The sequence below is a fragment of the Rhipicephalus microplus genome, chromosome 3 (genome assembly GCF_043290135.1).
Source record: "Rhipicephalus microplus isolate Deutch F79 chromosome 3, USDA_Rmic, whole genome shotgun sequence".
Taxonomy (NCBI): Eukaryota; Metazoa; Arthropoda; class Arachnida; order Ixodida; family Ixodidae; genus Rhipicephalus; species Rhipicephalus microplus.
This window is the reverse complement of record NC_134702.1, coordinates 260,218,231-260,361,230: the sequence shown is the minus strand read 5'-3', so window position 1 is coordinate 260,361,230 and position 143,000 is coordinate 260,218,231. Positions and strand designations below refer to the sequence as shown.

The 143,000-nt window shown below is 44.9% G+C and overlaps 1 protein-coding gene across 1 annotated transcript; it reads left to right on the top strand.

Annotated features, from left to right (window-relative positions):
* The first annotated feature begins 31,071 nt into the window (after positions 1–31,071).
* On the top strand, positions 31,072–109,565 carry LOC142804235 (uncharacterized). Its single transcript, XM_075890959.1, has 5 exons — positions 31,072–31,127; positions 31,496–31,636; positions 56,100–56,411; positions 90,058–90,244; positions 103,796–109,565. Exons 3-5 carry the CDS (start codon positions 56,100–56,102, stop codon positions 104,218–104,220), a joined length of 924 nt encoding a protein of 307 aa, XP_075747074.1. The 5' UTR covers positions 31,072–31,127; positions 31,496–31,636; the 3' UTR covers positions 104,221–109,565.
* The last annotated feature ends 33,435 nt before the right edge of the window (positions 109,566–143,000 follow it).

Sequence of the window (143,000 nt, the reverse complement as noted above, 5' to 3'; positions counted from 1 at the left end):
GCCGAGAGGATAGTAAAAGATAGAACGTAGCCTGGTAAACTTTCTTGGAGGAGGTGTCACGTAAACAGAAACAGTGGAATCAGCTGTAACAAGTGTTCGAGACGGTGGGTAGTGAGTAGGCGTAAGAAAAAGCTCAAAAAGACGCGGAATGTGAACAAGCACTGACTTACGCTAGCTGTGTGCAATCGGTAAATGCTTTTGTAGAAAAACTTTTCGGGTGGGTATTGGATATTGTACAGATTTTTTTTAATATTGGGTGTTCAGTACTGTCCCAATAATACAAAAATGTTCGGCACATCGGTGACTCAAGGTCAAAGGCAAACCTTGCCGACGTTGGGCATAGGTTCATTGCCGAGGTTTGGTCACGTTTAGAGATTGAAACTGGCCACACGTTCGCTGATGTTATGGCCACCGACGTATGGCCGACCTCATTTACCGACCTGGCCAAGTGCCAGTCCGTGTATGGCCATGGTGGGCCCGGTGAAAATTAGCACGTGGCTAGCTGGTGGCCACCAGGGGGTAGCCTGGTGGATTCTAACACAATCCTGATTTTTGTTTTGCATGTGTACTGTATCGTATACACATGAAAGCACACCAACAAACACATGCACGAACATGCATAACGTATGATTGACCCCTCACTTCACAATCAAAATTTCAGGTCTCACCAGTAGCAACCACTGTAGTTCATACATACTGTGAACTATAAAAGCATCACTGAAGCTTACGTCACATGTATATGGACCGAAAGCTTTTCTATTTAGACAAATTCTTCGCGCAAATCCTCGTGGCGACTTTTGGGTGCTCTCCCCAGGACGCCTGTGCGATTGGCCACCTTCCTTGTTTTGGGCTCCAAACCGACATTTTTTGACGGTTCGGAATGGAATGATCTGCAATGATGCACCAACATGATTTACCCTGAAAAAGCCTGGAAATGCAAGAAAATCAATAAATACAAGAAAAGTAACGATGAGATTAGCCATCAAGGCCTCGAAGCACCCTTCCAACATTTCTTTGAAATGAAGATGACATGCCCTAAGCTATAAGTACAACAAAAGGTGAACACCAGTTTGAGAGGCTCATTTCTTTGCTGAAACCGATAAAGCAACAGACAATTTAGCCAAGTGAAGCATAACTGAAACTTTTTTTCATTTTTTATAAGCAGTAGTGTAAACATCTGAGAGCAGCTAAATATGCCGAACCATTGGGTTTTCCATCAGTGCGGTTACAACTCACCGGCTTTAAAAATACAAGACTGAGGCTCTGCAAGCTATAACCAACGGAACTTTATATTTATTAACACGGTAGATGCAGCAATATTTTCCGCCTAAAATGGTAGAACAGATTTATATAGCACGCAAAAGTCCAAGAGATCTTCATTCAAAGGTAGTGTTCAAATTTAGCTTTGCGTGCAGTGGTATGCTAACCATGGCATGCTATTGCTATAGCTGTAATAGTGGAGCGATGTACTTCGATACTGACACAAACACTGTGTTTCTCTTTTAATGGTGTCACGTTGGTGTTAGGGTGTTAGTAACCAAACTGCGGCTCCATATTCAGTCCAAGCGTATATGACGAAACTTTCTGGTCTCATTAGCAGCAAAAGGAACCAAAGCATGGCAGGAACACTGCACCCTTTCTCTCCAGCGAAATGTTTGCTACATTCTATTCTCCTAGAGCCTTAATCTTCTAAGCCGCAAACCATCGCTGCACGGGAGCACGTATAGAGGACGAGGGGAATGCTTCCACAGTGTTCTTTTGGGAGTCACGAATATTTAACATCGTCCAAAGCACACGAGATTGTTATTTCTGTGTCATCTTTCATGAATACTCTGAGTATATATACTCACTAAACTTGGAACCACGCAATCTGCTGTCTCCTGTCAAATCAGCCGTCCAAGTTATTGCAGCCAACACTACTATTCCTAAAATGCGCGTCTTGATCGACGCCGCAGTTGCCAATTTTAGAATTGCAAAAGATATATGAATTCGTGGTTGTGGAACAATTACAACACCTCCTCTTGGTACAATCCTTAAATTTCTGTGTAAGAATGACTTCTAGCTAGCATATTGCACATTTGACTGACTTTATGTGTATGCACATACATTGCAATTTACGCCATGATTGACTGATATGTGGGGTTTAACGTTCCAAAACCACCATAAGATTATGAGAGACGCCGTAGTGGAGGGCTTCGGAAATTTTGACCACCTGGGGTTCTTTCGCGTGCACCCAATCTGAGCACACGGGCCTAGAACATTTCCGCCTCCATCGAAAATGCAGCCACCGTGGCAGGCATTCGAACCCGCGACCTGCGGGTCAGCATACGAGTACATTAGCCACTATACCACCGTGGCGGGGCAATTTACGCCTTAATTAAAGCAATGCCGCTGCTCATATTTTAAAAAAACGCAGCACTGTAGTGCGTTTCTGCTCAAACTCAGGCAAATTGACAAGCGTGATCAGTTTCGCAGGCATATGCCACTGGTCCGAACTTGCATTCCAGCCAAGTCCAAATAGCGTTTAAGGAAAGTAAACCTAGGATGTCGGGCTGAGCGCGCTGGCTGACGTACTGCCGACCGGGTCAAGTGGCGCTGGCGGATGGTAAGTTTGCGAGGTTGCGCCAGGCAAGCTAGTCGACCTCCTGCCGACCAGGTATATGGTCATTTATGGGCCGACCAATTTTTAAGTTGTGTCACCAACTAAACTGGCCACCGATTGGTTTCCTAGTCTTATGCCGGTGTCGCACGGGCACTTTTAATCACGATCACCGTGATCCGGATCAGTTTTCTTGATTAAGATGAACGTTATGGACGCTGCTACACGGCCAAAGCTAATCCAGTTCCACATTTGTTTTGATGAAATGCACCAGGTAACGTTAGCGTGCCCTAAAGCTTCTACAATGCGTGTAACGCAATTTACAAGTTGTTTATCAAACTCAATTTTTACGAAGTACTTAGGATGTTCACGGGGGTCTGATTTTTGAAAAGATTTACGTTTTTTGCATTTCCGTTCGTTACGTCAGGCACCGTCGGCTCTCGGAAATGCTGGCGGCGAAGCTTTTCCGTCGTCTGCTGTTTTGTGTCAAGCGCCGCGGAATATCTGCTGCGCTTGCAAATTGAGAGCCATAGAAAGGCGCAGAATTGCATCTCTTTTTATAATATCTACCAATATTGACCTGGACATAGCGGTCGCAAGAGCGGAAACGCAAGAAATGAAGAGAAACTGCGTTCTCGCTAAGTCCTGAGCATAGCTGCCGAAGTGGCCGGTAATGTGGTCGTTCATCGCGAAAGCTGGATATTCGGACGGAGGAGGATGGTTTGAGGACACCCTACCAAATATTGGGGAGTATTTTTTCAAGCAATGTATTCGCTTGTTAAGTGGACCATTTAGATACGTCGTGGAATCCCGCTGGCCCATTGTGCAGCGCAAGGTGACTGCGATGCGCCAAACTATATCGGTTAAAAAATAGTTGCAGTGGGACTTCAGAAGCTTTGATTGATTGATTGATTGATTGATTGATTGAAGGTTTATTATCATTTGTCACATGAGGTTTACAAACACTGATTGAACCCATAGCCTGAGGCTAGTGTAGGGTCCAATGAGAAAAGTAATGGACAGAAGCACATAATACATATGTAGCTATACAGACACTGTAAATATACTTATATACAGAGTAGAGAAGTCTTTCTCTTCTTAAACAATCTGGTCACACCAAACAAAACTGCATGTGCGCAAACAAAAAGTTATGACAGATAACTTCGTGGACACACCCAAAAAACATCAGTTAAAATACATAAAAAACATCAAACTATCACAAGTTTTAGTTAGAAAAAAAATGCTAGGTTTACAAGATTCACCGGCGTATATTTATACAAATGTAAGTGCTTACCACCAAAGAAAAAAAGAAGCATTTACAGCTTGCTCAAGAATTGATTTTTTAGTTTTACCGCAGCATTGTGTGATGTCTTCAATTCAGTGGGCAAACTATTCCAGATCTTTATCTCTGTGAATTGCATTAATCTCTCACCATAAACCGAACGTCAGGCTTCTAGTAGGCCGGGAAGAGGAATAAAATATCGAGACATCAAATGGGCTATTGTATTATACGATACTGTTAACACAAACGGTCATGTTATAGTCACGCAAAAGATCGAAGGGTAGTATTTTTAGTGATCGGAATAACGGCCGGCTTGGCTCATTGTACTTACTGTGAGTTATTATTCTTATGGCATGCTTTTGTAGCCTTCGAAGGGGATCCAGATAAGAATCATAAGTCCAGGCCCACGATTCCATGCAGTAGAATAAATAACTATTGATGAAAGCAAATTAAAGCGCCCGCAAAATGCTTTTATCAGAGTAGCCTCTAGCTTGTAAAAGCGCGTGGCAGCCGGAAGCCAGCTTTACACCGACGGCATTTATTTGACCTGCCCAGTGAAAGTGATTATCTGGTATAATCCCGAGGTATTTAAACGTGTCCGTACGTTCCAATATGCAGTTGTCAATTTTTATCCGAATATCTTCGTAACTAATTAATTTCCTACGGGAGTGAAATATAATGTACTTCGTTTTTTTAGCATTAACCGTTAACCTGTTGGCAAAAAACCACTGGGAAATTTTTTTCAATTCTGCGTTTACTTGTCTTTGTAATTCAAGAACATTGTCGGCCGCACATATGAATGCTGTATTATCGGCATACATAAGAATTTCGGAAGAGCTTAATACATGAGGCAAGTAGTTGATTTAAAGGGAGAAGAACAGCGGCCCGAGAACCGATCCATGTGGCACCCCTGTGTTCAGACATTGCAGTGTGGAAGTAATATCGGTCATTACGACAGCCTGCTGTCTGTTTTTGATGTAATTAGAAAATAACTCATAGGCTTGATTACGTATGCCGTAGTGCTTTAATTTATGCAAAAGAATTGAATGATCTACCGTATTGAATGGTTTTTGTAAGTCAAGAAAAACAGCTCCCGCTAGCTTGTTGTTGTTTAGGGCCGTGTTAATCGATTGTGCTAATGTCAACACTGCGGATGACATAGAATAATTAGACCGGAATTCATGTTGCTGAGGACAAAGAATCATGTATTTCTGTAAAAACTTATTTAAGCGGTTTGATAGATTTTTTTCAAAAATGTTAATTACAACGCTAAGAACCGATATCGGTCTGTAGCTAGACGGATCGGAAATGTCACCGTTTTTGTAAACTGGAATTACTTTTGCAATTTTAGTATGGATTAGTAAGTTTCGTTTTGTATAGAATGATCAAATAAATTGCATAAGATTGGGCCTAAAATATCCCCGTTTTCTTTTACCAATCGCGCTGTAATTTGATCTAGCCCAGCAGATTTGTTAGTTGAAAGATTTTTAATAATATGAAAAACTTCGGAAAGTTCAATATTATACATCACAAACGTATTCACAACAGGGTTTGACGCAATGTAACTGTCTGCAGAGCGGGGAATTTTGTCTGCCAGAGCTTTGCCTATACCAGAAAAGGTGTTGAACGCTTCGACGGTGCCATTGTCAACGCTGTCAGGGGTAACACGTTGTGATTGACGACCCCCAGTAACCTCATTTATGATACCCCATATTTTGCGTGTATCGCCAGATGCCTCCTGGATGCAACGTGAGTAATATTGTTTTTTACGGGCCCTGATTATCGTTACGCATTTGTTGCGCAGTAGCTTGTACTGACCTAAATAGTAACGGTTCGTCTTAAGGCATTTCCATTTATTGTACCAGAAATTCTTCGTTTTTAACAGTTGCAAAATGTCATCATTCATCCAAGGGCAAATTGGTAATTGATATGAACGTGCAGGGAGTACGCGACAGCAGTTATTAACTGCGTTTTTAAGAATTCCTATCAGGTTCGAGAACTCAGTATCAACATCATTGTCGTATATATCATCAAAACTGATCTGCAAGAGGCTCTTTCTCAGCATTGTGTAGTCTGTCTTGATAATATGTCGTCGATGTTCCTTCTTATTTGGCATTAAGTTATTAAGTACAATAATCATCGGAAGGTGATCCGCAATGGGTTCTTTGAAAACGCCAGCATGAACGTGGGTATCTATATTTGTTAGAGCGTGATCTATAATTAATGAAGGTACACTTGTAACACGCGTGGGGGTGGTTATAACATTTCTGAAGTTGAATGACTGCAGCAAGAATGAGTAGTCCTTATTAGCATCTTGGCTAGTATCAAGGTTAAAGTCCCCAACTACCACAACGGGATCAGTTTACGTTGTTGATATTGTCATAAAAATCATTTCCAGTTTAGCAAGAAAATCAGGTAGACTAGAATTGGAAGGCCAATAAATGACACCAACAATGAGAGGAAATTCTAACTTTACGAACAAGGCTTCCATAAAAGAACAACTGCACAAAATTGATGGCAAAGATATGAAAGAAAAACTTTTATGAATAAATAGGGCGACGCCGCCACCGCGATTTCGCGACTCTCTTGGCTGTGAGGTAAACCTTTATTCAGCGATTACAACCTACTCGCCTATTTTCAGCCATGTTTCCGTGATTGCAACAATATGAAACGGTTGCGCATGCTCAGACAACTGTGCTACAAGTAAATCTAAGTTCTTTCTGATACTTCGAACATTGCAGTGGAATATTGACGTGCTCGTTTCACCAGCAAGTTGTTGAACCTGAACATTATCCATTGTAAAGGTACGCCTTGATACCTTACTAAACGATTAGGACACGGTGGGTGACTACACGACTTTGACGAGATCATCTTCGCAAGTTATGTGAAGAACCTTCGCTTCATCCGATATCCTCATTAGAATCTTGCCCTCAGAAACCCAGGCGAACTTCCAGTTTCTCTCACGCTATGCGCTTATGGCTTTGCCAAGCAAAACTTTGTTTTCAGGGCACAGATGATCATTGATGTACACTGGTTCGTTCATTGCAAATCCGAGCATCGCCGTGTTTAGTCTGTTCTTCTTGGCAGCCTGCAGGACACTATCTCGGGTCGACCTTGAGTTAAACTTAACAATAACGTTAGGAAGCCCTTTTGAAGGTACTCGATGCACTACGTCTATATCCTGAGAAGGAACGTCAACGCCTAAACGGGTAGTGATTTGCTTCAGGGTTTCCTTTAAGCCCTCGTTTTCTGTTAACAGGACACCTTTCAGCTCAAGATTATTCTTTCTGCTGTACTGATTCAGCTCCACAAGTTGCCTTCTGACGCCCTTCATTTCCTTGTTCAGCCTCTCATTTTCGCGCTCACACTCAAGGCTCCGATTCTGGACTTCAGTGATCTCCTCCCGGATAGACTTCACATCACCCTTGAATTCCTCGAAACAGTCATTCATGAATTTCATTGAAGTCATGACGGAGGTAAATTCTGTTTTGATATCGCTGGTTGAGGAAGCATATGATATTTTGGGTTTAACGTCCCAAAACCACTACATGATTATGAGAGACGCCGTAGTGAAGGGCTCCGGAAATTTAGACCACCTGGGGTTCTTTAACATGCAGGTTGAGGAAGCAAGAGCTGTTACCGTAACTGTCAACTTATTCATGGCCTCGATGAACTTAGACGTCATTTCTACCAGGACCTTCGCGATTTCTTTCATGCTAGTTGGTGCTTTATCACCGAGGCCCTTCGCGAACTTGGTCAAAGGGTCGGTTTCCTTGTTATTGTTTGCCATCCTAATGCGTCAAGTATTTCCAGACAACACAGTTTAAAAAAAACAGTCAGAGCAATCCGAGCAGCCGCAGTATATCAGCTTGTATCGTGCACATAAACGTATGAACAGTACCTGCCGTGATACAGAAAGCGGTTGAGCAACGCTGTCGTTCGGCTGCCCGAACCGCTCTGATGTGGCATAGCTGTTGGCTGGGTATATATGGGCGACGGGGCGTCAGCGAGTCCTTTCCGCATGCGCAGAATCCGGGCCGATCTTGCGCAGAAGCCGTTGAAGCCACGTGCCTTTGCAGCGACCACAGCGGGCTGACGTGGTGGCGTCCCTGGTTGCGGAAGAAAACGACGCGCCCGGCACGTACTGTTTGGCTGCTATCCTGCAGTGATACAGAAAGCGGTTGAGCAACACTGTCGTTCGGCTGCCCGAACCGCTCTGATGTGGCGTAGCTGTTGGCTGGGTGTGTATGGGCGACGGGGCGTCAGCGAGTCCTCTCCGCATGCGCAGAATCCGGGCCGATCTTGCGCAGAAGCCGTTGAAGCCACGTGCCTTTACAGCGACCACAGCGGGCTGACGTGGTGGCGTCCCTGGTTGCGGAAGAAGACGACGCGCCCGGCACGTACTGTTTGGCTGCTATCCTGCAGTGATACAGAAAGCGGTTGAGCAACACTGTCGTTCGGCTGCCCAAACCGCTCTGATGTGGCGTAGCTGTTGGCTGGGTATGTATGGGCGACGGGGCGTCAGCGAGTCCTCTCCGCATGCGCAGAATCCGGGCCGATCTTGCGCAGAAGCCGTTGAAGCCACGTGCCTTTACAGCGACCACAGTGGGCTGACGTGGTGGCGTCCCCGGTTGCGGAAGAAGACGACGCGCCCGGCACGTACTGTTTGGCTGCTATCCTGCAGTGATAGAGAAAGCGGTTGAGCAACACTGTCGTTCGGCTGCCCGAACCGCTCTGACCGCTTTGTTCGTCTTCTGAAGACAGATCTATTGCTAATATTTTCGGCATCGGGCGCCCGACTGTGAATACTATATGCAGAAAATTCCGCGAAGTACTTATTTTTGAGCTCGAACCAGAGTGGCTGATGATGCCAAAAGCTGACGGCATGGCCGCCCACATGCTGAAATGCAGCGTTGTCTGCGACTTCCCGCATGTGTGACGGGTGCCACTTTCCAGTGTCACCACCGAAAGAATTCGCAAACGACTTCTACAACTACAAAAGGTGGCAAGTACTTATAATGCGCATGCACATGGGCATGTATTTCCGCAAACACAAAATATATGATGTACCTTTGTAAAGCCAAAAGTTATTTAGCTAAAAGTATTGGCAAACTGGATTGACAGCCGTAAAACTTGAGACATATATATTGATAATTTGTTCTGCAGCCGCATGGAATATTGATCATTTTAGCGCTTGCACTGCCCTAGTGAGGATAAGAAAAAATACTTGCTGGCGTTTGCAGCATTAAAGGACGTTACGGGCTTGGTGTTTTCTGTAAATGCCCCCTCATACTATTTGCGAGTACAGCACCATCCTGCTCATGTTAGTGGATCACCGCTACAGCTTCCTGTACGAGAACGTTGGATCACCCGGTTACTGCAATGACGCTTCTGTAAATGAACTGACACCTGAATGAAAGCCGTTGGCATTTGGATTAAACATACTGGCACTTAGATTAAACTCACTGGCTGGAGGCCCAACTGAGTGAGCGCTTGAAATAAATGTTTGGCAAATGATTAAAATAGCTTGGCGCTCAGATTATTTCAATGGCATTCGAATTATTTAGGCTGGCACTTAGATCAAAGTGAGTGAGAAAACCTGTAGTTCTGTGCGGTTCCTTTGAGGGTCAGCCCATAGAACAATTGAAGAGTTTTTTTGAAAAGAACACATAAGTAAACTAGCAGCAGATCTAAGCAAAAGCGTTGGATGCATGTACAAACTGTGTTCTTTATAAAAACTTCGGCCCGAGAAATCTCCAGGCTAAGTTATTGCGTGCTGTGTTGGTAAAGAACGACCGCACAAAACTATAGGACATTACTTACGTTACAGAAACAAGTACTACGACTACTCGAAGGATACTGTGGTCACTAAGAAAATTTTAGCGCACGTCCAATATTTTTCAGATATTTCGTATTGCAAGCGAACCGCATATATGAGTTTCTATTGTGTGCTCAAAATAACAAACTATACCCGGTGTATGATTCTTCTCAATGTGTTGAGTACTATCTCGGCACACCTAGCCTAAGAACACCCAGAACTAGGACCACTTATGGTCAGCAACATACTGAATATCAGATACCAAGTCTCCCCAACAAACTTGTAAACGTAGTGGAAGAAAACAAAAGAACTTCCAAAAATAGGTTCAAGGAAATTCTCCTTCATAATTGCAATGAATACGTTTATTACAGATATCTTGATTAGTTATTACTTTATGTGCCCAAATTGTTGAATACTGTGTCAATCCTGTCTGTTTTGTTTTGTTTTAACACAAAATAATTGTATGCCGGGGTGCGCCAAGACGTCTGCAACGTATTTTGTAACGAATAGGACGCAGTAGAGTTAACGCTGCCTAATGAATCAGAAAAATATTCTAGAAAACGTTTCCTCACCCGGCGATTAACTACGACCTCATAGTATCAGATGCAGAGATCGCGGTGGTCTACGGAAAGAGCTTTTGAGGCAATTTCTAGGCTGAGTACGGACGAGTTTCAGGTTCACACATGCTTTCTCGCTCTATGCTCCTTGTTGGGGCAGCAGGGTGGTGCCTTCGTCTGTGAGTACTGTGGTCCCTTGATTGTACTGTGGCCCTTGATTTGGAGAGAGCAGTTTGCGCCACCTGCACTTCTGCATTCGATTTGGCGTCGTGCTGCACGAGTTCATCAGCCCATCAGCACTAGCCTTCTCGCGAGCTTTCGTTTCGTGCAAGTAGGGCTAGGTAAACGATCTGGCTGCACTTTTGCCCTCAGTTTGACTACTGCGCCAAAACCGCTAGTGTCGTGCTACAGTAACACTATAGAAAATTGTGCGGCACTAGCACGACAATATTGTGAACTACGTGTAGCCAAATCGACACCTTTAATAAAACTGCTGCAGAAAGCAAGGCTACGGGGTCGATGGGCAAACGTCGTGTCTTGGTGCAGCAAAACTGGGCCGAGGAGAACGTGGCAGGGCGGCGCGTTTTAGCGGCTCAAGCTACGAATCTCTGCATCCCGCGTTGCTGACGCGCAGTGTGCGTGGGCGCTGGCGTCGGGTTCAGGATCGCCTAATGTGTTGTTTCTTCCCATAACTGGCATTCTTTGAAGACACGCAAATTGAGTAGCAGTGTTTGGTGTGTGCTTGTTGATGGCCTGCTGTGCACGATTAGCGATATGCTGTGTTCAAGTACGTGTTAAAAACGGCAGATACCACAATGATTATAACTTGATCATGGGTCGCGATGGAGACGTGTCACTAGGCGACAACCTGGCTGTGACTACGTCAAACATTGCTATAGCTGTGAAACGCCCATAGAAATTGTACAAGCTTTCATATATCCCTACACAATAAGCCCTACTTTTATGAAGAAACGCTTACTTTTCGTAACAAACCGGCTCCTATGATAGAGGGATAAGCCATCTTTCTCTGTTCGCTTGCTTTAGAGATGTATACGTCTGCAGATGCGTTTTTCACCTCACTAGTTTTACGTAGCGCGATAATGATGTGTTAACGGTATTTTATTACTGCATACAGTTCTCTTCCTTTTTCACATTTGTGACATTTATTCGCCTGATTACAGTTTGCTGATTGGTAGCCTTTATAAAAAATAGCAGTGGTTTAGCTTAGCTGTGCCAGGATATACGTAGCGTTAGCAAAGGTTCAGCTGAATATTCTCAACTTTACAGATATCTTGCTTACAGCTGTTCTAATGACACACACACGGTATACGTATTATGTGGCACAAGTATATTTATTTTGCCGAGCAACTACTTTGGGATCCGATGAGGTAAGCTTCTCCGCTCTACTGCAACATTGAGCAGCATTTGCACTCTCCTTCTCCATGGCTATACCACAGTGGCAAATGCCAGTCAGAGGCGTTATCAAGTGTCAGATGGCGACTGCACAGGGAAGGCGTGCGTGTCGGCGCCCATAAGTCTACCAAGACTAGGACGGCATTCCTCTGGAAAGCGCACACCAGCGGCGGCGAGTCACGCGCGGCCGCGGCCGAGTGTGAGGGAGGTGTCGGCTCCGGTGCGTGACAACACTGATCGTCTGCGCAGACCATCGAATGGTGCGCATGCGGCGAGCTGCGTGCGGCGGCGGCGGAGTATCATTGCGCAAGCGCAGGCCAGTGCCACGCGAATTTGTCTCAGCGAGGCCAGTGTAGCTAACGCTACAAAAAAATTGTTTTTTACTTACGGCTAAACTTTGGAGACACATTTTCAGTGTACGAGACTGTATTTTGTAGGAGAAGCCTCTGTCAGGCTATATAGCGTTTTACTTTTGCTTCGTTTTTGGCTATGTGCAAGAAATAAATCCTCAAATAAACCTTCACGAAGCAAGATCTGTGCCCGCCGGTGTTTTTTTCTCAATGCTGAATTAAGAATCTCAAGTGGAAACGCTGCTAAAGTTCATACCTTTTGAACCTTTAAACCTACCGTCGCTGATCTTCACAGTCACCGGTAGATGTGTCTACCGGCTTTACAATTTCTCGTCGAACATAATACAAAGACACCCTGTCATTCTGGTGTGCAAAACAGTTCGCACAAGTTACTTGCCATGGCTAGGCTTCCGAAAATGCCCATTGCTGATTGAGAAAAACACGTAGGCCTGCATTTCGCAACGATGTGCGAACTAAGAGCGCTCTTCTACGTAGGAACGTCCACGCCAAGCACCACGGTTGGAGCGGCCAAGCGACACTGAAGTAGGAAACCAAACAAGGAAGAACTATATTCAGAAGGAGCTTATATACGAGCCACAAAACCGTGCTCCCGATATTGATGCCCCCAGAGCCAGTCACTCGCGCTGCGCTAGGCAACGCTTGGGTCTATGACGGTATGTGGGTGGACGCCGTAAACAGCTCTCAGAAAGGACGGCAAAATAACTTAGGCTCCAGAGCCTCTGGCCCTATTTGCTCATGATGGAAGTTTCGCCTATCGGTTCTAGTACTTGCTGCAGACATCATAAAACAGAACTTGCCGGCGTGTTCTTAAATTACAACAAAAAACACGGAATTGCTGTTATCGATGCCACTGCACGGGTAAAAAGTGAAGCAATCACTTCCAGTGGATTTTTTTTCACAGCTAATATAGGCATTGAATCACGACGATGAAATGAGAATGGTGAACCAAGACCAGCTAGTAGGCACATGTAAATCTTGAGATATGCGAGCGCGAACTATGACAGAGACAAGAGTGAAAGAACAACTACCAACAGAAATTTAGCAAGGTCAAACCATCTATGATCACATCATGAAGTTTGTATTCTCAGCACGAAGAAGCAGAGAGGAATAAACGACGTTTGAGTGAAAATTCGTTACTCCTGTGTATAATAGTCCAAGGTAGGACGAAAACTCGTCCAGCGAGTAGGGTTTATTGGAAGAAATGAAACAGGCACTCGCCTTGTCTGAAGAAAAAGCAAACATACGTTGATGTTTTGAGGGCACTTCGGGTGCCTTGTTCCCAGTGAAGGACATGAGTAAGGGCGTGACAATTTATGGGATGGGTGGCGGATAGTGCGCATGTATATCTCGATCAGATTACACCGCTCGCACTTAATCGCGTTCGTGGTCGTTTCAATGTGATTCTGAAAGTATCTGTGCCAATAGCCGCTTCTTTGTCGCAATTATCATCGCGAAATCCCAGTCAATGATATAGTTATTGTTAAAATCATGATCCGCCAAAACTTTCAATCTTCCATTGCCTTTCTTGTCATCGTGTTGGTGCTGCTTGACTCTTGCTTTAAAATTTCTAGTTTCGCGTATATTGGGTTCATTCCAATCTTTGCATCATCTTGTAGATAACCCCTAGAAGTCATGATCCTTCCAGTCGGTCTTTCGGGCGTATGAGCTTCCGCTTTAGCTTGTTGAACGGCACATGTGCGAATTTTACGTTGTACGCGCCGAACACTCTTGCAACTGCCTCACTGACGCCTTGCGTATAAGGTCCAGCAGCACGTTTTGGTCTGTCAGCTTCTAGAACCACTTTGAATGTATAGTGTCTTCCCAAAGTTACGAGCTTCTGCCTCTGATGCAGGAGCTGATCTAGAACATTGAAGAAGTACTCGTCATCTTCAGCTCTCTAGACGTGAGAATGAGGTCGATGACTTCATTTGTTGTTATTGAAGACATTCCCGTGAAGTATACTCCTCGTGAGAAGGAAAAAAAGAAGTCCATGGTCGGAGATGATGTGAATATGGTGGCTGAGGCAAATATTCCTACCCTAACGCGGCTGCATACGTCACCGTTACTTGTGCTGAGTAAGCCCAAATTTCCGAATGTGTGCTTCCATTTTTTGTTTAGCGCCATGGTAGCTGTTGTTTGGTGTTAAAAAGAAGAGATTTATATTACTGCATTACTAGACAGGTGTTCTCATTTTGACGCCTATTGTGTATGGTTTTCATCAATCTATCACAATGATAATACGAACTTTATGATCAGCCTTCGTACTATCGAACACGTCACTCACTGCACATGCACACCGCTCTAGATGCAAGGTCAAGTGCTATAGCTAGGCTTCTGAAACTTAGCGCTACTTTCAGGTTAAAAAAACATGCGCACTCGTAGTGGTTTCCGGACATTTCCAAGTCTGCTTTACCGAAACAAGGTTGATATGGATGTTCAGATTTATTGCCTTCCACAAGTTTTTACATATAAATAATCTTGATACCAATGTAAAGAATTCTATTGTTTTGTGTATGATTTTTCTTATATTCTAGCTTGAAATCAGGCAAATTGCGGGAACAGGTTGACTTGAGTTCGTAGAGATCGTCTCCGCATCTTCACGCCACTCGCTCAACAATCGCGATGAGTTTTCTCACTCCGTTGACATGCCAAGTAAAGGAAAGTAAGACAAAAAGTTAGGGCGTCGAGAGAACGGCAGGGGCGGTGAGCTACGGCGAGCAAGGCAACCGTGCCTTCGCCCGGGTATTTCCAGCTTCGTGAAGGTTTTTTAGGTTTCCTATGCTTCAGGGACAAAATAGCAGGAAAGCACCAATACTGGGCCTGTTGTTTAGGAAGATATTTATTTTTTTACGAGCACAAAGTAAATCCCACACTCTGAAAGCCTGACTGGACTTACACAAGTGCAGTGTTGCTAGACTAACTGGTCAACATGGCAGCCAAGCTGCTGTAGGCAAAATGCGTCTAATGAAATGCTTGAATTCGTGTTGGCTCGGCTACATTACTCTTGCTCCTTTTATTTTGCCATGTAGCTCAAAAAGAGAAGGAGAAATCAAAAAAAATGTCAAGGAGCTTATCTTGTGTGCTTGTACATTTGCCTTTTTTGTTCTTGTCTTTTTTCGCAGAGTTTTTGTTTTTTGATAATAACTAAGCTTCCCTTGGATGTATTTCAAATTTGAGCATATTACAGGCTCTTTCTTGCGTATAAATTTTAAGTAGCCATAGTTCAAAACTTTGTGAGCGTTTACTTCTAATACTGTTACCCAAGTGCATGTCATGGACTGAATGTTCATGTAAGTGAATACTGCGAATGTCGCTCGGGTCAATGTTTTGACTCGTGAACGCTTCTTTGTCATGGCAACGCTACCTCGTCAAGACAACGCTTGACTAGTCAACTTGTCGAAACATTCTTTCCAGTGACGTTCTTTCTACAAGAATTTCTGACCGCATCAAGCCTCCTCATTCCTCTAAACTTCAGCCTCGTTTGGTACCCAATTTTTGTAGGAAAACTATGCGCGCTGTCATACAAGCATGATTTAGTCAAGTATGGCGTGTCCTAGTTGAGATTTTTGATAATTTGTTCATTGGTTTGGTTATTCTGGGTTCAATGTTAATAAATCATGTTTATAAATCAGTTGTTACTTAAAGCAGCTTTTACACAGTGGTGCTTTCACATTGAACTCTAGCGCCGCCGTGGTGGTCTAGTGGCTAAGGTACTCGTCTGCTGACCCGCAGGTCGCGGGATGAAATCCCGGTGGCGGCGGCTGCGTTTTCAATGGAGGTGAAAATGCTGTAGGCCCGTAGGCTCAGATATGGGTGCACGGTAAAGATCTCTAGGTGGGTGAAATTTTTGGATAAGGCGTCTCCCAAATTCCTATGGGGGTTCTGGGACGTTAAATCTCACATATCACTCAAATCAACACTCTAAGAATAGACTGAGTAGAAGGGGCGTCTTTCTTTCCTAAGATAATATTCAAAGGTCGGCTCGATTGCGCTTTCTTTCTTGAAAACTCAGCGCTGGGCACTTTCCTACGAAAGAAGCCAAGTCGCGCTGATGACTCGCATGTCGTTCGTGACCTGAAGGTGCCCCGCGCACGGTGATAGTGCAAGGAGAGGAACGAAAGATAGATGACTAATATTGTCGGGGGCAGAAAGTAACTCCTTTTACTCGATTTTTGCTTGTTTGTGTGCAGTGACATGTTTATTTTATTTGTGTCAATCGCGTTTCGTCTTACTGAGTAATCATTCAGCTCAACTTTCAGCGCTTAAGATCAGACGAATGAAACAAAAAAAAGGTTAAAAAAATTTTTAATTGACTTATCATTCAAGCGTCCAGCGGACCTGAAAGAGGGCGCGAACGCAGTTCGCTGGCACGGCCACTCGATCTAGCCCTTTGGTGTGGCCCATCGATTGCTCCTCTTCACCTGTGAGAGCACTAGTTTCTTTTCCAGCCACCGCATCGGCTGTGGCGCAAGCTATCAGCGACACAGATGTTTCTCCCAAGGCTCCCTTCAACTATTTGTAGTGAGCTATTTGAGCTATTGTAATGAGCGATGTAGTGAGCTATATGCGCTGGTATTTTTACGTGTTTATGATCGGTGCTTCATCATGGTCACGTGAACAGGTCGCGTAAATTTTGCCAGATTAGTGGTCTGTGAATGAGCGACACATGTTATCACAAGGAATACGACGAACACACGAAACAAGACTACTCCGACCGCGTGGCTAAGGCCCGTGTACTATGCCATGTCACTGCACGTAAAAAAAAACTGATGATTGAAAATGTCCTAGCCATGCATCCACTTGGGCATGGCTCATAATAATATTGTGATTTAGGCACATGAAACCCCTGGTATTATATTACGGATGGTCCGGCTCGGTGGAACAGTGGCTAGGCTGCTCAGCTGCTGACCCCAAGGTCACGGGCTTGTTTCCAGCCGTGGCGGGCGCATTTTAATGGTGGCACAAATGCTTGATGCTCATATGTTGTGCGATGTCAGTGCTCATTAAAGAACACCGGATGGTCCAAATTTACAGAACTCTCCACTATGGCATTCCTCCTAATCCTATTGTTATGGAGATGAAGTAATGGAAGACGAAAGGCTGAAGGACGACAGGCACGCGAGTGTACCAATCAGTCATTGTGACTCTTGCTTGTGGTTTTCCTATATAAATGCATCTTGTACAGGTCAACAAAACCGTAACATATTGGTGAGAGGTGTTGGGTATCCATTAGGCAAGGGAGCTCCACTGCGGACGTCGCATTGCTTTTCAATCTGTAGCCAATTCCGAGCCCTCCACGTCAACATCAGCGTCTCCGCCAAACACGGCGTCGTAGCCATACGTTTTCACGCCACTTAAGGATCCCGGTACGTTCTGCTGAACCGATGGCGTCGATGTTGACGATTGGTTGGCTATGTTCGAACGATTGAGTGTGCCGAACAGATGACATCCCACACTTCAGTTGGCTAATGTGCTGTTTTACTTCAGAGGCACATCCAAGGTGTGGTATGAAAACAACGAATAACTCACAAGCTGGAACCAATGCGAAGAAAAGATGTGAAAGGTGTTTGGCAAAACCGCTAATAGTAAGATCACCGCCAAAAAGGAATTGGCCTGCCATGCCCAATCCCCCACGGAATAATACCACGCACACATTCGAGACGGGCTGGCCCTCTGCTGAAAGGCCGAAAGTGGCATGATAGAAGGTGACAATCTCGAGCAAGTCCTGAAAGGGAGTGCCGACGATGCGTTCAATCTCCTGAAGTGCAAGGGCTGTTCCACCGTGGACGCGATCATCAAAGAATGTAGTCAGTTCGAGCAAGAGAAAAGTCGCCGCATTGTGCGAAAATTCACCCGACTTCCAAATACCGCTGCAACATCGACTTGCTAGGACCAGTCCGCACCACAACATCCATCACCACCCGGAGAACTGACACGCATTGTTCATTGCGAACTGGAAGTAATGGCGCCCTTGGTGTTCTATTCTCGCAGCACAATGCCACTCCTGTTACTGTTCCTATTGTTCACGCCATCTTGCGCCAGGAGCTTGAAAACATCGGAGTGCGTTCCGTGTGCCCTGTCACCGTGCCCAGAGTCAGTGAACGCTCTTTCGCAATGTCCTCCTCCGATCGACAGTTTCCTCCACGCACTCGTGACCCGGCTTAGTGGCGAACTACAGATGACTGCCTTATATGTTTCAACTGCCACCACGTTGGACATATTGCTGGTTATTGCCGCAACACATGGCCCTCGGCGCCTCGCGAATCGACCAATATGACTCGTTTCGACGATACCACCCAAACTTTTCCACCTACCCATGAGTCCAATGCCGTTGACCATTCTCGGAACACTTGGTATAGCCCCTCGCCTTCAATACGTGGGCACCAGTCTCGTTCGCAGCAAACGCGTCGCCCATCATCCCATCCGCCGCAGCCACGGCGCTTCTCACCCTCCGTGGCTTCTGGCCGCACCGTCTCGGAAAACTGAGAAATGCAGCCCCCGGAGGTGGTACTATATTGACGACTTCTGCAGCATATTCGCTTTTCCTTCTCATCAGACAAAGTGTAATAGACGTTGAATTAGACGGCGTACATGTAGAAGCACTTGTCGACACCGGCGCAAGCGTTTCGGTCACGAGTTAAAATCTACCCACACGTTTAAAGAAAGTTGTGACGCCAGCGGCTGCACAATTAGCTCTGTGTGGTTGATTGTGGCACTTCAATGGTTCTAGGTCTGTGCACTGACCGCTTAAGTGTAAACGACCACTCTACTTCTGTTATTTTAGTCGTGATTGACCACTGCCCTTATGACGTTATCCTAGGCCTGGACTTCTTGTCGAATCATCCTGCTCTTATCAGTTGGGCTACCCACGTCCATCAGCTAGAGCTGCCTCAGATAGTCGCTGAACCCCACACTGCGCCGGTGCGCCTCTGCTCTCTTCAGGATGCGTGGCTGTCACCTCAGTCAGCAACGTACGTCGTTTTGGCCACACAGCCTCAAGTTCCTATTGGTCCATATGTCCTCCTTCCTCTCGCCGACGTCCCTTTGAGCCGCAACATCGCCATTCCTTATACGCTTGTGACTCTCAATGACAACTGTACCTCACTCTAACTTCTCAATTTCAGCTTGTGGCCTCAAGTGCTTCCTTGTGGCATGTTCTCGGCCAATATATTTAATGCTGACGAATTCGAAATAGCGGCTCTCACCACCGAGATTGTATACTTCAGTCTCCTGTAGCTAACAGCACCTGTTCTTCGCTGGATTGTTTCTCGAAGATGATTGCACCCGACCTCAACCCTGCGCAAGCCACCGACATCCGTCACCTTTTCACATCATATACCGACATTTTTACTTTGACGACAGACCTCTAGGACAAACATTCGCCGTTCAGCACCGTATAAACACTGGCGACGCCAATCCTATTCGCCGGCGCCCCTGTCACGTCTCTCTCACTGAACGCAGATTTATCCAAATGGAAGATGAAAAAATGCTCAACAAAAGTGCCATAGAACAATCAAGTAGTCCTAGCACCTCCCCTGCCGAACTTGTGAAGGAAAAGGACGGTACCTGGCGTTTTTGCGTTTACTATCGCCCCTTCAACAAGATCACGCGAGCACGTATACTCGCTACCATGCATCGATGACGCATTGGACTGCCTGCACGGCGCTAGATACTTCTCGTCTATTAATCTTTGGTCCAGCTACCGCCAGTATTCTGCGATAAAATGAATCATGAGAAGGCAGGGCTGATTACACCGGATGGTTTATACCAGTTTATGATCATGCATTTCGGACTATATATGTAACGCCCCTGCGTCAATCGAACAGATGATGGACTCCCTTCTGCGTAGTTATAAGGGGTCTACTTGTCTCTGTTACCTAGACGATGTGATAGACTTTTAATCTATTTTCAATAGCTACCTGACCCGTCTCGCTGTGATTCTCGCAGTCTTTAGAACAGCTGGGCTTCAACTAAATTCCAAGAAATGCCAGCTTAGCCGCTGTCAGATTGCCGTTCTGGGCCATTTTGTAAACTAAGACAGCGTCCAATCAGATTCCAAAAAAGATCCACGCCGTCCGCAGCTTTCTGAAGCCACTCTCTACATCTGACGTTCGGAGCTTTATCGGCTTATGTTAGTAATGTAACGAGGGCTGGGGACACGGAGCTGGAGTAGAGAAAAGAAGACGCGCTGTGCTTGCAGGCCTGCATTCAGTTAGCCCTTGCACTGAACAAATCTTTCGTTCGCCGAGTTAACGCCTGCTTGCTCAACACCCCGTTTCACGTAGTGGAGGTGCTGGCTGCACCTGGTCTTCAACCTGGAACTTCGCAGCCGTACACACCAACCACCTTCCGCAATGACTGATCCGGGACCATCTCAGGCCGCCTATCCAGATTTCGCACCCGTGCCTGTCTTCTGCACTGGCGCTCTCCGGCTGCACGACCCCCCATATTTGGTGGCACAGAGGACCAAGATGTGGACAACTGGGTTGCCGAGTATGAACTGGTGAGCACGTACAATAAGTGGAACGCAGCCGATAGGCTCACATATGTGAGTTTTCACCTGACCGACGTGGCGAAACTATGGTACAGGAATCACCAAAGTGATTTCAGTACCTGGTCGGATTGGGCAAAAACCCTCTCGGAAGTCTTTGGCCGTCCTGCTGTCCGCCGCCTTTGGGCTGAACAGCGCTTGCGTGGCAGGGTACAGAGAACATATGAGACTTTCACGAGCTACATGGAATATGTGCTCTTCCTCTGCAAGCTCGTCAACCCGACTCTGGATGAGGCAGGCGCGATCAAAAACAATATGCAAGGAATTGACGACGGTGCATTCCAAATGCTTGCTGCGTAGAGTCCTCAGACGGTTGCCGAAATGATTCAGCTGCCAAAGCTATGATGAGCTGCGTAGGCAGCACGCTTCCACACGTTGCGCTGCTCAAGACCCCGCGGACCTCTCATCCCTCACTTATCGCCATGACACCGCCGACCACTCTGTGTTGATGCCACTTATAAAGCGATTCATACAGAACAGAACAGAACACAACAGAACAGAATGTTTTATTGTGCTAAATGAAGAAGAATGCATGTGCATGATATACAGAAAGAGATCCCATAGTCAGAGACTGCAAGGCGATCTCTTGTACAATGTAGAATTGAGAATGATTGTGATGTACATAGCAGGGAGACAGAGCTACAGTAAAATGCAATTGAAACAAATAAAGTATGAATATACCCTTGTAATCTCACAGAAACAATTTAAAAACAAGAATAACGCGCTAACTTCAATGACATGTGATTACAGAACGCCACTCACAATGAACAGGAATCAATTAGAAAACAACAAAACAGGCTAGTTAGTTGACATATGATTTTTTAACTTCGAATTAATTACCTTCAGTGAACGGCATACTTTAATGTCACAAGGTAAACTATTCTGAAAAGAAATTCCGGAAAAATGAATGGTTTGTTTGCCATAATTGGTGCAAACTTTTGGCAGTAGAAAGTTATTGTTAAGGGCAAACCTTGTGACATTGTTATTTGAGAGAATGGAAGTAAAATTTGAAAGTTGGTTATTTATAGTTTTATACATGTGAATACCAAGGTTATATTTAACTAGCTCAGATACAGTTAATATAGTGTTTTCTTGAAGTAGTGACTAAGCGTTAGAGAGATATGGGCTTGGCGTGAGAATTCTTATCGCTTGGTTTTGAATTGTCTGAACTGAAGTAAGATGAGTGGTGTATGTGTTACCCCATTAAGTAATACAGTAAGAAATGTGCGAATGAACAAAAGAAAAATACAGTGACATAAGTATTGATGGATTGAAATAAAGACGAGATTTATTCAGTAGTCGAATGCCATACGTCATTTTTTTCCTAATATATGCAACATGTCGGTGGTATTTCAAGTTGCTGTCGAGTTCAACGCCTAGAAATCTACAGCAGTCGCTCACAGGGATGTCATTGCGCGCAATTATAACAGGAGGGATAGAAGGTAAAGGTTTTTGTGGTGAAGAATAGACAACAAATTTTGTCTTAGACGTGTTAATTTCTAACATGTTATTACTGCACCACCGAACGAGTTGTGCCAGATCAAAGTTTAGTTTTCCAGTTAAGGATGTAATGCTGCTATCGGAGTTAAAAATTGTGGTGTCGTCGGCGTATAATATACAACTGGATGAAGAAAGGCATTTCGGCAAATTGTTAATTTAGAGTAAAAACAAAAGGTGCCCCAGAATGGACCCCTGGGGTACACCAATATTAGTTCATTTGGTTGACGAATATGCATTAGAAATCACCACCTTCTGTGTCCAGTTGCAGAGATAGCTACGCAATAATAGTAATGTTGGGCCAGTTATACCAAATGCTTCAAGTTTATTGAAAAGAATGTGATGATTGATCGAATCAAAAGCTTCAGTTAGGTCGATGAAAACGCTGCCCGCATAGTAACCGTTGTCAATAGCCTTTTTTAATTGGTCAATAAGTGAGATTAGCGCAAGGTCACCGGAATAGCTGGAACGGAAACCAAATTGACAAGGCGATAGTATATTAAATTTGTTCAGGTAATTTGTGAGACGTGTACAGATCAGTTCTTCAATTACTTTGCTCAAAAAGGGGTAAGATGCAAATGGGGCGGTAGTTATTCAATGACGAAGCATCTCCTTTTTTATGTACGGGGATTATTTTACCCTGCTTCAGTTCATGCGGAAAAACACCTGTTCTAAACATTAAATTCACAGTTGAGAGAATACATTTGATATAAGGTGAGCTACCATTTTTATATGGGAGGGGTGAATGCCGTTAAGGCCAGCACTCGTCATTTTTGGGGTACCTATAACGCTGATTATTTTCTCTGGAGTTGTGGGAAACAGAAAGAACGAATGGGGTAGGCGATCTAAGGTCATTTCATTTATTAAAGGTAGGGTGCGCTCGACGTTAAAGAAGAAGTTTGCAAACTGATCGGCGATGTCAGCTGGGTCACTATAAATGACATCATTATGAAGAACTGTAGCTATTTTATCCGAACATGGGTTCCAATTTAAAAAGGAAATAATGATGTCCCATTTTTTTCTCGTACTATTTCCGGCCTCAGTTATTTTTTGCGCATAATACTTTCTTTTAGCTTCCTTTAGCTGGGTGTTTATTAGGTTGCAAAATTTTTATAGCGAGCAAGCAAATTCGTGTTAAACGGTTGCCTTTTAGTTTTTTTGTAGAGGTTGTCACGTTTGCGCATGTTTGTTAGTAATCCCCTGGTCAGCCAGGGATTTGCTGGTGATGCGAATATTTTTTTGCATTTTTGCTTATCTGTACAAGATTGAACAAGTGATAGGAGCAAAGATGAAAAGAGGGTGAAAGCTTCTTGTGCATCAGCTTTAGGATAAACTTCAAACCAATTAGTGTTAGCAACGGTATCAATAAATTTCTGCTTGTCCAGTATATCACGAATAAAGGAAGGTGAATCACGTTTTGCAGTGGAATCGAAACGCAGAAATATGAGATAGTGGTCAGTAATATTATTTTCTAGCACTCCAGCGTCTGGTGCCGTGAGTAGATTTGAAAATGCATGATCAATGAGGGACCCATTGCTAATGCTGTTTGGTCTAGTTGGAAGACTAATTAAAGATTCATACCCGAAGCTGTTTAGTGCAGCTAAATAGTTGATTGAGTTAGGTGACAAATCGTCTAGTAAATTAATGTTGATGTCACCCATGATAATAGCATTTTTATTTTCAAGGGAAATAACATTTAAGGAGCGTTGCAAGTTTGTGCAAAATTTAGTAACTGGGGAAGACAGTGAGCGGTATATACAGCCTAATATGAATCTTTTGTTATCTATATTAAAAAAAGTATGCTCAAACTCAAGCCAGACCGATTCACATAGAGCAGGTCGCCCGGCAGCTATCCATAATCCCCAGAACTACCGAGCCGATGGCACCTTTGTCACCTTCGCTTCACCAGGTCATCGAATTGCAAGTTGCCGAAGCATTGCCGCCAGCTCAGACTTTACCATCTGTTACCGCACCACTAACGTATGCAGCCGCTGTTGCTTCGCCACGTGCTCCACCATCTCCGGCTATCTACGAAGCAACTCGTCACGTTTATTCTTCGACGCCGCCAGCCCGCCCGTTGACCGTTCCGTGTCCACCTGTACACGAAACTACTCGGAACGTTTACATGACGCGCCCCCTGCATGACCATTTCGGTACCTTATTCAGCGAACAGTGCCCCTACCGTCAGCCAATGGCGCACTCCAGACAATCGACCAATATGTTTTTCATGTGGCATTTCAGGCCACATAGCTCGTCACTACCACCGTTGCAGCTTCCCTTCTCATGACATTGCAGGGGCGTTACATTACATGCCCACTCAGCCATGATATGACGTTCCTGCCGATCCACCTCAAGATGTACGTCCCGGTCACGGACCATCCGGCTCAAGCCGTTTGCTTTCTCCTCGTCACCGATCTATTTCTCCAATCTTACGTCGCTACAGCCCACAGAGAGAGGAAAACTGAGGGACGCAGTTCAGAAGGCAAGAACTGCGTTAGCAGCGAAAATTTCAAGACCTAACTTCCCCCTAACGAAATCGAACTCTATATGGATGGCATTAAGGTGCACGGACTTGTTGACACTGGAGCTGCCGTATCTGTAATTAGTGAGAAACTGCCGAAACTTGAAGAAAAGGACCACTAAACTTACCGACCTTTCTTTGCAGACAGCTACAACCCACCATGGTCAGGCTTCAGCTTTGCGCACTGCACAAGTCGTCATTCAAAGTGCGATGTACGTCGTCGCATTTGTAGTTTTATTCCGTTCTTCACATGACATTATCCTTGGATGGGACTTTCGTCAAATTCTGCTTTGGTCGACTGTGCTCGTTCCAAACTCTCGTTATCTGTGCCGTACCATTACCCCGACGATGGCGCTTCATGTATAGTGTTTGCTGCTTCTGACGTTGACGTTGCACCTTTCTCAGCTGTTGTTGTCTCGGTGTCGTGTGCATCTCCTCCCGAAATCGCCTGTGTTGTTTATGTCATCGGTCACATCTGCGTGCCGTCGAAATTTCATCCTCCCGTCTGCCGTCATCATTTTATGCAACGGTCACGTTGCCATTTATGTGTGCAATCCGTCAGACAGCCCGTCATCCCTACTACGTGGAGAATGCCTGGGAAGCTACGAACCTTACGAGTGCATTCTTCCAGCTAGTACACCCGATTCTACGGTTTCGCTCCCAATTTGTGCTGTCACTCCTACCAACGCGCCTAATGATGTTCTAGACGTCTTCTCGGATGCCATCGACTCTGAGCTCGCATGAACTCAGCGCCAAGAGACTATAAATCTTCTACTTCGTTTTCGCTCTTCATTCGATCATGACCAGTCGGGCTTAGGCCGAACCTTTGCGGTGGTTGACCGTATTGACACCGGTCAACAAGCGCCACTAAGACAGCGTCCGGTCTAAGACTTAATGCTGCTAAGAACTAACGCAGTGGCAGCTTTCACAAAACCAACCACCATCAAAGAGCTCCGAAGCTTCATCGGCCTATGTTTGTACTACCGGGGCTACGTCCGCAATTTCGCCTCTATTATCACCCCCTTAACCAATCTTCTTGCCGGAAGTTTTGATTTGTGAGCGCAGTCGCAGGCGTGTGATGATGCATTTCAGGAACTCCGACGCCTTCTCACAACGCCTACCATACTCCGACATTCCGATCCGTCTGCTCCCACAGAGCTTCATATGAATGCCAGTGGTGTCGAGCTAGGGGCCATACTGGCCCAACGCAAGGATGGCTTTAACGAGTATGTCGTCGCCTATGCCAGCCGCACCCTCAGTAAAGCCGAGAAGAATTACAGTGTCACTGAAAAGGAGTGCCTCGCCATTATTTCGGCAATCAGAAAATTTCGGCCTTATTTATATGGACGTCCGTTTGATATTGTGACAGACTATTATGCGCTTTGCTGGTTATCTTCACTAAAAGATCCTAATGGTCGGCTCGCTCGTTGGACATTGCGGTTACAGGAATTCGATATCCATGTTATATATCGTTCTGGCCGGAAGCATTCTGACGCCTATGCCCTGTCACGCTTGCCGTTGGCTTCAGAGCCTGTCTGCTCACCTATCTCCACCAGTGCTGCCTTGGCCATCAGCACTTGGGACATGCCTTCTGAGCAATGCAAAGGCGTTTGGATTTTTTCCCTTTTGGACTTTCTCTCAAACCGGACGCCCACTTCAGTTTCTAGGACGCTTCGCCGTCAAGCACTACACTTCCCTATGCGGGATAACCTGCCTTACTGCCGAAACTACAGCAATATTGGCCGCAAGTGGTTGTTCGTCATTCCCTGACATCTCCGCTCTGACATCTGCGCCACGTTCCACGATGAACTGCAATGTGGCCACGCCGGTGTGTTAAAAACATACAGTCGCTTGCAGCTGCGGTACTACTGGCGTGGTATGTACCGTTTCGTTCGCCGTTACGTAAAGTCTTGCCTTACGTACCAGCGACGCAGGATGCCCGCTCAACATACCACCGGTCCCTTGCAGCCGTTGTCATGTACAGCACGAGCTTTCGATCATGTCGGAATCAACCTGTACGGTCCGCTTCTCTATACTTCGAGTAGCAACCGCTGGGTCATTGTCGCTATCAACCACCTAACGCGCTACACTCAAACAGCTGCGTTACCTTCTGCTACCGCAACAGACGTTGCATGTTTTATACTGCAAAACCTGGTTTTAAGGCATGGAGCACCTCAAGAGTTACTAAGCGACCGCGCCCGCGTTTTTCTCTCCGATGCTTTTAAAGTGTTGTTGAGCGAGTGCCGCATCGTACACCACACTACCACAGCCTATCACCCGCAAACTAATGGGATCACAGAGCGTATCAATTGTACACTTGGAAATATGCTGGCCATGTACGCTTTATCCAAGAAGTCAAATTGGGATAGCATACTGCCTTTTGTGACATATGCTTACAACACAGCAACGCAAAGCACCACTGGATTTTTGCCTTTCTTCCTTTTTTATGGACGCGAGCCATCATCAACAATGGATACTATTCTTTATCGACCGGACCCTTCAGAGATGACTACCGTTTCTCGAGCAACAGCACACGCTGAAGAATGTCGGAAGCTTGCTCGTGCGTTCACGTCAAACGACCAGACGCGCCAGAAACATCGCCACGACGATTCAACCACGCCTAAGAGCTTTGCTCCTACACTGGTGTGGCTATGGATTCCTTCTACTCCTACGGGACTCTCCAACAAGCTTTCGTCCAGGTACCATGGTCTCTATCGAGTTGTACGCCAAACATGCCCTGTTAACTACCTTGTCGTGCCGCTGGACACATCTCCGGACAAGCGCCGTCGGGGACAAGAAATCGTACACGTCTTTCGGCTCAAGACGTACCACGACCCTTCAGTGTACACCTGTCCTTAGGTAGCCAAGATGGCTCCCTCATCGCCCGGGGGTGATAGTAACGAGGACAGTGGACATGGAGCTAGAGTAGAGAAAAGAAGACGCACTGTGATTGCAGGCTTGCATTCAGTTCGCCCTTGCTCTAAATAAATCTTTCGTTCGCCGAGTGAATTCCTGCTTGTTCAACACCCCGTTTCAGTACTTTCGTTGTTTTGTGAAAACCTTCGCCGACGTTGTCAGGCCACCCACAGATTTGCTGAAAAAGTATACCACATTCTCATGGGGCCATGAGCAGGCTATAGTGTTCACCGCTCCCATTAGCTACTTACCTACGCCCACCATACTTGCCCACTTTAAACCTTCTGCTGCCACAGAAGTTTGCATTAACGCCGGTGTCCACAGTGCTGGCGCAATACTCGCTAAGCGGCACCATTGTAGACAGTGCGTGATTGCTTAGGCCAGTCCTCTGTTTCTCTTTCAGAGAAGATTTATTCCATCACCAAAAGAGAGTGTTTAGCTTTAGTTTGTACCATCGCCAAGTTCCGGTCATATTTATATGGTCACGTATTCTACGTCGTTACGGACCACCACGCCCTCTACTGGCTGAATTTTCTGACAGACCCGACTGGACGTCTGCGTCGCTGGCCTGTGAGGCTCAAGAAATTTTCGTTTAGCGTCAGCTACAAGTCTGGCCTTTTGCACAAAGACGCAGAATGTCTTTCTCGTCATCCGGTGGATCCTCCTGATTTGTTGTTCCAAGAGCAACGTAATGGTACTTACTGACATCAGCAATGTGCGGATCGAACAAAGACAGGATGAGTCAGTGCGCACTTTCATTGAAGTCATTTAGTCTGACAGCCGTGACTCTGAATTCCCTATGTTCGTGCTGCATGACGACGTCATTTACCACCTCAACGTCAGCACGGAAGGCGCTGAGCTTCTACTTCTCATTCTTCGTCATCTACTGCCTGCCATTCTTAAACAACCTCATGACGCACCAACAGTGGGACACCTCAGCTTTTCCCGCACAAACGACCGCGTGCGACCTCAGTTCTTCTGGCCTGGACTGTATTGCAGCGTGCATCGATATGTCGCCACTTGCGACATCTGCCAGCACCGGAAAATAACTTCTTTGCTGCCAGCTGGATATCTTCAACCAATTGAAGTGGTTGTGGTAGTGATTAGAAGAGGAGAAAGGCACCGAATTTCTGCAGCCCGGTCGGGAGCACGCCGCAGTGCCTGCGGGGAAGGGAAATAAGAGAAAAGTGGAAAGAAGGAAAAAGATTAGGTGAGCAGTGGCATGGTCGTCATCAGCAGGAACAGCAGTCCAAAATCAAGGGTAGGGGTGACAAGGGGCTCGTTCTCAGCGGTAGGCCACGACTCCCGTCTTGTTCAGGAACACCACCAGGTTCCGGAGCGCTGGTAGATGGGGACGAGATGGGAACAACAGGCGTTCCAGGGTGGTGGCAGGAAGGCTATGTCTCTGGTAGGCTGCGGCGACCCTCGCGTGTTCCTGGGCCAAGGCAGGGCAGGCACAGAGGAGGTGCTCAAGGGTCTCGGGGTCGCCGCAGCATCTGCAGGCTGGGGAGGCGCAGCATCCCTCGGGGTCGCGGTGGGTCGTGGTTCACACGCATCCGGTCCGTAACCGCAGCAGGTCGGTTCGTTCTTTCCTGGTAAGGCCTGCCTCGGGAAAACGCCTGGGTCTCCGTCCATTGGCCATCCTCTGGCCTGGGTGGACTGAGGCGAGGAGCTTCTTGATACGAGCCAATTGAAGTCCCCTCTGAACCCTTTAATCGCATGTGACTCGACCTTCTTCGCCCTTCTCCGACTATGACACTGGGAAATAAATAGATCCCCACCGCCAGAAATTATGCGACCCGTTACCCGATAACAAAGGCCATGCCAACCAGTTGCACCACTGACGTCGCGAATTTTCTTCTTCATGACGTCATCTTACACCACGGTGCACCACGACAACTGCTTACGGACCATGGCTGGTCTTTCTTGTCCAGAGCTGTCAACGACCTCCTTCGATTGTGTGCCACAGCGCACAAGATATCCGTCGCCTACCAGCCACAAACTACTGGCCTAACTGAACGTTTCAACCACACGCTCACAAGTATGCTTTCGATGTACATCTCTCAAGATCATCAAGACTGAAACACCGCGTTGGCCTATGCGACTTTTGCATATAATTCCACTCGACTTGACACCATGGCATTGTCACCCCGCCGCGGTGGTATAGTGGCTAAGGTACTCGGCTGCTGACCCGCAGGGCGCGGGTTCGAATCCCGGCTGCGGCGGCTGCATTTCCGATGGAGGCGGAAATGTTGTAGGCCCGTGTGCTCAGATTTGGGTGCACGTTAAAGAACCCCAGGTGGTCTAAATTTCCGGAGCCCTCCACTACGGCGTCTCTCATAATTGTATAGTGGTTTTGGGACGTTAAACCCCACATATCTATCTATCTACCATGACATTGTCACCTCTTTATCTTTTTTTATGGTCGTGTCCCCATTATGCCATTTGAAACCACCTTGCCTCTCGTGCTATCTGCTTCCGTGTACGCTCGCGAAGTCAGTTATCGGGCTCACATGGCTCGTCAAGTTGCCCAGTGTCGTCTTTCCAGGTCACAGGATGTGCAAAAAGCCTGCTACGACCACTCGCGCCTCAATATGACGTTTGCCCTAGGTGACCACGTGCTTCTCTATTCACCGTGTCGCCTTGTAGGTCTCTCCAAAAAACTCTTGTCCCACTACGCAAAACTAGGCCTACCTAGTCTTACGTCAAGTTAGTGACGTTAACTACGAGATAGCGCCACTGCACTCCGATACGTCACCAAGTTCATCACTTGTTGACAATGTCCTTGTTTCACGCATGAAACCCTACTTCTCTCGCACTTCTCTGGACTCGCGCCAAGATGGCGCTCCAACGCTCGAGTGTCCTGTTACGCAGATGAAGTAATAGAAGACGAAAGGCAGAAGGAGCTGAAAGGTGCGCGAGTGTGCCAATCAGTCATTCCTCTGTAAATGCATCTTCTACAGAAGTCGCCCACCCCGTAACAATATGATGTTTTTGAGACATTGCACCACACATGTGATTAAGAGCAAAAAGTTTTATTGTATCTATATCAATCATTCATTCTATATGCCTGTGTGAGTACGTGCGAGTGATTTGCGATTTCTGTTGTACAAGAGCGCGGATTTAACCCTTAGAAAGACACTTCCTGGCTTCCTGCAGCTGATGGGCCTCGTAGCTCCCCACGTACCACGTCTGAAGTGGGCCTTGGCATGTACTCGGCAGAGATTAGCTATAGTATAATTAAAAAGCAATCAATTGAACCATTAGAATGACACTGTTTTAGCAGCGGATTGGCCCAGCGTGCAACCCCGGCTTCGTCTCGAACAAGACCTAATGAGTACTTGTGAGAGATTCATAGTTTCTCTAACGAAAGACAATTGATTTGAACTCTTTGAAGGACACTGCTATTTGTGCAGCTGATGAGCCTCGCGCATCAACACCGGCTTCGTGTGAACGGTGCCATGATGAGTACTTGATATTTATTAACTATGACTGTCATGACAACACACCTATTTGAACCATTAGAATGTGTTTTTGGTGTGTGTTTTTTTTTGCAGCTGGTCGGTCTCGTATGTCTTCCGGCCTCACTTGCACTGAAAATGGTGAGTATAATTTGTATATGTCCACGTAGCCAAGCAATATTCAATTATTTACTGCAATGATTGAGGTCTTCGTTATGTACATAATTTTCATGAATGACGCAGTGCCTGTGCCAACACTTTAAAGACATGTTGAGGTCATTACGACACCTTTCAACACATAACGTCACTTTCCAAGATGACGTAATGTGTACATTCATTGGTTCATGTATTACTAACTTTAACACAGCTCATTACCTTATGCCACTTGCCTGTGTTTTACTCATACAGTGGCGTATTGCGTAATGTAGTGTCTCTAAAGATATACCGTCTCATCGCACGCTAATTCTGTGTATTCGTGTTGCATTGACTTTAGGCATTTCTCGTTGCAGCTCCCTGTGGGAGTAATGAAGTCGCCATCGCGAAAATTTAGTAGCCCCACCAAAAGTTTCAAGTGAAGGAACGCCCCCTGCCGGAACACCATGTAAAGGTTGCCGAAACAGCAAAGGAAGCTACCTCCATCAAGTGGCAAGGTCTGCGTTGTCGTTCGTCCTTTCGTGGCTGAAAAGTTCTACAATCTCGTTTGTGCACATCTGCACAAACAAGAAAAAAAGAGCATGTACAAAGGAGATTGAAGGGAAGTTTAGGTGTAGTTTGTAATCACCAAACTTCAGGGGCCCAAGCCCAAAGCGCTTTCTGGGGTCCATTTTTTTGCCTATGTAGCACTCATTGATGCGTTCGTTAAGAAATATTCGAATGTCAGCAGGTGCGATTCGAGAGGTTATTCAGTGTGTATCAGCTTGTATGCTGACATGGCAAAAGTGGGACAGTGTGGGTTAATTCATGTTCGGTGAAGTGATTTTCAATAAGTGCGTACGTGTGTTCGTGCGTCCACACGTTGATTTGTTCGTCTGTCCCTGCTTTCGTCCATACATCCGCTCCTGCGTCCATCCATGCTTCCAACCATCCGTGCAGCCATCCGTATGGCCGTCCATAGGTTTGTGTGTACATTCGTCTACTTATTCAACACTCCAAGTACTACCGTCTCGCATCTTCTCTCATATATTCCTCATATAGAAGCGCCGCCATCCAGCGGACATTTCAAGGACTGAACTAGAGAAGGCACACGCACACTTTCTTACGGCTTGCGCTTCGTGTCTACTTCCCCCCTTTAACCACCTCGAGTTCGTGGTATAAACTAGCTCACTGTATTCATGGCACTGCGGCGCAACGTTCGCTAAACCTTTCTAAAATCTAGGAGGTTACGCCCAGCGAGTATAACGTAGCAATCCTTTCTTGTCTTCTGTGCGTTATTGATCAATAAAAAATTCGCAGCGTGCGCGTTAACTAAAAGCCGAATTCTCCTGTCTCTCATTGCCCCTTAGCAGCCATTGGCATGTACATTGAGCACTAACTTTGATTGTTCAGCAACCCACAGAAGAAATTTCTCACTGGCCCCACCTTGGAGGTCAAAATGTTATATTTGTTACACACTACGAGACGTCCCCCACTACGCCACTAATTTCCAAAGAGAGGGAAGACCACTAAATCCCTTGTCTATCCGGTTCCCTCTTGGCTATGTGTCTCAATCACTTCTCACATACAGGGATTCGTGCTGGGGCCAGGAAGTAAGAGACGCTACGACCTGTTTCTGTTTACTGATTCAATTATTTTTACTAACTGCAAACATCGTATACCCACGTACATCAAACACTTCACAAAATTATAACACATGATTTACACTCTCGCGACGTGCGACGCAGGATACATAAGGGAAATGACTTTGACAATACAATGGTGCGACGATACAAATTAAACGCATGACGACACAAACACGATAAATTTATCAGTTACCAAAAGCCGCAATCTCTCAACACGCCACCTCCCTTCCCCCAAAGCTAATCTAAATAAGGTGCATAAAGTCCGTCTCACGAAAGGTCCATGTTGACGGGGGCCTCGGAGCTGGCAGTTCGAGTCGGGACTCTGGGCTTCTTCCTGGGGTCATTGTCCAATTCATCAGCGTCTTCATCGTCTTCATCATTGTCACCTTCGTCGTCCCTCTCAGTGATTTCCATCTTAGCCTTCTGTCGTAACGTTTCATTCACTCGCTTCCCATCCCTCACTTTCATTTCTCATCGTACCGTCCTTGCCCCAGTCATCATCTCATCGCCTCTCATCGCTATCTCTTCGCACCGTTATCTTCTTTTTCCATCTGGTCTCTCTACTATCTCGAGCTCATCGCATCGTATCTCTCTGACTCCCCTCGCTTCTTCTCGTAGTCTCTTTTCGTAGGACCCGATTCCGCCCTACCAGGAAACCAAACCAATCGCCACTATCGACGCGGCATATTTTCTTGTCAGTCGGAGTGTGTCATCTTCGACGGCCGCCCCCACGGCTCACATCAGCGGAGAACCCTCTCCCAAGCAAAGCCGAGTAAGTAACATTGTTCAAACTCAAGGCTCAGGGAGAGAGATGGGCGAGCCGTCCGAAGACACTTTAATTACGGGCGAACAATGGTCCCGATGCTTCCCACAAAGTGCGTCGTCTCTAATGGCCAACGTCCGGAGTTTGCAGTGTTGTGACAAAATGTTTTCGGCCGAACCAATTGCCCCGGTTTCTGATACTTGATGAGCCGATGTCCAGAGTGAGTCTCGACGGCTCCATGCAGCTTGGTGTCTGCCACGAAATTCTCCGCAGCCGCCGCTTCTTCGTCATTCAACGCCGCGGGTGGCCATCTGCGCAGAACGCAGTAATGAGTCCTGCAGCCACGGAGGCTGACGGAAAGTCAGGCGGGGCCCGGCACAGGCGCTGCGGGAGGGTCGCATTTTACGAATCAACAAAAGGTGCTCTGCTGTTCCCCTATGCCACAAATCTGAAGGGTGCGTGAATTATTGCCAACGTACACTGTCACACTGTCTGTAGACAACAAGGCGCCGCCCAGTCCTTGTGCTTGCGCGGGGAGGGGGGGGGGGGCGGCGAGAACAGTAGAAATAATCCTTCCAGGTACTCCAATCCGGAATGCCCATTCGTTGCACCGAAGGTTTTTTTTTCTTTTTTTTTATGCGCGGGTTTCAGAAACGAGCGTAAATATCTTGAAATGACCGGGGTTCAGTCCGTGTTTTCGGGGACGTCACACTACTACAACGGCTACGAAGGACGAACGGGTGCCGCTATAAACAGCTTCACTCCTAAAGTGTTACATCAGACGCCTGTCAACACATTGACTTGTATGGCTACCTTTATTGGGAATAGATTAACGTGTGTGCTGCATAAAGTTCAGTTTACTTGTACTGTCTTTTCGGAATATGACCGGAATTAATTATGACCGTTGTCATGGAGCATTGTTACTGATAAATAAGACAGAACCAAAACAGGACCTAGTTGCAGACAGCTAGAATGTGCAGCACTCTACTAAGGGTAGCAAACAACTAAACCACAAGTGTACACAAACTTTCTCAGGTAGGTTTGTGTTAAGTTTACATACTGTTCATTCCAGCTTCCATGCCTAGTGCAAACGTATTCATGCATCTTTATTTACGCTTCGCATGTACCAGTGTCTGCACAGCCGTGTAAAAGTTTCACACAGTTGATGCTGGATGGCTCGCCCTATTATTAAGCGCGAATATTTCCCTAAAGTATTTTCATGCATCACGCGTATATGACGCCCAAACCAATTATGCTTCCCTATACAGCCGCGAAGTGCAGACCATGCTTGACTCCATGCTATTGTGTCAAGACGACGATGAGTTGGCAACAAATACCGAGAAATTCGACAGCTTGCACGACTGCCCACCGGCCTGCAGCAGCAGGCAGACGCACAACAGTACAATGCCCACCACAGGGACGTTGTCAAGAACCCCAGAGACCAAGTTTGCGTGCGGACGCCCGTTAGCTTCTGAGGCCTTAGTGAGACCTCCCCCGCTACCCTACCGATTACCAAAGAGAGGGAAGACCACTCAACCCCTTGTCTATCTGGTTCCTTCTTGGCTATGTGTCTCAATCACTTCTCACATACAGGAATTCGTGCTGGGGCCGGGAAGTAAGAGACGCTACGACCTCTTTCTGTTTACGGATTCATTTAATTTATTACTAACTGCAAACACCGTATACCCGCGTGCATCAACCACTACACCAAATTATAACACAAGATTTAGACACTCGCGACGTTCGACACAGGACAGGAACATAAAGTAACTACAATACAAGGGTATGCATATATAAAGAAAACACACGACGACACAAATGATGATGTTAATAATGAATAAAACCATGCAATGTCTCAACGCACCGCTTCTCTTCCTGCAAAGCTCGTCTAAATAGGGTGCATAAAGTTCGTCTCACGAATGGTCCGTGTTGTCAGTCTTCATCGTCTTCATCGTCCTTCTCAGCGATTTCCATCTTAATCTTCTTTCATAACGTCCGGCAATCACTCGCTTCTTCGTTTCCCAACTCTAACTTTCAATCCTGTCATACCATCCCTGCCTCAGTCATCATCTCATCGACTCTCATCGCTATCTCTTCACACCGTTATCTTCCTTTTCCATTCCGTCTCTCTACCATCTCAAGCTTATCGCATCGTATCTCTCTGACCCTCCTCGTATCGTCTCGTAGTCCCTTTTTGCAGGACACGACTCTGCCCTACCGAGGCACCAAACCAATCGCCACTATCGACGCGGCATATTTTCTTGTAAGTCGCAGTGTATCATCTTCGACGGCCGCCCCCCGTGGCCCACACCAGTAGAAAACCCTCTTCCAAACAAAGCCAAGCAAGTAACAATGTACAAAGTCAAGCCTCAGAGAGAGAGAGAGATGGGCGAGCTGTCCCAAGACACTTTATTACGAGCGAACAATGGTCCCGATGCTTCCGGTACTTGATGAGCCGATGTCCAGACTAAGTCTCAACGTTTCCTTGCAGCTCGGTGTCTCCCGCGAAATTCTCCGTAGCCACCGCTCCTTTGTAATTCAACGCCGTGTGTGGCCATCCGCGCAGAACGCAGTAATGAGCCCTGGAGCCACGGAGGCTGACGGAAAGTCAGGCCGGACCCAGCACAGGCGCTGCGGCAGGGTCACATTCCCAGAATGAACAAAAGGTGCTCTGCTGCTCCCCCATGCCACAAATGTGAAGGGTGCGCGCGGATTACCTCCACCGTACACTGTCACACTGTCTGTAGACGACAAGGCGCAGCCCGGTCCTCGTGTTGTCGCGGGGGGCCCGCGAGAACAGTAGAAATAATCCTTTCAGGTACTCCACTCCGGAATGCCCATTCGTTACACCGAAGGTTTTCTTTTCCTTTTTTTTATGCGTGGATTTAAGAAACGAGCGTAAACGTCTTGAAAGGACCGGGGTTCAGTCGGTGTTTGCGGGGACGTCATAATCTCATCATCTTGCAGAAGAATTTTCCCAGCGGGGAAATTCAAACACGAGAAATGCGGGCGCATAGCGCCTTCGGGTTGCGCAGCAAAATTGAGACATTGCGGCAGTCTTAGGCATACGGTATGCGAACACAGCACACTTGTGATTCAGCCCTGGCGGCAGCGTGTCGCTGAAAGTAACCAATCTTTGATTGTCACTGAATCATCACCCACAATGAAGCAGTTTGATTCCGTGTTTCTACCACGTACAACACACTTGAAACCTCGAGTATCACCGCAGAAACTCGTGGATGAAGCTTGGACAAAACGCGCATTGGTCACAGCTGCTCGTCGGAGGGTTTGGCACACAGCGTTGAGCCATGTGTGCAGAAGGTTCACTACCATGCGAGCACATCACACATTTCACCTGCACTGTCCACTCTCGTCACAACCGAACAGAGGGTACACACATTTCAATACGCTTTCATTCCACACATGCACAAAATTTTAAGACCTTATCGAACATCTCAAACCAGACGAAAAGCGCGATGGCGGGAGAACATATGTCATACATGCAGCAATACTGAATTACCCTCTTGTACCATCTCCTGCCTGGCCGCATTTCCAAACACTATCACCTAAATAAAACAAGGTAACAAGCCAAAGCAAAACAAAAATAAAAAACCTAAACTTCGATACAAGGTCTCCACTAAAGTAACAAGCACAATGACCGAGCAGAAATCATAGAACATAAAGTGGCATACAACATTGCGGACTCTTATGACCCTAGCCGATCCCCGAGCGCTAAGCGTCTACCTGTATGCAGACCTCTTCCTCGACTCCGAGTCCCGGACCCTCGTTGGATGGTCTGAACTTCCACATAGTCAACTCAGTCGGGGAGTGGGACATCTGGGAAGCTATCTCATAAGACGAGCGCTGCGCATGTCCGGGTTTCGTGCAGTGTACATCGAGTGTGCTGCAGTTCCCCTTTGGCCCCACAAAAATCACCCCGTTGCGATCTAGGCATTCCTCAATCTCACTTACTCTCTCTAACGTTCGGTCTACCGCCGTGTCACTTACTCTCTCTAACGTTCGGTCTACCGCCGTGTCGACCAAGACTCCAACAACTTCATCCTCAGAAAACCCATTTTCATCCAACTCCATATCTGCTACTCCTACTGGTAATGCCTCATCGTCTCGTAGGACTTTCGAGGTAGAAACCACAGCTAAACCGTCTGTATCCCCTCTAGCAGCCTCGACATCGACAGCATTTTTTTCAACCAGTGGCAGTGGCGTGCCAGCGTTCCCCCCAAACACACACTCGCGTAATGGCGGAACATCCTCCTCGATCACGGAAATTACATTAACCACTTCCGCAAACGGTAAACCGCGACTCATGTTTACGGAGCTTGTTTCCTCGAGAGTATTTACGACCGCGGTTGACCTCTGCGCGTCAACGTCATGAGGAGAAGCTGTGGCTAGGTTTCCAGGTTCGATTTTTCCCGCCCTCTCTTTGCCTTTGTGAATGTGGCTGCCACCCGTCGAATTCCACTTTCGTCACCGGTACCGATAGCATTCTCGCCAAAAGTGACCAAACCTGCCACAGTTATAGCACCTGCCGGAACAAGGGAGTTGCTTCGGGAATTCCCGCCAATTCTGTTTCACCTTATTGCGTACTGCCGAGTTCTCCACAACTTTTTTGAGGCGGTCAAGGTGGCTATGCATCTCTTGAACATCCGTGTTCTGTTCTACGTATCGAACGGGTAACGAATGGCTTCTCGACACTTTCTCATTCTGTTCCTCCTTGACCGCTATGGCAATGCCCTGGTCAAACATTTTCCGGTCTCGAGAGAAAACAAATCTGCGGACCGGATCCCTCAGGCTTAATAAAAATTACGAGAGCAATTGTGCGGCTAGAATTTCGCGGCGCAGTGAAGCTTTCACCGGATCCTGACTATCGGAGCTCGCCAGGGTGGCGGTCCCCAGCATGCGCAAGCGACTCGCAAATGTCCGTACATCCTCACCTGCCCTCTGCCTCGCGTTTAAAAACCGTTTCGTTTTAAAAATAAATGGCTCCGTATCGAACCTCTTAGGGCCAAATATTTGAACTCAGAAAAGTTGCAGCCGCAGTGATGCCATCATCCCAACACGCGAAATTGTGTGCCGCGCCTACCATCTTGCATCGTGCTATGCAGACCAGCTCATTATCCCGCCATCCACCCAGGCGACCGACCTGCTCCAAAATTCTCAAGAAAACCCCAATATCCGGACCCGTATCACCTCCCGTAAACGATGGAACCATGCCCACTAACATTAACGCGCTTATTTCTAGTGGGTCGTCTTAGTCGGTCACCTTGGTAGCCTACTCGTTCATTTTGCCGCCTCTCCTTCCCTAGTACGAGGATGAAATCTTGCACCGTTGCCCCAGCAGTAATCCCACCGCTGCCACCACTTGACATGTCCCCCGCTACGCTACCCACTACCAAAGAGAGGGAAGACCACTCAACCCCTTGTCTATCCGGTTCCCTCTTCGCTATGTGTCTCAATCACTTCTCACATACAGGGATTCGTGCTGGGGCCGTAAAGTAAGAGATGCTACGACCTGTTTCTGTTTACGGATTCATTTAATTTATTACTAACTTCAAACACCGTATACCCGCGGACATCAACCAATACACAAAATTATAACACAAGATTTAGACACTCGCAACGTTCGACACAGGGCAGGAACATAAAGAAAGTAACTACAACAATACAAGGGTATGCATATATAAATAAAACACACGACGACACAAATGATGAAGTTAATAATGAATAAAACCGTGCAATGTCTCAACGCGCCGCTTCTTTTCTTGCAAAGCTCGTCTAAATAGGGTGCATGAAGTTCGTCTCACAAATGGTCTGTGCTGTCAGTCTTCATTGTCTTCGTCGTCCTTCTCAGCGATTTTCATCTTGATCTTCTTTCATAACGTCCCACAATCACTCGCTTCTTCGTTTCCCATCTCTAACTTTCATTCCTTGCCATACCATCCCAGCCTCAGTCATAATCTCATCGATTCTCATCGCTATCTCTTCACACCGTTATCTTCCTTCTCCATTTCCGTCTCTCTACCATCTCGAGCTCATCGCATCGTATCTCTCTGACCCTCCTCGTATAGTCTCGTAGTCCCTTTTTGTAGGACCCGACTCCACCCTACCGGGGCACCAAACCAATCGCTACTATCGACGCGGCATATTTTCTCAGTCGGAGTGTATCATCTTGAACGGCCGCCCCCGCAGCCCAAACCAGTAGAAAACCCTCTCCCAAACAAAGCCGAGCAAGTAACAATGTACAAACTCAAGCCTCAGAGAGAGAGAGAGATGGGCGAGCTGTCTCAAGACACTTTAATTACGGGCGAACAATGGTCCCGATGCTTCCGGTACTTGATGAGCCCATGTCCAGTCTAAGTCTCAATGTTTCCATGCAGCTCGGTGTCTCCCGCGAAATTCTCCGTAGCCGCCGCTTCTTCGTCATTCAACGCCGTGTGTGGCCATCCGCGCAGAACGCAGTAATGAGCCCTGGAGCCACGGAGGCTGACGGAAAGTCAGGCCGGACCCGGCACAGGCGCTGCGGCAGGGTCGCATTTTCCGAACCAACAAAAAATGCTCTGCTGCTCCCCCATGCCACAAATGTGAAGGGTGCGCGCGGATTACCTCCACCGTACACTGTCACACTGTCAGTAGACGACAAGGTGCCGCCCGGTCCTCGTGTTTGCGCGAGGGGCCCACGAGAACAGTAGAAATAATCCTTCCAGGTACTCCCCTCCGGAATGCCCATTCGTTACACCGAAGGTTTTCTTTTCCTTTTTTTATGCGTGGATTGAAGAAACGAGCGTAAACATCTTGAAAGACCGGGGTTCAGTGCACGTTTGTGGGGACGTCACATCAGTAAAAAGCTACTTAGTCGATACTTTGGTCATTGCAATATGCTACGTCGTGTCAGGGACTGTAACTATGAAGTGGTCCCGCACTGAACACCACCGGCACGAACCAGGACACAACTGAGCCCAGACGTCGTTCATGTTGGGCACATGAAACCGTTCGTTGCGCGTTCGTGACTTTATTAATTGCGGAGCATTTCTTAGCGAACATCGGCAACATTGAGCTTATCTATCTATCTATCTATCTATCTATCTATCTATCTATCTATCTATCTATCTATCTATCTATCTATCTATCTATCTATCTAGCCACCAACGAGTTTTAGCTCTCCTGGCCGTTTTGAAAATGGTATCGATACCAAACTTGGTATGGCATCACATGACTGTATGAAAATATATTTGACTAATCATAACATGAAAATCATGATATGGATGTCATAAATGTGATGATTTACATTTCATAATTCTCCACTTCTTGTTGTGGTTCCGTCCATATGGCATGTTGCAAAACTTGTGTGGTATGACATGATTACATGGCAAAAACAAGCAACAGACCCTAACTTGAACATCATGACGTGCGTGTCATGTAACAACATGACTACATGCCACACTTATGATGTGCTCACGACCGTTTCGTTAGCTTCGCATATACCAAATTTGGTATCGTGTAACAACATGTCTACATGCCACATTTATGATGTGCTCACGACTGTTTCGTTAGCTTCACATATACGAAGTTTGGTATTATGGGACGTGATTGAATGACGAAGGTATGTGACTGGTGCCGTGATATTTTTGAGATGCGTGTCATGTAACAACATGACTCCATGCCACGCTAATTATGCGCTGGTGGTTGTTTCGCTAGCTTTTTTTATAACACATTTGTTATTACGGGGCGTGAGTTGATGATAAAGGTATGATACTGGCACAAATATGATAAACACAAGATGCGTGTTATGTAACAACATGACTACATACTACGCTCATGATGCGCTCACTGCCGTTTCGCTAGCTTCACGTGTACCAAACTTGATGACGCGAATGACGCGAATGGACGACATAGTTAAATGACACATACATACATGATAATGACAACATGCGTGTCATGTAACAACATGATTCATGCCACACTCATGATGCGCTCGCGGCCATTTCGCTAGCTTTACACGTATCACGTGAAGGTAATAGATGACGAAGGTAAACGATACATCCAAACATGACAATCATAATACGGAAGACATGTACGGCATCATTGACCTCCAACTCGCGACGTTGTGTCGATTTTAAAGTCACACATCGACCTTCTTCATTCATGCTTCGCATATCATCGATTCCCACTGTACGTGGTATCTGCCAATTTTTATTTACCGATTTCTTTTTATCTGTGTTTTCTCTTTCCTTGTTTTTTTTACACGAGCGTGTGTTACAGCTTCGGAGCGATGCTATGTCTTTATTTTTCTCTTTCTTTTTGCCTTTTTTTTTGCTTTTTTTAGAAAGGGGGCATAGTGTCACCAGCATGTAATGGGTTTAGAGTGTCAGCGATGCCAGCATGATTTATTTAGTCAAGGCAAAGTTTGAAGTTTAAGAAGAAAATTATACTGTAAATACGTTGCAAGTGAATCGGCAATGGTTACATGTAGTAGGAAACTGGATTCGGTGCTGGAGCTCGATCGACCACGTCCGATGCCACTCGCGTCTCGGCTCACCCTCCTCTCAGGCGATGCATTGCTATGCATTCTTGGCTCGCCTAGAGTGTTGCCGTTGGAGATGAACTCTTGCTGATGCCTTAACAGAATTGCGCGAAGTGGTTCCCTCTCTGCCTCGGTGGCAACCTTCGTTATCCTCCATGTGGCGTCTTTGACTAGAATGGTGAAGTATACGTCGGTTGCAGGACATTTCGTGTTGAGGCGCACGAACCCTTCGTCCTTGGAAACACGCTCATCCGATCACCGGCTGAATGTTGCGATAAGCGTTTCCCCGGTGCAGTGTGGTGTACCTTGTTTCGGGGGTAGAACTTCGGACGATGAAGATTTTTCGATGGGCTCGAATGGGACGTTAGTCACATCGTTTGACTGGTGAAACGTTACATCGACGTTCGCAACTCGTCGCTAGTCCGAGCCCAGAATCACGTCAATGCCGCTGGGCAGCTCCGTTACCACGATGTCTTCGGGTTGCACATTCGTCGTGCCCAGTGTCGCAGCGAGAGTTGGACGTATGCTGTGGCTGAAAACTTCAATACCCACGTGCAATACCCATGCGTGCGTGGCAATGTCGTCAGTCAAAGCATTGACACTCATGATGGATATGTTGTCGCCACTGTCAATGCACACGCTGATGGGTCAGTTGTTAGCAGTACCGGACACTATTGGTAATTTGCCACCCGTCGAATTAAAAAAAAACAGTTTGCTTGTCTAGATAATGTAGCCCGTGTTTTGTGGCTGCTGTTGTCTCTTCTTCGCTGGTTTCTCGACCATTCTGATCGTTGCTGGCGTTTTCAGCTTCCTAGGATCATGGGACAGGAGACCGATGTCGCCACAGTTGAAGCACGTACGAGCAGGGATAGGCTTGGGCGCGGAACTCCCGAAAAATCGCTACGCAAGTAGGCCATCGGAGGGTTGGCAGAGTTGCTGGCTGGCACCTGCTGGTTCGAAACCTGACCACGGCTCGTCGTAGATGGTGAGGGCTTTTTGTCAATCTTGGCACACATGATTATACTGCCACAGAGATTGCTCCTACTAATTATTTTACGAAGAGGACCAACGGGACGCTATGCCAGTGATGTCCGAATGATGCAGTTAAGGCAGCGTTTGAATTTTAAGAAGAAAACTGTATTGTACTGAAGCCACAAGTGAATCGACAGTGGTTACATGTAGACAGAAAAGGGATTCAGGGCTAAAACTGAATTGGCTACGTCCGACGCCACTCGTGTCTCGGCATGCTCTCCTCTCTGGCGATGCGTTGCTATGCGTTCCCGCATCACAAGATCGCTTTAGTTCTTTTTAAGAATGCTCGTCAAACCAACGCCTCATGGCAACCATGCCCTACGGACGGGCTCAAAGCTCAGAGTCTACGTTTACGTAGTGTAGTGTTTTTGTGCGGGCGGCGAGATGCTGCCGGTGAATTCGGTCGTGTTTACGTAGTATGGCGTTTCTTGTGCGGGCGCCGAGACGCTGCCGCGGAGTTTGGCTGAATGAACTCTCGTGCTGCTGACAAGAGCAAGAGCAGCTCTCACCCTGAAAAAGAAAAGAAGATCACGTGCGTCTTCGCTTAAGATCCATCCGCGACGGACGCCCTTTTTGAGAGCTGCTTACATCTTGGCCAATTAAAAGACGCGCGTACACTTGAAGTCTCGTGACAATATGTGTGCCCAAAATATGCTAGCAACGCTCGCTTATACGTTAGTCGCCCCAGGCCTTTACGCACGATGTAGAAGTGCATATACAACCACTCGCAACGTTGCTTACGCACTCACTCAAGACACCACGAAGATGAAAGTCCTCGTTTTCTGTTTCTATTTCACTCGATGTATGGATCGGCTCCCTACAGAAACCTGAACCTTCCGTAGAATCAAATTGCCAGCACTCTGCTTCATAAGTTGTTTTACAATGCCTTCTTTACCAGCTCACCGTCTATGATCTAACGACGTCGTCATGAAATTACATCATCGTGGAACGTCACAAGTTTCTGTGATGTGCGACTACTTGACAACCTCATAAGGTGAAGTCCGGTGATGGTGACTTCTCACATCACTTGTATCGACGCTAAGACAGTGAGATTCCTCATCCACCGCGATAAATGGATGAATGAATGCAACAGCTTCATTGAAAGTCCGGTGATGCTTAACAACCTCTTCCCAGGTTTCCCATGAGGAGACTTTGAACCCTTCCCTAATTGCCGCCTCTCGGGCCCGCTGGACTGCCCACTGTTGTGTCTTGAAGTTAAAGCTGTGCGGAGCGGCAACAGACTTCAGCGCAAGAAAATCCGGAGCTAATGGCTGTTCCTCAGCATCATGATCATTCATTATTCCTTAAGGGCCCTTGATGGGTGATTACATAAAGAGGGGCGGGGGCAGCGAAATATACATACAAGGTCATTTTACAAAGAAAAAGAGGCAAGTTAGCTCAGTACACTGCCACGAAACCGGTAGGTAAAACAAACAAAAAAGACACACGCTAAGTGATCCTGCATGTGTTCGCAAAGTATTTTCGTTGTGGTTTTACAAGAGAAATGGAAAGGAAATAATGATATACATCATACTAAGTGATAATAATGATTCGTGAGCTGGTCCCCGAAGAAAATGGGTTTCGTTATACATTCTAACGGAGGCTTAGACCATGAAACCATATTACTTTGCGGGAACATTATTAAATAATGAAAATGAAGAGATACAGGCGAAAATATTCATACACTAAGAAAAAGGAGCAGCCTGTAGAGGGCTTCCAGTTTCATGTTTGAGTTGGTGAAGTAAAGACGTCATCATTTCCATTTGGACAAGTGAGCTGATATCAACTGCCTAAATGTTGAACTGTCACGTCGATGAACGATTGGTGCGGAAAGCAAGTTCTACTCTTCTAAGGCCAAGGATAAGAAAGACTTATTAAATGCAGTTGCAGTGCCAGTTATACGTTACGCACTCATGGAAATAAAAATACGAGGTGATGTTCGCAAAAGTGGTATCATATTGGATGCTCGACTGCCTAGATGATTATGATACACGTTAAGAAACAGTGCTAGACACAGATTTTTTACGTTCTGTTAAGGAGTCGAGACATAGGGATGATTCGATGACACTAACGCTGACCCAACTACTACATTATGATCTGATGAAACGGGCGGCCCTACTGTGGACGCTTTCTAATATTTCAATCAAGTAATTTTGATGTGGACTCTATATAGCACAGTCATATTCGAGTTTAGGTCTGACATATAAATCATAAGCAAGTTTCCTAATGGAACTCGGAGATAGAGAAGGGGAGGGTTTAATGAAAGCTAGTGCTTTTGATGTATCTGTTACTAATTTTTTGATGTATTCGGACCAGTAGAGCTTGCCATTGATAAGGACACATGGATACCGGTACGAATGTACGCATGAAAAGGTCGTAGAGTTAAAAGAGTATGGATAATCTAGAGTGGAATGCTTTTGCAACACTTGCATGCTTTTGCATTTTGATGCAATAAGCTTCATAAGCCATAGGGCGCACCAAGATTTTATTATATCCAGGTCTCTCTGCAGCAACTTCTGGTCAGTGGTCCAGGTTATGCGGTTGTAAAGAACGCAGTCGTTTGCAAATAGACCAATCGGTAATGAAATATCAGTAGTAAGGTCTTTGATGAAGACTGAAAATATAAGTGGTCTGAGGAGAGAGCCTTGAGCTACGCCTGAAAAAAAAACTTCAGATAAATTGGAGCGGCGGTTGCCAATAACAGTAGACTGAGTTCGGTCTGAAATGAAATAACAAATCCAGGGCAGTATTAAAGGATCGAATGATAGGGAGGAAAGCTTAGCTATCATACGTTGATTTGAGACAGGGTCAAAAGCTGCAGAAAAATCAAAATATATATATTATCAGTCCGCAATAATGAATTTCAGTTTATTTATTTATTTGTGTACTACAATATCCACAAAGCCTTTCGGCACTACAGGGAGAGGAGTAAATACTAGCATAGCCATAACAAAATCAGGTACATTTTACAGATACAGGGTAAATAGCCATTTACACAAAAAACGACAGCAAAAACACCTAATACAGAATACAAAGGCAAATACAACACAGGGGATAACTAGGACTATGAACGATACGTCTCTTGCAGAGAGGAAGCAAACACATCAGGGTATATAATGGTGGCTATATCTTGGGTCAGCTTATTCCGCTCGCGAATTCTTCGGGGAAAAAGCCATCCCGAAGCAGTTCGTCCTTCATCTTAACTTTTTGATTTTATTGGCATGATCAAGGCGGGGTGATACGTAATTAGGGATATGCAAATATAGATCCTGATAATTGCCAGTGTTACAATGAAACATACTACGAAAGAACTTTCACCGTAAGTATTGGCTACGTTGCTGCAGAGACTCCCATCCATGGCTTTCCTTTGCAGTTGATACGCTAAAGTGGCGGAAATAATTAACATGAACAAAAATCACAGCTAAATTTCATTATCTTTCAATCCTTTCAAGGTCCTCCTGCTGCCAAGGATCCCAGACGCGTCAAGTGTATTCAAGTATTGGCCTAACATTGGTTTTATACAAGTGCTTTTTTCCAGCAAGTAGCAAATTTTGTGCAAGTCTTCTGAGAAAGCATAGAACACTTGAAGCCTTGCGTGTAGCGTGCTCAATTTGACAACGCCAAGATAATTCTGCAGTGTAGTATAAAGCCTAGAACACTTGAAGTCTTGCGCGTAGCATACTCGATTTCACGACGCCAGGATAATCCTGCAATGTATTCTACACCGAGATATTTGTGCTCGAACACTCGTGCCAGTTGTTCTGCATTAATAGTGTATGTAAAGACGTTACAGCATTTTTTTTCTATAAAAGCACATATACACAGATTTAACACCTTTATGTCCATGCGTCAGGTTTAGCACCAGGTACTAATGAACTTCATATGTTTTTGTACCGCAGTGCAATCGTCTACGCTATAAATGACCCTGTATAATACGCAGTCATCTGTTAACATACGAAGGCTGGAGGAAATACCGTAGCAGATATCATTCATGCAGATAAGAAAAATAAGCGGCCCCAGCACTGAACCCTGCGGTACACCGAGAAGTGACATCCACTTGATCGAACTGCATTCCATTTAAAACTACCATCTGACGTCGGAAGTTCAAGTATGCTTTGATCCACTCGATAATAGAAGTGTTTATGTTCTAACAGAACAGCTTCTGAATCAGTAATGAATGAGAAGGTCAGTGAATGAGTTAAGTTCAGTGATGAATTCGTAAAGCTGGGTATCACGAGAAATTCCAGAGCGCGAACTATGTTGCATAGAAAAGAAGAATAACTTTTTGTCTAGCTGAAAAGCGACTCGAGAATAAATGATATGTCCTACCAAATTACAGGCAATGTACGTTAATAAGACTGGTTAGTTGTTCAATGAATCAGTACGATTGCAGGCTTTAAAACCTGACATGACCTTGTTTATTTCAAATCATCTGGAATCGAAGACGTGCATACCGAATGACAAAAAAATTATTTGTAATATCTGGCATGTCTTTAGTACCTCTAAGAATTTTGCAGTTATGTCGTGAGGCCCTGGAGCGCTGGGTGGCTTCAAATCATTGATAAGTTTAGCTATGCCTTCAGCTGATATGACAGTAGGAGGCATCTGATTTTAATTGAGGTTGGGAAAGTGGGATATCTTATTTGCCGGTACACGAGTAAAGACAGAGGTAAAGAAGTCATTCATAACATCAGCACAATGATCTGGAGGAATGTTTGTGCCATCTTGGTCATGCAAACTGATGATTTGTGAAGACCTATTGTTCGGTAACATGATCTTTCAGAATTTTTAAGGTTATTTTGAATAATATTTTGCAAGTTGGTATGGAAGAATTTCTTCTTTGAGTGCCTTAAAAGATTTTTATAGGCATGAAGACATTCAGAGTGCTTCACCCTTTTAGATTGGCAGTCTGAGTTTTTGGCAGCCCGGAAAAAACTTTTTTTTTATTTAGTAGCCACCGTAGGCCATTAGAAAACCAATGCTTATCAGCATCACCACGAATGCAGATAAGTGGTACATATTGACACGCGTGTATATGAAAAAGAATGACGATAGGAACGTTTTGAAAATTCCAACTAGTGAGACAGGGGGTATTTCGAGACGACAACTAAGCAGGCGTCTTGCTGTACAGCTGATCCTGAACACGCTCTTCTCCCTGCCGTAAGCTGCTGTCATCCTTTGCTCGCATTCCGCTGCGACACTGGTAGTGGTGCTCGGCCGCGACGCTGCCCGATGCTTCACACTCCTAGTGGGAGCCGTTCATCCATCCCGGACGCGCTTATTGCAACCCCTGTCTATCGATTCCGTCGTCCGCTACGAGGTCTTCCTCCAGAATTCAACCCCTTGCAAAAGCCCTCAACAAGACCTGTAGAAATGGCTAACCCCAGCCACCAGCCGGTACTTCTCGGCACCGGTTCTCCCGCTTTACCCCAGGTGAAGTTTTTTTTATTTCGCTGCAGCCTGAACGCTTTGGTGGTGGTGCACACAGGACGTAGAAGACTGCTTAGATCACTATAACCGTGTTGCGACGATCAATCAGTGATCTGCTCAAGATAAGCTCTCCCGGGCCTACTCCTATCTTGATGACAGAGCTCGTACTTGGTACAAGAACACAGAAGCCAGCTTGTCCACATAGACCAACTTTCACCAGCAGATGATTGAAACCTTTGCCAATGTCGACAGAAGTGACCGTGCCCACCAACTACTAGAGCTAAGGGTCCAAAAACCCAATGAAACGGTCGCCATGTTCGCCGAAGAGATGGCACGTTTGTTTCGCAGGGCTGACCCGCAGATGACCGAAGATAGGAAATTGCGCTACCTCATGCGCGGCGTGAAATAGCAGCTGTTCGCCGGACATCTGCGCAACCCGCCAAGCACTTTAGGGAACTTCATCAAAGACGCATCGGCTATCGAGCGGGTACTTCACCAACGCTGCCGACAATATAACCGCTTGTGCAGCAGCCCCCAAATTCATGCCGCCGCTGTGATGCTTGATGATCATGGCTCTTTGCGTGATATGATCAGAGAGATTGTTCGTAAAGAACTGCAGAGGTTGCGGACTCCGGTAGTGGATACACCCAAGGCATCTGTTGCTCAAGTCGTCCGTGAAGAAATCTGCCAAGCATTCTCGACAGCTGCTCCTGCCCCGGAGCAACGTCCCATGACGTACGCCGCGGCCCTTCGAAGCTCCCCACTCGTTCCACCTTAATACTACCCACCACCTGCAACCGTATCTTGGTCACCACCACAGGAGGAGACATCGTGGCGCCCACTTATCCAGCCGCCATACGACGAGTCGTCTTCTTGCCTGCCATGGCTTTCGTCCCGTGAGAAGCCGTCACGGCATCCACAGTATCACTGAACATACACCTGGCGCACTGTCAACAGGCGTCCACCCTGTTTCAACTGCGGAGGTGTGGGCCGCATAGCCCGCTATTGCTAACTCCGCGCTGATCCGTTTCGCCCTCTCAGTCCACGGTTTGACAGTCGATATGCCAACGGCTACGTATCCCGCCGTGGCGAAGTCGATTCTCAAGGACCTCTGATTCCTCGAGCCCCACTTCGACGGCCGCTGTACCAATGATGACGAGATCATAGCTGATCACCACCCGGGCTTCCGACATCGACCACACTCTCCTTCTCCTAGCCAGTCACCTTTTTTTGCAGCGCCGCACTTTTGCCGACACCAGAGGAGCGAGGTCACCCAACCCACGCCGGAGAAACTGAACGCGGCGACCTCAGGGGGTAAGGTTGCAGGCTCTCAAGACGAAGAAAAAAAGCCCCCATTAGTCCTACATGAGGACGCTGTAAAATCGACAAGACGTAATACCGACGAAACTGTGACTCAAGGCCTTACCGTTCTTGTGAACGGACAGCAATTCAGAGCTTTAATCGACACCAGGGCCGACTTCTCTATTATTAAAAATGACCTTACCGTATCCCTCCAGAAAGTAAACGCTGCGGGACGGGACCTCACCTAAGGACGGCAGGCAGCCAATTACTGATGCCTGTCAGAGTGTGCAAAGCAAGGCTCGACATCGGTGGCTCTACTTTCGTGGCGACGATCGTCGTTCTCGCTTCATGCTGTAAAGACGTGATTATCGGAATGGATTTCTTGAGAAAACTTGACGACTCCATCAACGTCCCTGACAGTGTCCTTACGTTTCGAAACAGCCCTGCTTTACTCTATTGCTTAGAGCCGAGACATAACCCTTTACGTCAGGCGGATGACGATGTGGTCGTCCTGCCTCCATTGTGCCCAATTGTATCGGTGGGAGGGGATGAGCCGTTTGGCGGCGACGGTACTGCCGACCAAAAAAACTCGCTGATCTTTTGCCATGGTATTTCATTTGGTCGAGGTCTTGTCACTGTCGTTGCGGGACACACAAACTTGCTGCTCACTAACTTCAGGGCTGAGCGCTGACACCTCCCGACGAGTACAGCCGTCGCTTACATTGACGATACTGCAGAAATTCAAGGCAGTTTATCGGCACGAGACGAATCACCTCAAGAAGAATCAGTACCTAATCTTGACGTTGGTACTACGTTGTTAAGGGACGACCGAACGAGGCTTCTTGAGCTGCTAGCTGAATTCCAGGGCTGCTTTTCATCAATATCACGGGATGGTCGAACGCCGCTAACAAAGCATCGAATAAAAACGGACGACGCAGAAAGGCAAGGACGACGCAGCAAGGACGACGCATAAGGACCCGAATCCTTATCGTGTGGCTCCAAAGTAACGGAAAGTGATCAGCAAGTCGCTAAAATGCTTGAAGATGATGTGATTCAGCCATCACAGAGTCAATAGGCATCGCCTGTAGTACTAGTTAAGAAAAAGGACGGTACCTGCGTGTTTCCGAGGACTACAGGAAGCTGAATCAAGTGATGTGTATCCGCTTCCACATATTGATGACTCCTTTGATAGGCTTCGAAACGCTCGCTACTTTTCTTCAAAGGACCTCAGAAGCGGATATTAGCAGATCGAGGTAGACCCAAGAAATCGGGCAAAAAATGCTTTTGTGACGCCGGATGGTTTATATGAATTTAAAGTTCTGCCCTTTGGTCTGTGTTCAGCGCCCACTACTTTTCAAAGGCTTGTGGACACTGTACATACAGGGTTAAACTGGAAGACCTGTTTAGTTTATCTAGACGACGTCATAGTGCTTTCTCCAACTTTTGACGAGCATCTCAAAAGGCTAGAACTTGTTTTACGAGCCATACTCTCCGTGAGCCTCACATTGAAACCAGACAAATGTCACTTTTGTTTTGAAGAACTGCTGTTTCTTGGTCATGTCGTCAGCTGCAGCGGCGATCGGCCTGATCCAGAACAACTTGCGGCTGTCGCAAAGTTCGCAGTACCGTCCGATAAGAAAGCTGTCAGGTGCTTTCTGGGCCTACGCGTCGACTTCGCACGGAATTCGTCACCGTTAACTCGCTTCACTAGAGACGACGCCACCGTTGAGTGGAACGACGAACAGCAAGCAGCGTTTAATGACCTCCGCCATTGTCTTTAAACTCCTCCAATGCTCGCCCACTTCGACGAGGCAAGCGCCAACAATGCGTCACACTGACGCAAGCAATGTAGGCCTCGGAGCTCTGCTTGTGCAGTTACAAGAAGACACGGAACGAGTTATCGCCTACGCAAGCAGGACGCTAACACGTGCTCAGGCCAAATAATCAACAACTGAGAAAGAGTACCACGCTGTGATCTGGGCAGTTACGAAGTTTCGCCCGTATTTATATGGCCGCCCTTTCAAAGTTAATAGTGACCATAATTCACTCTGTTGGTTGACTGATTTAATTAAGACACGTTGCTGGGCCAGTTGCTTGGGGTTCATCACATACAAGGGTATAGCGCACCATGACACGCACAACGCTGTGTGTGTGCGTCTCTCTTCTTGTCGTGCTGCGCTATACCCTTATAAATGATGACTAATGTAAGAGATCTAACATACCGATTAGCGCGGTGGGGCCTGAAGTTACAAGAGTTCGATATGACAGCCATACACAAGTTCTGGGAAGCGACATACAGACGCCGAAGACCTGTCTCGATCCCCAGTACACTCACCCTCTCTTTCTGACGATGACGACATGGCATTCCTTGATGTTCTCGACGCGTCTGCGATTGCCCAAAAACAACGAGGTGACCCTGAATTGCTTAATTTGAATAATTACTTGAAGGAGCGTTCTTCCAGGGCATCCATAGTCTTTGCAAAGGCATTGTCGTCGTTTCGCTTACGCAATGACGTCCTCTACAAAAGAAACTTTTCATCCGGTGGAGCTCCCTAATTGCTCGTTACTCCTGCACCCCTTCGTACGGAAGTGCTTCAAGCATGTCACCACGATCCGACGTCTGGCCATTTAGGCTACCCTCGCACATTCGCAAGAGTCTACCAGGGATGCTACTGGCCACGACTCGCAACAGCCGTCAAGCACCACATTCACTCTTGCCTCGATTGCCAGCGACACAAGTCACCTTCAAAGAAATTCGCCGGTCAGCTGCACCCAAATCAGGTTTCACGTAAACCATTCGACCAGACAGGAATGGATATTTTGGAACACTTTCCTACTTCTACTGCAGGTAATCGCTGGGTTATAGCCGCAACAGATTACCTAACCAGGTATGCCGAAACAAAGGTTACCCAAATGAGCCCCGCAGCAGAAGTGGCTAGGTTTTTAACAGAAAATATTGTGCTACGCCATGGTGCCCCGACTATCGTAATACTAGACCACGCAACAGCATTTACGGCAGCTCTCTTAGACCACGTCCTGATGCTAAGTGGAACGACTCACCGTAAGACCACTGCGTACCACCCGCAAACGAATGGACTAACAGGGAACCTCAACAAGACGATTGAAGACATGCTGTTCATGTACGTGGATGTTCAACATAAGAATTGGTACAAAATTTTACCCTATATCACGTTCACATATAATACGGCTAAACAAGAAACGACTCGCATGACTGCATTCAGCTTGGTCAATGCTGGATGCGATGTTCCTACATGAATGCGATGCCACCTATACAGGCGCTGGCGTGTTCACTAAACGCGCGGGAAAAGCTAGGCAGCTCGCCCGCTTACGGATCCGCCAGCGACAAGACTACGACGCAGGCCGCTACAATTTTCGCCATAGAACAGTAACGTTAAAAATCGGTGACAGAGTGTGGGTTTGGACACCCGTACGAGAACGTGGACTGTGCGAGAAGCTGCTAAGGCGATATTTCGGGCCATACCGAGTATCACGCCAGCAAAGTGACGTCACCTATGAGGTCGTCCCCGACAGTCCCCACTGCCCGAGGCATCGCCAGCGCCAGCCTGAGTTTGTGCATGTAGCGTGTATGAAGCCGTATGTGAGCAACTGACTGCACGTTAAAAAAAGATACGGTGGGTCTTAATCAGCATCGGGGTGATGCTCCTATAAGGAGAGGCAAGCGACACGCGTGTGTATGAAAAAGAACGACGATAGTAATGTTTTGTAGATTCCAGCGAGTGGGACAAGGGATTTTTCGAGACGACAATGAAGCAGGCGTCTTGCTGTGCAGGAGAGAAAGAAGTGCTACGAGGTGCAAGTAGCTGACCGTGCTTGCTCTAGGGGTTTGGCCTAAGTTTGTGTAATTGCTGAGGTTTCTTTGTCTTTGTTAGGTGTTCTTATAGTGCTTTTACAGTTTAGTAACCACTTTTAGCGCTAGAAGGAGCACTCAGATGCCGTTTTTTTTTCCACCTGAACCAGGTGTTTTCCTCTGGTCTGCTTCTCTTCAGCCACAGGAAATACTAGTGGATCAGTTTCTGCGCAACGGCATCTCTGCAGCTCCTGTGGCCCTCGTCCCAAGTAATTACAGCTTCATTCGGATGAAGAATTTGAAAGTGGTCCAGGCGGAGTTTAGAACTGCGACGTCTCTCTTCCACGGTATCACAGAGGTCCGCCAGTTCGGCAGAGGTGGTATTCTTTGTTTTGTAGTGTTAGCTACACTGGCCTAGCTGAGCCGATTTCGCGTGGCACTGGTCTGCGCATGCGCAATGATACTCCGCCACCACCTCGCGTGGCTCGCCGCCGGTGTGCGCGCAATTCGATGCTCTGTGCAGACGATTAGTGGTGTCATACACCGGAGTCGGCACCTCCCTCGCACTCGGCTGCGGCCGCATGCGACTCACCGCCGCCACTGTGCGCTTTCCAGAGGAGTGCCGTCATAGCCTTGGTAGACATATGGACGCCGACGCGTGCACCTTCCCTGTGCAGTCGCCATCTGACACTGCACTGGAGCCACTTGATAGCGCCTCTGACTGGCGTTAGCCACTGTAGTATAGCGATGGAAAAGGAGAGTGCAAATGCTGCTCAACGGTGCAGTATATAGCGGAGAAGCTTAACTCATCGGATCCCGAAGTAGTTACCCGGCAAAATAAATATACATGTGCCACATAATTCGTATACCGTGTGTGTGTCATTGGAACAGCTGTAAGCATGATATCTGGAAAGCTCAGAATAATCAGCTGCGCCTTTGCTAACGCTACGTATATCCTGGAATAGCTGAGCTAAGCCACTGCGATTTTTTTCATCTGATCAGCTCTGTGTCCAAGACCTACTGAAGTGCTAAAATTTCGTGACCAATCCGGTGAGCGCCTTTATTCCCCCGCATCTGGCATGTGTGAAAGGTATTGTTCGTGGCGTCGATGTTAACTTGACCCCATCTGAGGTATTAGAGATGTTTGCCGTGACTGATCCAATCTCCGTTTAGAGGTGTGCACGAATGGTAGAGAAGCAGAATATCCCGATTGAGTCGGTAATTGTAGCCTTTGCTGGAGCAAATCTCCCAAGCGGAATCAAGGCGTGGCCACTAATATACAGAGTGGAAGCGCTATCACCACGACCACTCCAGTGTACGAAGTGCTGGCGATACGGTCGCACTAACAAAAGATGCAAGTAAGCACTCAGATGCCGCGTGTGTTGTGACAACCACAACGCGTATGACTGCAAAGCTAAAGAAGAGAAATATCATCTCTGCAACGAACAACACTGTGCAGATAGTCTTGATTGCTCAGCTAAGGCTCGAGAAATACAAATTCTTGACATTATAGGGCGTAGGCATTTTTCGCGATGAAAAGCCATAGAGGAAATACAGGCCAGAGCTTAGGGGTATGCCAGTCTTGCAGCACGACATACCTCAGAAATGAATGGGTCGATTTTCCTGAATATCGCGGAGGTCATAAAAAATGCTTCAGCAAAGGCCATGGAACGACTGGCTTCTAACGTTTGTGGTTCTCTATCTCATTCTGGCTAACCGGATGACTCGCGTATTTGGTACAACAGGAGAGTCAGGCCTAGTATCCCTACATGTTGAGAGTTCAAGACCAATAATTGACGTTGAATCTTAAACTGCGCCATCGTATTATCCGTCTGCATTACTTTCTGCAGTAGGCGACCAGAGCCAAAATGAAGAATTTGAAACCGCACCATCGTATTCTCCGTCTGCAGCACCCTTTGCAGTAGATATACAGAGCCAAAGTGAGGATAAAGATGCAGATAAAATAGATTCAGATGACTTGGATTTGGACCCTAGGTCCCTGAAGCGATCTAGATTCCCTCTGTCAAGAAAAACTAACTCGCCAAAACAAACAAAGAACCAAAAATATCTGAAAGAAAAGGAGAGCCGTTCAAAGAGAGATATTTTGAAAGAAAGCATTCTAGATAAAGGTGTAGCGGAAGCAGCTCTTTCGAAACCATATGGTCGCTTAAGATTCTCCATTAGAATTGCCGATCAATTTATTATGCATCTACGGATTGGGTAAACTTGAATTTGATCTTATAATATAGCATTACAAGAGACATGGCTATCTGTACAAAATTTGTTCCAGTTAAATAACTTCCGGTCTTTTCGACTAGACCATCCATCGAGAGGTGGGGGTCTAGTTATCCATAATAATAATAAAATTAGCATAAAAGTGAAAGGGCACGGCAGCAACTCAACGATGCGGTTGTCTAATCCTCTTCTGTACTTCATGCAGATGTTCGTCACTTTCCTGCTACCTGTGGGACACGACACACCAATATGCGTGGGACATGGAATTTTTATGCCGCTTTCCAGCGCGATCAACCAGCACACGTCACCAAAGATTCTGAACCTTTACCAGTTGTCCTTCATCTGGGAGCGGCCACTATCAGCGACAACCACGCATGGGCGTGACACCGGACAATTTTTCCTGGTGGCGAAATGCGCCGGTTCGCCCATAAATGCTGGCGTCAGACGATTGTGGGCTGAAGGGCACGGCGGCAACTCAAGGATGCGGTCGGCTAAGCCTCTTATGTACTTCCTGCAGGTGAGCAGGCGCTATGGAAAATGCTTTCGTTGAAATGAACCATTTTTGATCATGCTGCTGTGCCCGCGGCTCGATTGCTAGCTTGTAATTATTATTGTAGACAATGCTGAAAACTTATTGCTATTGCCAGGAGACGTAGAAACAAACCCCGGCCCTGATGTTATCCAGTTCGCGAAGAAGCTACAAAGCATTGCTCATGATTTAAAAGAGATAAAAGAGGAGCGCCTTACTGCTAATAAGTCGAAGCTGGCTAATATTAGTGCCCTAGACAAGAAAATAGCATACTGCGAAATCAGATTATGTGCCCTATAGGAAGTGGTGCGAAAACTTGAGCTTCAGATTAACGATCTTAAAAATTGGTGTAAAAAGAATAACCTCTTAATACACGGTGTTCTAGAAAGCGAGAAAGACAACAGTGGCACATTGGATAAAAAAGTGAACGACAGTATCGTCAAAAACATTCTGAAAGCCGAGACACTTGCCATAGAAATGATACATAGACTAGGAACCAGACAGGGCTAACAGGGAACCAGACAGGGAACCAGACTGGGAACCAACAGATTAATAAAATAGAAGCGATTCAAAGAAAAGAAATTAGGTTTATTTTTAGCAAGTATAGACTGACAGGCTCACCGACGCACCTACTCAATGACGCTGGCATTTTAACAATGCAAAACCGAACAAAACTAACAAGACTAAAACTAATGTTTCAACTACTCCGAAACCTAATGTTAATAGATCCCTCAAGGTGTCTTTTTTTTCACGGCAGACCAACCCGTCATAATCATTCCCATACTCTTGTAGAATACTCTTTTAACACTAGCTGCTTTAAATACTTATTTTTTTCTTTTAACAATTAAAGATTGGAACTCGCTGAAACCCACTTTAAGCACTGAATCATCCATAAACTTGTTTACAGCTGCGATCGAAAGCGAATTGCTTGCCTCGCAAACCGCACTAACAACATCACATCATCATTAAACCCAATAAGCAAGTCAGTGTCTTATTTCTAATACAAAATTATGTTTCTTATGATTGTTATTTTCAAGTGACATGCTTTTCGATTAGTTTATTGTTCATAAAATTCTTTGAATAAGTTGTTCAATAAAAATGCCTACTTGTTTCCCTTACCCCATATTACAAATGCATGCATTATCTTTTCGCGGTCGTTTTTAACAATAACCTAGTTCATGATTTTGTTTTCCTATTGCTAAAATTGATTGCGTGTTCTTTATTGGTAATGTATAACCTACAATTTGCATGTCATTTTGTAATTCCAGCTTTTTTGTGTTTTCTATCAACATAAATCTGTGTAAGCAAGTATTCGTTTTTATATGCCTTCCCTGCTATAATCTCTGATGAGATTGGCAGTGTTGTTGTATATATAAATAAATAAATAAATAAATAAATAAATAAAAGTCAAATGTTCATACAAACATATGTCGCCAGAATGCGAAATTTCGGCAGTAGACATTACATTACCCAACTGCGGTCCTTTCACCCTAGTTAATATATATTTTCTCGGTGGAGTTCGAGACACACGAAGTTTGGATCTAGCGACAAGGTCGTGGTGCAAGTACAAAGTTTTAGTTGGAGACATTAATTCCCACCACACGAGTTGAGGTTTTAGAAATTATCTGAGTGGAAAACATTTGTGGGAGTGGGCAATAGCTAATGACCTGACGTGCCTCAACGCCAGAACCCCCACATTTATTCGTCCTCAATCCAGGTCGGTCTTAGATTTAAGTTTTGTCAGTTCGGGTATTACTACTTCTTCTAGGAAAGCGCTAGACAGTGGCCCCAACAGGGACCACTTACCGATAAGTTTTGAAATTTCTCGCCCGACCATTCCACCATGTTCAAATGTACGAGTATTTGTAAATTACGCTAAATTTAAGAATGATCTGATTTCAGCGTTGGTTTTTCACTCGTAAAAGAGCGATGATACAAAAGCGCTGAAGATAAATGAAGTCATTAAAATAGCCTACAAAAAAGCGGAATTTACTGTTGAACCCACAGAAAGGGCGTATAGTCGTTTGTGGAATGATGAATGTACAAGAGAGCACCGACGACGTCAGGCAGCTTGGAAGCAGCTCTTACATAATCAATCCCCCCAAAACTGGGCAGATTATAACTTCATTGCAGCGGGCTTTAAGAGAACGGTAGCTCAAGCTAAACAAGAATATGACAGAAGACATTATGAATACATGTCGAAACCTAAACATACGGAAGCACTGTTCCGATATATGAGAGCTCGGAAAATCTTGCCATCACCAGTTAATGCAGCTTGTGATAATCTGTCTGCGTAAGAAATGACCACAACCTTAGAGGCAATCAGTAAAGGTCTGGAAAGCAGATTTACCTCAGTCGTTCCAAACAACTGGCACAAGTCTACGACAAAATCTGACTTTGACGAAGTGACGCAGACTAAAGTATCCAGCGTCATTAAACATTTACCCTCTGTGTCTCCTGGCCCAGATGGAATCACAGTACCCATGATTAAAATTCGGTTCAATTTATCGTCCAGTGACGTCTCCAATGTCACAAACTACTGCTTAAAAAACTCATGGGCGCTGCAGTATTGTGGAATAGCAAAGGTCATTCCTATACTAAAAAAGCAAGGTGTAGGATTACTAGTAGATAATATCAGACGCATCTCTCTAACTTCTAACATGGTCAAACTAGTAGAGAGGATTCTACATAGCCAAGTAAGTATCTGGATGGCAGACAACTTAGTAATAAACCAGAACCAAATCGGCTTTCGTAGTTATTTCTCTATTTGGTGTGCCCATGCTGATTTGGAGAGCCGAATACCGCTCGCTCGAAAAAGAACTCAATATGCTGCTTCGGTAACGCTTGACATAGCCAAGGCGTATGAGAGTGTGGAGCGCATCATTTTGTCAAATCCGCTAGATAGATTGAATTTCCCACAATAATTTATTGAGTGGGTGGCCGAACCTTAAAAATCAACAAAATTCTACTGCGTGAAGAATGGATGTTCCTCATCTAGATTTTAAAAAACGCGCGGAGTTCCCCAAGGAGCAGTCTTATCTCCAGTGTTATTTAATGCTTTATTGAACACAATTACAACAGAACAAGAAGTTACTGTCTACATTTATGCTGATTACATCGCATTCTTTGCTGCTGGCTGTGATATTTGCTCACTACAGCTTAAACTACAAAGATATATTAACATATTAGAAATTTGGTAGCAGTTGATTTCATTATCGTAAATTTCAACAAAAGCGCACTCTAGGTGTTTCCGCTCGGAAACCCGATTTCAATTTCAATTCTATATATACAGGAAACCATCCAGCAAGTAGACTCTATGAAATATTTGGGAATTGTTTATAATGAAAACCTTAACTGGACTCCACACATAGACTATATAAATACCAAGGCACAACAGGCCTCAGGCTTCCTGCACAAGCTATGTAACCGGAAATATGGGTTACAGAGGCACACCTTAATAATGTTGTACAAGATGTACATGCGCCCCATCATAGAATTCGGATGCATCCTATTACCTGGTGATCCTGCTTATAAAACAAAACCTCTAGTTGTCTTGGAGCGAGAAGCACTGCGAATGTGTCTGGGACTCCCTAGGTTTGTGGCTATCAGCGTACTGTACCAGGAAGTGCACCTACCTACACTACTTTGTCGAGTTCGCATTTTGACAGTACAAGCATTTTTAAAATTCAATAGGTTACCAGCAAGAAGATCTCAATACGCTTTTATCAAAAACCCAGACGGCTTCTTTCTTGCTCATTGGCCACGGTTTCACACAACCCAGATAATGTTTGTACAAAAAAATCTACAAAGTGTAAATGTGAACATTAGAAATGTAATTGAAACTAATGTTTTGATTTCTCATCTTATAATTTAATATGATCATATTTTCTCTCAAAACGCCAAGTTACAATATCTCAAAATTTTAAATAACATATAATTGATTACTTGGAGCATGCAGAAACTAAAAGTTTAATAACCACAGATGCCTCAATCAATAATCAAAAGGCAGGTATAGGCTTTGCGTCTAATTCTCTTGACTGGTCATTCTCAGTGAGACTGCCTGATTTTACTCGTTTTTGAAGCTCAGCTCATGGCAATTATTTTAGCTGTTCGAAAACTTCTGTCAAACCAACACAACGCAGTCATAATGCCGGATTCTCTCGCAGTTTTTGCAGCTATGACAGCTTCTAAGAACTCCTGAATTCTAAGGCCATTCAGAACATTAGTAACACCGCAGTTGAGACTCCTGAGGTTACTATGGGTTCCGGGACACTGTGAATTAAGATTAAATGAACTGGCTGATTCTATAGCATGAGCCGAGCTGCACTTGGTGGCTCAGTTTTATACGTACTGCCTGATATTGAATATATTACCGCAACAAGATATCGAAAATCAGCAATCCGCACTGATAAGATAGAAAAAGTAATTACAATGACAGAATATAACCACCTCAAGTTTCCATGGCGACCCCACTGGACCCAGTTTTAATCACTAAATTCCGATGTCCTGCCCCCCCCCCCCCTTGAACCTGTATCTACACAGAGCTTGTCAGACAATATCACCCCTCCGCGCATTCTGCAAAGAATTTTAATCAATTGAACATTATTTTTTGTACTGTCGCCGATACGCCATATTTAGAAAAAGGCTTTTATTAATTCCATTTCTGAAAATAGGCGCTACATTGACGGCGGAAACTGCACTAAGCTTTGGTGCCTCAGTTTTAGGACGTTGTCACAAGGGTGTTTTCAATGCTGTTTGTGATTATATTCAGGCATCCAAACGTATACCTTTGCGATTTTCCATCAAATAATTGTTATTTATTACCCCGAAAATATTCTAAATGGTGAGGTGAAGTAAACACAGCTTAGTGGTAATCACAACAGCTGGAATCTCAGAATTTCAACTTGACTTTTCCATGTTTCTTTTTCGTTTGTTCTCTTTTTATGTGGTTTTTCTTACACTAGTCTTATTATTATATAATTTCATTAAACACAGTTATAATGCTCACAGAAAAAAAATGCACTACGCCTCCTTGGCGAATCCCCCTGAGTTGGTGCGAGCCATTAGTCCAGAGAAACAAACAAACAAGCTACACACCTGATCCTGAACACGCTCTTTTTGCTGCCTTAAACTGCTGTCATCCTTTCTTCACGTTGCACTGCGACAATATGACTCTATAGGCGACAGTATTTTTTCTTGATAGCATTAACTGTTCCAGCATGAGTCGGAATTGATGAAGAAATTCTTCCAGCTCATGGTTGTTTTCCGCAGTCTGCATTGTTGTAGACGCGAATATATTTTAAGAATAGGCTACTCGTAGGAATTGGAATAGCCGGATTAAAGAAAAGCAAGTTCTGATCACTAAGGCCACAAGTGCACAATAAACACTGACACAATTTTTATTCCAAGACAAATACAAGATCGAGAACATTGTTGCACCGCATTAGAGTTTTAGCTCACTAAATCAAATAAAATGTAAAGAATAATTCAAGAAATATTTTTTACTGATGAGAAGACGCTGTGAGCTCTTCCCATTTGATGTCCGGATAATTAAAATTTCCACAAAGCACAAACTTTGCACGACTATAGGAGGACTGTAGGTGTAAAATTACGAAATGTAACTCAATAACAAAGGAACAATCGGCACCTAGTGGACGGTAGCAGGCGACAAATACGGTTTTTCCGAAAGAAAGAAACAGACCTATGCACACTAGTTCAATGTTACAATTCACGGGTAATAATTGTGAGACTATCATTGCTTTGACTAAAACGAGGACACCGCTGCCTCTTCGACTATGGTAAATTAATAGACGCTAAACAATTCATTATCCTTCATGAGTTCGTTGTTGGTGGGGTTTAACGTCCCAAAACCACCATATGATTATGGGAGACGCCGTAGTGGAGGGCTCCGGAAATTTAGACAACCTGGGGTTCTTTAGCGTGCACCCAAATCTGAGCACACTGGCCTACAACATTTCCACCTCCATCGGAAATGCAGCCGCCGCAGCCGGGATATGAACCCGTGACCTGCGGGTCAGCAGCCGAGTACCTTAGCCACTAGACCACAGCGGCGGGGCATGAGTTCGTTGTCCTGTAAAATTGCGGTAAGCCATGATTCGGGGAAAATTGAAATGTCGAAACAGTAATCTTCAAGAATGACTTTTGTAGCATCTTTTTGGTAAATAGCGGCAAATGTTTCTTAGCATGACAGCCATATTATGAAAAGATAGTGTGCTAGGTGAAATTTGAGGAGGCTGAGCAGGTATATGGTGAAGCCTGGAAGTGGTCAGCGATTACTATGAGGGCGATCCGATTACGGAATCTGTAACAGCATCACGTGTACAGCTTTTTGCGATTAGTAACGTGTCGTAACGTATTCCTAATGCGTTACGACAAGTTCCTCGTTGTTATAACAAGATGCTCTCACAACATGTGCGACAACATTTGCCAAGTTGCTTGACGCAGTTTGCGAGTAGCATTCAGTTATTACGCGGGAAACAGGTGCCTCAGTAGCACCTGGCTGGGGATAATACGTGTCTGCAATTGTCGCCAGACAACTGCCTGGAGTGGTTTTAGCTTGGTGGGAGGGGGGGGGGGCGCTGTGTAAACCTGCCTAATTGGTGGTGCTTGGTGATGTCATTGTGCCTAACTAAGCGTTCCCACACGTTTTCGACCAGGATGTCCGAACTGAAAGAGGTGGTCTCACACCCTGCACGGCCGGTCATTTCTTAGCCTTGTTCGCATACTCTTCATTATGCATCCACAGCAATGAAAGAACTAATAGGGGAAGTTGTTAAAAAGACACTGTGTTTAAAAGACGCCAAAACACTGTGAGAGGACAGTGGTAATTGAAAACCACTTGTTTTGAAAGCCAACAAATTGTCTGGATTTGCCTCAGTGGATGACATGATTGTTGTGTAGACTCTAAGACATGTAATAATGAAGAAAAGTAACAGTTGCCCAGTGAAAAGCGTGCCCGGCATCTGTTGTCGCCGATCGAGAGGTCTTAGAATGCATTCGCGTATATACAACTGCTTCCTTCTTCTTCTGATCGTGTGTATTTTTTGACGTCATTATTTTGACAGAAATACGTCACTGAAGTCTTGCGGGATCCCAGCACAAAGCACTTTCGTGTTCATAAAAAAGCTCTATCCCTGTGTCACAGGAATTGGTATAACTCGAAGTAAAATGTGTCTATACAGAAGTAGCTGAAATAGTGTATATTGATGTAGGCGAGCCTTCACAATGTCTATTGGTGTTTTAACGTGGATCCACCCACTCTGGTACTTGGTGACTTATCTACCTGCCAATGGTTAACGTCCATGATCAATATTTAAACAGGCCCTTGTGGTTGCTGTAGCAGTAAACGATGTGGGCATGGTCAAAGGAAGCGTTGTGACAGGTGTAAGAGGGTTGCTGTCTGAGCGCAGAACTTTCGTTAAGGTGGGCATCCCATGGCATGCTAAAGAATGGTCAGAGAGACACGTAACGGGCGTCTTGTTTCCGCTGCAGCCCGTCAGCAATTTTTTCGGGGCGAGTGTAGGGATGGGACATCATGTTACAGCCAGGAGAGGCAAGCGCGTTTCGGAACGCTAGTTTTGGTGTGGATGATTGCTATGATTGAAGTCAATGCTTAGGCCAAGGTCGACACCACGTGATGTGTAGGGACGCTAATAAAATTACGCAATTAGCCTGCGAGATGACATCCGCGCACCTTGTAGCTCTCCGGCCGTTCCATCTGCCGCGCTTCTCAGCAAAAGCAAGGAGTGTCACCCCGCATACCCGGCTACCCCATGAGGGCGCATTCACTGTGGGTTCCGGCGGCGGCGGAGACCATGGCAGAATGCATAGCGCATGGTATTCCGGCGTGCGCATCTTTATTTGAAGACGATAGTCTTTCTTGGGGACTTTGGACGCAAAAATTTTGGTCTGTCTGTCTGTACATTCGTCTTTTTGTCCACTCTTAACGGCATCGGGTACTTCAAACGACCGACCCCATCCACAGCGCCCACCTATGTGGCTCAAGTTTCAGTGTCCACACTTGTGCAATCGTCGATAAATAAGAAAATATTGCGTGTGTCTGGGGCACCATAACAACACGTATATATTCTGCATGTGCGCCTTTTACTAGAAAAGGCATACATAAGTAATATTAAGGACCGTAGCGCTTATCACGCCGCGCTGACAAACCAATGCTTGCACGGAAAGGTGAATGTTTCCAACGCTTTGCTAAAACGAAACGGTGGTGGCACCTACCCGTCGCCTTGCGTTCTACACCTTACCACCTCTGAGAATGGCGCGCAAACCCGTCTCAATGCCACGTGCTTTGTTTTCTAAGACCACATGGAGCTTATGTCTCACGTGTGACGTGACTTGATGCGCTCGTTCGCCTCCGCTGCACGCTCGAGGCACTCTAACGCAGCGCCTCCAGTATGCTATTCACCGATTTTCTTGTGCAGAACATCAAAGAAATGTCTTGTTCACTCTTTCCAAAAGCAAGTATATCGTCTTTCGACGACATTTGCAGATTACATGCAGATACGGGGCCAATTTTTTTTCCAGCGTACGGTTCCTGGCACGGCTGCACTGAAGACAAGTATTTTGGTTACTGCATGTATTTTTGTGCACTTTACGAAGAAAATCGCTGAACCTGCTGAATTTTCCTGATATTTATTTATTTTATTTATTTCATAGCACTGTCAGCGCTCTCTCGAAGGCTCTTACAGGCAGGGTACAACCAAATACACACCAACCAATTTACATCTATGTCAGGTGGAAGCGCAATCAATACACGTGTAACACTTTTCAAATAGGCAAATACTGCCTGCATTTACAGCAATGCCTGGCTATGCATTACAAGGCTGAAACACAGCTGGGAGAGAGAAAACAAAGAAACTCAAACCAAGGAAACAAGCAGGCTTATCATCTGGCAGCTCCATAACTTAAATACATGTTCGACAATTTTTCGAATTGGCAAAATCGCTTGCATTCTATACAATGCCTGGCAGCGCAGTCCAAAGCTCAATCGCAGCTGAAAAAAAAAGAAACACATCACTCCGACAAGAGTACGGTACTAAAACAAAGTCTTGATTAACCAGACTGCTTCATTTTCCTGGAACTTAAGTACAGCTCTTTGTTAATTTTTATTCTTTCAGTATCCTGAATAGGAACTTTCAACCGATTCTTTTGTATTAGTGCCCTAAGTGATTCCAGTTCACAGAACCCCAACATCTGCGTTACATAATGTTACCGGCGATAATTCATGCGTATGAAGTGGACGGCACGGCGTTGAACTTTTTCTAACTGCCCCGCCGCGGTGGTCTAGTGGCTAAGGTACTCGGCTGCTGACCCGCAGGTCGTGGGTTCGAATCCCGGCTGTGGCGGCTGCATTTCCAATGGAGGCGGAAATGGTGTAGGCCCATGTGCTCAGATTTGGGCGCACGTTAAAGAAGCCCTGGTGGTCAAAATTTCCGGAGACCTCCACTACGGCGTCTCTCATAATCATATGGTGGTTTTGGGACGTTAAACCCAACAAATCAATCAACTTTTTCTAATCTTGTTTTCAGGCTGCCTTGACGAGGACGCCACACGACTGAGGCATATTCTATCAGTGGTCTAACAAAGGTTTTGTAAGCTACAAATTTTATATCTCGCGTAGCTTGATGCTGTTTTTGTCATAAGAAAAATAGTCTCTGGTTCGCTTTCAAGCACACATTTTGTATGTGTGTATCCCATGCCAAGTTTTGAGTAAGGATGGCTCTGTAATGCAGGTTTACGGTTTAATAAATTGTTGCTTGGAGAAAAAACCTCAGAGCTGAGAAATGACGGAGCCGTTTAAAGTAACAAAAGAAAAGTAGAAACTTTAGGCATATTTAGCGAAAAAAAAAGAGATGAAGTTGCAATTAACAGACACCGAGTCTAAGCTGGCAAATAAAGCATGTCCTGTAAGTTGTCCAGCTTTAATGTTTATAAAAATCAACAGTCACTGGTGGTGTTGATGGTGGCGGTGGCTTGGTGGGTTGAGGCGGCGGACGCTGGCGATGTCTCAGCAGCTGTAGTCACGCGCTGACCAGCACGGCGACGCTTGGCGGAAGACGAGGAAGCCCTAGCCTTAGCAAGAACTGCGGCCGCTTGCCGATGCTGGCTCGTTTCTAGGAGATGATAACCACGCGGAGTGTTCCACCTTCTACGGGTGGTTCGGGATTGGGGTCGAAGCCCGGACACCTGGGACGTGACCTTGAACAGTCACGGCCGGAACGAACACATGGGACGTGTCCTTGAACTGTCACGGCTAGAACTCTGGAAGGCCGCGTACCTCCGAGTACACTGTTTGCAGCTGGAGCGTCCTGGTCTTGTCTGACTTCACGGGTTCGGGTCCGGAACCCGACACCGCAGTCGCGTGACACCCAGGATCTGCACTCCAGCCAGCTCGATCTCGTTCTGCCCCCGACTGGTCTTCCCCTTCTTCCCTCTCGTGCATTGGCTGCAGCGCAACCTTTCGCGCAAACTTTCTCTTCCTTTTGGCGGGCCGCAGTTTCATGCGTGACGTTTCGCGCCAACGTCATCATCATCTTTCCGCCGCTCACGTGAGAAGCACCGCTGCCGTCATCTCCGAGCACGTTGTACATAACACCACGGTGCCACCACACTTCACCAACACCACCACTTCACTATACTACACCACAATAGGCCCCTTTTCCGGAAAGTTTTTCTGCACGAAAAACTGCTGCTCAGTTCTTATATGAAGTCACTCAAAACGCACTCACTCAGTTCACTACATCGTCCGAAGGCCCACATTCACTAACCACTATATACACACGAAGCAAGAAAAAGTATGAACTCATCTAGCAGATAATGAAAATCCCCAAATTAGCCTGTTTAGTATGTCACCTTCTTTCATATGTACCCTATTGTGTAAAAAAAGAACTACACATCAAGTCAATGTTACATTACATGTAACTTCTTCAACTGTTCACATGAAACACCTTACCGTGGTCCGCAACCTAGATCCCAAAGAAACCACCAGGAAATCGAACTTGACACTTAAGTTATGGCATCCGAAACAAGACTTTTAATGGCTTTAACCAACTGACAAGAGTGAGGAATTTGACGCCGGTGAAAGAATTGTCGACCGTGAGCTCGTCTGAACCTAAAGTTGTATATCACCATACGCCCAACCTCTAAATCACAAGCATACACGCTGGAATGGCTGTATGCCAGTCGGAAGCATTGCCGCCAGGCGCGGCAGTACAACCACGTCTGTATGATTTCATCCTTCCCAGGAACGCCTTGCTTGAGCTCGTAAGCCGACAATCGTTCAGACACCTTTAGAGAAGCGACCTCTTCTACCGAAGATGCCAGAGAGCACCAGTCGGCGTCCTTTCTCGTACAATGGCCTGCTGGACCATTACTGCCTTCGGGTTTACTTTCAATCACTTCAGCTTTTCTTCTTACTTGTTCATCAAAACTTTCAACCCTTGTGTCTGGTTCATCGTGACTACCCTCATTATCACATAGAGCTGACTTACATTGCAACTATACTCTCTGTTCTTCAACACGTGTTTCTGCATTTTGCTCCAGTTTTCTCATGGAAGCATCGTCTACTATTTCTCGAGAACTCAAGCCCTCTCTCTGTATGGGTGAGTTATGTTCATCGTGAAAAGGTGTGTACGTAGCGGCTGTTGCTACATCCAATGGCTCAAAACAATAGGCAGAAACTAGATCAGAGCTTTCATTACGGCATTCGCCGGCGTTAGCTAGGAGATCTTTTACTGCTCCTTCAGTAAAGCTCTTCAGAGACAATCCTGCCTCTGCATGAAGTGTGCTTGACTTCTCGCAGGTTTCAACAAACCTTTTACTTTGAATGGAACGTTCTTGTTCCATGCTCACGAAGCATGCCCGTGCTTCAATAAGCTCCTCGAGTCTCCTAGTTTCTTGGCTGCCTACCTCTCTGTCATCTTCCCTAGTTTCATTCTCTAGCGAAAGGTCATGACGAAGTACAGGGTCAGCCTGTCATAAACTCAAATCGTTCGTGATGTAAATGCTGTCAGAGCACACCTCAGCCACTGGTTCACTCCTCTGTATTCCCAGCTGCCCCCTTTTTGCCATCGCAAGCTCGAGTCGCCGCTCGAGTTCTAGCATCTCTAATTCGAGCATTTCTTTCGCCGCTTTTCGCTCTGCAACCCGTTGCTCACGCTCTCTCTCCATTCACTCCTCATACCACATTCTGAACTCCGTCCCCTTCAGACCCATGCGTTCCGCCAATTCTAATATCTCCCACATGCTGGTCATGGTTTGCCATGCGTCCGAAAATTCAGATGAAAAACAAACGACTTTGTTCTGTCGCAGCGGACGCCAATTTATGGTGCAGGTTTAGGGTTTAATAAATTGTTGCTCGGAGAGAAAGCCTCAGAGCTGAGAAATGACGAAGCCGTTTAAAGTAAGAAAAGAAAAGTAGAAACATTAAGTATAATTAGGAGAAAAAAAGAGATTGAGTTTCAATTGACAGACACCGAGTCTAAGCTGGCAAATAAAACATGTCCTGTAAGTTGTCCAGCTATAATGTTTATAAAAATCAACAGTCACCGGTGGCGTTGATGGTGGCGGTGGCTTGGTGGGTTGAGGCGGCGGACGCTGGCAATGTCTCAGCAGCTGGAGTCACGCGCTGACCAGCACGGCGACGCTTAGCGGAAGACGAGGTAGCCCTTGCCTTAGCAAGAACGGCGGCCGCTTGCCGATGCTGGCTCATTTCGAGGAGATGATCACCACGCGGAAGGTTCCACCCTCCACGGGTGGTTCGGGATTGGAGTCGAAGCCTGGACACCTGGGACGTGACCTTGAACAGTCACGGCCGGAACGAACACCTGGGACGTGACCTTGAACTGTCACGGCCGGAACTCTGAAAGGCCTAGTACCTCCGAGTACACCGTGGGCAGCTGGAGCGTCCTGGTCTTGGTCTTGTCTGACTTCACGTGTTCGGGTCCGGAACCCGACACCGCAGTCGCGCGACACCGAGGATCTGCACTCCGTTCAGCTTGATCTCGTTCTGCCCCCGACTGGTCTTCCCCTTCTTCCCTCTCGTGCATTGGCTGCAGCGCAACCTTTCGCCCAAACTTCCTCTTCCTTTTGGCTGCCCGCCGTTTCTTGCGTGACGTTTCGCGCCAACGTCATCATCATCTTTCCGCCGCTCAATTAAGAAGCACCGCTGCCGTCATCACCGAGAACGTTGTACATAACACCACGGTGCCACCACACTTCACCGACACCACCACTTCACTATGCTACACCACAGGCTCCTAAATTTTTAAATTGGTTAGCGTGAAGGAGTAAATTCCAGTCAATAGAATATTGAAAGGGCATAACGCCTGTTTTTTAGTCATATGTGTATATGTTGTTTTTTGTAGTTTACTTTCGTATTTTATAGGTTAAATCAATGACTGAATGTTTGCAAGCAATGACTTACGCTAACGTGATCGTGCTTGTTCGTTACAGTAGAATAAATTAGGCAGTCACCTGCAAAAAGGTTTACTCGTACCGGTTGTTCAACCACTGAAAAGTTATTATTGATATATATATCAGAAATAACAAAGGGCCCAATAACGAACCTCGCGGAACTTCCATTATGATCCAAATGCAAGTGACAAGCTGTCATTTAAATGTACTGTCTGCGTTCGGTTACTCATGTATTCGTTTATCCAAGTCACTAGTGTTCTACCAATACTAATTTCTTGAAGCTTAAAAATTAGTTCATCATGAGTCACTTTATCAAAAGCCTTTGCAAAGTCTATACGAACGACGTCAATTTGTTTGTTATTGTCTAAAGCAGCTGCAAAATCAGGATCAACATCGATTATTTGTGTAATTGTCAATAGTCCTGCTCGAAAGCCATGCTGGAATGAGTATAATAAGTTGTTCTGCTCAAGAAATTGTGAAATGTGTTTCGCGATGATGTGCTCCGAAATTTTACAACTCACACAAGTGATGAAATGGGGCGGTAATTGTTTACAAGTCTGCGATCACCTCCTTTGTATACCGGTATGACAAGTGCCCTGCGCCAGTCCAAGGGTAAAGAACGGGTATTTAGCGATTTCTTAAATATTACTGTAAGGTAATGTGATATCCATTCAGTGTAGCGCTTCGAAAATTCCGAAAAACTCTCGTTAGGCCCACTAGATTTTTCCCGTCTAGGCTCAGGAGTAGTTCAAACACTTTTACCGTTTGATTATATTATAAGTTCTTCCATTGCTTTACATATAGGATATTGTAAGTGCGCGCCTGCGTTAGTGTTTGCGTTTTTGGTGACCACATACTGGAAAAAGTAATTAAATTGTTCAGCAATGTTAGCTACGTGTGTTAATGTTCTTGTATCGTTTCAGATTTATTCAGTTTTGTCTTTTCTACTGCTCAGATACCTCTCTAATTTTGGGGAAGAAGTTTTTAAAAATCCATTCAGCGCATGTTTCGACAGATAACTACCTTTTATTTAGCGTCAGAGTGCGCCTCAATTCTGAGCGAAGTCTGGTTATTTCTTCAGACCCCTTTTTTTCCGAGCCGCTTTAGCTTTCTTTTCATATGAATAATGCCGTGGTAAATCCAAAGTTGGCGTTGTTTACGTTTTTTTGGACGTGATGGCACAAAGCACTCCACGCAATGGTTTACTATAGCCTTGAATTCATTCCACAAATAATCTATTGTTTTTTTCTTTGCGCGTTGCTCGAAAAGGCCAATGAGAATTCCAAGAAATCGACAATTGCAGTGTCCTCAGCATTGTTACAGTTTTTTGTAGGTATTGTAACAGCATTTTTTCTGTAGGACGTAATGCAAACAGTCAAATTTACTACAACCATTTTATGGTCAGAAATACCATCCTCAATTGAACACGAGTATTCCTCAATATTGTTTGATAGGAACACCAGATCCAACAATGACTGTGACGTATATGTTATTTTTGTATATTCATGAAAACAATTATTCAGATTAAAAGAGAACATTATATTCAACATTTTAACTGTAGTAGACTTTTTGACGCCATTGTAAACCAGGTCTTGCCAATTATTATGCGGTAAATTGAAGTCCCCAGCCATAATTATACGTGTGTTTCAGTGTACATTGGTTCTCAAAAATGCGTTCAACCAGTCAAAAAGGTCACAGGAGGCCGAAGGTGTACAATATATTGCACTAACTGGATAAGCAGCATTTCCAAAATTAATTCTACACCAAACGCGAGTCCTGCAGGACTGAAATAAAGTTTTTTCATTCCGTTTCATTCTACACCAAACTGTTTCGGAAATCTCATAGTCTATTATGGACGCCTAAACAGATACTTTTAATATTATTCAAATTCCGCACCACAGGATTCTGTCCTTATTGAACATTTTATATCAAGGGGGAAGTATTACGCCAATATCTATACCACAATGCATCCAAGCTTCTGTTATCAAGACCATATGGGGACTTTCTGAAAGCAGCAATTATTCCAGATCAGTTGTCTTGTTAACAATGCTGCGTGCATTTAGTACAATAAAACCTACTTATGACACCACGGATGAGGAGGCCGTTAATCTCAAACTTGTTGAGCTCTGCGACTCAGGCGGGAAGTTGGTGACCTGAGCCTCTTATCTTTATCTAGTCTATTTCCTTCAACCGCACATGGTATGCGCTTATCTTCAGTGAGGTCCCAGCTGTACGTTTTGCCTTTTACTTTTATTTTATCGTAGACGAGCTGTACTTTCATGCCTTTTGACCGATCCAACACTGTAATTTCCCAAAGCTTTCTTCTTATTTCTGCTGTTTCTTTGGCGTAATCTTGGCTGACCCTCACACTAGTACCTTTCAGCTTGAAACAATTCTTTAAAACGCTGTTCTTTTCCCTGGGATCAAAGAACTTCATAATGGGTATCGGCTTATTCTGTTTCCCCTAACCGATGCGGTGGATTCTTTCAATCGTTCTCACGGAAACACCTAGAGTTCTGTCAAAAATATCATCAAAGATCTTCTCTATGACTTTGGTTTCTGCTTCATCACCACTTTCGGCGATTCCAAACACTGAAAGGTTCTTACGCCTACTTCTATTTGCATACTGAATTAACCTAGATGCCTGCAGTTGGACAAGCGATTCTAATGTCTGAATCCTTTGATTCATGTCTTCAAACACCATCAGAATGCCTTGTAACTCATCAGTTTTAGCATTGACAGCTGCAATTTCTTATGGTATTCACTGTGCAATAAATTCCTTCCTGCCTGTCAGTAATAACCCGCAACATTTCTGTGACGTTCTGACCAGAAGTCGGTCCTGCATTTTCTTCTATGTCTCCGGACACATCTATCATCGCAAGGATAATCAGCCAAATTGCCTAATGAACCTGCACAAAAAGCAGTGGTGATTCAGGCATGCTGTCCTTCAGGCAGTCGCCGTGACCTCTGAAGAGATCACAGAGGAAGTGAGCCTTCTGTAGACTGTTCAGGAGTGACGTCACTCCAGCAGGATAGGCGTTGTCAAGTTGATGGTCTGCCGTATCATTGCCACGCTGAGGCCCACCGGAGAATTTCAGTTCAATCCAGTTGTTTGCTGTCGGCAAAATGGCAATAAACCACAGCAGAATCTGCGCAAAAAGCAGTGACAATTTAGCATGCTGTCCTTCAGGCAGTCGTCGTGCCCTCTTTATAGAGATCATTTTCGGGAGGTATCGATTCATCTGTGGCAGTTTTACTGTTTTTTCATTACAATCTATTTTATATCGGCCCTCAGTACTTCAATTGGATGCAAAGAGATGAATTTAGGCATTCCTCCTTTCTAGAGATGTGAATGGCTTAAAACTGGGCTAGTTATTGTCGTAGAATCATATTACTCTCCTATCGCGACACTTCATTTTCCTCTCTTATCGCGTACAGATACTTATGGTGGGCAACGAAAAGAATGTTACGCTCTAGATAACTAAGTTCCCTGGTCATGTAACTGAAGTAAGAAGACAAGTAATATCGCATGTATATTGTAGAGGGCTTCGATAAATCGACCTTCCAAATCAACAAAAGTAAACATTCGTCCGATGCAACATAAGAAGTGAAAGTAAAAAATTCATTACTTCAGCTGGTCAAAGCAGTAGGCTAGAGCGATATATTTAAGATAAAAGCTGCTGGTAAGGTCTGTCATGAGTTTTTGAACACATTTCGTCACGGTTACTACGTGGCAGTTCCTAGAAAAGTGTCTTTTCGAGATAGAAAAAAAATTGTCGCAAATCTTGGATACACTGCTTGCTTCATAAACATACTAAAACAAAAAATAGTCTTTTAAAAAACTCTTATGCCTACGAGATGCCGACGCATTTGCAGTCACAAAATTTAACGCAACCCACTTACTTAGACTTAAAATAAGGCTGAACGAAAATATTGTCACAAAAACACTTTCAAAACGTATGTGAGAAAGCAAGAAGGGATAAGGAAACTGTGAATGCCCTTACTGGGAGAAAGAAAGCAAATTATTGTTACGTAAGATCAGGTAAATTTAGGGGGTTTTTAATGGGCACTGAGGCCACAATCACAGTAGAAGCAACGTCGCCTTCCTTCTCTACCCGCGCTTCCCTTGTTTTTTCTGGTAGTGACACTTCGTATCATTCCTCCTGTCTCAGACGAAGCCCTCTGGGCGAGTCATTCTTGTATGCTTCATGTAAACGGCTTCAGGCGGGCAACATGCGTCACCTCTGTCTTGCATAAACGTCGACCACTAGTGGTGACGCATGCAATTTCATAGTTGACCTCGCTGAAACAATGTAGTATCACGAGCGAACCGGCGTAGTGTGCCAGTAGCTTTTGGCTCAAGCCACTTTTGCGTATTAGGGTCCACATCCACCTTATATCACCGGGGGCATAGGTTACACGCCGATGTTGACTGTCGTAGCGATTTTTGCAGGACTCTTGTGCTGCCAGTGTACGTAAGCAGGCAAGTCGACGTGTCTCTTCTGCACAACACAATGTTTGATTGATTGATTGATTTGTGGGGTTTAACGTCCCAAAACCACCATATGATTATGAGAGACGCCTTAGTGGAGGACTCAAGAAATTTAGACCACCTGGGGTTCTTTAACGTGCACCCAAATCTGAGTACATGGGCCTACAACATACCTGCCTCCATCATAAATGCAGCCGCCACAGCCAAGATTCGATCCCACGACCTGCGGGTCAGCAGCGCAGTACCTTAGCCACTAGACCACCGTGGCGGGGCCAACACAAAGTTTCCGCAATTGTGAAATTGTCGTGGATGACAAAAGGAAAGATGGTGTCCAGCGTATGTCGAGGTGAGCGTGCTTAGAGCAGATAGAAAGGGCTGTAGCCTGTCATTTCGTGTTTCACTGTGTTGAAGGCGTACGTGACGAATGGTAATACTTTATCCCAGTTTTTGTGGTTGGAGGCGACGTACATTGACAACATGTTGATGAACGTTCGGTTTGTGCGCTCAGTCAGGCCTTGAGTTTGTGGATGATACGCAGTTGAGTGTCGGAACTTGAAGGCACACAAACCAAGTAATGATTCCTCAATATCACCGGTAAATTGTCGTCCACGGTCACTTATTATCACGCGAGGTGTCCCGTGTCGGAGGATGACTGAATGCAACAGGAACTCAATAACCTGGACTGCCGTGGCGGAGGATAAGACAGCCGTCTCGTAGTACCACGTGAGGTATTTGGCGCATACATTTATCCACCGAATACCTTTTGAGGAGCGTGCAAATGGTCCCATCAGATCAATGACAACCTTTTCAAAAGGGGAACCTGGAGGCTTTACGGGCTGCAAGTGACCTACTGGACCCGAAGTGGGCCGCTTGTGGCTCTGACACTGCGTACTGCTGGCCACATAATTTTGAATCGTCTTACTCATTTTCGGCCACTAGAACCGCTCTTTTGTGCGACTAAGTGTTAGTGCAGTTCCAAGAAGGCCAGACGTGGGGTCATCATGCGAGAGACGCAGAACAAACGTTTGGAGGGACGCAGGAGCAACCAGCAAAAAGTGGACGCCCGCCGTGGACAAGTTTCTCTGGTAATGAAGACAATTTCGGACGCCGAATCGGCCTTCACTCATTGTCTTTCTTGCTCCGGGGATGAGAGCTTTCAAGCTTGGGTCATTACGCTGCCCAGCGGCGAAAGTCACGGCATCGGGAAAGTCAGACAACAGAGAAGCGAAAAGGTGGTCAAAGTTATCAGCTTCACAATGTGTCGCCGGTAGCGGCATCCTAGAGAGGCAATCCACATCAGCGTGTTGACGGCCAGTCTTGTATGAAATTGTGAAGACATTCAACGCAAGGCCCATCGTGCGAGGCGGCCGAATGGGTCACGATGGTTGACCAGCCAACACAGGGAATGGTGACCTGTAAGGATAGAGAACTGGCGACCATACATGTATGAGCGAAACCGTAGCACGGCAAAGACTATCGCTAGGCATTCCTATTCGATCACTGTAGTTGCGTTCAGGCTTGCTTAAAGAACAATTTGCGTACGCCACGACGTGTTTCTTCTTACCAGAACGCTGAACAAGAACGGCGTCGATACCAATGCCACTTGCATCTGTGTGAATTGCCGTGGGCGACGACAGACCGAAGTGTCGAACTATTGGCTGCGAAGTTAACAAACACTTCAGCTGGTGAAAAGCGGCATGACACTCGGAGGCCCAATGAAACGGGCTGTTCTTGCGTAAAACGCTCGTCAGAGAGTGAACGACATCCGCAAACCTGGGTACGAACCGGCGGAACTACGAGCAGAGCCCGATGAAGCTACGCAGTTGTTTCACAGATTTAGGACGCTCAATCAATGCAAAGGGTGCTGTCTTTTGTTGGTCAGGTATAATGCCATCTTTGCCGATGAGATGTCCCAACACCAACGTCTGTCGCTCGCGAAAGTGGCATTTTTTTTTCAATTCAATACAAGGCCAGCTTTTTCAATGCAGTTGAGCATGAGGTCTAGGTGAGTGTTGTGCTCCTCAAGCGTACACCCAAAAATACGACATCGTCAAGGTAAAACATGCATATATGCCATTTTAAACCACGGAATATTGCGTGCATAAATCTTTCGAATGTCGCAGGAGTATTACATAATCTGCATGGCATAACGTTGAACGTGTAAAGTCCGTCAATCGTAACGAATGCCGTCTTTTCTTTGTCAGCTGCGTGCACTGGAATTTGCCAGTAACCTGATCTTAGGTCGACAGATGAAAAGTAGGACGCAGAATGCAGGCAGTCTAGAGCGTCATCGATCCACGGCAGTAAATAGACGTCTTTTTTGGTAACAGAATTCAGTCGGCGGTAGTCAACGCAAAATCTCCATGTACCATCTTTTTTCCTCACTAGAACGACGGGAGCAGCCCACGAACTGGCCGATTCCTGTATTATTCCCTTTTCCAGCATTTCTTGGACTTGCTCGTCGATGATCTTGTGCTCCGATGGAGCCACTCGGTGAGGTTTCTGCCTAATGGGAGGCCCAGAATCGGTGTGGATCTGATGACGTTTCCGGAACGCTGAAATCAAGGGCCTTTGGCTGTTTTTAGAAAAATTGAACACTTTCGGGTGCTTAGATAGAGTGCTTGCTGGCGATTTGTAGCAATTGGGCATCTTCTGAGCCTTGTGAGCCTGGATGTTCATTTAGGCTTGTAGCATTAACAAGCGCAACCAGCGTCGTAGATGACTCGGCTCTAAATACTGAAGGTTTCATGCCTCCTGGGAAAACTGCAGGCTCCATGGAACTGTTCATTGTCCACACACCTGCCAGTCTATCAACGACTGACACAATACAATGGGGAATGAGAATGTCCTTTTTCAGGCATGCCTAGGGAATTGATTCGAGCGTGGCGTCAAACGTGCCACAGTTGTTACTGGAAGATGTCATGGGAACACACACAGCAGAAAATGCAGGAACGACTCTGTACACGGAGACGCAAAACGTGAATTCATCCGGACAGGAATTTTCCAGGAGCACTGTTGAGAAAGTACCGTGTATGAAAACGTGCCCACTTCTGCAGTCCACAGTTGCCCCACACTCACACAAGATGTCAATACCCAAGATAACGTCACGTGTAGACCGTGGAATACCCGCAAACGCTGTGCAAAACACCTTGCCACACAGCGAGACTTCCACAGTACAATATTCAACCGGACACAACGCGTCACCACTTACACCACGAAATGTCACACCACTGTTCAGGCAAAACATCACTTTAGGTCCTAGCAGGCTCCTAAAATTTATACTCATCACAGAGACTGTCGCGCCTGTATCCATCAGTGCCATGGAGCCACTCAATCAACAACTACATGAACTTTGTTCTTCAACATAAACGCTTACGGGGGTATATCTGTAGATAGCGTCTGTGATCTCACGGCCTCACCCCCACTGGCCGCACCGACTAGTTTTCCGGCAGCGGTGTCCGTGCGCGTCGCCGTGGCGACGGCAATTGTGGAGCACGTGGAGCTGGTGGTGGCGTCAAACTTCGATCAGAGGCCGGTGAGGGGTAACGTGACCCGGTAGGTATGCGTGGTCTCCGTGGCTTGGAGAGCGGATGGTCGAAAGGTTGTTGAGACATGTACCAGGACTGTCCCTGACATGGACGGTGGTCACAAAAACGTGCGATATGACCCGGGACGCCGCAGTTGTAGCACACTGGAATTGGTCGAGGGGCACGTGGCTGCTCAAAGTAACGACTCCTCTCGGAAGGCATGGAATAGTGGTGCCGCTGTTTAGGGGCACTGTAGGCAGGCGATGGCGGGTAAACAGGCGGGCGAAAACGTCGTTCGCAATTTGGAGGTGGTTAACGTGGGAATCGAGCCTGCCGTGTGCCTTGATATTCATGAGCATCTGCTGCGTTGATCGATGGTTGCCATGTTGGAAGAGAAACAGGAGTCCGAACACGTTCTGGTTCGCTTGCGTACTCATCCTGAAAATCTTTGGGGTGATGATAGGTCTGCTGACATCGAAGCAGCTCTTCTCTGACGATCTGCCGTATGGTCAAAGGAAGGTCATTAGGCAGCACTGTTTCAACACTAGCCACAATGGGGACGTCGGACAGGCTGCCGAATTTCGGAGAAATTCGTCGAAACTTGACGAATTAAAGGTACGAAAGAGCTTCATCAAGTCGGACACGTAGTTCAAGCAGTCTTTCCCAATCAGGATTGTACACGTCTTCGGCTATATCCTTGAGAGCGTGTCCAACCTTGTCTTTTTCAGACATCCTTGCATTCACGATCTTGCACAACTTCAAGATTTCCTTGATGTACGTCGTACATGTTTCTCCTGGAAGCTGTGCCTTCCGAGACAATATCTGCTTTGCGCATTTCTTCTTTGCGTCAGAATCGCCGAAGCACTTCTGCACGTCTTCAAGAAAACGTTCCCAAGTCGTGAACATGTCCTCGTGGTTCTCGTACCACATGAGGGCGGTGTCAGTTAACGAGAATACAACATGATTGAGCTGTTCGTTCGAGTCCCAGCCGTTGCTTCTGCTCACCCACTTGTATTTCTTGAGCCCCACGTTGACGTCTTCTTCCGAGATCCCGCCGAAGTTTGGTGACACTCTGTGGTACAGCATAAAACCCATCGGAGTTGGCCTCGAAGCGTTAGATTGCTGCTCTTGGGCCATTACGATCGGCGAAGATGGGAGTCCGGTGAGGCGGCGGCTGCGACGAAGTCCTGGTAGTGAAGCTCCCGTCTTTCAGTTCGTCCTACCCAGCACCTTCCACCAAATCGTTAGGTAAGGTGAGGTAACTTAGGGGAGTTTTTAATGGGCAATGAGACTGTGATCACAGTCGAAGCAACGTCGTGTTTCTTCTCTACCCGCGTTTTTCTTGTTTTCCTGGTAGTGACACTTCGTATCGATAAGATATCACAGAAATTAAAGAACGAAACACGGTGCTGCGTGGCGAGAACCTATATAGCCATTGCCAAAAATCATCATTTCGTCAATGCGGGCACGTACAGTTGCTTTTATGAAAGCGAAGTTGACTGCTATATCGAAAAAACTATAGCGATGCCGAATTGAGTTGTTATGCTTCCTATTGAGAGTGCTGAGATTGAGAGTGCCTCATAAATAAACCTAAAATGATTGTTGGGCCAGGTATAGGCAACAATACCGCACCGGTACCTAAGTTCATATATCCGTTATTATCCCAAGTGCTTGCTTACACAATGAATCTTGCACTGACAACAGGCATGTTTCCGGTACAGTTAAAGATTTCAAGGGTAAGGCCAATTTATAAAGGAGTGGAATTAATAATATTTCAAAATATAGACACATTTCAGTACTTTATACATTATCCAAGGTTATTGAAGGCGTTATTTAGGCTGTTATTTTTCTCTAATAAGTATGGCATCATCACAACATGTCAGTATAAAGTTATGATGTGTGGAAGTTTGGGCAAGTTGGTAGGACATAACTAAATGCAGGAACAGCGCAACCTAGAAGTAGTTACTTCGTAACTACGGAAGCGAAAAAAACAAGGACAGAAAAGAGCGTTCTGTCCTTGTTTTTTTTTCGCTTTCGTAGTTACGAAGTAACTACTTCTAGGTTGTGCTGTTCCTGCATTCAGTTATGTCAATATGGTTTTCAGAAATTCAAGCGTTCACGATTATTAAATATCAAATTATTGCAAATATGGAAAATACAAAACTGAAGCTTGGCTTATTCTCGGACTTAAAAAGCCTTTGATTCAATACATTATGACATATTATTACGGAAACTATCATGGTGTGGCATACGTGGGATCGATTTTCAGCTTTTGCAAAACTATTTGCATAACCGGTACCAATAAGTATAAATGAAGACACATACATCAAGACAGCTTCAGTTGACCCAAGGAAGGTTCTATACTGGGCCCTTTGCTCTTTTTACTTTATGGTAATGATATTTCATGTATACCCGCCTCACCACAGCTTAATATGTATGCAGATGACACAAACGTGTTTTTTCCTTTAGATTATTTGAAAACACAAGAAAATTTAAAAATATATATATGACGTCACTCTCAAACTGGCTTCAACAAAACAAGTAACAGGTAAATGCCAAGAAGACGACATATAATATATTTCGCCCAATAAATAAACATGTTAAATATGAAATTAAGGTGAGCTTTGTTGGGCATACAGTAAAACCAAAAAAACGTCACAAAATTTCTTGGGGTATGGTTCAGTGAATATTTAATGTGGAACGTCCACGTTGCCCACTTAGTTAGGCAACTTAGGCAACAGTAGGATGCATGCAAGAGGTGGTTCCCTCTATGCTTAATGGCTGAGGAAACATTTGTACAGTGCCCTATTCTATTCGATACTTTGTTACGGTGTACTAGTTTGGTGTACGGCAACAGCGAAAAATTATAACAAACTTACAATGCTGCACAAGAAAATACTTTGCTGTTATAAAAATTACCACAGCAGAGTAGACCGTTTTCGAACTTCAGTGCTCTTTCATAAACATTTAATGTTCAAAGCAAGCCAATTATATCATTTGGACGTATCTTAAAAAAAAAGGAAGGTGTGAGTGCCCGCGGAGAAAGATGCACGCCTGTCTCCGAGGAGAGTAGGAGTAGAATACAAAGCGACGGGCAGGTGCCACCACCGTGTCGCCTCACCAAAGCGTTGGAAACACCTGCCTTTTTGAGCATCGTGTTGCACTGCCAGTGCAACGTGATCAACAACGCGATCCTTAGAATTACTTGCGTGTGCCTTCTCTAGTATAAAGGCACACATACAAAACATCAACGTGTTGTTATATATACCTCAAATATGCGCAATAATTGATTTTGTATCGGCAATGGCACAAGTATCGACATTGGCACAGGTATCAACGCTGAAACCTGAGCAATAATAATGGGCGCTGCGGATGGGAATGACTGTTTGAGGTGTCGTTTGGTGTCTTAAGGGATATGTAAGATCTTTATCTCCGGAAAAACAGGCAATTGTACAGATATACAGACAGAAAGACAGACAGGCAAACCAAAATTTTCGGAGTCAAATGTCGCCAAAAAAGACTATTGTTTTTAAAAAAAATAACACCATTGGCCCTCGCATGCCTTCAAATTTCACTGAGAGCGTCACTCGGGAAACTGGGGTGGGGGGGGGGGGTGGAGAGGTATGCTTTGGGCAAAAGCCGCTGAAGCTGCTAAAGCTTGCCGTCACGTGGTTATAAACTATGACACGGAAGTTAGAAATCCCGTTATAGAAAACTCGATCCAACGAGATAAAAACTGCATTTTGACATACATTTACAACGTGCGTAAGAGGTAGTGGTATAACTGTCATGTACCACCTTTTACTCCAACATGAACTAGTAATTTCCAACTCGAGAGATTGTTCACAAGTAATAAGCCGCAAAACCCAAACTCGAATAGTTTTTGCTTAAAGTGCACGTGGCCGCTACATCTCAATTGAAGAAGTAAGCAACCTAGCAGAACCCGCTCAAACGACACCAATCTCAACTGCGGTAAGAAGCTGCAGTTCAATAAAACTTGCCGAAAAATTTAGCGCGTGTTGCTCACCAATTATGCGAGTCTTCCAAACAAGATTGGGTGTCCAGGTTACGCACTTCCTAAGCTTCAACAGTAGCAGAGCTGCACTTGGTTTTTTACAGCTATACTCGATGTTTGCCGTGTGTAGTTGATATCAATTATCATAATCACAAAACAAGCTCGGACGTGCGGAACAGTGTTGCCTTGAGGCAGCCTTGCTCACGTAGTTGAAGTTGCACTAATTTGTAACACACACACACACACACACACATACACACACACACACGTACGCACTCACACACACACACAAACACACACGCACACACACAAGCACACACACACGCACGCACACACACACACACACATACACACACACACACACGCACGCACACAGACCCGAACTTTATAAATGTGGTGAAATGACATCCGAAGCCAAACTATGAGAGAATCACGTGGGACATTGCAATCGTGAGAGAAAAGTTCGCTTTTCTTGTTTTAACGCAATAGCATTGAGGAGCTCGGTTCACAGAAATTCTGGCGTCGACGTCGGTGTCGTTGCCTGTGAGCGAAAAATCATCATCTTATGCGTGACCGAAAAATTGAGAACGATGCAAATATTTCAATGAACGATAAAAACATCCTAGAACAAAGTGGTCACCGAGCCAGGGTGGTGTCGGTTCAAGTGGAGATCGAACTCGAATCTCCCGCGTGGGAAGCGGATGTTCTACCTCATGGCCACGCCTCTACATCTCAAAACATTGAACAGAGGTTCCCCTGCTTGTAAATGCAGTAAAAGTATATTTCATGTTTCAGAAACACACGCTTTCTGTATACATGGTTCACAATACTTCCTGAAATATTGCAGTAATAATGCGTGCACGATACATGCACCCGTTGCTAGAGGGCGTCACAATATGTGATTATCTTAATGGCTCGATGGTTGAAAGCCGGTACCCCACTACAAAAGATACCCACGCACCTGCGCCTATTCCCTCAAGGTCACTTAGTGGGCGTATAGCAAGTCTAAACAGGTTCCATGCCCTAAGTGTTTCAAGTACGCACTAGAAACAGGATATCGCTATCGCGTTCAACTCCTAAACGTGAAGCTTTAGGGTACCCAAATTTTGAATGCTTACTCCGCGATATATATTGTTGCTTCAATATGCCACATTGCCATGCCGGCAAGGAGAAAATAGAGCAACATGGCTTCTACTATTCTAAAAATACTACTAGTGTATGGCCACTAGTATATGTGTGGCCCAAAAAATATTAAGCTAAAACAATAAACAACTACCATAACAATTGTGAGAAATAAGTGGAGCTGCGGAAAGGCGCACCACCTAATCAAGCTTTATGTGCACCCGTAGTTAATGCACTGTCCCCAAAGATTACTTTGAAAATTTTTCCTTGCCAAACAACACTGCTCCGAGTAAAAAAAAACAGCGCAATACTACAGAAAAAAGAGAGGAGACACCGCGGTGCTTAGGTCTATCTTGTTTTTTGATCGTGCATTTCTCCCTATATTGCTCCTTGTAATTACCAATGGTTCCGCCCTATTTTGTATCCAATTAAAAACCGGTTTGCCTGCATAATTATTCATACTGAGTGTTTCTTGAGTTTTTTGGTGCACGCATTTCTGGTCGTTCATTAAAACCAGGGCACCACAGCCTCGTGTGTAGTGATTATATTTGCATGCTTGCTTGCTTGATCCTTTTTTGTGGCTCTCACCCACTAAGGGGGATTGGCCAAGTAGCCAGTGTTTAATATAACTCAATACCTTAAGAATATCCAGGCTACAGAAATAGAATTCATTTGTCTTGGCTTGGCGGGATTATTTTGCCGCAATGTGAAAAAAGTTAAAGAAAAGAAATAATAGAATTTTTTTAACAGCTGAAGTGTACTCGTTATATGAAATTCTTCTGAAGGTTAAGTAGTTACAGTGTAATAGTCATATAATAAATGTTAGATTGGCTAGTGAAAATTGAGAGCTGATGAATGGTTCAGCAAGGTAATCTTCTTGTGTTACATGGGAATTCGCAGAGAGCCCCACAGATGTTCCCGTCACTGACTCCTAATGAAGCAGCCCCAAAGGACAAAATATTAGGAGTAGTTAGTGATATTCTTAGTTTTTTTAATAAAACTTTGAAACATTTTTTCTTTGATTTTTAAAACATTGGCATGTGAGAAGAAAATGGTCGATATTTCCGGGTTCATTACAGACTGAGCACAGAGGGGATGGAACCAGACTAGATTTGTTTAAGTAGAAATTAAGAGGTGGTACACGGCAACGTTTTTTGCTATAGAGACTTCCAATTTACGCGTGGTTCACAATTATTATTCCATGCCAAGTGCAGGTGCGAGGAATCTGGATTCTGTATCGTATAATTTTTGATGATTCTTCAAGAAGGGAAAGTTTTTTTTAACCTCGCTGCTGTTACATAGGCTGTAACAGGCATTATTGGCAAAATCGGAAGATGAAGACATGCTCGCGCGAGTGAGTCAGCCATCTATCTCCCCATTTATAAGTATACTACGATAGACTGGCACCCATATCTGCGTGCTAAATAGCGTCTTTCACTTCATCCTCCATGTCTTTCATATGCGAAGGAGCTCTTAAACTAGGCTGTGTAACGCTGTTCCGTACGTCTGCACAAAGGTATCGCAACGCGTTCGCCCTGCCACAGTTTTTGGAGCTATACCAAGTTGGTCAAGTCGCAGCTGCGCGTTGACGTCATTTCCTGCCTCACCCGCAGCATCTGCCAGCTCCTCCGCCCACTCGCAACGCACTCCTCTCTCACTTCACCCTCTCCACCGCCCGCAACGCTCGACCGCACGTCGAGTTGAAACACTGTTTCAGCTTGTTCATCTGCGATGAAACTTACACCACACCCAACCCACCTCTCGTGTCTTTGCGTTTTGAAAAAGGGTTTAAAAGACTACATTAAGTTTCCCTTCAGACCGTTCTTCCAGCACCAGCGTCGATGCCCGTTTGAGCGGGTCAACGCTGTGCGCACCACTCGTGCTTCGCATCACGTCAGAGTTCACTTCAGCGAGATGGTTCATAATTGGTTCTCGTTTTTTTTTTCAAATAAATCGAGCCACCTAAAGAGAAAATTACAGCCTGTTTAGTTCTTTCGCTCTTTTGTACGTATGGTACTCAAATAACAAGTGTCCTGAAGCGATCTCGCTTTTTTTTTGCTTTTACAATCTTGCGTTTGCTTCAAACAGGGAACCTCGGTCTTAAGGTACGACGTATGAACGTCGCAGAAGTATTAGAGATTGAGCATATTATTGCAACTCTGACATGGGCGTCTAGACTCTTTCGTGTTCTTCAAGTGGATCTAGAAAGATCTAAAGTAAAACTTGCTGCTCACATCAACTCCTGATAATATGTTTTACGAAGACGAAATCGAAGGTGATTTGCCTGCCCTCATGGAGCGCTTTAATCATTTCAGGCTCACCCCGCTGAGGTGGTCTAGTGGCTAAGGTACTCTGCTGCTGACCCGCAAGTCGTGGAATCAAATTCCGGCTGCGACGGCTGCATTTCCGATGGAGGCGGGAATGTTGTAGGCCCGTGTACTCAGATTTGGGTGCACGTTAAAGAACCCTAGGTGGTCAAAATTCGGGACCCTTCCACTACGGCATTTCTCATAATCATATTGTGCTTTTGGGACGTCCAAATTCACATATGAATCAATCAATCAACCACTTGAGGCTCCAAATAATTCTTTTCTGTGTAAGCAAATGGTTTTCACATTTAAAGACGCACAGGATAATGGCAGTAAAAAATTTTAAATATTAGAAGATGCCACGTGCAGTGCAAATCGATGATATGCGAAACACGAATGAGGAACGTTGATATGCCAGTTTAAAATCAGCACAGCGTTACGATCCGCATGGATGTAATTTACAGTAAACGCTTAAAGAAATGTTATGAGCACTAAGACATCTAGATAAGATGAAAGTATATTGTTTATAGTCACGTAACAATGGCTCCACTAACGTTTGCAATAGCAGCACACAAGCAGTGACTTGCATGTAAATTATGCTGTACACGACTTGCACGTCATCATTATTATGTTATCATGAAATAGTATGCCTTAAAAGCAAAAGAAGGACGTCGAATTAGCTCCACGGATTTTATGGTTTTCGGCATTCCCTTGCCTGACATTCTGTTCAGAGTAGTCCTAAGTGACTGCGAAACCCTTGTGGACTCTGGCAATACCAGATTTAAGCAGGTGAACCCACAATTCGGCTACTCTGAGAAGATTTTCTGTACCGCCACGCTGGCCTGACAAGCCAGTACACAGACACGATAGGCCAGACGCGTCGGCGTCGCATACGGGTGCTCCCCATCTGCTGAGCTGCCGTCTGAAATAGACGTCGTGCAAGTCGAAAAGAAGAGATACCACCGACGGAGTTAGAGAAATAACAAAGATGATTCGAGATCAACAGTAACACCAAGAAAGCAGCTGGAGACATCGACTTCGCGATGAACCAGCATGAGAGTGATTTTTAAAAGAAATGGAGAGAAAAGTGAGCTGCGTAACTGTCTCTTAGGAGGAGGACATCTCAACAGTAGCTCACGAGGGTTTGCGGTAAATGAGATATTAAAAGGACAGGATTAAAAGGTAAAGTGATAGAGAGAGAGGAGGAAGAGAGTGTGGCGCAGGGACCGTGGACGAGAGAAAGCGACGGAAGTAAAGAGGAAATAGCAATGATGAACACGGTCACAGGAGTCCGAGGAAGGGGCACCACTCGGCGAGAGCTCTTGTCGAATTGAACAGCATGCAACGCCAGCGTGTTTCAAGAAGGTGGCGTTTATACAGAAAGCAACACAGCATGTGCGAAAAATCACCCAGGTGAGCCGAAAGCCCAACCTGCCGACGGATGACTACAAGATCATTGTGCGTGCCCGGAACGGCTTCAACGTATTACACTGCCAGACAGAGCACGTCCACTGCTGCATACGCAACGCGGCAGAGGTGGGACGCGAAGCAGTCGAAGAGGAGAACGTTTGTCTCAATGAGCGACAAAACTTGATTGTGGTAAGCACGCCATCAGAAGATCGTGCAAGGTGGTATGGTGGTATTTGCAAGCTGTGTATCGGTGACCGCGAGCTTGAAGCGAATGTCTAGAGTAACGTTGGAAAGCACATCCAAGGTCCTCATCAAGGTCATAATCCTAAACTAAAAGCCAGCGGACGTGGTGAGAACTCTCGTTCAACACCGTAACTAGGGCGTCCTGCATGCCAAGTGCATGGGCAACACGAGCAACGTGATCATTATGTTCGACGACTACTGCGTGCCTTGTTACGTGAACTACGGAGGAATGCTGCCAATGTGCGCAAAAACATATCGCCATGTGCTACCAGTGTATTCGTCTCATCAGCCTTATGTCTGGGACATAAGGCTGATGTGTGCCGCAACCCGAACGACTAGAAGCACCGTGGTAGCGGATTTAGCAATTTAGCGGATTTAGTGTGAGCCCTTTGCCTGCTGTGCGGAAAAGATCACCTCACTAAAGACAGCAAGTGCAAAGCCAAGCACAAGACACCCTCTTTTGTATACGACGACAGTGGCAATGCAGAATGCGCGAGAAGGGTGAGGTGACCTATAGCAGCAGCAGCACCGCCAACGACGGAAGGGAAGGCTCCTGCCGACGCCCCGCATCAAGAAGACGCGGCGGCCACATGCGATCAGCCTCGAGCGAGAGCCGCGCGCTCAGCCTCACTCGCTCCGCTACTCGTTCTCGGGCGCACTTCCGCAGTGTCTCCCAACCCAGTTCAGCGAGGACTGGCAGCAAGTCGACGACGTAAGCCCCCTATGCCGCACAAATCCCCAGGCTCGCTGAACAGCTAAGGTTAGGTACTATTAGGAAGACAGAAGATCAAATACTAGCCATGATCCAATCGTTAGTCGAGGCCATGACCAAGGAGTCTATCGATAGTGCAGCCCCCACCACTTCAGTCGAAACAATAAAACGATGTGCTAATAGTGGATTGACAACAACCCCTATGGTACATGCAGAAGCCACTTTGCAACCACAGCAACAGCACTCCTCAGATAATCCAATCGCGGTAACTCCGATAGCTATTTTACGGCAAAGCAAGTTTATCCCTTCGTCCCACGTGACTTCAGGTATGAGCAGACGAGATAAGAGACAGTTTAAAATTGGTCAATTGAATTGTAGGGGATACAAAACCAAAACATACGTTCTCCAACAATATATTAGGCAGGGCCATAAACCAGACGTTCTATTCCTCCAGGAAACGCATGGCCTTGCCAAACTGGCGGGTTTCTATAGGCACCGGACAGGGTGGCAATATTAGAAGTCTTACGAATAGATAGCAGAAAACTTACGATAAAAACCTACGACCTCGGTGTAGAACATGATCACATATTGAAAGAAGTTATTCCTCGAAATTTCAGTACAACAAGCATTTTTAAATTCAACGTAGATAGCAAACCGTCAAATCGGTGACAAAAATTCAATTATTCAATATTTTGAAAAAAATTCTCTCCAGGAAAGCTGTTGTGGTGGTGAGAGCCATTCCGCATTTAGTGGTGAAGACTTCAACGCTCCACATGAAGCTTGGGCCTACCGCTTCACCTACACCAAAGGAAAATATCCATGGCAAAATATAGAAAACGAGCAGTTAACGTTAATCACTTTGCCTAGTTTGCACGCGTACATAGGTGTGAGTGCCCAAAGAGACACGATGCCTGATCTTACTATAGCTGAAAACGCCTCGGTAGCGACGTGGCATACCACTTTCGACGATCTCGGTAATGACCATGAAATTCATGTGACAACCATACCACCCGAGAACGACGCCACTCGGTCATCTATTCGAACAAAACGGCTTGTTAATTGGAACACATTTAGAAAGATAAGACGACTTTCGTCTTTCCCGCCCACATTAGACATAAATAGCTGGTTGGAAAACGTAATAACAAGCGTCCAGCAGGCCACTCAGGAAGCGCAGATTGACCTTCCCATCGACAGGCTAGACAGCAAGTTTATACACCTATGGCAGGTGAAAGAATCAGTTCAAGCGAGTTGGAGGAAGCAGAGGCAACAAAGAGGGTTACGAAAAGATATCGCGCAACTAAACAAGGACATTGATGCTTATGTAAGCAAATAAACGAGCAACAATGGGAAGAAATCTGTAAGGACGTGGGCAGGCAGCTAGGAGCGTCCCAAACGTGGCACTTGCTTTGGTTCCTTCTCGACTCTACTTATACATAAGCAGAAAATAGGCACACTATTCCTGAATTAACACACACTCACAAGGGAACAAGGGCCAGTTGGTCGACAGTCTAAATGCTTTATACATTACACAAACTCTACCCATGCGACACCTAGATTACTCGGGAGGCATCAGTCTAATGCAAGACCAGAAATTCTCCACGGTGGAGATAAAAGCGACATTTCACAAATTAAATCTTTAATCGGCAACAGCGCTGCACGGTATAACAAACCGCATGCTCCGAAACTCAGGCGAAGACTCTATAGAATGCTCAACCGAGTAGCGAGATACCCTTGACACAAAAAACCCATGATGATGTTAATGCCTAAGCCGGCAAAACCAATCAACAAAACGAAACTCAGGCCCAACTCACTGACGTCATTCATGAGAAAGCTAATGAAACGCACCTTTCTCTGTAGAGTAAATGACTACTTAGAGGATAGTGGTCACTACTCAGACACAATGTGAGGCTTTAGACGGCACTTGTCTACGCAGGACACCATGCTGCAACTTAAGCGCCAGGTACTCCACCATAAATCCAGATCTCAAGATCCACCTGGGCCGTCCTTAGACTGGATCTCATAAAAGCCTTTGATAGACCCACGCTTAGTAGTTTCGTACAGCACTTGAATGCTCGATAAACGAGAAACTATAAGCAATTTCTTAAATGTCTTTTGTTTGAAGTTCGATACCTTTATGCTAGCAGAAACATGCTATCATGAAAGCAATGCTCGGCTGTGCCTTGATGGCTATGCTCATTACGTTTTAAATCGAACTGATAGACGAGTAGAAGGCGTTAAATTCTATATCACATCTGGAAAAAAATACGAACTATTAGCACAAGTTGTAAACAACTTGAGCACGGCGAAGCGGCTCAAAACTACGTCATTCATCGTCACTTGTTTGTCGCACAGGTATTCCTGACAGCGGCAGCTTCTGCATCAGTCGAATGCTTCGACGGCAATATTCACCATCGTGTGTTGAAATACGACAACAACCACACGTGTCCTGTGACTACAGCTATCATGGAGGACGTCATAGAAGCCAACCAATTATTTCAACGCAGGCCGACGATGTCACAAGCCTCGGACAGCTTAAAAGGTGATCTTCAGCGATTCTTGATCAATGGGCTTGGTGAAGCGACTGAAACAAAGTCACTCGCCAGGAATCACTTTTTGTCCTACAGGTTAGTTATTCTCATTTTCAGGTTATATCCGGGGATTAACTTTTACGGAGAGCGTTCCAGAAGCGTCTTCGTTCTGAACCGGGCTCGTCCCTTCGGACTCTTTCGGACGGTGGTTTGGCTGAGTTTTGGGTGAATTTGACCTGTTGAAACTAGCTGACGTTGCATATTACTTCTTTAAGCAATCGAATTAGTGCTAATGTCTAATTCATCTCCTGGCCAAGGGCATAGCCCTTGGTCAGCCTCCTTGCCTAATGATGAATTGCCATTGGAATATTTTTTCCGCAGTGGTGTTGAAAGCATCCCTGTTGCGCTGGTGCCCTCGAGTGGTGGATTTATTAGGCTCAACAACCCGAAGGCGATCCAGGTGGGGTTGCAGGACATGACGCCGCACTTTCAGCTGATAAGTGATGTTCGTCAGTTCGGAAGAGGTGGTTTGGTATGCAGATCGTCAGATCCTTCGTGCGTTTCTGACATCCTAAAATGCAAGACATTTGCTTTGGTCCCGGTAAGTGCATTTATCCCGCCTCATTTAGCGTGCACTAAGGGAATTGTACGAGGAGTTGACTCTACATTAACGCCCGCTGAGACTCTAGAAAAGCTGTCTGATGCTGGGGTCATAGCTGTGTACCGATGCAACCGATTAGTTAACGGTGAGAAAGTCCCCACTGAGTCGGTTATTGCTACCTTTGCCGGCACGTCCTGTCCATCCAAGTTGAAAATATGGCCGCTCATTTTCAGAGTCGAACGTCTCGCTTCTCGTCCTCTCCAATGTCAAAACTGTTGGCGTTTTGGTCACAGTGCAGGGGGCTGTAAATCAAATTCACGTTGCCGCATCTGTGGCGATACCCACCCATCGAAGGAGTGCATCGCCAAAACCGAAAAGTGCTGCCTCTGTGCAGGAAATCACGCGGCCGATTATCTGAACTGCACCGCAAGGTCTAATGAAACGCAACTTCTAGAAATCATGGACAGACGACGTTGCTCGCGGCGAGAAGCAATAACAGTTGTGAAGGATAGAGCCTTTGGATATGCCGGAGTCGCGTCGAGGCACGAACAACTAAGTGAGACGAAGATTCTTAATCTTATTGAGGCTGCAGTAGAAAAGGCGATGTCGAAAGCGCTGGAACACATAGTTACGAGCGTGAGTGAGTGCATCTCTCAAGTGTTTTGCTCACAGATGACACAGCTGGCTTCTGCAATAGCAGTACCGATGGCCAAGTCGGCACCTTGTGCAGTGGAAGTTATACCGAATTTAGCTTCACAGCGACAATCCCGCGAGGAGAAAACCCCAATTTCGTCCGTACCTTCTACGTCGACCCACGTAGAGGATCAGAATGAAATGGACGTATGCCAAGATTTCAGGCGTCAGAAGCGCACTGGATCTCCATTAAAAGCTCCTTGCCCAAACACAAAACCCAAAAAGGGCAGCGAAAATGCCAGTGCACTTTTTAAGGAGAGTATTTTAGAAGCTGCCGTTGCTGAAGTGTTTCGCTCGTCAACATAGATACCTTGAAAGTACTACAGTGGAATTGTAGGTCTTTGATTTCTGCTTCTACTGACTTACTTTGCTTAATTAATCAGTTATATCCGGATATAATCTTATTACAAGAAACTTGGCTTAACCCTGTTAAGAATTATCATTTAAACAATTTTAGAGCATTTCGGTTAGACCGTCCATCACTAGGAGGTGGTCTAATTATACTAGTCTCGAATAAATTTTGCCGCACAGCGAGCATATCTTTTCAGCTTATGTCCACAGACTGTGAAATTTTGGCAATAGACCTCTGTCTGCCCGGGCACCACCCTTTTTCACTTATAAACGCATATTTTCCGACGGGTTTGCATAATACTCAACAATTAGATACTGCCTTAGCTAATTGCAAGAATGATTTCCTTCTGACTGGTGATTTCAACTCACATCATGTTTCATGGGGATTTCGAACAGACCATTCTGGTACTCTTCTGTGGGATTGGATGATTAACAAAAATCTTACCTGCCTAAATGATAGACAGCCTACATTTATTCGCGGACGGACACGATCGGTATTAGATCTCACGTTTTGCAGCCCAAGTGTTTCAATAAAGTCTTGGAAAACAATTGATTTCTCTTCAAACAGTGACCATCTTCCTGTATACTTTGAAATCTCATGTGCTGTGAAATCTATTGAAAGGACAGAGAAAACATTGATCAATTACAAAAAAAAAATTAAAGACTGCTTGCGTTCCAACATTAGGGCAGCGTCCAGTGGTCAAAATGAAGACCTAGGCAGAAATCTCTGTTCTGCTTTAAAAATCTCCAAGAACACTTCAGAATTTGTAATTGCTTCGTCGTCATCCAAAAGTGCCCAACCTAGTAGATGGTGGAATGATGAGTGCACACGAGATTATAGAAGAAGAAAAGCTGCATGGAAAAGACTTATATGTAATCAGAGTCCAAAAAATTGGAAGGATTATCAGTTCATTGCGGCAACATTTAAACGCACTGTATCGCGAGCGAAAGAGCAATATGATCAAGAACATTTCGAGTACCTGTCTAAATCAAATAACAAACGTGCTTTATTCAACTTCCTTCGTGGTAGGAAGAAGACCCCTATACCAGGAAACGTTGACTCAGTTGTTTACACCTCACAGGAACTACAGGAATCAATGAATCAGTTGGCTAAAGAATTAGAAAACAGGTTCTCAACACATCTTCCTAATTCGGCTTACACAACAACCATCTATGACTACACAGAAATATCGACTTCCGAATTAAATCAGGCTATGGAAAGATTGCCAAATGCAGCACCAGGCCCCGATGGAATAACAAATACAATGCTAAAAATACTTCACAGGGAATATCCGAATGATCTGTTAGGTCTCGTCAATTATTCCCTTAGAAGAGCATGGATCCCTTCTGAATGGAAGATTGCGAAAATTATACCATTGCTTAAGAAACAGGGGGCAGGCTATAATTTAGACAACATACGACCGATAGCCTTAACATCTAATGTAGTAAAACTTATTGAAAGGATACTTCTTGGTCGTATAATTAGGTTTATTAACGAGAAACAACTGTTGAGTCCTTCCCAAATTGGCTTTAGATCTGGATATTCCATATGGCATGCACATGTAGATCTGGAAAGTCGTATTCATATTGCCCGTCACAAAAAGCACTTTGCGGCTTTAGTAACGCTAGACATATGTAAAGCATATGATAGTGTAGAGTATTCTATCTTGACTAATCAGTTATGGAGTCATGGACTTCCACCTTATATAGTAGCGTGGGTGACGGAATTTTTAAGTAGAAGAGAATTCTATTGTTATCAAGGCGGTTTCTCTTCCTGTAAGCACAAGCAAACCCGAGGTGTACCTCAGGGGTCAGTACTTTCCCCGGTTTTATTCAACATATTGCTTAGTACCATCCCCGTTCATCCAGAAGTGAAAACCTATGTTTATGCCGATGACATTGCTTTCTTTGCGATGGCACATGACTTCCACTGTCTCTACACTATCTTGAAAACATATCTTAATAAAATAGAACATTGGTTGGATGGATTGATGTTGAACCTGAATACCGGTAAATGTGCTATTCTCGTTTTTCCAATCAAAGATCCCGTGCATATATCTATTAATTACAAGCTTCAAGATATCCCACAAGTACAATCATTGAAATATCTTGGAGTTATGTATAATGAGCATCTAAATTGGTGCCCTCACATTGAATACATCGCGACAAAAGCAGTACGCGCGATGGGCGTATTGCGGAGGTTGAGCAATTGTAGATCAGGTATGAGAAGAAAGGCACTTTTGATTATATATAAAATGTATGTCCGACCTGTGTTGGAGTTTGGCTGCATTCTTTTTTCTGGTGCGCCAGCCTACAAACTTCGGCCGCTCGTTCTGTTGGAAAGAGAGGCTTTACGGCTCTGCTTAGGACTTCCAAAGTATACTGCAAATGCAGTGTTATACCTTGAAGCACGAATACCAACCTTATTATGTCGCTTTAACATTCTTACTGTGCAGACCTTTTTACGACTATATGAAGCACCGTTTAACCCTGAACAAATTATTTTTATTTCCAATCCTGACCTATTCTTCTCCGTGCATTGGCCCAGATTTACCAAACCACAAATAGTATTTGTTCAATCGTTACTTGAGCCCCTAAATGTACACGTTCGTGATCTGATTCCTTTAACTGAGCAACAAAATTCTCCAGAAATTGTTTACCATGATATCTTCCCAACTCACGCAAAGCTATTACCTACAGGCATTTTAAATGGTTTATTGCAGGACCATTTAAGTACTCTGCCAACAAATGTCATTATAGCAACGGACGCATCTCAATCACATGAAAAATCAGGCGTGTGAATATATTGCCCCGTACTTGATTGGTCATTTTCACTTCGCTTACCGGACTTTCTTCCTGTCTTTCTGGCTGAGTTCATGGCAATAATGTTAGCTTTGCGAAAGGTAAATATTTCCATTCCAGTTGTAGCAGTCATAACTGATTCATTATCAGTGTGCTCTTCTCTGTCCGCTTCTGGTCACTCACCTATGGTGAAACTTTTTAAATCGTTGATCCCCTGTCATCTCCGAACTATTCATTTAATCTGGACACCAGGGCACAAAGGTTTGTTGTTAAACGAAATAGCCGATTCTCTTGCGAAGGCATCCCTTTCGACACCAATTATTCCTATTTTCCCTCATACAGTATACATTACGGTGGCGCGATTTCGCACACTTAAAATCAGGCAAAATTTATCTGACCCTGCACTGACGGCTTCTCCAGAGTACAAACACTTGTTATTTCCCTGGCGCAGTGAACTGACTAAATCAAGGATGATGGAAGTTGTCATCACGAAATTTCGTTGCCGCGTTACCTCCCTCAATTTTTACTTGCATAGATCAGGCATATTGAATTCCCCTATGTGCATTTACTGTAATCAAGAGGAAACGATCAGTCATTTTTTATTACATTGTCGCCGTTTCGATTTATTCAGGCAAAGCATACTAGCACCATCTCTTCAAAGACTGGGCTTGCAACTATCACAACCTGATCTTCTTTCATTTGGAGCCTCTACACTGGGTTTCAGCCACAGGGATGTTTTATTCGCCGTTCAAGAATACATCACTGCGACTAAACGATTTTCTTGCTAAATTGCTGTCTCACTATTTTTCTTATTTTTTTTTCTGCAAACTTGATATCGGTATTTCAAATCAAAATTAAGTTACAAAAAAAATTGTAGGAATGACGCAATGCTGAAAGTGTAGGGCAAATTCACCTTATACTCGGCCAATCCCCTTCTTTGGGTACGAGCCATTTGCACAGGAAAACAACAACAACAACAACAACAACTTTTACCTACTGTTGTGCCGAGCCCAGGCACTTGCATTACGGTTGCACATGACTGCTATATTGTTTTTCTGATTGTTGTGGGGGAAAATCGAGGAAATTCCGCATCCCAGCGTAGTAGAAATGTTTCAAACACTATCACCGGTACAGAATAAGGTTCGCACAGCATTACAGGCGATAAAAATTGTCTTGATATAGTGGAATCTACAGCAAACAGTTTCGGGAAGCGTCTAGGTTTTTTTTTTTTTTGAAAAATGATTTGGATCTACTACACACACGTGTCGGGTCAATTAAGATCTTGCAGCCAACGATTTTGATCGTAGTGAAGAAAATCAGTTTACAACATGATAAGCTCACTGAACTTGAAGATCGTAGTCACCAGTTCAATTTGGTTGTATTCGGGATCGCAGAGTCGCCTAATCAATCAGAAACAGCGCTGCGCACTAGGACTGTCACAGACGTTTTTCTGAATAAAATGGGCGTTAGCTGCTCATCTGTAGCACGGATTCATCGGCTAGGCAAATCAGGCTCGCAGCGTCAAGTTATACTTCATTTGCAAATTTTCCGAGAGAAAGAAGCACTACTGCGCAATTCTGGGAAACGGAAAGGGACATGCATATATGTGCAGAACGATTACAGCGCAGAAACACTTCGGAAGCGTAAACTTCTTTAGCAAGAAGCCAAGGGAGAAATAGAAGCAGGTAAACGTGGAACGTTAATACACTAGAAGTTGCGCCTAGACAATGAATTTTACATCTGGGATGACACCACAAACTCCACGAAAAAATGTAGCATTTGCTTACCTCGTGAAGACAAAGCTAGCAATCAACGAACCATGAACTTTGTTTGCTATAACTGAATGCAAGGAGCATAGTCAATAAATTAGACAAAATAGAACATCCGTTTTTTTTACGGATCTGCATATCACCTTTCTTAGAAAAACACGGTTACATGAATGTATTCGTGACGACGAAGTTGTTACAAGCGGATATAATATTGACCCTTGTCTACATGTGGACAAAAACGATGATGGGGGGATTTAGCGGACACCAGGTAGTGGGCCTCTGGTTTGACGCGAGAACGAAGAAGATCTTGTGGCTCAGCTGTTGAGAACACGCTGCTTTCGCTGCCTCAAGGCGTACTTGTGCTTTGTTCGCGTTGTACTGCGACACTGGTGGAGGTGCTGGCCCGCGACCCCGCCTGATGCTCCACACTCCCACGGGGAACCGTTCATCCAGCCCAGAAGCACTTGTCAACACTCCCGTGCATCGCTTCAGCCGTCGCTTGCGAGGCCTCCTTCCAGAGTTCACTCTCTCACAGGAACACCCTACAAAGCACCGCTCAGATCTACCAATGGCCACCGCCAATCCACAACAGTTACTACGAGACAGTAGTTTGCCAACCCCATCTCAGGTAACCTTTTTTTCACCGCTGGTGCCTGATCGCTTTGGGGGTGGAGCACATGAAGACGTCGAAGAATGGCTTGATCGCTATGGACGTGTCGCTAACACCAACCAGTGGTCCCTTGAACAAAGGCTTTCCCGCGCCTATTTTTATCTCGACGACAGCGCTAAAACTTGGTACGAGAACAGAGAAGGCAGTTTGTCATCATGGAGCGACTTTAAAAGAGGGATGATTGACACATTTGCCGATGTCGACCGGCGCGAACGTGCGCAGCATTTACTCGAGCTACGGGTTCAGAAACCAGATGAAACGGTCACAATGTTCGCTGAGGACATGGCCCGTCTCTTCCGTAAAGCTGACCCACACATGACCGACGACAAAAAGTTGCGCTATCTCATGCGCGGCGTTAAAGAGCAACTGTTCGCCGGACTTTTGCGGAACCCGCCAAGCCCCGTGACATATTTCATCAAAGAAGCTACGGCAATCGAACGGGCGCTTCACCTACGATGCCGACAATACGATCGCTTGTCCAGCAGCGCCCACATGCAAGTCGCCGCTACGGCATCTGACCATCAAAGCTCGTTGCGCGATTTGATAAGAGAGATTGTTCGCGAAGAGCTGCTGAAGTTCCGGAATCTAGTCACGGAACCACCCATGGCGTCTGTCGCTGAAGTCATCCGCGAAGAAATACGCCAAGCGTTTTCAACAGCTGATCCTACTGACGATCAGCGACCTATGAGCTACGCAGCCGCGCTTCGCCGCCCGCCACCCGTTGCGCCATCGTACCGCCAGTCATCGGCAGCCGTTCCTTGGTCACCACAAGAACAGACACCACGACGACCTGCTGTCGTACCGCCGTACGAAATGCCGCCGTACCAAGAGCCGCCTCCCAACGAGACACGGCATTTGCCACATTACGAGCCATCGCGGCGTCCACAGCTTCGTAAAACAGACGCCTGGCGCACTGTAGATAGGCGCCCGCTTTGTTTTACCTGCGGAGGTGTGGGCCACATTTCCCGCCATTGCTGGCACTGCGTAGATATGTTTCGACCTCTTCGGCAATGGTCTGACGATCGACGCGCCGACGACGGCTACACACCACGCCGGGACACTCATTCTCAAGGACTCCCCTTGTCTCAGTCCCATTTTGACAACCGCCTTGCCAATAATGACGACAGTGTGCCTGATTACCAGCCAGGTTTGGGACGTCGACCACGCTCTCCGTCTCCGGCATATTCGCCTTCGTCGCGCCACGGAACTACAGCCGACGTCAGTGGAAGGAGGTCACCAAGTCCACGCCGGGGAAACTGAAGGCGGCGACCTCCGGGGGTGAGGTTGCAGCCCGTCAAGGCGACGAAAAAAAGCCCCGTTACTTGTACCACAGGACGCCGTAAAGCCGAGAAGTTGTAACACCGACGAAACTGTGACCACAGATCTTACCGTTTCGGTAGACGGACAGCAAGTAACAGCCTTAGTTGACACCGGCGCCGACTTTTCTATCATAAGTGAAAACCTTGCCGTACACATCAAAAAAGTGAAGACTACGTGGACGGGACCTCACCTGAGGACAGCAGGCGGCCAGCTGTTGATGCCTGTCGGAAGGTGTACAGCAAGACTCGACATCGGTGGCTCTTCTTTCGTGGCGACGTTCGTCATCCTCACCTCGTGTTGCAAGGACTTGATCATAGGGATGGACTTCTCAAGAGAATATGGTGCCGTCATCAACATCCCGGACCGTTCAATTACAATCCACAACAGCCCTGGTTTAGTTGACTGTTCAGACGCAATAAACAACACTTTACGTATAATTGATGATGATGTGGTCGTCCCACCCCGGTCATGTACTCTTGTTTCAGTAGAAGGCGACGAAGCGTTTGATGGCGAAGGCATTGCTGACCAAATTGGCTCGCTGCTATTTAGTCATGGCTTTTGGTCGCACGAGGTATCGTCCGTCTCAATGGTGGACGCACGAATTTACTTCTGACGAACTTCAGTGCTGAGCGCCGGCACCTTCCGAAGGGCACAGCTATCGCTTCGTACGACAATATTGTATAAATGCGAGGCAGTTTATGTTTGTCGGTATTGAACGAAGAGCCTTATCAAGAACCAGAACCCAATCTCGATGTTGGCACCACTCTGTCAAAGGACGAGCGACTGAGACTTCTTCAGCTGCTAGCCGAATTCCGCGACTGCTTTTCAACGACATCACGAGTTGGCTGAACACCTTTGACAAAGCACCGAATAATCACCGGGGACACGGTGAGACCTATTCACCAGAACCCTTATCGCGTAGCTTCAAAGGAACGCGAAGCCATACAACAACAAGCCGCGAAAATGCTTGCTGATGACGTCATTCAACCGTCGCAGAGCCCCTGGGCATCGCCTGTAGTGCTAGTAAAGAAAAAGGACGGCACCCTGCGTTTTTGCGTGGACTACAGGAAGCTGATTCGGGTGACCAAGAAAGATGTGTATCCGCTCCCACGTATTCATGACTCCCTTGACAGACTTCGGCACGCTCGCTACTTTTCTTCCATGGACCTGAGGAGTGGTTACTGGCAGATCGAGGTAGACCCAAGAGACCGAGAGAAAACCGCTTTTGTGACCCCAGATGGTTTATACGAATTTAAAGTCTTGCCTTTCGGTTTGTGCTCCGCGCCCGCAACTTTTCAAAGGCTTATGGACACGGTACTTTTGGGATTGAAGTGGAAGACGTGCCTAGTCTATCTGGACGACGTTATAGTGTTTTCGGCCACTTTTGACGAGCATCTCAAAAGGCTGGAAGTTGTTTTACGTGCGATACGGTCCGCGGGCCTAACATTGAAACCAGAAAAGTGCCATTTCTGTTTTCACGAACTTCAGTTTCTCGGTCACGTCGTCAGCAACGCAGGCGTCCGGCCCGATCCTGGAAAAATTGCCGCCATCGCACAGTTCCCAGTACCCTCCAATAAGAAGGCTGTCAGACGCTTCCTAGGCCTTTGTGCCTATTATCGCCGGTTTATCGCAGACTTCGCCCGCATCGCGTCGCCACTAACTCGTCTCACAAGAGATGATGTTGCCTTTGAGTGGAAAGAAGAACAAGAGGCTGCCTTTAATGACCTGCGTCAACGTCTCCAAACGCCCCCTGTGCTCGCCCACTTCGACGAAGAAGCACCGACGAGGCTTCACACAGACGCTAGCAATGTAGGTCTTGGGGCTGTGCTTGTGCAATGGCAAGAGGACACAGAAAGAGTGATCGCCTACGCAAGCCGAACGCTAACACGCGCAGAGGCTAACTATTCAACAACAGAGAAAGAATGCCTCGCCGTAGTATGGGCAGTAATGAAATTTCGCCCGTACTTGTATGGCCGACACTTCAAAGTTATTAGTGACCATCACTCCCTTTGCTGGTTAACTAATCTAAAAGATCCCACCGGCCGATTAACGCGTTGGAGCCTGAAACTGCAAGAGTTTGACATGACGATCGTGCACAAGTCAGGCAAGCGACATATGGACGCTGACTGTCTGTCCCGTTCACCCATTGAGTCGGCAACCCTACCCGAGGAGGAGGAAACGGCATTTCTCGGTGTCCTCGACACGACCGCCATTGCGCAGCAACAACGTGACGACACTGAGTTGCTTGGCTTAATTAACTACTTGGAAGGCAGATCTCACAAGGCGCCAAGGGTTTTCGCAAGAATATTGTCATCGTTTTGTTTACGGGGTGGAGTACTTTACAAAAGAAACTTTTCGTCGACAGGATCCGCCTATCTGCTCGTCATACTAGCAGCCCTTCGTACCGAAATACTCAAAGCATGCCACAACGAGGTGACCTCTGGCCATTTGGGTTACATGAGAACGTTGGCCAGAGTAATGCAAAGGTATTACTGGCCGAGACTAACCACAGCCGTGAAGCACCACGTTCGTACCTGTCTCGACTGCCAGCGACGCAAGTCACCACCGATTAAACCAGCTGGCCTACTGCAGCCCGTGCAGGTCCCAACAACTCCATTCTACCAGATAGGCATGGACATTTTGGGCCCACTTCCTATTTCCACTGCAGGAAACCACTGGGTTATCGTCGCGACGGATTATCTGACCCGTTATGCTGAGACAAAAGCTATTCAGACAGGTACAGCAGCGGAGGTGGCAAGATTTTTCATCGAAAATATTGTACTGAGGCATGGTGCACCAACCGTCGTGATCACAGACAGAGGAACCGCATTTACGGCAGCTCTCTTGGATCACGTCCTGATGCTGAGTGGAACAACGCATCGTAAGACCACTGCCTACCACCCACAAACAAACGGGCTGACGGAGCGTCTGAACAAAACCATTAAAGACATGCTTTCGATGTACGTAGACATTGAACACAAAAATTGGGATGAAATCTTGCCATACATAACGTTTGCGTACAACACGGCCAAGCAAGAAACGACCCGCATGACCCCGTTCAGCCTCGTTCATGGACGAGAAGTACGAACTATGTTAGATGCGATGATGCTGCACGAAAGTGACGACATCGACCCAGACGCCAACACGTTTACGGAACGCGCGGAAGAAGCTAGACAACTGGCACGTTTACGGATCCGCCAGCAGCAAGAGTACGATGCAGGCCGCTACAATGCTCACGGCAGAGCAGTTGTCTATCAAACTGGCGACAAAGTATGGATTTGGACACCCGTATGGAAACGAGGACTATCAGAAAAGCTCTTAAGAAGATACTTTGGGCCATACCGAGTGCTGCGACAACTGAGTGACGTCACTTACGAAGTTGTTCCCGACAATTCGTGTAGTACCAATCGTCGCCAGCACCATCCTGAACTCGTTCACGTAGTGCGCATGAAGCCTTACGTCAGCGAGTGATTGCGTGAAACTTATCTTTTAACAAAAACTGCATTATTGACTTCGCATCGGGTCGATGCTCTTTGAGAGGGAGGCAAATGACCCGTGTCTACATGTGGACAAGAACGATGATGGGGGGATTTAGCGGACACCAGGTAGTGGGCCTCTAGTTTGACGCGAGAACGAAGAAGATCTTGTGGCTCAGCTGTTGAGAACACGCTGCTTTCGCTGCCTCAAGGCGTACTGGTGCTTTGTTCGCGTTGTACTGTGACAATATGTTCAGACGTGATAGGGGTAGCAGAGGTGGCCTTGCAGTTATAACAAAGGATTTCGTTAATGTGTCTCTTGAGAAGCAAACTGATGCACATGAAAGGTTATTTTTGAAAGTATCGACACATGGTATCTTGGTTTTTTTTTTTTTGCCTTTGTGCTGTCTATTGTGCTCCTGGTGCGCCGGATTCCTTTATCTTCAACCTTTATGGTCATCTGCTAAATGTGGACGAAAAAAACGTAATCTTTACAGGAGTCCTTAATTTACCAAATTTTAACTGGCCCTCTTTTTCCTATCGTGTTTCACCTTCTAGTGATTGAATATTAGACCTTAAGTTTACCCATAACTTAGAACAACAAGCATAAAACCCTTTTTGTGACAGTAGAATTTTTACCTGTTATTTACTTTAGAAAGGTTTAATGGAGCAACACTTACATTGGAGTTCGGAATATCAGATCATCGAATAATATTGTCCTCGTGTACTGTTTCACGTTACCGTAGAAGCGGTCTTTCCAAGGCCACACTAGGTAGGGACTTTAGGAAGGCAAACTATGTTGCAGTGATTAATTACTTGCACAGACACCTTGACACTAACTTAAAAACTGTTGAAGCATCACGGCAGCGGTTCTGTGTGGTGGTCAATCATTCTATTGAAAGTTATATTCCTGTACAGTAAATTCACAGGGAACGTGCAAATCGGTGGATTAATCTTGAAATAATTCATTTGAAGCGTGAAAATAAAAAGCTTATAAAAAAGAAAACGAACTCATTTACCTGAGTTTGTTGAACTAAAGATCTCTTAATGAAGTTGATTGCAGAAAAACAAAAGTTCTTCAGCAATCAACTTCCTTAGTTCGTTAAATCTGAACCGAAAAAAATTCTGGCGTCATTTAAGTGCAATAACTGAAGATATTGACAATATGAAAGTGAATAATAGTGTTCTAACGGAACCCAGGGCCATCTGCAATGACTTTATGATTACTTTCAGTCAGTTTTTTCAGAGCCTCATGTAAATGGACTCACTGGACATTTTCTCACCCAAAGTGTGAATTATAATAACGCGAGAAGGCGTAATGAACATGCTGCTTGAGTTCAGTGATGAAAAATCAGTAGAGCCTGATGGAATTCCCAATGCATTTCTAAGACGGTACGCCGAAAGGCTAATTTCTTTAGCCAGTCTATTACTACAGGTGAGGTTCCCACTGATTGGCTTAAGGCTAGGCTAGTCTCTATACACAAAAATAAGATCGGTCGCTGGTCTCAATATACAGACCATTTTATTTACCTGTTCCTGCTGCAAATTGCTTGAAAATGTGGTAGCTAAATATATAAACAATTTTTAACCCAGAAAAAAATTTAACTTTGCATCAAGATGGTTACAGTAAGGAATTATCCACAATCACTCAGCTCATAACGACTGTGCATGAGTTTTCGAGTGTTTTGGACTTAGCAGGGCAAGTAGATGTAAGATTTTTAAAAGTCTGCAAGGCATTCGATAAAGTGCCCCATAGAATAATGTACAAATTACAGCAAATAGGGCTACCAAGATTTACTGTCCAATAAATAGCTGCTTATCTCTGCAATAGCGGACTGGCAGTCGTATCGCGTGCTAAACCCGCTGCTTCTGTACCGCAGGAATTTCAAGAGCGCACGGCTTCGGGAACAACTCGTCTCCGGTGGCAAAAAGCGGAGGATCCTACACGAGGCGCAGGCGCACTGACACTCGCACCCTCAGCGCTTGGAACTTGCGCGGATCCTCTCGGCAGCACGTGACGAAGATTATCGCCCGAGCATCCGGAGGCGTTCCCGACACCTATAAAATCGAAAGGCTTCTTCGCTTGCCACTTCAGAGCGGACTGGCAGTCGTATCGCCTGCTAAACCCGCTACTTCTGTACTGCAGGTGGTTTACTTTTCTACACTATGTCAAATCTTTTCCTTACTGCCAGTCTGCTCTGAACGTTTCGTGCGTATATGTACTAGTGTCTTTTCTTTTTTTCCTTGTCTTTGTGCCATTGCCCCGGTGCAATGGACGATTTGGCGAACTTCTCCAAGGCTTTGAGTGAAAAAACACCAGGTTCCGTTAAGGCGCTAGCTAAGAAGTTCGGGGAAATGACAGCAAGGATTCTGGACGCAGTGGCAAGCCTGAGGGCAGATATTAAAAAAGTTGCTGCCTCAAACAGTACAATCGCTTACGAGCTTGCCACTGTTAAACAATCTATATGAATAAAGTCTATATAAATATATAAATAGAGTCTATAATAATAAATATAGTCTATATAAATATATAAATAAAGAGTCTATATAAATGAGGGCTTTGAATGTTTCAGAGCTGAAATCAGGGCCCTCCGGCAGGAAGTCACCGAGGCTACTAACCGTAGCCTGGGAAGCCAGAAAGAGTGCCAAAGGCTGGAAAAAAAGTTGAGGGACACCAAGCGAGAAATCATAGCGTTAAAGCAATAGAGTAGACGGAACAACATTGAACTGAAGGGAGAACCATGACCGAGGGAGAGGACGTTGCCGATATAGTTCTGAAAGTGGCCACTTTTCTCAAGGTCAAACTTTCCGGGCAAGACGTTGATGCCGCACATAGGGTGCCGACCAAGGGATCCGGGCTGCCCAACATAGTAGTAAAGTTTGTTGCGAGGCATGTACGAGAAAGCATTCTGACTGCGGCCAAAAAAACACAGGCTGAATGTAGGATCCTTTGGGTTCCAAGGAAGTGAGCCAGTCTATGTGAATGCCCACCTATGCCCGGAAAATAAGGTCTTGCTCGGCAAGAGCATTCTGGTCAAAAAAGAAAAGAACTAGAAATTCGCCTGGTTTGCAGACGATAAAGTATTAATGCGGAAATCAGTAAACTCGAAAGTCGTGCACGTTACATGCGAAGATGAACTGTCCAAAATTGTGTGATCATCGGCACTTAACAACCCCTAAAAAAAGTACCTCAGCCATATGGAGGTTCGAGAAACTGCGCATGACAACCACAAGCCAAACGATAGTATATCGATTTTTCACAGCAACACTCGTAGCTTAAATAAAAACGTCAACTTGCTTACCGCTCATCTGTCGCAGCACACTACTTCTTTCGATGTTATTGCTACATCTGAAACCTGGTTAAAAAAAGGCGAGAACATTACTATCCCCGGATAGACTGCAGTGTCTAATCCACGTCTTTCTAGATCAAGGGGAGGGGGAGTAGCCCCCTTTATTCGAAATCGTCATACGTACTCACAGCTATCGCCGATCACATTCAGTTTCCCTGAAATTGAATCTGTATTTATCAGACTCGACTGTTCTCTTGTTGGCGTACTTTATTGGCCTCCCAACTCACCCATAGCCGCTTTCTTAGACAACTTAGACAAGCTTGAAGTTATCTATCTTTATTTAGCGAATCACAATGACCAAGTAGTTATCGTTGGGGATACCAACATTAATACCCTTATTACAACTAATAACGGATACACATATCTGCTTGAGTCCTATAATTACTTAAATCTAGTTACCGCTCTTACGCAACAAACGCCTAAATCTGGATCCTCAATAGACCATATTTTAACAATTGTACCCTCACATGCCAAGGCTGACGTGTATGATGTGCCCATTTCTGATCACCTTCCTATCTCCGTGACTATAAGAGATCTTATCCAACCAAAGCCACAGAAAACAGCACCTTCAACTAGAATCGACTATGCTTTAGCACGGAACAAACTTTTATCACTAGACACCAATTTAATATACAACGACAACATTAACGTAGAATTCTGTAATTTGATTGACAATCTTACTAGCATCATAGTCAACAGTATCAAAACCATATCTACTAAGTCTTACCAGGAACCACTTAGCCCATGGATGACTGATTACATCCTCTCCACCCTAAAACAAAAAGACTATTGGTATCATAAATAGAAGAAGAATAAGCCCAATGGGTATTACCTGCGTATTTACAAAATAATACGTAATAAATTGGTGTCGAATATTAGAATACGCAAAAAAGAATATTATAGCCATCTTATACAGCACGCAAATGGTAATACTAAAAAAATATAGGAAATAGTAAAAGAAGTTACTGGCAACAACCCAAAACAGCAGGTTCTTCCCGACTGCATAGACGCAAGTATTGTTGACAAGTTTAATCTATATTTCACGAGCATCGGCCCTGCCTTAGCAGCAAAATTTGACAATTCAACCGAGTACCGCTTTCACGGACACTCTTTAAACAACACTTTCTGTATGTATGATATTGAATCCAAGGATATCAAAGCTGTTGTATTAAACATGTCTACGAATAAGGCTGCCGTTCTAGACCGAATCACGGTGTGGTTTCTCAAGGAAAACATAGATATCCTGTGCCCTATCTTATGTAATAATTTCAATCATTCTCTGCCTGCCTCTACGTACCCATGTTCTCTAAAGAAAGCTAGAGTCGCACCAATATACAAAGACGGAGAGCCCACTGACCCATCTAGTTATCGGCCAATTTCCGTGCTAAGCGTCCATAACAATCTACATCGGAAACTTCTTGCAGCCCGAGTATATAAATTCCTAGATAAATACCACATACTTTCCCAACAACAGCACGGTTTTCGTTCCGAGCACTCAACATTGACCGCGGTGCTCTCTCTAACACAAGCCCTTAACTCCGCCATCAACAATAACAAACTGGTGGCTGTCGTGTACTTAGACCTTAAAAAAAGCATTTGACACCGTAGATCACTCCATACTCTTAGGCGAATTGAAGCACTACGGTTTTAGAGGTACATTGTTGGACCCCTTCTCAAGTTATTTTCATGGCCGGTACCAGATAGTTCGCATTTACAATATATGTTTTTTGCCTCAAGGTATAGAAACTGGTGTTCCACAAGGATCCGTCCTTGGGCCCTCATTCTTCTCCATGTATATAAACGATCTGCCATTATCCTTACATTGCTCCGACGTTCTGATGTACGCTGATGACACAGCTATAATTATTACAGGTAACAATATCGAGGAAATTGAATCTAAAACAAACTCGCAGTTATCAAGAATTTCCAAATGGTTTTGTGCCAACAAATTAACAATTATTACTAAGAAAACTAAATATACAATTTTTCATTCTCGTAACAAGGCCGTAAATGTTAACTCCATCAATATAGCTACCGACAACCATTCTCTTCTCCATGCGACCTCTTACAAGTACCTTGGCGTTTACTTTGATAACCACTTAAACTGGCGAAACCACACAACGGAAGTTTGCACTAGGTTGGCGTCCGGATGTTATGCTTTACTGCAGGCCCGTAAATACTTCGATAGAGACATTTTAGGAACATTACACTTCGCATTCATTCACTCTCACGTTACATACTGCATTGAACCTTGGGGATGGACTTATAAGCCTTACCTAGAACCAATTCAAATATTACAGAAACGGTCTCTAAAAAATAACATACTCTAAGCATGATCATCCGAGTAAACCACTGTTTAACGACATGCAAATTTTACCTTTTGATGCATTGCGTGAAGCAGACAGCCTGCTGCGTAAATAATGTCATACGGCACAACCCTTTCAATACATTCTTGTTCTACACTACGTCCCGGCTCACAAGAAATGCTGCGTCTGGTAACTTCAATCTGGGCCCCCCCCCCCCCCCCCCACAAACAACGCGTAAGGAGAGCGTCAGTTGCTATTTACAGGAGCAAAAATATAGAACAACTTGCCGCCTGAAATAAAGAAAGCCCGAAATTTTAACACTTCTATAAAAACATTTTATCTAAGCCTAAATGATGCGAGCTAACTTTGTGATTTTTTGTTTCCTGGCATGTCGCATTGCAGTCACAGAAACATCATACGAGCTGGATGGTTATTTGGTGTGTGCAATTTTCAAAATGCGTGCCGCTTTTCTGGATTGTGAATCTTGTCGTGGCCTAGCAACGAATGTTGTATTTGTATTGCATTTGGGAATACGGTTACTGGAATGATTGACTACTTAATATGTCTCTGAGTTGTCTTGTTTATGTTATTATGTACACTTTATTGATTTGCTTGCGTTGGTGTACCTTTGGACACTATTGCGATTATAAATTTTATTGTCGTTTGGCACGAAGATCGCATGTTAAAAAATGCTTGTTGTTGTACTGCAGAGCACCCTGTGTTTCTGAGTGTTAGTTTCTTTTTTATGGAACAGTAAGCTTGCATCACTGTATACATTTTTTTGGATCCAGGACTAGCCATTGGCTACGGGTCCAAGTAGTCTGATGATCTTTTGTATTGTATGATTCAACAAATAAAAAATTGTGTATAGTTCACCGCGATAAAGACCTCAAAATTCACAGTACTTTATCTTAGCTCTGGAGTTCCACAGGGAAGTCCGCTGGTATTCCTAATCTAAGTGAATGACTCGCTCGATGTCCTGCCCCAGGATGTAAGCATTCGATTATTTGCAGACTACTGTAATTTGTTCAAAAAGTATCATATACAGATAATTAAAATGTATTACAGGCCGCTCTTATGGCCATTGATTACTGGTGTAGTAAATGAAATATGGTGCAGAATTTTGACAAAACTGTTCTGTTACGCCTTACAAGGAAAAACTTTCCTGCCACTTTTATCTATACCTTTCATGGTACATCAGTATTACAAGTAGATAAATATAAATATTGAGGCGTTACCCTCAGCCGCCAGCTGGACAACACACGTAACAGATACTTGCACAAAAGCGCTTCGTAAAATATAATTTCTCAAAAGGAAGTTGAAAAGTGCTCCTTCTAGCATAAAACTATTGGCTTATAACACATTCACGCTGGGTAAATTATAGTATGCGTCAGTCACATGAGACCCTTTTACAATAAAAGATGTTATGCTTCTTGAAAAAACACAAGGAAAGGCAGTTAAGTTTTTTAACAAGTATTGAAGACTTGACTCTCCTAGCATAATAATAAAATTACACAAAATTTTTTGTTAGAAACAAGAAGAAAGTTTGATTGTTTATTAATTTTATACAAAATTATGTCAGGGAAAGTTGCCTTAAATATACCTTGTTGCGTTCAGCCAGCCACTGATTGAAATACCCACCAAAAACCTGATCGATTCTTGGCACCCATATTTGCACGAACTAATGCTTACAAATAGACCTTTTTTCTCGGAACAGTTGGTGACTGGAATTCACAAACTCATGGGTTTTTTTTTTGGCTGACAATTTTGCTATATCGCTGGAAAGTTATCTACTTAGTGATTAGAGTGTTCAAGTGTGTTACAAATTTTGTTGCTGTTTCACAGACATGTAACTTCTGTTAGCGTATAGATACATTTGTTTTTTGTTTGTTTTGTTTCATTTTTTGTTGGTTTTTTATGCCCCTCCTGTCTGGACCAAAATGCTGGTCTGCAGTATGTCTGAATAAATAAATAATAAAATTTTAACACTTCAACATTTGTCTAATATAATTTCGATTGTGCATCGCCAACCTATTGGAAATATTTTTTGCATTTATGAGTTTCTTTGCTAATTTGCTGGAATGCGTTGATGTTAACCAATGTATGCATGTATTCGCGAGAGACACTAACATAGTGTTTTTAAACAGTGTGGTCTCTGTGGATTTTACACGCAGCCTTAGCTCCGCTGGTTTTGTCAGTCTAATTAACTCCCCAACACGTGTTTCGCAATCTTTGTCTACATCTCTTGACATTCTCATAAGGAATATTGTCACTGTAGTAGAGCACACTGGAACAGTGACCACAGACGTCAGTGATTATTGTTCTGTACTTATGCCGCACCATGCGAATTCTGAAAAAATTGTTCTAAGTCAAATGGGCTCACTAAACAAGATTTAACCGATTGAATGATGGATATTTTCAAGTATAACATTTCAAATGATGACTGGTCTTTCTTATATGAAATAAGTGATTTAAAGTTTGTGTATTACAAGTTTCTTTGTTTCTGGAAATTAACAAGCTAGATTTCCCTTTCAAGAAAATGAGACAGACCAGAGGGACAAAAAACCCTGGATTACGCAGCAAATATTTAAAATAATAAAACACAGAGAAATTGAACCGTAGTTTTCTTGCTACGCGTTCGACTATGAGGTCCTGATAAAGTTTGAAACGTCTAAAAACAAACTGAATGCGGAACTCATACGTACTTGCCAAGAATGCTTATCATGAGCGTTTGTCTGCAGAGGCCACGTCTAAACATCCTGATACATTGTGGTTCTTGGTTCTTGGTCGGGAAAAGTATTCCGCCCCGCCAGAAAAGTTATACCACAATAAAACCGAAATCACTGGTTTAGCGCTTCTGAATCATTTCAACGAGTAGTTAACAAGCATAAGCGCGATACAACAGATATAATAAGCTCCACCAAATACAACATCGGTTTTTTTCACTGCGAAGAGTGTATTTTTCAATCCCACTAATTAATATGAGGTATTCAGCAAATTTTTAGACCTTAAAAATAGTAAAGCTCCCGATATAATTGACACACAGATAAAGCCTGTGAAGTATGTTCAGGATACATCACTCAAGCTTTAACACACATCTCTATACTGGATTTAGAGAGTGAAGTTTTCCCAATAAAAATAAAAATGAGTAGGCCAACTGTCCTTTTGGAGGTGACAAAACGATACGTCAAATTATCGACCCATTTCAATAATTTCAGTATTCCCAAAAACATTGCAAAGGAATATTTTTCCCGTGTTTCAAATTTCTTTGACAGGCACAGTGTTCTACTTCGTGTAAAGTTTGGTTTACGTAAAGGTAGGTCAACGAAAACCACTTTGCTCACATTCAAGGAACATGTTTAAAAAACATCGACAGAAATCTTCTCACCTTGGCGCTCTTCATTGAATTTAGTAAAGCATTCGATTGCGTAGTAAAAAAATTCTACTGCGGAAGTTTCTGCAGAATGGCCTTAGTGGTATTACATTAACATTATTTGAGTCTTAGCTAAGTGATCGCAAACAATCTGTTTGCATAAAGACAAAAAAACGTGTTTTCGTTTCATAATACACAGCCGGTGTGCCACAAGGTAGCATATCACTGCTTTTTAAACTCTATGGTAATGACATTACTATCGAAAATACCTCTAATAAATATACCATCTAAGCTGATGACACTTCACTTCCTGTTTCCGTTGCGGATTTGCAGAAATTAATGGAACAATGCAACGATCTCCTGGTTAAGTTATTTGATTCGTCGACTACCAAGTGCCTAAAAATAAATACTACGAAAACTTAAGTAACGTTACTTCACGCTGAAGACAAATTTCTGACTTCCGAACAAACGTAATGGTTGCTGGTAAAGAAGGACGAATCGCGGGTGAAGACAAACTACAACGCGTTACTATTTCTTTGCGCCTTACTTGCGATAAACACTTGGAAAATATATCCCAAGAACTGTCAGCTGTCACAGGTGTTTTATTTAGATGTAGGTATCTTCTTCCACCGAAGGCAAAATTCAATGTTCAATATGTTTCTTTTCTTCGCATTTAGGTTATTGTAGCTTAGCCTGGGGGACTACTAGAAAAACAATCATTATGAATATATTTTCATTGCAAAAGAAGATGATTTAGCACATTGACAATATGAGTGTCTAAGAGACAACAGAGTCAGCTTTCCTTAATTATAAACTCATTCAACTAAAACATCTCTACAACTTTTCGCCTGTTTTTGTTTGTATTTCTCGATAATATCCTTTGAAAATTTCCTGCGTCTACTGCATCATTGACACCTAGAGTCACTTCCGCTAATACCAGAAATAAAGACATGTGGTATGTACCTAGATTTTGTAATAGATATAGCTTACAATCTACACAGCACAACTTGCCGCATATTTTTAATCAATATAAAGATGTGAAGGGCTTTTCAGTGAAGCAACTCTGGACGCACTTCATAAAAATGTGATGAGCCGACGAAATTTCTATTTTTTGCAATTATTGTTTTCAATGTTTCACTTATCACAGCTAAACGTTTATGATTTCCTGTCTTCCCGTGAATGAAACATTTGTTTTTATTATTATTATAATATTCAGATATTGTTTTGTACATTTGTGTGTACATTTATTCTTTAGTTTCTAGCAATGTTGCCATTTTTTCACACAACTGCAATATACGCCTTGTAATGGACCATCCACCCAGTCAAACTGCTTGACAACAACTTTTAGCTAATAATATCCGCCAAAATTTTTGTATTTCCGGAATTAAAAAATATATTCTATTAATAATGTATTCTATAACCCAGTATATAGCGCCATTCTAGCTCGAATTCGTAGTCTAATCATGGGAGAGAGAGCATAAAATTATGTCAAAAACTCGTTGTCTATCAGGAAAATGAGTATCACCAAAGGTAATACTCATAGATGACATCTGCAAGTTGGGCAGCACCTGAACGCCACCGGGCTTCGTGATTTCGCCATTGCTTTTTAATGTGATAATGGTAGGTCTACCGAAGAAGCTTGATAAAATTATGGAAGCTTATCACTCTATCTACGCAGACGTTAGTGAAGGCCGACACCATCTTTGGGTGCATTTATCGATCACCATCTTCATCGATGATTAATTTGTGCGAAGCCCTCCAAAAAGTACTGGACATATTAGCTCTCAATCACACAAATGTAGTGATCATGGGTGACTTCAATATTAATTTGCTTGACGTTTCTTCTCCTAGTTCTTTGAATTACTCTAGTGTGTACCACTGTTTTGACTATGAATGTTTAATACTCATTCCAACACGCCGCATCAATGATGGAAGTACCCTATTTGATCATGAATTTTCTAACTAATCTCAAGTGCCGGATTCCCATTACCTGATTTTTGTGCTCTTCAACTGTCGCACTGCTCCAACTAGCATACCTTTCATTAGGCATGTTCTAGACAGGGAGTCGTTCATTCATGATGTTATATGCACTGACTGGTTCTCACTAATACGCTTAGATGATTTGCAAATGGCCTTCACAGAGTTTTCATCTATATTATGGTCCTATATTCAGCGCCATACTCAGGATTGTAAATGTAAAAAAGTTTACGCCAGTCCTCACAACCCTTGGATTACTGAAAGTTATTGAAGCAGCTAAGAGCCAAAGAGAACCTTTATAGAAAAGCAAAACAGAAACCTTTTTTTATAAAATTACTTGCACGTTACAAAAATTTCGCAGCGCTCTTGCATTAACAATGAAAAGTGTTCAAAACAATATTATGAACGGATAGTTGATGCTGGCTCCGATATAAAAAAGTGGGAAATTGTCAACTCATTCTTGTACAGGAAAAACAGTCACTCTAGCATCACAACCATTAAATATAAAAACGTTCAGTATGATACCCTGTCAGAGATTGCTGAAGTTTTCAGTTAATATTTTGTTAACACTGACGTCATCCCTGATGCTGATTATCCGCTTCTGCTCTCTCGTCTGCCACAATCAATCTTTTTATTTTCTACCACATGTCACGAAGTACATGATGTCATTCGAAACCTGAATAGAACAAGTGCTGGCCCTGATGGTATTTCCCCAACTCATGTAGAGTTGACTGCACATGCTGTTTCTGATACTTTGTCACACATATACAACTTAGCTTTCAAAACTGGTATCTTCCCTGTAGAATGGAAAAGTGGAAAATTTGTTCCTGTGTTTAAAAAGGTGACTCTACTAAAATATCCAATTATCGACCATTTGCATTATACCTTTCTTCAGTAAAGTATTTGAAAAATTGCTGGAAACCCACCTGACCAAATACCATAATATTTATCAGGTTCTTTCATTTTCGTAATTTGGTTTTCGTCAAGGCTATTCCAATGACCTCGCTCTGTTATCTTTAACTGTAAAACTAAAGAGAACCATAGATATAAAGGCGTCTGCGCAGGCTCTGTTTTCATTGATTCCACTAAAGCTTTCGACACTATTAATCACTACATTCTTTTCATGAAGCTTGAAGCCATAGGTATAACTGATCCTGCGCAAATGTTAATAAAAAATTACCTACTCAATAGAAGTCAAGTTGTAAGTTTTTCTATCTACACCAAAGGTAACAAATATTGGAGTACCGCAAGGTTCTATGCTCGGCCCACTTCTTTTCATAATTTATATGAATGACCTGCCATCCTTTCTTACCACTTCAGAGTGCTTACTTTACGCAGATGATACAACAATTTTTAACACTGATAAATGCCTCCAATCTCTGACATAGGAATTAAATAATTATCTTTCAAGCTTGACTGCTTGGTGTTTCCATAATAAGCTACAAATCAACCCCACAAAAACTCAATTCATTGTTTTTCACTCACACCAACGTGAACATAATCATATCCCGCCAATACTTATAGATCAATTCGCAAATAAAGCAGATAAAAAGGCTACTTTCTGGGGAATTCAACTTGACCGCAACTTGAAATTTCATTTGCATATTGCTCACTTAGGAAGAAAAATGGCTTACGGCATAAGTGTTCAGCTTAAAGCCAGTGATATATTTCCCAACCTACATTACTTGTGTTGTACTACGCTTTTAATAATTCTCACTTTAATTACTCTATCACATCCTGGGGCGATACTTACGGTAGTCATCTTGTTTCTCTCCAATCTATGCAAAATCAGTCTATTAGAATACTTACCCATAGTAACTATCGTAATAATTCAATAGCACTCCTACATGTCAACAACCTAACGGTCGCAGAAGACTGAGGCGCAAAAAAACATAACGTGAAGCAGGACGATCAGGAGAGAAGACAGAACAGCGCCAACTACCAACTGTTTAATTACCGTCTAGGAAACGCACTGGAAAGTAGACAAAACCGTGCATGCGTGCACAACCAACAAACATCGCACAGCGTCATGAACAAGGCACTACGTTAGCCAAAAAATGCACTTCTGTTGCGTACAACACAATAGTTGTATCACTGATCCAATCTGGCACTTTCTTTTTGATTTAATAGGCTTCCAAGAGCTCTCTAGCTGTTTGTTTTTTGCTCCTACCAAGAATCACCGTCCTTTCAAACAATGGCACACATCCGCAGGCTTTACAGCGCGCTGGAAGATGCGCATGCTCACTTTTGCCTAAACTATTGGCATGCTCTCTCAGTCCGTCATTAATGCAACGCCCCGTTTGACCGATATAGAACTTGCCACAGCCTAGGGGAGTCCCATATACCACGCCTTGTGCACAGCGCCTAGAAAGTCTTGTGTGCTGCTTCTGGCAGCCCTCTTAGCTCATCGCATGTAATACGTAGGCACAATTGAGCAAGTTTGTTGGGAGCTGAAAAAACAACCGGAACACCATAACGGGAAGCCACCTTTTTGAGGTTATGGCTCACACGGTGTACATACGGGACCACCTCAGGCTTAACCCGCTCTCTCGCCTTCAGGCACGCATTTGCATTCGACACTCTGCCTTTCACCCTCTGCAGCAAGGATTCCACCACGGAACTAACTACGGACTGAGGGTAGCCGGCCTTGGAAAGCCTTAGAAGTTGACGCATAAAGCTAGCTTGCATAACATGCTCACACAATCTGCGTAGTGCCAACTCTAAGCAAAGTTGAGCGATTCCGCGCTTTACAGTCTTTGAATGCGCTTAGTCGTAAAGTAAGAACTCCTTCTTACTCCGAGGGAGGTACGCACAGCATACGTGACCAGCCGAAATTGTCAGGTCAAGGTCCAAAACCTGCCAGGAGCTATCTTCCGGAAGTTCATTAGTAAACGTGAGCCCTTTAGAATTTGCTCTAAAAACATCTAAAACCTGCTCAACCACCACAGGAGAATGAAAAGGGCATCTATTGTCAATAACAACTAAAAAATCATCTACATAGTTAAATACATTTAGAACATATGGATGAGATGAAGTAAAAACACTTTGTAGTGCGTGGTCAAATGATGATAAAAAAACGTCACATAAAATCGGTGCTACCCGTTACCCAATGCCCTTCCTCTGTAAAAACATGCCATGTTCTAAAGAAACGAAAGTGTGTTTGAGATGAGCTTCTAAGAGGATAACAAAATTAGCGGAAGACATCTTCGTTTTAGACACAAAAGTGGCTTCGCCACTATCTTCTATACACTGCTTAACTGCCCGAAGTAGCTCCGGATGCGGAACCGACCAAAAAAGGCCAGTAAAAAAGACCAAGTCAAAAAGGTCGAGTAAAGAAGACCACACCGAGAGGCTAAGAATTATCGGGGATACCAACGCTGATGATAATATAGTATATCTCCTCCATAAGGGCCTTAAATATGGCCTAGAGAGAGAGAAACGAGAAATCAGGAAGGCAGGGAGGTTAACCAGATGCTAGTATCTGGTATGCTACCCTACACTGGGGTTGGGGAATAGGGGGTTGAAAGAGAAAGGGAGAGTAAAAAATAAATAAGAGAAAAACACCGACACACACGCAGGCACAAAATCAGTCCACTCAGAGGCGTTCCGACAGGCCAGTAGTTCGTAAGAAGCCCAGTAGCGCTTGCACGGCTTTCTTCTGTGACGATGAGTCATGACGATGGCGCAGTATACTTTCTTCTGACAGCGGCTGGTCATCTAACCTGTTTAGTTTATTAGAAAGGTGTTGTCTTTCCAGGTTGTATTTCGGGCAGTCACACAGGATATGTCGAATTGTTTCTTCATCTCCGCAGTGTGCACAGTCGGCAGTGTCGGCCATACCTATGCGGAACGCGTACGCACGGGTAAACGCGACTCCCAACCATAGTCGGCACAGAGCAGTAGCGTCGCCTCGTCGAATTCTTGTTGGAAGCTGCATGCTTAACGTTGGATCAAGGGATCGTAATCTTGCATGCGTAAAAAGAGGCTCATTCCAAAGAGCCAGGGTGCGTTGGCGAGCAAGCATGCAGAGCCTACTAGCAGCGTCTGTCCTTGAGAGAGGTATTGACTAGTCGTTGTCTCCTGTATAGGCTGAACGGGCAGCTTGATCAGCTCGTTCGTTACCGATAATTCCACAGTGGCTTGGCAACCACTGAAATATAACGTGGTGCCCTTTCTCTGTTATATGGTGTAGCATTTCTGCTGTTTCCAATACCAACTGCTCGTGTGGACCACGGCGTAGATTTGACAGAAGTGACTGCAGTGCCAGCTTGCAGTCGCAAAAAATCGTCCACCGTTGCTTGCTCTGGTCGTTAATGAAACGCAGCGCAGTGCGAAGCGCTGCAAGCTCTGCTGCCGTTGTTGTGGTTGCATGAGCTGTCCTGAATTTGATGGTTGTGGCGTGCGTTGGAATAACGACCGCCGCTGTTGAGCTGTTTGGCAGGACGGAGCCGTTGGTGTAGACGTGTGTGCTGTCTTGGTAATTCTCGTACAGCAGAAGTAAGGCGAGCTGCTTGAGGGCTGGTATTGAGAAATCTCGTTTTTTCTGGATGCCTGGTATTGTCAGGTTGATGACTGGCTGTTTGAGGCACCATGGAGGAATTGAAGGTCTCGCCGCGGGCGTAAAACCAGTTGCTAGGGAGTCACCATGTGTAGTTATTGTTCGACAAAATGACGTATGAGGTCTATCCACTGGCAGAGAGGCTAGGTGGTGATGGAGAGTCCGGCCCACATGCCTTATGTGTGTTCTCAAAGCTTCAATTTCAATATGGGTCTGCACGAGGTGGTCTTTGGCTATAGTCGCCATTGTTGAGGCACCCTGAGGCACTCGAAGCGCCTGTGCTTGAACGCTTTGTATCATGCGTCGACTTGTTTTGCTGGCGTTTGATAATCCAGGCAGACTGTATCGTAAAAAGCCAAGGAAAAGCACCCTATACAGTCATAACATAGCATTAGGCTGCATTCCCCAAGTCTTTCCAGCGAGAAACTTGAAAAGATGGCATATGCCTGTCAATCGCTTTTTCAAATACGACACATGAGGGCTCCATGATATGTCTCTGTCGACTATGACACCCAGAAATTCGTGAGATCGACGATACGGTATATTTTGACCGTTAATTGACACTCTGTAATTCGACATGGGTTTGCGCGTAAATGCCAGAAGAGCGCACTTTCCGGAGGAAATTTCCAGGCCTCGATTGCGTAGATACAAAGTAGTTGCAGTAGCAGCTCTCTGTATTCTCGCTTGCAACTGCAGGCGAGTTACCGCAGATGTCCAGATGCAGATGTCATCAGCGTATGTTGATAGATAAATATTGTTTGGTAGGTCCGTATGGAGAGCGATTGGCCTAGAACATAAAGTTGCGGCACAGGACCTTCTTGCGTGGAATCGGTAATTAGCAAGGAAGGCGCCACAAGAACAACGTGAACGCTGCCTGCTGGAAGGCGTTGACAGTCTACACAAGGCTGCCCTGAAAGCTGATTCTGGGCGACAAGTGTGTGTGTTACAACGTGTAGTGACATATTTTAGAGACAATGAACTCTGTCTGTTGCTTTCAGACAAGGAAGGTGGGCTTGTGGCCTTATCCAGGAACTCCTATAATGAAAAAGCTAGAGAAGCCATCAACGAGAACTTCAAGCCTGTAAATGTGAGGCTATCTAAAGTCAAGAGAAATGTTGTCTATTTGTGTGAAGAAATTGGGTGCGAATCTTTGGCTAAACAGATAAGCAGAAGCAAAAAAGATTCCCTTACTGCTTTCTTCAGTGCTAAGACGCATAAAGCCGACGTACCTTTCCGCACCATCATTAGTGAGCGTGGAACTTGGCAATATAAGGTTAGCAGTTTTTTGCTCAAAGCCCTAAAACTTCCTGAAGTTCATGACCCTTTCTTGACATATAATTCTGATGAAGTATTTGGGTTTTTCCGAGAAAACCATAAAATAGGCAACATTTTTTCCGTAGATGTAAGTGACCTTTTTCCTCGGTTCCGCATTCGGACCTACTTCGGGCAGTTAACAGTGTCTAGAAGATAGTGGCGAAGCCACCTTTGTGTCTAAAACGGAGATGTCGTCCGCTAATTTTGTTACTCTCTTAGAAGCTTATCTCAACCACACTTTCGTTTCTTTAGAACATGGCATGTTTTTACAGAGGAAGGGCATTTGCATTGGGTCACGGGTAGCACCGACATTATGTGACGTTTTTTTATCATCATTTGACCACGCACTACAAAGTGTTTTTACTTCATCTCATCCACATGTTCTTAAGGTATTTAACTATGTAGATGATTTTTTAGTTGTTATTGACAATAGATGCCCTTTTCCTTCTCCTGTGGTGGTTGAGCAGGTTTTAGATGTTTTAGAGCAAATTCTAAAGGGCTCACGTTTACTAATGAACTTCCGGAACATAGCTCCTTGCAGTTTTTGGACCTTGACCTGACAATTTCGGCTGGTCACGTATGCTGTGCGTACCTCCCTCGGAGTAAGAAGGAGTTCTTACTTTACGACTCAGCGCATTCAAAGACTGTAAAGCGCGGAAGCGCTCAACTTTGCTTAGAGTTGGCACTACGCAAATTGTGTGAGCATGTTATGCAAGCTAGCTTTATGCGTCAACTTCTAAGGCTTTCCAAGGCCGGCTACCCTCAGTCCGTAGTTAGTTCCGTGGTGTAATCCTTGCTGCAGAGGGTGAAAGGCAGAGTGTCGAATGCAAATGCGCGCCTGAAGGCGAGAGAGTGGGTTAAGCCTGAGGTGGTCTCGTATGTACACCGTGTGAGCCATAACCTCAAAAAGGTGGCTTCCCGTTATGGTGTTCCGGTTGTTTTTTCAGCTCCCAACAAACTTGCTCAATTGTGCCTACGTATTACATGCGATGAGCAAAAGGGCTGCCAGAAGCAGCACACAAGACTTTTTAGGCGCTGTGCACAAGGCGTGGTATATGGGACTCCCCTAGGCTGTGGCAAGTTCTATATCGGTCAAACGGGGCGTTGCATTAATGACGGACTGAGGGAGCATGCCAATTGTTTAGGCAAAAGTGAGCATGCGCATCTTCCAGCACACTGTAAAACCTGCGGATGTGTGTCATTGTTTGAAAGGACGGTGAGTCTTGGTAGGAGCAAAAAACAAACAGCTAGAGAGCTCTTGGAAGCCTATTAAATCAAAAATAAAGTGCCCGATTGCATCAGTAATTCATCTATTGTGGTGTACGCAACAGAAATGCATTTTTTTTGATAACTTAGTGCCTTGTTCATGACGTTGTGCGATGTTTGTTGGTTGTGCACGCATGCGCGGTTTTGTCTACTTTCCAGTGCGTTTCCTAGATGGTCACTAAACAGTTGGTAGTTGGCGCTGTTCTGTCTTCTCTCCTGCTCTTCCTGCTTCACGTTATGTTTTTGCGCCTCAGTCTTCTGCACCAAGTATGCACCAACTAGCCCAAAAAGAAGTTCTTTTGGAAACCTAACGGTCTGTGGCACTTTCAAATTAAATCTAGGAATAATACTGTACAAGCATATCAACATTCAGCTTCTTGTGTACATCATCCCTCCATCTAGTCCAGTCAATACTATTTTGAGAAGGTTTGCACATAATCAGAATTTAATTTTATTAAAGGTTCACAGTACCTATAGCAATAATAGAATTCATTTCTGGAATACTATACCTCCTGCGATCAAAACCTTGCGATTGATTGGCAAATTCAAGAAAAAACTGAAGACCTTCCTCTTATCACCTTCATGATCTGGGTAGTTTTTGTCCCTTCTGTTACTCTCTTTTCAATTCATACCGTTTCACAACATAACTAACAGCATCGCCTCATAATTATTCATTGCTGGAATAGATGTGACATTCGTTTTCTGTTTATTGTGTATGTTTAATGCTTTTTTCATTGGATTCTTCTGAAAACTGAATAAAAGTGCTGAATTACTTTTATTTTTTATCTATTCCTTTTTGTGGAATTTTCTAAAAATTTAGAAGTACTGCATTACCTTTTTTTGTGTTGACTGATTTTGTAATTTTGTTTATAACTATGAGCATTGAATTATTCTTATTTTTTATGACTTTTGCTTTCTTTTCTTTTTTGCTTTCTCCTGTTATTTTCTTAATTTGTCCTTTTTTTCAGGTTGCGGTGTATCTTTTTGCTTATTTTTGTACTGCTGTTTGCTAATTCAAATTATCTTTTTCTGTATTCTTTTTTTGTGAGAGGACCCGATTCAGTCTCTGACGATGGGACCTCCTTCTCCATAATAATAATTTGTAAAGCTCCCTATGACATAATAAAATCATTTCTGATTTCTGATACTTAGAGGCAGGACACCAAACTTGTTCGCCGGTAGTCGCGAGTACGAAGAAATAAGAGTCAGCACGGCCGATGACAAAATGACGCCATCGGCGGTTCAGCATATCGGAGTCCACAGCTTGATCATTTAGTCTAAGGGAACCCATGAGAAAACCATTCACAATCTACAAAGACCACCAATGCTATGAGGTTAGTGCGCGGGGTTAAACATGGAGACCGAGGCATGGACGAGCATTTCATCATGCACCTAACACAAACGTTTGTAATCAGTCACGTTGCACACCTAGCGGCTTTCCACAATTGGGACACAGTGGAGAGTAACAATAATAACGCCCTGATCGGGGAAGTGTACAAACAGGCTTTATGCGTTCCAGAATATGCAAACATCGAACTAGATTTGAAACGCTAGAGGAGATTGCCGAAGCCCCGCTCGTATCACAATTAGATAGGATGTCAGCAACGAAAATGGACAGAAACATATTAGCAAAATTGGGTATCACGTACCACAATCAGCATGGTGATAAATGCGATATTCCCACCCACATCCGCTCGAAAATCGTGACAAGCCCACTTCCTAGAAATGTGAACCCCGCAAGGAATGTAGAACGCAGATGCCACAGAGTAAAAGCGATGCTCAAGACACAAGGGACTAGTGAAAGGTCTTTGTTCGTAGATGCGAGCCCGTACTCCAAGAAGAGAGCGCATCTGGCAGTGGCTGTAAACATGACCGGAAGCGGCGTTAATGTTTCTACTGTCTTTACAACACGATTAGAGGAAGCTGGAAAGGCAGCCACTATGATTACTCTCACTTCCAGAAAACATATTTTCATTCTGACCGACTGACAGGTTGCGATTACAAACTTTGTGTGCGGGCGCATTTCGCAAAGTGCCCTAGAAATTCTAGCGTGGAGCCAGGATCTGATGGTTTCGGAGAAACGAAAAAAATATAATCTGGTTTCTGGCACGCACAAACACAGACACCTAAAGCCCGAGCGAGACTGTTTATGCGTTGTCGCCAGAGTTAACCCAGCGCGCAGCGCAAAGGGCATCCTCGTCGGAAGGTGCTTCTGCCGAAAAAAGAAAGACAGAATCACCAGCTATGCAGATTACGACATGTATTACCGTGACTAAAGGCGGATTTTCCCTCCAACTCACTCAAAATCAGATAGAAAACTGGCGACAGATCCACACAGATTCAAACCATTGCTTTCCTCAGCCCTGCTCAGGTACACAGATTAAATAGAGGTTGAAAGTATTGTTACAAATATTGCACGATCAACTTAAGATAAATAAGCTCAGATATTAACACGCTCCAGGCATAACAAATCCCTGAACAAGCCACGATTGCGTCATAAAACAATACCGAACAAATACTGACACGCTTTATATTTCCATTCTATTTATATTTCCAGTCTATTTCCAAATGCGTTCCATTTCCCCAGATGTCACAGAAATGTAGAACAAACTGCCAAACGATATTTTAGTTCTTAAAGATGCTACTGACTTTTAAAATGTTGTAGAGGCCCATTTACCTGATTGTTGAATTGCGTGTACTCAGATTTGGGTGCACGTTAAAAAACCCCAGGTGGTCAAAATATCTGGAGCCCTCCTCTACGGCGTCTCTCATATTTATATGGTTGTTTTGGGATGTTAAACCTCAAAATCAATCAGTCATGATTGTTGAATTGAATTTTTTAGGGTGAAACGATGCAAGCGACTTCATGTTCATCGCAAGTATTTTGAAAATTGACAGTGAATTTTGAATTGTTCTTGAATTGTTCTTTTGAATGATGGACTGTTATTTAGGAGCATACCAGTTTTTTTGTCAAATGTGAAAACATTACGCAACTTTATTTACATTGTACATGCTTTATGTATGTCCTCTGTGTTACGGTCCTCCATGAGTGTTGACCATATGAATAAATAAATAAATGCTCGCATAAATTTACCCAGAGTCTATATGCAAAGTGCATAAATTGAAGCAGCCACCCTAGGCCACATGCAATGAGGGTGTCTCGACAGGCAAACAGACTCGCCAGAACCTCTTCGAGAGCGATGGCATACAACGCTCCTCAGCTCCAATTTAGAAGATCAAACCAGTGCTACGTAGCAGGCCAGGGAGGCTAGTGGGAGAAAAGGTATTTTGTTCTCTATCTGAGAGGTCTGGCCCGGACCATCAACTAGTCGGGTCTCGCAATTGAGTTGCTTCCTTCATTCATTCATTCATTTATTCATTCATTCACTCATTCTTTCATTCATTCATTCACAGTTTGTACAGTCAAATCAGCATGAAACGTTCGTCGTATAATTTGCAATGTCTTTGTTATATAGCCTCCAATACTCAAGAACTCTGTAGGATTTTATAAAACAATTCACTCCTTGGCTAGTCCCCCACAATTGGCATCAGCCACAAAAGTAGTTGATCAAGAAGCAGTCAGAAACGTGCTAAATCGCCGAAGAACCAAGCTTTATTAGCAAGGACATCTTTGAATGACCCGGCTACTCATGTAATGTGAACGTCCAAATTGAAAATGGGCACTAGAATAAGGAGAAAAAAGATGCTAAAAGAATTTCTGCTCAAATATTAACGGCTGCACTAGCATTTCAGCACGTCAAAGGCCGGTGGAACACTAAGCTGTATCAAACAAGAGAACTTGAAGTTGCAATCACTACACAACGTTGTCATACTCCATACCTTAATTTTCATTCACACAGAGCTGGTCTAGCAGCTTCTCCTAACTGTTTTTTTTTTGTAGAATACATCAGTCACATGAACATTATCTCATTTACTGCAACCCGTATTCCAAATTGCGGAATGATACCTTCGGTACCATGTACTGACTTCTTAGATTAGATCTAGATGCACCAAATGTGCTTTCGTTCGAGGCTTAGTTCCCGGGACAGAGTGACGGAAAGGTGGCCGATGCCTTAGCAGAGTTTTTTAAATGTTCAGCTCACACTCCTATTTTCTAAATTTCTTTCAGGTTCCCTACTATAATTACAACATTTCCGATGAAGACGAAAATGTTGTAGTCCCGTGTGCTCAGATTGGGGTGCACGTTAAAGAACCCCAGGTGGTCGAAATTTCCGGTGCCCTCCACTACGGCGTCTCTCATAATCATATGGTGGTTTTGGGACGTTAAGCTCCTCAAATCAATCAAATCAAATAACTATTATTTCCTAAATTACGCAGCTCCCAGTTACTATGTGTATACTCAACTATCGGTAGTATTTGCAATTTTGTCGCATTACCACTTCTTTCTTGTTTAACTGGGCGACATTTATTCAAATCAATCTTCTGAAAACTGCCCGGCTATCAGCCAGTCTTCCAGAGTGGGTGTTCGCCACTGTCCATGGTTCTTACTTTCTCTACTTTCTTAGAGTCGCATCGCATTTTATCCGCTTAAAGGACGAATCTTCGCCACTGTTGAATTCTAGAAAGCATTTGCATGGAAAAGACAGTAATTCCAGTGGAGCTCTTAACTCACCTATTTCATCCGATAAAACTCAAACCAGCTGGGCGCTGCCTTCCGGGGCCTCATGGGAAAATATTTGCCATATCTGGTATGACTGCCATGAATATAACATTTGCATGAAATAATAGCGTTTGAGCCATCCTTTGATATTTGTTCCCTTTCTTATATATTTGATGCAATCGCAATAAAAATACAGTTGATCGTCAGCGTTGCGTTCTGCACATTCTGCTTCCGGTCAATCGCGCTGTTTCGTCACGAATATCGCCAGCACCCACAATAACTATACCTATATGATAAAATCATAACGTGTAAACAGTTTATAGAGAGCAATAATAATAGCGTAACACAGAGTAAAGTGAAGTGACCTCACCCATGAGAAAAACCAGACATAGCTTCGCGTTGCGGCGATGTCCCGACCAATTCATAATCAATCACTGTGGCAATGAGCGACGCTACCATGTCCAAGGTCTCACCTAATCACTACTCTTCCAATGTGTATTGTGCGAAGTGTCGTGGCAATATTTATTACCACGCTTTCATGTCTTAGGACCTTTTTCTTTCGCAATTTCCTGGAAAAGCGTTCTGACGCCGGTGTTCCGTTTCCACTCCTGCTTTGGCTTGCCCACGGCATTATTGGCAATCGATGGCTAATGCCGGTGTATCTGTCTTGCAGGCAGTACGGTGTTCTATAGTGGGGCTTGTACTTTGCTCTTATCCCAATATTGTCAAAATCATCGTAAGATGGCTCGTTCTTAAAGCCACGCTAGGTGGTCGAGTGCTTTTCTTTACCACTCGCAAAAAACTAGAGTAGAAATGCAAATTGTGGTTGTGCCTATATAGGCATCGCTGGAAGTGCCTTTTTAATAGAATGACGTGCAAGGGTACCGTAGATACTGAAAGGGTCTGGTTCAAAAATGTTTATTGGTCAACGTTTTGATCAGATACGTCGTCGGAGACTGTGCACAAAGTGACTTGTTACCTTTCTGTGTCTGATTTATTACTAATAGGTAATATTATACTTGATCAAAGTCTGTATGAAGGTCCGTATCTGATAGAAACTTCGATCGTAGTATATATATATATATATATATATATATATATATATATATATATATATATATATATATATATATATATATATATATATATATGCCAAGTCCTGGATGAGGTATGCTCAAGTGAAGTGGACGAGCGAAAACGCAACACGATGTTTTATTGCATACGTTGTGGCTGAGGACCGGCCTTCGTCAGGCCATACACTACTACAATGTGTCCATCCTAACAAAAAAAAACCATGCAACGTTGACAGCTCACATTTGTTTGCAGCGGATTCCATACCACCAAAATACAAGTGTCCACATCACCATATGGAAGTCAGAATATGCATGCTCTTTATAGTCCCCTTAATGCACATGTACATTATTATTATTGTGTAGTATTGTCACAGCTGTCAAGCCACATGTGCGTGTTCTCGTACATGAGTTCAGTCATTGGAAAATAAATTATCAGTTGCAGTACAGCACTTGTGCTCGCGTCCTTTATGTTCGTGCGTTTTTGTACCGTTCTGTGCACTGCTTCATGAAATAATTATGGTTAACTGATTGGCCTGATGTCACAAAATTTCATCTCAGCTGCAGACATTTATCAATAAATGAATTTATGAATAAAAATGATTGACGAATCTACCTTTGGTAGTACGATTGAAAACGAGATTCGAGTATTGTAGTGATTAGGTTGTGGAAAAACTGGTCTTGGGTACTTACGCGCTTGAGCTGGGGGATGCTAAACAGGCCCAACACATGCGGCCTATCACTGTTAAAGCGCCATCGAAAAGGTGTTTACGTTTCCAGAGTATTGAAGGTTACACGATGAGCATGTTAGCAAGTAAATCGCATTGTTCATGTCAGAATCGACAATTTATTTTATTATTGCAGTCAGGTTTGATGCAGCACTCCCAAAATTGGCGAAGTTTTTATGGGGGGGGGGGCACACTTTGCAACGTGCCTTACTCGAAGGACATTCAACATGGACAGATGGTGTCATTTCAGACGACTTTAATATGTCTCGTACGTTTCTCAGTCATCGATAAGCTGCTCTTGGAAACGACAGAGAATCATCTTTGACAATATTGCTCTGAATGTGTAGGTTCTAGTGCTTTTTTATAGCGAAAGCTGTCATGAGATCACAACACGGGACACGCGCAGCGCCGTACTTGTTCGCCGCTGTCACCGCTGCTACCAGTGTCTGTAACCACTAGCGCACGAAATTGCAAACATCAAAGAGATGTTATGACATAGTAAGATTCCAACTAGGGTCCACTGCGGGTCAGTCGAGTACTCTACCGCTCAGCTATGCCGGTGCTTGGGAGTTCTTCGCAAACTTGCCTTCGGCAGGCTTGATGTCGGAAATGGAAACGCTGTATTATGAGTATTAAAGCGTTTTTTTTTTAGAAAAGGAACAACCAGGCGTCACAAAATGTGAATCACGTAACTAGTGAGGCATCTCATGCTCTAACACATAGCTTTTCTTGTTCTTCATCTGGTCTTAACTAGCACATTTTCACTTCAGGCATCCCGGCTGCGGCGGCTGCATTTCCGATGGAGGCGGAATTGGTGTAGACCCGTGTGCTGAGATTTGGGTGCACGTTGAGGAACCCCAGGTGGTCTAAATTTCTGAAGCCCTCCACTACGGCGTCTCTCATAATCATATGGTGGTTTTGGGACGTTAAACCCCACATATCATCATCATTACTCACTTCAGGCGTATGTCTTCATCATCGTCAGCCACCAAATGCAACACGAAATTCGCACAAAATTTGTTGCGAGTGTTTACTAGATACCACGCTTTACCGAAAAAGGACGAAGGATAGCATAGTCAATGCCAGCCTACTACATCGGAATTATGACGACTTATAGAGTAGTGGGTACACAGCAAGTGTGCTTCTAGCGTTTGCCCAATGAGTGTTCAGAAAAAGCACTCTAAACCCACTCTTCGTGTTTTCGTTCTGGCTGCGCTGCGCTCTCCGCACACGCAGGCCATTTTTATTGCCGAAATGGTCTGGCCTCTTTTTTAGCCATGTCGGTTTTTTTCCACCGGTTTTTACTTTCATGAACCTACACGAGAGCGTCTAGCTAAAATAGCCTCGTGACATGTACTAAAAGATTAGGAGGTCCTGTTGAAAAGAACATAAAAAGAAAAAATAGAAGGCATTATATGACGAGAAAGAAGTCTTTTTGGTCTGCTACACGCGCGGTGGGAGGAAAACGTGGTTCCATGCGGTGTGGCACTTGACCTTAAAACAAATGAATCATTACATAGTCTTGTGCGACACGATGGTACGCTCACCTAAAGCGATGATTGGTCCTAGGTGATATTGCCACCTACGTGTATTAGGTCGAGGGCAAGACCAGCTCTCGCCCTAGAAAAAGAAAGATGACGTAACAAGGCACAGCTCTCTCATCAAACTGCTGAGAGTCACGGCGTTGGTATGACGCTTCGTATATAACGCTAAGAAATGTTGCCCAAGGTATGGATATCTGAAGACCGAAGAAGTATTGGCAGCTGAGCGTTATTGGGTACTGTAGTGAAGGGGTCATGTGACCGACAGGCCTCGGGTAGTGACTGCATACATACTGCCGTTTTATTGGACGTTCCACAAATATATACAAGCGCAAGGACTTAGTGTTGCGAACCTATGCATTGAAACCGAAACTGCAGAATACAACTCTTCCCCTCCCTCACTTATTTTAGGTTCCGTGAACGCATTAATACGGTAATATATATTAGTATATGTTCATTGCGCCCAAATACACACCAATGTATACACATTAAATACACTCAATAGGTACACGCGAAATTGTCTATACACTTGCACAAATATTGAATACATTAGCTATACAGCTACGCCGATTTCGAACTATTTGACCATTCCCGGTTAGTAACTGTTGCAGACCCGTGGCCGTCTCTCGCGGTGTGACTGAACGCGTCCAAGTGGACACGACACCACAGGTTCTTCTGCAGACGGGTGGAGGTGACACAGTTTCTCAAGCAGAAAACTGTCCGGTGGCAAATCTCGTTCGCAACCCAGAATCGTAGTCTGCACTAGGCACAGACTGCGCTGCGGGAACAACGGCCTTCGCAGACGCTGACTGCCATGGTGCAGCGAGAAGTGTAGCTTCCAAGAAACCATGATTGAACGACGACTCACGCCCTGCAGACTGTAGCTGACGGCAATTGTCGCCAGGGCGCCACGTAGGCACTTTGCACAGCTTTGCTCAGTTCCATGTTTTGCCATCGTCGTGAATGAAGGATGCTGGACCGCACTGCTCGATGACTTTCCTTGGCTTTGAGAAGATGTCACCCTTGTATGAAACCGATGGTTTCTTCCCCAGAACCGTGTCTTCCACTACCACTGTTTAAGGTTCTGTCTCTCCCCTCCTGTCGGTACAGGCTTTGCTGTATTCTTGCCTGCGCTTGAAACATCACCGGCCCCTGGTCAGTTCCTGGTAGAACGCATTTGCGAAGGACTCAAGCGATAAGCCGAAGGTGTCAAGCTTAGTTCTTGGCAGCCTTCCATGTACCAATACCGCAGGGGCCACTCCTGTTGTGGCGTGTGGCGTACACCTGTATGCGGCAATATAATCCCGTACAGCCGTTCGCAGTGAATGTTGTTCCAGACGGGCCAATTGGAGGTAAGTCTTGAACGTGCGGTTGAACCGCTTCCCTGCGGGTAATAAACGGATGAATGCTACAGACGGATCACTAGTTCTTGTAAGAAGTTGACGAATTTTTTGAAAGTGAACTGGGGTCATTATCACAAACTATCTGCTCAGCATATCCTTCCAGTGCAAATACAATGAGCAGAAATTTGGTCACTGTCCTAGTAGAAATTCTTTTAAACTGTACTTCCAGTCATTTTGAGAAGTAGTCCACTAGTGTCAGGACAAATCTGCAATCTGGAGGCGCCCTCTTCAGAGCACAAACGATATCAATTGCTACTTTCTGCCATAGTCTCTCTGGTAGCTTAGCGGGCTGCAGCGGAGCAGGTGACGTATTTGCCGATTTATCTGCTTCTTGATAGATGCTGCAATTGTGAACTGCTTCTTTCACGTCAACGTCCATGCGGGGCCATCAAAATTGCTCCCTAAGCCTTGCCTAAGTGCGTGAAATACTATAGTGCATTTCATGCGCTGTTGCCACAAGTTGAGCTACGAGAGATGAAGGAACTACAAGCCTCCCTGCACGCATCAGCAATTTACTCGCTACTGACAATTTGTCATTAACTCTGAAGTATGGTTGGAGATCTTGCGGCGAGTCTCTGTGTGATGGCCAAGACCTATTTATAAACGCCTTCACCTTTTGAAGAGTGGCATCAGCCAGAACCGCTTTTTCAAACTGCTCTTTTGCCAAGCAAGTTGCCTGAACCATGGAAACAATTTCTTCCTGAAAGTTCAGCTCTCTATCTGCCATATGAACAGATAACCGTGACATAATATCAGCTACTCTGTTGGACGAGCCTCTCTGGTACTTCACCGTGAAATTGTACCGTAGTAGCCATGCGCACCAACGTGCAATCCTGCGTGGGCGTCGGCCTGAGCCTTGCGAACACAAAAGTGAAACGAGTGCTTCATGCTCTGTTCAGAGAGGGAAGATCTGTCTCCTCAGGTACGTGCGCCAATGCTCGAATGCCCAATTGCATGCGAATGCTTCCTTCTCGCCAACTGCATACTTTCTTTCAGCAGGAGATGGCGTACGTCATGCAAAAAAAAACAGTACGAAGATTATCACTGGCGTGCTGCTGGAGGACTGCTCCTATATGATAATCAGATGCATCGGTTGATATTTTAATTTTAAGCGCAGGATCAAACATGTGCAACACAAGATCTGACAATAATACCGCCTTCACTATGCGGAAACTGTTATCCACCTCAACCGACCAGGTGAAGGTTTCGCCTTTCCTAAGAAGAGCACATATTGTTTACACCATCTCAGCCAAGTGCGGCACAAACTTGGCGTAGTGTTCCACCAACCCTAGAAAGGAACGCAGTTCAGCGACAGTGCTTGGAACTTGGGTTTCCACAATCACGTCCACTTTCCACGACAGTGGTGAAATACCGCAAGGTGTCACCTCGTGGCCGTTCTGTGGCCGCTATAAAGCAAAGGCAAGCTCGCCTTCACAGGCTCAACTTCCGAACTTTGGAATTGAACTATCTAAGCCATTCGACAATATTGGAGTCAATTTTGCGGGACCACTTTTTGCCAAAACAGACGGACAATCAGACCAAAAAGCGTACATTGCGATTTTTACTTGTGTATTAACGCAGGCGGTACATTTGGAGATGGTGATTGACATAAAAGCGAAAGGATTTCTGCTGGGATTCCGAAGATTTCTTGCAGGAGTATATTGCCCAGCGTCATGTACTCACAAAAAACTCAATCAAGAGAACGTCAAAGAAGTTAAAAGAGATAGTTGACCGGATCGAAGATACCGGATTCCAGTCATTTTTCACAACACAGAGGATTAAATGGATATTCATAGTGGACGCTGCTTTATGGTGGGCCGGTTGGTGGGAAAGACTGATTAGATATGTGAAGGCATCACTGCGGAAAGTCTACAGAAGCAACAGCCTCTCTGCTGAAGAACTCCGTACGCTACTTACTGAGGTCGAGGCTGTGGTTAATACCCGACCACTTACGCTTGTCTCGAAGCCAACGAGCCATCGGCGATGACGCCAGCAACGCCAGCACATTTCCTTATAGGCTAATAGGCCAGCAATTTACGACTTTGTCTGATGCTGACTCAACAGAAGATTCAGGGAAACACAGCAGTGCTAAGGACTATTCACGCAGTTCACAACGCCGCCGAAATTTGTTCCATCATTTTTGGCGACGTTGGAGGCACGAGTACATTCTCACTCTACCATCGGCGCATTGTTCTCCTGACTCTTCTTCCTGCAATCTGGCAGTTGGAGACATCGTGATTAAAGACACACCCAACAAAGCGAAGTTTATGTCGGCTTTGGCAAGAACCGAAGAAGTTTACCCCGGCAATGACAGAATTGGTAACACTTGCCTGTTACGCTTAGGTAGCGGAAACATTTTGAAAATAACTGCGACAGAGATACACTACTTAGAGATTGGTGCTACCACAATTGAGGCCCCGGAGAATGTTGTGATCTAGAAAATAAGACGAAGTAAAGGGCTGACCTACTACGCACGTTTTCTTCTTCTTCAGATTTTTTGTGATCATGGGAGCGCCGTTGTGTCCCGTATTCTCCAAGTCTTTCATCGCCGTGTGCTACAGCATCGGCTATGCCGTGCCACTTCACATGCCCACGAAAAAGTCATAGCTTTGCCGCAAAACGAAGTAATGAACGCGATAGCAACAAATTGAAGGTCACGCGCAGAATGGAAAGCAGATTAAAACGTGCCCCGCGTTTCTCACCTACAAACCATGCACGAAACGTACTAACAGGTACATATCAACGCCAATAAGTGTCTTAGTTGTTACTTCACTGTGTCTGAAAAGCGCGCCCTTTTCGCAAACGAAGACTGTGGAACGATTGCATTGACCTTTGTGCGCCCGGTAACTACAACAGAATTCTTCCGGTAAAAGCTCAAATTTAGCCAAGATGTGTGATCCTCCCCACCACGAGCTCAGGGCGCGCGAGTGAGGGTCCACCCTCCTTCATTTCGTCGGGCAAGGTGTGCGTCAAAGATAAGGGCGCACGCCGCCTCGTCTTGACGATGTTTCGATGCGCGCTCATTGTGCCATTTTGCCGGTAATGCTGAAAACACAATAGTGTCACCCAAGAAGCCCGTCACCAGCGGTAAGTGGTAGATATATAGCTTGCCGTTTGAACTTTGAAGATGGTGCTTCTCCATGGCTCAGTGGTTAACACCTCGCAGTGATGATTCACAGGTCCAACGTTCGGTTCTGCATGCCGGTGTCTTCTTCTGGATTATTTTTCTTTTATATGTTTACTGATACTGTGAGCATTATCTATGCGTTACTCCTTCTCATCTGTATATACTCGTCATCGCCACTCCAGTTTGGGCTGTGGGGCACATACTCGGGACAATAAAGTCTTGAGGGTCTAGGACGCTGTCTTACAAGCGGTGGAGAGTGCTGCCCGGTCCCTGCATCCTCTCGCGCTCTTCGTTTACTTCCACTCTTGACCGTCTACTGGAAAAACTTATGCGTGCAGCTTGGGGAGGAAAGGCTCTATGTTTTGAACTGCATCAAACTCCTCCGGACAACCCATCAAATGTTTTATTGGTGTATGCTGAAGGTATAAAGGCTGAGGCACTAATAGACACAGGCGCATCACTTTCCGTAATTCGTGCAGACTTTTGTTCCCGCTGGAGAAAAGATGCCATACAATGGCCCTTCCCTTCAGTGCGCACGTAGAGTCCCTATTCAGACTTCAAGTGTCTGTACAGTGTGCGCTTTCGTAGATGGCATCCTTCATCGTACTCAGGTTCTTTTACTTCCTTCGTGCACTCACACACTCATTTTGGGATGGAACTTCCATTCTTGAGCATCAGCTTTCATATCATGTCGTCAGCGAGTAATTCACATGTCAGAGAATGAGGGTTCATTTAATGTCTATCCCTGCACCTACCGTTTCATTCGTGCTGCTGATTGTATCATTTCCCCAGGAGGTGAACAAATTCTCTCGATCCCTTCGAATGCTATCGTTACCGGTGACGTGTTCATTGCGCCATCATTTCGCTCCAAACCTTCGAGGCGAACCATCGCACCTGGCCCTGTGCGGCTTAACGACGGTAAAGCATCAGAAGCGCCTTGAACCCAACTTCTTCGCCAGTGATGTGGCCCCAGGGCACTGCTATGAGCAGCTTCGCTGACACCGACTCTTCTTCACTGGTTTTAATTCACGTATAATCACCGTCTTTGTCTGATACAAGTGATACCACTGCTGCCACTCTTGCTTTAAATGCTACCATAGGTCCCCAGTTCACTGCCGAGCAAAAAAGAGACGTCTTAGACCTTCTCTGAAAACACAGCATTTCTTTTGGCGTACACTCCAAGGTTCTGGGCCGCACCCACGTTGCTGAGCACAGCAACAAAACTGATGGCACCTCCTTTGTACGCCACCGCTGATACCGTGTGTTTTCGGCGCAACGGCAAATCATTGAAGGAAACGTCATCAACATGCTCAAATGGGACATTATTGGACCTTCATCTGGCTCCTAGTCGTCTCCTGTAAAGTTGATCTGGAAAAAGGAAGACTTTGTCCGTTTTTGTGTTGATTGCAGAGCGCCTAATAATAGATCACGAAAAACGATGTAGTTCGTTGCCACGCATAGATGATGCCCTCGACTCCCTACAAGGCTAAGATTATTTCTCCAGTCTCGACTTTTGACCCAGGTATTAGCAAATACCTATGCGCGGTGCAGACAAGGAGAAAACAGCTTTTGCAACGCCTGACGGCCTTTACTAGTTCAACGTCATACCTTCTGGTTTATGCAATGCTATGGAATCAACCGAGCGCAATATTGATACTGTCTTACGTGTAAAACATGCTTATGTTATTTAGACGACATTATCATTTATTCTTCCACTTTTTCTCAGCACCATAAGCGCTTGAATGAAGTTCTAGCGTGCATTTCGAACGCTGGCATTCAGCTTAATACGAATAAGTGCCACTTCGCCAGCACAAACTTCAAAGTATTGGATCAGCTTGTCAGCAAAGATAGCGTTCAAGCCGACCATGATAAGGTTGAGGCCTTAATTTGTTTTCCTCGTCCAGGCAATCAAACGCAATTGCGAAATTTATTGGGCCTGGCGTCCTACTAGCGCCATTTCATTAGTCACTTTTCTGCCATGGAGGGGCAGTTACACAAGCTTCTGACGTCGAGAACGGCTTTCACTTAGACTGATGAATGCTAGTTTCCTTTCCAAGCCCTTAAGCGTGCTTTGACATCAGGCCCCGTCCTCCGTCACTACGACAAAAGTGCACCCATTTTACAGCACACAGATGAAACCGGCCACGGAATCAGTGTTGTCCTTCTCCTGTGCGACAACACTTTAAGTGAGTGAGTAGTTGCGTATGCCAGCTGAGAAGCAGAACTACTCGATATCAGAACAGGAATGTCTCGGTTTTGATTGGGTCATTCACAAATTTCGACCATACCTGTATGGACACCACTTCATGCTCTATGCCACTCGTCCTCGCTGAAAAGTTTGTCTGGGTGCCTCGGTCGCTCGATATTTCATTTGCAAGAGAACAATTTTTACATTTTGTACAGGTCGAGATGCCGATGCTTTTCTAGCTGTCCTCTGCCACTTTCATCTCCAACCACGCACTCTTATTGCCCCTCAGGTGATCAAGCGGCTTCCTCTTCAATCACGTTATCACTTCTTGCAGTTGCTGCATCGCTATCTGTAAACAGCAGCGCTCAGTTTGCCTCGTGCCAACGTGACGACCGCTACTGTAACCGCATCATCAGATATTTGAATGGCTTGTCTTCTCCACCTACAGCCAAACTGCGTCGTCAGCTACAGCAGTTCAAGCTAGATAACAATGTTCTGCAGCGCTATACTTACAATACGGACGAGTATCGCTGGATGCCAGCACTTCCCCGTTTTCTGTGACAACAAGTTATCGAAGCGTTGCACGACGATCTATCAGCTGGACATTTAGGTATACAGAAGGCCTACAACTGCGTTAGAAGCCGTTTCTTCTGGCCTGGCCTTTCTACCTTTGTGGCTAATTATGTCGCTTCTTGCGCACTTTGCCAACGCCGGAAACGACCAACTTCGGCTCCTGCTGACTTATTACAACCCATACCATGTCCCAAAATATCTATTGTTGTTTTCGGAATAAAACTTGTCGGACAGCTTCCCGTAACGCCAGCAGGCCACCACTAGATCGTCACAACGGTCGACCACGTCACAAGATACGCGGACACCACTCTTCTTTGCACTAGCTCTGCCTCAGATCTTGCCGCCTTTATTTTAGAAACCATTGTGTTGCATCATGGTGCACCTGGCGTGTCGTTGTGTGACTGAGGCAAGGCCTTTCTGTCCGAAATTCTCGATGAAATTTTAAAAACTTGTGGCACAGGTCACAACACGACATCAGCTCACCACCTGCAAACAAACGGCCTCGCAGAGCGATTCTAACGGACTCTAATCAACATGATATGCATGTACATCAGACCAAACCGCGATAACTAGGACAAAATCTTGCCGTTTGTAACGTTTGCACACAACACCGCTGTTCAACGAACCACCAGATATTCACCTTTCTTCCGCGTCTACGGTCGTGCGCCGACATTCACCAACGACGCCTCTTTCTTCAATGCAACGACGAAAACCAACCCAACTACAAGCGAACATTTCGTCTCCAGGCTCGCTGACACACGACAACGTGCTCGGCTCAACACAGAAGCCAGTCAACAAGACCGCAAGCGACACTATTACAGCCTTCCTCGAGACATCACCTTCCATGCTGGAGGTTAGGTAGTTCTATGGATGCCTGTCCGTTCACGCGGGTTCTGTGAAAACTTTCTGTTATGCTTTTTCAGACCTTCCGTTGTCTGTGAACGAACATCTTCTGTCAACTACCTTGTCACTCCCGTGGGGGGTTCTTGGACCGTCGTTATCGTGCCTCCGAGATAGTCCACGTTTCACGTCTGAAACCGGTTCGCCATACCTTTACCGCCTAAATTTCAGCGGGCCGGCTGCTCAAGTGCGCGGCAAAAATTATTGTGAGAATTATTTGTGCGTTCCGTTTTGTCATATGTACATACGCAGCATCACCACTCCAGTTTGGGTTGTGGAGCACATACTCGAGACGATAAAGAAGAGTGTTGAGGGTCCTGGACGCCGCCTTACAATATATAGATGTGTATGCATGTACGATGAGTGACGCCGACGCCGGTGGCAAAGTCCAGCTGAGAAATTCAATATATTGCTATATGAATAATAAAAGGGCATGCTGTTTTAAGAAAATGAAGTTCTTTTGAAGAAAGGTCCGTAGATTGTGTTTTCGTTGGCATGTGCCTGTATGCTCATATGAGATTCGTGTATGACTCTTTCAATTTCATCGCAATTCTGTGAAGTAGCTGTGGTCTTTTAGAAAAGCAGCATTCATTGACATTGCGTTACATGTGATGCTATATTTCCCAGATGCGTGATTCATTGACAATTAGTTCGGTGCTCTCTTGTGCCTAAAGACCTTTCCGTGTGACGGATGTATACCCTACCGCTTGCCAATGGGGTGTTGCACAATACTTCCTTATTAAACTCCACAAATTTTCTGACATGATTGATACCGCAATAATTATTTTGCTTTTATTTTCTTGAAGCTGTTTACCCTTCAACACATTCTAATAAGTTTTCCGGAGAAGAGAAAACAAGTTTTACGTGCCGTGCATTTGCGATATATTTCAGCTTTCGTGAGATAGTGTGATACAGCAGAACTATTGGTCTTGCTGTGTCAGTAATCATTTCATCACGTTTTTCATTATTCTTGCCATTACTTGTGCTTGTTAACTTATCAGCCATTTGTGCAATAAAAGTATCAGGAGAGTCACTGTCCTTCAGCTTTTCGTGTTGACGCTCTGTGCAACTTTATGCGGACAGGATTTTCGCAAACTTTGCTGTACACACAAGAAAAAATGCTACTCCTTCTCTATGTATTATTGAATGCGTGGAATAACATCTCTTGATGGCCTGTGTTTCTTTTGTTGAATACATTCAACATCTATGATCTACATTTAGGGGAATCTGCACGCCTAGCATCTTTAAGGAAGACTAAGTTGGCGATTGATACGTCAAATCTAGCGCCCCCCCCCCCCTCAGAAACAAACAAAACATGTGTGATGTTATGCAAGTTTTTCTTTTAACGCTAGCAGTATTCGCGCTTTTGTATGGAACCCAAAGCAGGAAACCATTCACAAATCTAAAGCAGGCCTCTACATCCTTTGCATTCGAAAACAGTAATCAATGTTTGTCTCCCTTCCCCATAAAAATATTGCAAAGTAAAGGCGCTAAACAGAAGCCGATACAAATTCCAGCTCGCTGCACATGCATACCACCTTCGTATTCGGCAAACAGGGATTGTCAATGAAGCTTAAGGAGTTCAAGAAAATCTTGCACACAAATTTCACGTTGTTTTTCAAACTCTCTTTCACCAAAGGACTCCATGCACTCTTCAACGGCTTCAACAGCAGCTGGTTGCGGTATATTGTAGAACATATCTTTTACGCCAATAACAAAAACGCATAATTGGCTAACTTTTCTTTATGAATGTGATCTCTTCTTGGTATACGTACGGGAGTCTTTTATTCGCACAAGAGACAGATGTGTCTTTAAGTGGACAGCCACACAACATTGCCTCGTTCCTTCATGCTCCACAATCATTCGGAAAGGGTGGTTCTCGTTATGCATCTTGGTACTGAAAACGAAGTCAGGGTAAGCTGGCTACCTTCTTTTACATTCGTTTTTATCCTGCGAAGGCAAATTTTTTCACACGCCCTTGCAGCAAACTTTTACACTTGATTTATATTCTTTTTGTCGTAGTCAGCAGCACCAAAGTTCTTGCTAATTGCTTTGGCCACCTTTTGTTCTTCCTCTAGCTTTAAAACTTTTTCAGCGTATCATAGTCTTAGAAGTATGGCTCCACACATAGTGGTTAGTTGCATTCAACATACATGTAGCGTTTTTTTTGACGTATCTCTCAGAGTTGGTTGATGCAGACACGCTTATGATCTTTTCTGGGTCCTTGCTTCCCATGGCATGGGTGGGTGGTAACTTCTTTGTGAAAATTCCGGTGCGCACTTCTATAGCGTAAGCGAACTGCATGCGTAAGCGCACGAAAAAACGGTATGATTGTGTGCCAATCCAAAAAGTAAAAACGAGAGGAAAAAATTATTAAAAATTACTCCGAAGGTAACCATGATGGGATATCGGAAGCAACAGTGGCACGCACAGCGTTGACCCGGCTGAAACTGGCGTCGACGCGGGTACTGGAAGAACATTTTGAAGCGAAACTGGATGTAGCCTAGATAAACGTTTCCTTGTGACGCGAAGACACAGGAAGCGGATAGGATTTCGTATAAGTTTCATTGCAGATAAACGAGTCGAAATAGTGTTTTCATTCAACGTGCGGCCAAGTGTTGTGGTCAGTGGAGTAGGTTAAGCGAGACAGAAGTGTGTTGCGAAGGGCGGGGGAACAACACTACATAGTTGTGTTGGCACGAGCCGGCAGCTGCTGTGGTTGAGGGAGAGAGTGACGTCAACACGCACCTGCAACTTGACCTACTTAATATCGTTCCAACAACTGCGGCAGGAGAAAGGCGGAGTGGTGTGCTGGCACAGAGACATGTACGGACAGCATTACATAGGCTAGTCAAACAGCTGCTCGCATCTAAAACACCATAATGTATACCTTTTCTTCTCGCCTGGAACGAGATAAAATTAGTAGTTTTTCCGTGTCCTCAAAACTGGAGACACAACCACGACGGCATCGTTTCCGTAATTACACTACGCATAGCAGCCATTGTAATAGCACCACGGGAACCAATAAATGAGAGCATGGCAAGTGGTCAACGCTTGTGAGATTACAAAGCGGACAGTCATCAGCTTTGTTTGCAGGTGCTAGAAGCAATCAAATTCTCCAGAACAAATGTGAAACTATACTCTCTTTCAGAAGTTTCTTTCAGCACTCTGAAGGCTACAGGCCTCTCAGCCAATGGGAAGGGCGCTGAGCTCCTCCACATGTGTTCATTCGCTTCGTGTCGTCTTCTCACGGAACTGACGGCGTCTTCTCAATGAATAGAAGTTATTATGGTTGTTTATTTACTTGAAATGCAGTAAAGCTCCTAAACAAGGAGATACACCTGGAACTTAAAGGAGCGTAAGTTTATTGTTTTGCTGAAGATCGGTAGAATCTCATATTGGCGGGTCACTTCTTTTCGGCTATTTCTCTCCGACGCTGTTCGTGGCTCTCGTAGATCTGTTTCTCCGTCGATGGGTTCCTTCGCGTCTCCTGCTGCAACGCAACTTTTCTCTCTTTTTCGTTGCCACCGGAGGAGGATCCCGCATGCATGAAATACTGTGCGTGGTTTCGTCCTTCGTGTCCTTCTTGTCTCTTTGTCGTCGTCATGTTCTTGCGCTATAACTATCTTTACTACTGATATTTGGAGATGCAGCGTTCTTGGTCTGGCGACGCAGTCCAAACACTGCCTCAGTGCATCAGGCTTAAAAGGTGCGGCTAAGCAAGCAGCACATCTCGCTAGTATCAACAAAACGTACCTGATGCTTTAGTCCCAGAGTGAGATTAAACAATTCGATGACTGATTTCACCATTTCTTTACTGCTGTTAGCGCAGCGAGCGTGTAGCAAGACCAAGTTCGGATCGAAGCGAGCAGTCGCTACTGAATGGATGCTGCATGCCGTGTTGATTCACAAACATAGTTATAGGCAGTAACCGACACAACTGAATAAATGTGTAAGAAATAAATGCGAAGAAGAATGAACCTATCATATATCGACATGGCGTAAAACGCAGATGAAATGCCAATTATATCCAACCCTGTCAATTTTAAGGCACTTGTGTATGGGACTACGTTTCGCTGCGCAAGCGTGTGGCTTTCTTACACCCCGTTTCTTTGGTAGTGCTGGTTCAAATAGGTGAAACACAGTATAGCTGCATATTGCAGGCGCTCGTATGGGCGATCGAGAGCCGGCGCATGGATGTGGAAAGAAAACTAAAACATGGTAGATCCCTTCGTCATAGTATTTGATACAACACGAAAGTGTAATTTGTCTTTCCAGAGGTAGTTTAATATTTACAGTACAATGATATAAGAGAGCTATACAATTTCTCTCGATGTTTGGAAGCTACGGTATCATTTAATGGGAACGATCCCTGGTAAACGTTTAGTGAGACATATCCAATCCAACGACTAACGTCCATGATCAATGAATGAACAAACCTTCATGGCCATAGGTGCTTGTGGAAGCTGTAGTAGTTAACGGTAACACAGGAATCGGAGAAAGCAGTGTGACAGCCAGGAGGAAGAAAACAGATATAATTGAAGCATAACTGCTAGGCAGCCTACTTGGACTGAACTCATCTTTCAGTCACTTTGAGCAAGACAATGAAAGACTTAAGCAGTACACCTGAACGAGCGAGATCTAAGAACTGGTTTACTTTTAAAATACATCTGCTCAAGTAGCCAACACCATCTGCCCGATCTTGTAAATCAAACACACACATAGCTCGCGCATGTACCAATCACGTAGTATTACAATGCCTACACTCTTTAAAAAATGGAGTGACGTTCTCTCCATTTAGGAAGAAACGGCGATGTCCCGAATGTTCGTCTTTAAATAGAGAAATGTTGCTCCTTCTGCCAAGGAGAAACATGTTCCTCCTTATGAAAATCAAAATAGCTGACTTCAGGTAGCGAAGCAAGTAGGCTTAGCAAATGCATCGATTCTCGACTGATAAAGAGTACACGACACTGACAGTTACAAAAAGCGGTCCCGCTGAGCTTGATATCAAATGAAATGATTATAAAAACATGCAGATGAACCTGTGGTGACAAAAACATCGCAAGAGAGAACAACAGAGCTACTGGGTTTTGGTCGGCCAGCGAGGTGACGTTCACTTTGAAAGGCACGGATACTGCAGAGTCCTCACCCGAAGAGCGCGTGCTAGGCCTGCTGTATTTATTTCTCGCAGATTCACATCGTGTAGCGACGTTATCCACGCGTTTACGGGAACGCAGGCCACGAGATTCGCCTCCAAACCATAAACCCGATTGCAGCAATATCATTTCGACTCAGTAGTGCAGTTTTGATATAGAGATGTTCAACGTTGTATAAGTAGCTGGAAGTGTGAGAGTCACAGCCGTGAAGTAAACGGCAGGTGGCGCCATCTAGAGGGACCGAACGATAATAAAAGTAAAGTTGCCTGCCATGATGTACGTTGTCATACCCACCAGTACGGCTCCATAGCGGATAGTTGGTGACTCAGCCCATTCATGGATCACTCACTGACACCGGAAGCCTAATATATTCTGATGCAATGCATATAGCAATGCATGCACACAAGAACACATAGTACAGAAAGTACGCATATAGAGTGAGCCCAATGTACAAGAGTACAATCAACAACTCTCCACAGCGGCACACACTCAGACGTCTTCACTCACACCCTACTACGAAAGCGTACAAGCTTATATAGCAATGAATTTTGTCTGACCATAGTGACACAAGTTACAAGTAAGCTTTGGTCAACTTTATTTAAGTTTAGTGGCCATACCACAACATGCGCACACGTAAATATGTTGTATCTGATTTTCAGAGAATCGGAAGTTATTCAACGGTTGCACAATGATGAACGGAGGTTTTTGCGAAAACGATTACTCCTAGAAATGCATAGAATGCCAACGAAATTCCAAACGCTGCGCCATCTCTCAACCACTGCGACTTTTTTTTGTCTCGAAGCCTCCAAGAAGGCAAACGCTTGCCGCGCGATTGCGATTTCGGAGGTCATGTGTTGTTTTATTCTTCCACTTGTTACTCGGAGAGGGTGAAGCATGCAGGCCAGACGTAGTAGGTGTTCTGTGGTCGCGTTGACTTCGTTTAGTTGTTTCGTGTTAACGTTTGCTTATATTCTTTAACGTCCTTACCACACATATGACCGTTAGCCAGGGATACAGTACACCGCTAGCCCTTCATTGACAATGTTTTCGATGCGGTAACGACCGTCTTAGCAGTGTATACGTACGTTACAACGCAGGTTGTGCGAGAGAAATAAGAGATAATCTCGTCCCGACTGTATTCTTTTGGGAACATAGCCTCTTTGGGTGGCATAGCCTCATTGGGTAGCATAGCCTCATTTTGGTAAGATAGCCTCATTGGGTCCCGTGTGACAATGCTAAGGAACTCAGGTTCGACTTCCAGCCACGGCAGCCGTATTTGAAGGGAGGAAAATGCCAAACACCTATATGGTGGCAGCGGCACGTATAACTCCATCAATTGTATATGATCGTTCTTTCACGCATGGACTTTTTCCTAGAATGTTGAAAAAAAGGTGTGATGCTTTTTTATGCACCTCGTTAAATTCATGGGTGCTATTGGTGCCATGCCAAACTTAAAATGCGTATGCTTACCGAGTATGTCGACACCGAAAAAATACGTTATTTGTGTACAGGCTAAGGTAATCGATAAAGCAAGACTGTTTATGGAAGAAGAGCTTCTTGTATTTGGGACAAATTTGTAGTAGGAAACAACACGAGACACACACGGTGGTGTGGAGGCATCGGGCGAGTGTCTG

What these genes read in the sequence shown, in the direction of transcription:
- LOC142804235 (XM_075890959.1), top strand. Translation starts at nt 56,100, where the DNA reads ATGTTCGTCACTTTCCTGCTACCTGTGGGACACGACACACCAATATGC. An exon ending in CTCTTATGTACTTCCTGCAG is followed by an intron (nt 56,412 to 90,057) that starts GTGAGCAGGCGC and finishes TTTGTCGCACAG; the next exon opens with GTATTCCTGACAGCGGCAGC. An exon ending in AGCCTCGGACAGCTTAAAAG is followed by an intron (nt 90,245 to 103,795) that starts GTGATCTTCAGC and finishes TCTGTACCGCAG; the next exon opens with GAATTTCAAGAGCGCACGGC.